At 39.2% G+C, this 121,896-nt stretch overlaps 2 protein-coding genes and 1 long non-coding RNA gene across 3 annotated transcripts; all 3 read left to right on the forward strand.

Moving 5' to 3' along the window:
* Positions 1-40,902: 40,902 nt before the first annotated feature.
* On the forward strand, positions 40,903-44,631 carry LOC116411782. Its single transcript, XR_004223348.1, has 2 exons — positions 40,903-40,960; positions 44,179-44,631. It is a non-coding gene; the product is annotated as an uncharacterized LOC116411782 (long non-coding RNA).
* Positions 44,632-69,714: 25,083 nt separating this feature from the next.
* Positions 69,715-74,269, forward strand: LOC116411735. Its single transcript, XM_031904568.1, has 7 exons — positions 69,715-70,054; positions 70,264-70,638; positions 70,807-71,026; positions 71,310-71,390; positions 71,842-71,952; positions 72,605-72,715; positions 72,969-74,269. The coding sequence occupies exons 1-7, from the start codon at positions 69,979-69,981 to the stop codon at positions 73,021-73,023; spliced, it is 1,029 nt and encodes a 342-aa protein (XP_031760428.1). The 5' UTR covers positions 69,715-69,978; the 3' UTR covers positions 73,024-74,269.
* Positions 74,270-95,074: 20,805 nt separating this feature from the next.
* Positions 95,075-121,618, forward strand: acss2.2 (acyl-CoA synthetase short-chain family member 2, gene 2). Its single transcript, XM_002937472.5, has 18 exons — positions 95,075-95,471; positions 96,238-96,433; positions 100,710-100,801; positions 103,961-104,064; positions 104,831-104,903; positions 105,003-105,078; positions 105,782-105,860; positions 106,199-106,336; positions 109,598-109,768; positions 110,053-110,186; positions 110,548-110,680; positions 111,100-111,156; positions 112,308-112,388; positions 113,122-113,230; positions 113,713-113,781; positions 115,745-115,921; positions 117,278-117,352; positions 119,037-121,618. Exons 1-18 carry the CDS (start codon positions 95,324-95,326, stop codon positions 119,162-119,164), a joined length of 2,040 nt encoding a protein of 679 aa, XP_002937518.2. The 5' UTR covers positions 95,075-95,323; the 3' UTR covers positions 119,165-121,618.
* Positions 121,619-121,896: the final 278 nt, after the last annotated feature.

Below are 121,896 nucleotides of genomic sequence, written 5' to 3' on the forward strand. Positions count from 1 at the left end.
ATAATCCCATATAGAAAGTGCTGTGCCACAGATCATATCCCACCTCTGACTGCAATAAAGGTCAACCATTATTTTGGAAATCAAGTCACAATAACCAGATATAAATACTGAATGAGCAACTAGAATAGTTGTTTCATTCTTTTGGCAAAGGGTGAGAAAGGCAAAGGTTAATAAGTATTGTGTGCCCAAAAAGAGAAAAATTAATCTGCATGGGGAGTTTGCATTTCATTTGTTGAAATAAGGTCACAATTCCCCTCAATGTATATTTCACTGGATCTTTCTCTCTTCCCCTATAATCATGGTACAGTGCTCATATAAATGATTTTAGGATAATTCCGGAATAAGATTGAAGAAGACACCAAAAACCTTACTTTGATGTAGAAGCTATTAAGGAAGAACCATAGAGCCTGTCACTGTTTGAGAGACAAACACAAATAGTTTCAAAATGGAAGCAGCAAGTGAGTGGAAGTGGTGAATTATCTAGTGGAGATAAACCTGGGGTTAGGATTTAATGCAGGAGGCTCCAGATATTCATAAAAGATGCAATGATCAGAAAAGAAGAAGAAGGAACTAAGAAGAGCATTTGCTGAGACATTCATGTCATAGAGCAGTGTGCAAATACATTTATGTTCTGTTCATTTGTAGTTAATACTGTTTCCATTCTAAACTTGCACTGCAGAAGCCCATGCCTGACAGTAATAGACTATACATGGTTCTGACTTATTGCTATGTTTCTCCTATATCAAATAACGTCTTTCACTAAATGCAGCAGCAACATGCTGATAATTATGACCATCTTAAAATGTGCAGTAGCAAATGATCTATTGCCATATTGCCATATACTAAAATGGGGTCTCCGGGGGAAGAAACCCTGAAGGGAAAAAGTATCCCAAGTGCTAGGCTGACTGCATTCATGTTCTTACAAAAGACATATGCGCCAGTCATACATTCCATTATTGTAGACTTCCCTTCTGTGTACTGCTGTACTCTTAACATATAATCCTTGATCATGCAAGAAGAATGTTCTTCATAGATGACCCAGTTTATGGCTATAGTTTTGGTTTAAATTATTAATGACTTTTGATCAGGAGACATATATTACAATCCCTGTACCTCAATGGGCCATGAGTTCAGAAATGAAGAATCTCTGTAACACACAAAAAACTGCAATTGGCTGCATGCTGTGCACCATATTTTACTATTGAAAGAAATGCTTCTGCGCTGAAAGCTATTTTGGTTTGGAATAACTGGCCTGTGTATAATGACATCAAGGACTAATGTCCTTTTCCCGTAATCATGCCACTGGAATATTCACAGGAATCCAGGGAACTGACTTTATGTTGTACTAAAGATTTCACCTTGTAAATAAGCAGCACACTTGCCAACTCCAGCAGCATAATGAAAACCCAGGGCTTCGGAGTTAAAAGAATCCTTTTTTCATGATTTGGTTGAGCTAGCATCATGCAAAATAATGTCTGTTGTAAACAGTCTGTAAAAAAAATATAAAGCAACAAAGAATGCATTTAAACCACACTGAATATGATTTTATTTGTGAGTTTTGGAATATTAAAGGAAATCTCAAGACGACTGACAGTTCGTAAAAAAGAGAGAAATGATATATACTTAATAAATAAATAAACAGAAGAATTTTTTTTAAACAGTAACTCAATCTGGGATGGAACAAACAAATTATGGATCAACATTGCTTAAACAAGTAAAATGTATTTAGTAATAAAAGTTATGTCTGGGGAGGGGATAGATTATAGTATAACGCACAGACATGGTTCCCAGTTTATTCATATGGGAGCATTAATTCCAGGCAAATATATAATATTACTTACTGGGAAGTTCTGATGTGTTCTTCAAATGTTTAATGCTTTGTGTTGTGTTACTGATGTGTTATTCATATATGTCTCCCTGTTGTGTATTATCTTTCAGCTCCAGTCTTCTTTTCTATATATTAGAATAGCTACTGCATCTGTATGCCAAGGAATTATTGGCATACACAAATACACAGAACATGAGGGAAATTAATGTGATTAAATTAGGGCACTTTTGTACAATTCAGCAATTATACATTATTATTATTATTATTATTATTATGTCGGCAAGTTTTAGCCTCAAATTGTCTGGTTCTGATATTTAGCTGTTTGGATGTATAGTAAATATCAAAAAGTTGCAACTTTTAGTGCTAAAAATCTGATTTGAAAAAAAAATCTGAAGGTTAATAAATGGTCTTTTAAGTATGATGTAGATATTGATATTCTGAGACAATTGCAACTGGTCTACATTTTTTTATGGTTTCTCGATTATTATTGCAATTTTTGTTCAGTAGCTCTCTAGCTGATATATCACAGCTATCCGGTTGCTAGGGTCTTACCTACCAAGCAGTGGATAGAACGAGAGACAGAAATATAAATAGGAGAGGGACTGCATATAAAGAAAATAAAATTAAAACTGTAGCCTCACAGAACAATAGTTTTTAACTGCCAGGGTCAGTGACCCCAATTTGAAAGCTGGAAAGAGGCAGAAGAGGAAAAAAATAATGTTAAACCAGTTGCAAAGTTGCTAGAATTAGGGCATTCTATAACAGTCTAAAACATACCGTAACTTATAGGTGAACCACCCCTTTAAGCCCTTTACTAAAAACTTTAAACCACTTCTAATACTGGTGCTCATTGGTAGTTATTTTGTTATTGAAATATTGAAAAATCCTCTTTTTAGGACATGTGTCTTACTGTTTGCATTTGCACCATCTCTCTCTTTGTGAGACTGTATAGGTTCCCTTGTGCATTTGCAGAGACCAGCAGCAGAGCATAATATGAAGGTGTTGTAGACTTTAGGTAAGATAAGCCCAGAGTATAAGAAGATAAAGTATATAATGAATTAGCCTTCGTCTCTTTTTATTAAATATCGGAAGAGATAAATAACGATGTTTATATCACTAACTGTGTGGCCCAGCTCTAATTACACTTTCTGTTTGCAACATTCGCTTGTGCAACTCACCGCAGATCTAAAAGGAAAATTCAACCAGCATTTCCTAATAAAATAATGAACTGCTATGAACATAACTATTTGACCCCATACCGTCAAATATGTTATTTAAACCCTGCGAGTGTGGACGGTAACACAGATAATCTTGATATCACATCTGGAATGTTTCAGAGCATTTCATTTGCTTTTTAACTTTTTAGGTTTTTGGCAATATTTACTGGGGATATCCAAATGTTGGCTGTAATTGTAAGTAGATAAAAAGAGAAAGTTAAACTGTATTTTTTACAGGCACCCATAATGGATGCATTACAATTTATTTGCCAAGAGATTATGAATTTAAAATGCATAACACATTTTATACAACAAGATATAGAAATCTCTATTTGGCTTGCATTTCAAAGAAACGCTTTGGTGCAATAAGCCTTTACAACAAAAAAATAAAAATCAAGTACAATCAGCCTATGGAAGGTATATCATTTTATGGTCTCTTAGATAGCTGCTTGAAGACCACCTACAAGGAAGCACTATGGTTCATAATGCTAGAAATGAATGACGACCATTACTGCTTATTTACACTTCCTTGTTAGCTTTAGCCATTGGTGCATCCCTGGGCTGGCAATAAGTCCCATGTGATATAACATGAATATCCCACTTGCCCTCAGCCTTTTTGGCCAGGTATCAGTAACAATTCAAAGAGCAAATGTCGCAAACATCAGAAATTGTTTGTGACCTTAGTTGCAGCTTTTGGGGTGCAAGTTCAGTCTCGTGATTATTGTTTTTATATCTGATCATGCTGAAGGAGACAAGATACCAACTTTTTGCCACCACTCATGGCAGGATCTGCCCTGCATGTGGGGTCTGTGCAAATAAAACTGCCTAGTTTAAAAGTGTATTTGCTAAAATATTAGGAAAAAATTGTGGTAAACCTCTGAATGAAGCATATCTCGGACAACTGTTAACCCAGGGCCTTTGTTTAACTGTGGAAAAAACGCATACACACCTGTACTTTTTGACATGTCAATATAGCATCCCTTTTAAGGGGCCCTAGCTTTATATCACAGTATTACTGTGGAGCCAGAAATACTTCATTATCAGACTTATATCAGACTCATAAATTAAGGGGCACATTTATCAAAGTCCGAATTTCGGATGTCTAAAAGTACGATTGGCACAAATTCGGAGTAAATACAATAATTTCTGATGTGCATTAATTGCATCGTTGTCGTACGAAATTTGTGAATCGGAGCAATTGTAAACGGCGCAAAACCTTTCTGACTCTGCAACTTCAATGCATGATTTTGAAAGCCTTCCATAGGACTCAATATCACTCTGCAGCTCCAACCTGGCCAAAATAAAGTCACGATACCGAAGCTTGAATGAATTCCGAAACTTGCGACATATACGATTTTGTTGCACAAATTGACGCAAAGCACAAAAAAGTTGCGTAATTTAATGAAAATATCATAGAATTAACGCAAGGTTCTATAAATTAGAAAAAAATACAAAATTATCTCATTTGTACTCATTGGGACTTTGATAAATCTGCCCATATGTGTTATGTTTCCTTTCCAGTGTGTTACATGAACACCAGAGCATTAGACCTTATATGAAGAACAGGGCTTTTATTATCAAAACAATGAATCAAAAGAAAACACAGCAATATAGTGATTATCCATGCAGAAATTATGATGTTAGCAGTTCAAGAAAAATACCCCACAAAGAACTGCAGCATCAGCACCATCAGGGGTGGCTTCTTTAAGTACCGCATGGAATAACTTTACACCGTATGTGTGGTTAGAGAAAGACTGCAGATGTTCACAAGAATTTACAGTTAGATTTATATTAAAATACATCCTGCCAAGGAAATAGTTCAGCTCCATATTCATATGTCTGCATGAACCATATCTGTTCAAAGACAATGGCAAACATAACCATGACCCTCATTTTAACAAATGATATTGCAAATAATGCTACTTGCAAGGGATTGTTTGGGGACTGCCTAGCTGTGATCAAAACAACAAGATTTAGCGGCCCATTTACTAACGGTTGGATTTTTTTTCCGAATTCAGAGTTTTAGTGCTAAAATCATGGAAAAAAGTTGCCAAACAGCTAAAAATCCAAATCCAACAATTCAGCTAAAAGTTGCCGAGATCATGTAGAAGTCAAGGACAGATATCCCTGTCCTTTCCCTAAAAGGATCCTTTTTTTTAGAAAAAGTGGTTTTCATGCAACAAACTTTTACGGATTCATTGGATTTTCATGACTTTTCTGCAGCTTTTCCCATGCTGGCTTTTTTTTGTTCAGTGTTTTTTTGTTTAGTAAATGTAAGACGTTTGTGAAAATGAGTTTATTTGAATTGTAAAAGTTTTACAAAATTAGAAATGTTAGAGTTTTAGTAAATCTGCTCCTTACAGTTCGAAGATGTTTTTTAGTAGATGGTTATGGGCCGGTGATCACATGTTCAATGTAGTTGCTCAACTCCACCTTTTATCCCCTTATTCCTAAACAAAAAAATAGCATGTGTGCACACACATAGCTCCCAGGTCCTCTTGGATTGTCTGGTCATCTCTCAAATATATCAGAATATTTATTTGCGGAGATGAATGTCCCATTTTGAAAGATGCCTACCAGAAACAGACTTAATGCTTCATGCACACTATTGCATAATTTCCTAGTAGGATTTGTTGGACTTTCATGCAGCTCTACAGCCAATGAATTGAGACTTGCTACTGACTGTGTCTTTAAGCTACTTCTGTTCGCTGTCTATGCCCCTCACTTCATCTGATCGTATATAGACTTATACAGGTGGGATTAAAGTGCCTGTCTATGATTCGAGGTCACAGGGCAAAGCACATTGTAAGTGAAATAATTAAAGAGAGCTATGAGGTAACATTAGCAGTTAATTTAAGGGGAACACCACAAAAACAAAACCTAAGCTTTTTGTAAAGTGAACCTTATTTCAAATTAACAAATATGCAGGCTTTCCATGATTTATAATGTTATAATATGGTTTGGAAGAGTTACCTAAGCCTGGCCCCACTGTTCTCCTGCTGATCTAGCCGACTGCTTTGAGACTCAAATAAACAGTAGCCGACTGTCCTCAGCCTGTATCCTCCAAATCCCCCAATTCCCTGTATATGTGATATCACCAAGGACAGGAACATCACAGTGCTATGCATTGTGGGTTATGTAGTTTCTGCATGCTGTCTGTTAACTGGATAAATTGTGAGAATTTGTAACATTAATGTTTTAGTCCCTCCTCCCCTGCCAGGATTTCAAATGATGCAGAAAGAAAAGAACGATTTTGCAGCTGACTTTCTGCATATAGAAATGGTATTTATTAATACCTTTGAAGGAACAGATTACAGTGATGGGTATATTAGGGGTTTCTCTGTTGTGTAGGACTCTTAAACAAATATATTGCTGTATGTCAAATATATAACACAAAATTTAGGCCCAAAGCAATATTAACTAACCCATTCTAATTTATCAGGGATTGAGCTGAATCAAAGCAATTTGTGTGACAATACATTTTTGCCACATTTGTTCTGTAGTAACCAGAGAAGCTAGCATATTGATGATGCCATTGGCATGACTGACATGCACTGCGCATCATTGGGACTTGCTCCACCTCTTGGCAACCTACCACACCACCCCTCCTATCCCTCCTATTCCAGAAGAATTACACAGACACCAGATTTGGATGAAAAGGGGCCGCAGAACATTTATTAACAACTGAAGTTTAATTTAACACATACCATAAGCAAACAGCATATCACGAACATATGATAAACATATCAAACATAACATGAAAATAAGATAACATATCATGAACATATGATAACTTGAACGTTTGTATAACAAACAACCATAACAATCTAATAACTGCGCAACGCCACTAGTGCTGCCAGCTGCCATCCTAGCCCGGAACCACCTACTCCTCAACAAACTCACTTCCTGATACACCTCCTTACCCCTGAGGTGCCAGGCGTGCCAACCACCAATAACCATGCAACCATTTGTTCCCGGACTCAACCACTCCGCCAGCCAAACTATAATACCAACTCACCTGTTTGGGGAGTGAGGGTGGGCGTTTTCCTGTACTGTCTAAAATGGACTGGAAGTGGGAAAGCACTGAGCTACCTATTTATACCCCTGACTTGCAGCCATTTGAACCCACCAATCCCAAACTAGCTGGGAGTGGCTTACAACCCCTACGACGCTGTCATGCCCCTGCCTCCCTACGCCCTGCTACGGGTCACCGGTCACTGAAAACACAATACATGTATTGTGACAATATGTTACATTGCAAGTCAGAGATTAGGGGTATTTGTAAAGAATAATGAGCAAGGATAGATTTGTTATTAATACATTATTGTAAGTGCTATGTAGAACACAAATTCTGTTCTCTAAACAGCAGGCTTCGGAAAGATGCCGGCTGTGCAGCTTCATCGCTCATTTTAACATTATTTGTGCCATTTCACATCCTAGTATGCAAACGCAGTCCGCTAATCAGGCCTATTTGTTGTGATTCACAGCAGTTTATGGCAAAAAAAGTCCTTGGTTTTTCTGTAAATGAACCCCAAGATCTCCTACAGACCCATGTGCATTGCATTGCTCAGATCAGATGGGCACATTAAAAAATAGTGTTTTTTACACTACTTGAATGCCGGGAACAGTCTGATCCACTTACAAATAGGATTGTTTCCAGTAAAGCATTTCCCAGGACAATGTGAAGAGCTCCAGCATTACAAATTAGCCAAGCTAAATACTTCAAACAAAATCTTTAATGAGAGTTTTCCTGACATGCTAATTCTTCAATGCAAAACAGAATATTATAGTGCCAAGTTTGAAGCACTGTAGCCAGATTTCATCTTCTGTTCAGTCGAGGAGTGGCTAATATATGCAGACTCAATAATCAAGTGCTTGGCTTTGGTTTTATTTTTGCTGGTTGCATCAGATCACAAGTCAGATATGTCTTTTAGAGATAAAGGTAACCTCGATTGTTTAAAAGTAAAAAAACAAGACCATCATACTTTCTTCCTTTAATATGATTTAAGCAGAAACCATGTGTGTACCCAACAAAGAAAACAAAAATCCCAGCAAAAATAGTTTCATTGTTGCATGTTGTACTGTCTTGGAAGCAGAGTAGGTCATGGATACTTGCTCAAACAGAAATCCATTCACAGTGGAATAATTGAGAAAATATGTATGTTTAAACTTATTAGTTACTTCATATTTTCACATTGTTCCTTTCTGAATAAGCCCTTGTTTGTTGGTAATCAGGGCAAAAAAAGACTATTTAGCTTTTCAACCAGGTTTTGAATTGTAGTTCTGAACATAACACTTTGCAAATGTATATTTTTGGCCATGTCACCATAGATAACTGCTCTGCTGAAATGATCTCCAGGAAGTAAATGAGAGTGTTTTGTGTCCAAATTTGAGAAAAAAAATATGTCAAGCAAAATAGAGAAAAAAAGCAGACAAGAGTAAATATGGTGATGCTAAAATGAGCATAAATGTTTGCATATTGAAGCTATTTATAAAGGGGATTACACCCAAGCATGTTCCTTATACTTCCCCATTGTGGAAGAATGGTGTCTGCTGACACAAGGGAACCTTGAACCAACTGCCATTTAATGGGCAAATGGAGATGTTGACTATTTTAATGTAACTTGTAATAAAGATTGTTTTTATTCTTAACTTTCGTGGCCCTTTTTGAAATCCTTGATGTGCATATGCCCATTCTGTTGTTTCTTGTGATTTGATGCTCCCTATGATGTGGGTCTGGGGCTGGTGCACCCGGACCACTTGTCTACTTGGTGAGTAAGGGGCGTATTTATTATGCTGTGTAAAACGAATTCGCCAAAAAAACGGAGTAAAACGCTGTGGAAAATAAGTGGAAAAGATCGCCATCTGAACGCCGGATATTACGCAGTTATTTTCCATAAGTTCCGGTGGAAGAAAAAATGCGTAAAACAATTACGCCGTTTTTACGCCATTTTTACACGGCGAAGCCTGGCGATGTGTGGCGAATTTTCTCGCCGTTTTTTACACAGTATAATAAATATGCCCCTTAATGTACAAATTGGTTCCTACATGCTGCTGTTGGTAATTACAGGGTTCCCACAATGGGTTTTATCAATAGAAGTGACACAGATGTGACACAGGGTGCAGCTGCAATCATACAAAAAAATTTGGGGACAAATATGCATTGTGGGTAAAAAATATACTATCCAAAGTTGCACTTTTCACACTTGCAGTTGGAAACAGTCACCTTGGATTTCCATGGTTCATGTACAAGGGCTGGTTTGAATTAAAATGATGATGTCATACAATGAAGCCTTTAAGCGGCCTGGGGGCCACAGTCAGCCTGTGGGACATTCGGACAGCCCTGTAATCTGGAGAATGCTGTTATAAATAGTAATCAGCATGACTTTATAAAGGATAAATTATGTCAGACAAACTGAATAGCTTTTTTTAAAGAGGTAACTTACTGTAGCTGTAAAACAATTTTCAGTCGCTAGGGGTGACCACACTAAGGCCAAGTAAAGAGTTATTTAACTAATCTTTCCCTGAGATGATCGCTGAACATAAGTTGGCAATGAGCAGATAAGCAGCTTGTACTAATGTAAGTAATCTATGGACAGTACCACTGAACAAAGGAAAGGCCTGTAGGGCACATTTATGAACACCATTTATGAAAGCATAAAATGAACTAGCAATGCTGTCTAGCACTTATTGCTGCCTCTACACTTGCTATCTACTCTTACTCTAAATAATTTCCAGTCATTAATTTATTACTTTGAACTTATTGTTTTTTTTTAACTAATTTTTTTTAGATTTACTGTGCGTAAAAAAGCCAAAAATCTGAATCTGACAATTCGCCTAAAACATGCCGAGATCATATAGAAGTCAATGGCAGATGTCCCTTCCCTGGAGGATCCTCCTTTCGCTTTAGAGGTTTCGGATTTTTGCCTCTGGTTTTTCGTACAATTCAAAAAAGTTGTAGTTTTCACGTGACAAGTTGAAAAATTCAGAATTGTCTCCACTTTTCTGCAACCTTTCCTTCATGTGCTGTTTCATTTCAGATTTTTTTGTAAATGCCAGACATTTGTAGAAATGAGTTTTAGAATTTTAAAATAAAAAAAGAGAAATGTTTTAGTAAATCTGCGCCTAGGTAGTAAAGTAACAGCAAATGTGATCGTTATTGGCTCAACAGTATTTCATTTAATGCTTCACAGAGTGCTACTTTCCTAATTTTCTGTTTCTTTGAGTGGTTTCTTATTTCTCCAGTATCTTATTAATATAGATTGCCTGCCTCTTTATTCTATCTGTGCCAAATCAGCCATGCCTTTGCTGAGGGCTTGGATTGCCTTATTGCATGACATGCCAGTGTTTATTATTGCATGCAGACTTAAGAAAGAAAGATTCCTATAGGAGCTATGTAAGGCGGTAACGGCCCCTGTTTGGACAGGTGGATCAGAGGGTTCAGTAAGGTGTCCAATACAGTTAGATTTTAGTTAACTCCTTCATTTATTCATAGAACTTGTGAGGTCAGTTTTTACATTTTTCATCAGAACTCCACATAACAATACCTATAGTCCTTTTCCTTAAAAAAAGCACTAACGAGATTAGGGTGTTTGGAAATAATGAGTTCACTTGGTATCCAGAAAGTTAAGAATTACGGAAAGGCCATCTCCCATACACTCCTTTATAAGCAAATAGAATGATTTCCTTTTTCTCTGTAATAATAAAACAGTACCTTATACTTGATCCCAACTAAGATATAATTATTCCTTATTGGATGCAAAACATCCTATTGGGTTTATTCAATATTTAAATTATTTTTTAGCAGACTTAAGGTATGGAGATCCAAATTACAGAAAGATCCCTTATCCAGAAAACCCCAGGTCCCGAGCATTCTGGATAACAGGTCCCATACCTGTACAAAATTTTCATTACAATGTCATTTTAAGGGAAAAAAAAGAGGCAATTCAGCCCTAACATTGATCTGCTAAGATTAAAGCTAAAAGGTAAATTTATAAGAAAAAACTGTCATTATATAAATAGAAAAGGATGTATGGATTAGGGGTTTTCCATAAAATAATTTTTAAAAAATGGTTTACATTTGGTGAGTCTCCTTCAGAACAAAATGTGCTATCTTTCAACAGTACAAAAATAAAATGAAAAGACCACAATGGACGGCTGGACTGTTTCCATCACATCTCATGAAGTTTATAGAAAATGTCATGCACTGAGCAAACCTTTAAAATAAATATACAAAATAAACCTCAGGATTCCATGGATATGGAAATCTCTTTAACAGAACTACAATCTGCCTACAAATTCTCCAAATTAGGCTGAAAGCACAGTCAACACCATTGTAATCAGTGCATTCACTGGAAATACTATACATTAAATTGATAAATGTCCAAATATCATATCTAATTGGATCTTTAAACAAACTGCAGAATGATCAATTCAGTAAATAGATTTTTTTAGCAGCAGTCCTTTAGAGCATCTCTGCAATAACATATCTGGTAAGACAATAGGGGTTATTTACTAATGCCCCATATGCAAGTGCACTAAGGAATGTGAGATTGTGTCCTTTAGGGGTCATTTATCCAGCATTTATATCTGAAGCATTGCTGTGCTTTGCGCCTTGCTCTGGATGTAACATGTGCCCAGTGGCACTCCCTATATAAGCAAATTAGGGGGTTGGTAGAAAAATTAGTGGGTAGGTAGTTGTCTAGATTGGGGTAAACTTACATGGCTCCCACAGCACTCTTTTCATGAATAAAGCAATGCCAAACACAGGAAGCACTGTATTCATCTGAAAAGCACAGGTTGGAACATAAGGATCTGCGCTACAGGTTCTCACAGAAAGTGAGTTAGTATTTACGAGTATTTAATCTTAAATACATAAAAAAGGACAGTCTCTGTTTGGTCTTTACCAGGCTACTGTACACTAACATACATTTGTATGAGCAGTGCACTTGTTTATGGAGACTTTTTCATATTACAGGTATGGGATCCCTTATCCGGAAACCCATTATCCAGAAAGCTCCGAATTACGGATGCCCGTCTCCCATAGACTCCATTTTAATCAAATAATATAGAATTTTAAAACTGATTTACTTTTTCTCTGTAGAAATAAAACAGTACCTTGTAATTGATCCCAACTAAGAAATAAATAATCATTATTGGTGGCAAAACAATCCTATTGGGTTTAACCCTTTAAGTGCCATGGGACGTAGATTCTACGTCCAAGGCACTAAAGGACCAAAGTGCCATGGGACGTAGAATCTACGTCCAATGGCACTGTCGGGTTTACAAGCGCTGCGCTCGCTTTTAAAGCAGCGCAGCGCTTGTAAACCCCTCAGATCCCCCTAGGCAACGAGCAAACATAGACATACTCACCGATCCGGGTCCCCGAGCCGCACCGATCGCGTCGCCAGCCAATGACAGCAGTGGACACGCGTTGATGACGTGTCCACTGCTGTCCCTTTAAATAGCGCCGCCTACTGTCGGCTCCCTCACTCCTGCTGCGCACGTTGGACAAGATGGAGCTCCCCTGCTGCCTTCCTGCTGGATTGATCGCCCCTGATCGCCCCTGATCGTCTGCCTGCCTTGGGTAAGCTGAACTACAACTCTCTACCACTGTGTATTTTGCTTATTTCTATCTCAACTGTCTAAAAAAAATTTTTTTTTTTTTTTTTTGCATTTTTTCTTCTATCTTTGTCATTATTACACTTTTGTACACATACACACTTATTTACAACTTTCCCAAGCACACACAGACACTTACACACACACTTACACTTACACTTTTTTTTTTTTTTTTCTTTCTTTCTTTCCTTTTCTTTCTTTCTTTGCTTTCTTTGGCAGTCTTTTTTTTTTACTAAAACTTTATTTCTGATCTTGCTCTATAATTATCTGATTTATTTGGTTGCATTTTAGTGTTTTTTTTGGCATTTTCATAATTGATTTCTGTTTTTGAATTATTCTATTGCACTGTAACTTTTTTTATTGCTATTGGGTGCTGAATTTGCAGTGACGTTGGTGGATCCAGGGCTCTGACCACCGATTTCATTGCAATTATTGTTCTTCTGTTGGTTTAGGTGGTTTTATTGGATTTTACAGATTTTATGGTGTTTTATCTTTGCATTGTTCTTTATTGTGTGTTTAGTGCCCCCAAAAAGGTTGCTTTTGCAGTGACATTGGTGGATCCAGGGCTCTTACCGATTTCATTGCAACTATTGTTCTTTGATTGCTTTTAGTGGTTTTATTCCATTTGATTTCAGTTGTTCTAGAAAGGTCCAGAGGTGCTAAGATTGTTCTGGTAGTTTCTATTGCCAAGGGTTAGGCTGATGCCACACGAGGCGTAGGGCTGATTTTTTCAGCAAGTGGAAAAACGCTTGCCGAAAATTCAGCCCTACGCCTGCTACTTGTTCCTGCACCCGAATGAATGGGATACGCTCGGGTGCAGGCACGTGTAGCCGATATACACATGAAAACGCGAGACTTTGCATTCTCACGCGTTTTCATGCGTATATCGGCTACATGTGCCTGCACCCGAGCGTATCCCATTCATTCGGGTGCAGGCAAAAAAAAAGGGGTGCATAGAGTGCAGCCCCAATATTATGCATTTTCAGGTTTGGCGGCCATGTACTTATGTGCAACCAGACATAGGTATCGTTTTATTCAGGGGAACTTGCAGATTGATGGTTAGTAAGTTTTTGGTAGTTGCCATGGAGATTTTGGGGAGAAATCTAGGTTTTTTTATCTGGTTTTTTCCTTGATTTCTGACCAAAATCTAGGTTTGTATCTGGTTTTTCCTTGATTTCTGACCAAAGCGCTGACTTCTGCAAGGGACTACAGCCGCAATTTTCCATGTAGAAAGAGAAGAGTGGCGTCTCTGAATAGCTGAAGGTGTGCACTTTTCGTAAATATATAGATTGTGGGGGTTATCTCACAGGTAGGGGGGGTTAACACTGAAAAACTGCAGGTAGTGCACATAGAGCGCAGCCCCCAAAATTTCAACTGAAATTGCCCTTATGCATTGCCCCTGTTTTGGGGCATTTGGTGGCCACGTCTTTATGTGCACCCATACATATGGGGTATCGTTTTATTCAGGGGAACTTGCAAATTGAGGTTTAGTAAGCTTTTGGTAGTTGCCATGGAGATTTTGGGGAGAAATCTAGGTTTTATCTGGTTTTTCCTTGATTTCTGACCAAAGCGCTAACTTCTGCAAGGGACTGGGGCCACAATTTTTCATGTAGAAAGAGAAGAGTGGTGTCTCTGAATAGCTGAAGGTGTGCACTTTTTGGAAATATATAGTTTGCGGGGTTATTTCACAGGTATGGGGGTGTTTAGACTAAATAACTGCAGGTAGAGCACATAGAGCACAGCCCCCCCTTATGCATTGCCCCTGTTTGGGGCATTTGGTGGCCACGTCTTTATGTGCACCCATACATATGGGGTATCGTTTTATTCAGGGGAACTTGCAAATTGAGGTTTAGTAAGTTTTTGGTAGTTGCCATGGAGATTTTGGGGGAGAAATCTAGGTTTTTTATCTGGTTTTTCCTTGATTTCTGACCAAAATCTAGGGTTGTATCTGGTTTTTCCTTGATTTCTGACCAAAGCGCTGACTTCTGCAAGGGACTGCAGCCACAATTTCCATGTAGAAAGAGAAGAGTGGTGTCTCTGAATAGCTGAAGGTGTGCACTTTTCGTAAATATATAGATTGTGGGGGTTATTCCACAGGTAGGGGGGGTTAACACTGAAAAACTGCAGGTAGTGCACAAAATTTCAACTGAAATTGCCCTTATGCATTGCCCCTGTTTTGGGGCATTTGGTGGCCACGTCTTTATGTGCACCCATACATATGGGGTATCGTTTTATTCAGGGGAACTTGCAGATTGATGGTTAGTAAGTTTTTGGTAGTTGCCATGGAGATTTTGGGGAGAAATCTAGGTTTGTATCTGGTTTTTCCTTGATTTCTCACCAAAGCGCTAACTTCTGCAAGGGACTGCGGCCACAATTTTCCATGTAGAAAGAGGAGAGTGGCGTCTCTGAATAGCTGAAGGTGTGCACTTTTCAGAAATATATAGTTTGCGGGGGTTATTTCACAGGTTATGGGTGTGTTTAGACTAAATAACTGCAGATAGAGCACAGCCCCCCCTTATGCATTGCCCCTGTTTGGGGGCATTTGGTGGCCACGTCTTTATGTGCACCCATACTTATGGGGTATCGTTTTATTCAGGGGAACTTGCAAATTGAGGTTTAGTAAGTTTTTGGTAGTTGCCATGGAGATTTTGGGGAGAAATCTAGGTTTTTATCTGGTCTTTCCTTGATTTCTGACCAAAATCTAGGGTTGTATCTGGTTTTTCCTTGATTTCTGACCAAAGCGCTGACTTCTGCAAGGGACTGCGGCCACAATTTTCCATGTAGAAAGAGAAGAGTGGTGTCTCTGAATAGCTGAAGGTGTGCACTTTTCGTAAATATATAGATTGTGGGGGTATCTCACAGGTAGGGGGGTTATCACTGAACAACTGCAGGTAGTGCACATAGAGCGCAGCCCCCAAAATTTCAACTGAAATTCCCCTTATGCATTGCCCCTGTTTTGGGGCATTTGGTGGCCACGTCTTTATGTGCACCCATACATATGGGGTATCATTTTATTCAGGGGAACTTGCAGATTGATGGTTAGTAAGTTTTTGGTAGTTGCCATGGAGATTTTGGGGAGAAATCTAGGTTTGTATCTAGTTTTTCCTTGATTTCTGACCAAAGCGCTAACTTCTGCAAGGGACTGCGGCCACAATTTTCCATGTAGAAAGAGAAGAGTGGTGTCTCTGAATAGCTGAAGGTGTGCACTTTTCGTAAATATATAGATTGTGGGGGTTATCTCACAGGTAGGGGGGGTTAACACTGAAAAACTGCAGGTAGTGCACATAGAGCGCAGCCCCCAAAATTTCAACTGAAATTGCCCTTATGCATTGCCCCTGTTTTGGGGCATTTGGTGGCCACGTCTTTATGTGCACCCATACATATGGGGTATCGTTTTATTCAGGGGAACTTGCAGATTGATGGTTAGTAAGTTTTTGGTAGTTGCCATGGAGATTTTGGGGAGAAATCTAGGTTTGTATCTAGTTTTTCCTTGATTTCTGACCAAAGCGCTAACTTCTGCAAGGGACTGCGGCCACAATTTTCCATGTAGAAAGAGAAGAGTGGTGTCTCTGAATAGCTGAAGGTGTGCACTTTTCGTAAATATATAGATTGTGGGGGTTATCTCACAGGTAGGGGGGGTTAACACTGAAAAACTGCAGGTAGTGCACATAGAGCGCAGCCCCCAAAATTTCAACTGAAATTGCCCTTATGCATTGCCCCTGTTTTGGGGCATTTGGTGGCCACGTCTTTATGTGCACCCATACATATGGGGTATCGTTTTATTCAGGGGAACTTGCAGATTGATGGTTAGTAAGTTTTTGGTAGTTGCCATGGAGATTTTGGGGAGAAATCTAGGTTTTTTATCTGGTTTTTCCTTGATTTCTGACCAAAGCGCTTACTTCTGCAAGGCACTGCGGCCACAATTTTCCATGTAGAAAGAGAAGAGTGGTGTCTCTGAATAGCTGAAGGTGTGCACTTTTCAGAAATATATAGTTTGTGGGGGTTATTTCACAGGTAGGGGGGGTTAACACTGAAAAACTGCAGGAAGTGCACATAGAGCGCAGCCCCCACATTTTTAGCTGTAATTGCCCTTGTGCATTGCCCCTGCTTTGGAGTGTTTGGTGCCCATGTCTTTATGTGCACCCATACATATGGGGCATCATTTTATTCAGGAGAAGTTTGTCTTTCAAATATGCCTTTGTTAGAAAATTTTTATGAGATTTTTTTTTGTCAAATCCACATTTGATCATGCGTCCAAGTTTACGTTTTAGAAAAAAAAAAAAAATGTCATAAAAAGTTCCAAATTTCACAATGCACTGACAAAAGGTATTTGGCTTTTGAGTGAAAACTACATTGCACCTAGAAACCTGAAGGTCTGTAGTTTCTAAAGATACCAAACATGAGGGGATATTTTAGATTTACATATAAGTTATGCTGCATTAACTGTTACAAGCGCTTTTCTGCTTTGTTCTGGTGTGATATTGTACTAAGTATTGCCTTAGTTTGGGGGTTACTTCTGGACAGGAACTGTGGGGTACCACCACATATTTGGTATCGTTGGAATTGGGAGTATCAGGGCTTTTACAAACAATAAAAAAAAGTGAGTAAAATTAACTTTTCTATGGAAAAAAACCTCAAAATATACAGAAATTTTTCATAATTTTATTTTTTTTTTACATATTTCACCCAAAATACACATCATATCTCCAGAAAAGTTATAAAATTTGGTATGTATGTCGAAGCCCAATTAGTGACGAAAAAAACGATATATAATTTCCCTAGTTTCGTGGAGGTTTTCCTACCAAAAAACATTGTTAAAGTGAATGAGTACAAAATGCTTAAAAAACGTCTGGCACTGGGGGGAACCGAAATGACGAATTCGGCTGGCACTTAAAGGGTTAATTAATGTTTTATTGATTTTTTTAGTAGATTTATGGTATGGGGATCCAAATTACGGAAAGAACCCTTATCCGGGATACCCTTGGTCCCAAGCATTCTGGATAACGGGTCCTATACCTGTACTACTTTTGGGATTTTAAGGGTACAACATAGCCTCAATATTGAAATTGTACCTGGGCACAGACCAATATACTATTTAAATGTGTTTATTATCATTGTATGTTAGAGCATCTAATTTTTCCTCTGCATATAGGTAAGAGCTGTTTTATTTTTGTAGTAGCGGTGCATGTTATCAGTGTTTTGTGTAAGCATTTAGCATTAGTTTCTTTTTTGAATATACTATGGTATAGTGCAGTCCCTCAGTTTGGGGTTACCATTACTTCCCTTTGTTTGATGGTGTCTTCTTTGTGCCCTGAAGGTTCTTGAAACCACGTTAAAATACTTTTAAATGACAATACAACTTACAAGCGCAACAGCAAATGCATTGTTGCCATTCATAAAAGGTACTTGTGCTCATACATACTGCTTTCACTCACTCAGCCTGCTCTGATAAATGGTGTATAAGTGTGCACATTAATGCTAGGGAACCCTGGAATTACCACTGGCCAGAAAGTTCTGATAAGTCCAGGGTCCAACAAGTGTGTTACATCAATAGCCATTACTGACTTGTGCCAAGTGAATCAAATGCCAGTGCCATTATAAAAGCCTTGTGTATTAGCATGCTGTAAGTGATGCCAACCCTACTATGAAAATGTTAGCCACAACTTGAACTAGCTTTGCAAAAACAACAAATTAGTGCATGGCCATTTTCATGCTGGAATTCTGTGAAAAAAAGGGGATGATTTACTATGTGTAAAAATGGCTAAAAATCTGAATCTGACAATTCACCAGCTAAAACTTGCTGAGATCATGTAGAAGTCAATGGCAGATGTCCCTTCTCTGGAGAATCCTTCTTTTGCTTTAAAACTTTAGAGGTTTCGGATTTTTTTATGCCGATTTTTTTTTGGTGTGAAACTTTTTCCCACACTGACTTTTTTAATTCTATTTAGTAAATGTAAGACATTCATAGAAACGAGTTTATTTAAATTTTAAAATAAAAATGCTTGAGTTTTGCACTATAGGCTGCTTTGGTAAATGTTGTGAATCCCCATAACATTGTGGTTTGATAGTAGAGCAATAATTAAATGTCAGTTAAATGATCCAAAAAATCACTTTAAAGGAAAACTATAGGTCAGAAGGAATACTTACTCAACAGATATATAACATGTATATATATATAACATGACCTATTAAAGAATCTTACCAACCTGTAATATATATATATATATATATATCAGTAAATATTGTCCTTTTACATCCTTTCCCTTTAGGCACCATTTTGTGATGGTCTGTGTGCTCCCTCAGAAATCAACTGACAGGAAAAAATGCAGAGCTGTAACAGGAAGAAGTGTGGGAGCAAAAGACAGAACTTTGTCCAGTAATTGGCTTGTGTAACCTAACTTGTATGTGTGCCTATGGTTTGTTTGTTTGTACTGTGAATCGTACAGAAAATATATAAGATATAAATAATAATGTTTTAATGTTAAGAAACCTCAGCCATAGAGAGTAATTTAACAAAAGTTTAATTTTGATATAACTATGACATTTATTACCTGTAACATTCATATTAGTTGTCTGCAATTAGAAATTAGGGTAAATTGAAATACCCTTAAACGGATATATAAAACGGATAGATGAACTGAGATAATATTCTTTGTGAGTCAAATGAAAAATGTACATTGTTTGAAGAGAAAAAACCTATCTCTTTAATATAATGCGGCATAGCAGGTGAGTTAAAGGTTTGTTGCAGTCGGATATCAGCTGCAAATCATTTTCACAAAGCAGCAGACAGGACTCCAGACCTTTATAAATGAAGTACACATGCAGCCTTGTCAGAAAGGCTATTCCTAAAACTAAATCCAAAATAAGTGACTCTGTGTCAATTTTGCTGGCTTAACGGGAACCAACTGAGCTTTTATGAATACTGGAATAAAGTTTAAACAATTCCAGACTCCGGATAGGTTGCAGAAAGGGTCTCATATAATTTTATATCGATACACACATACGTGGCTATAAACTGGGACTGAGCATGATCCTGCACTGTTTCTATAGTTCATTTATCAAGCTATTTGAAAATGACCAAGAAAAGGTGACTCAGTTTATGTAAAACGATTTAACAGCCACAGCAATTTACAAATTACCCAGGGTTTGTTTTGAGTTAACTTCGGCATGTAAAAAGAAGTCATGGAGACTCGTTTTGCTTGTGAGCAAAGTACATGAAACAATTCATTCTTATTAATAAAAATCCCTTGCTGGTGACTACACAGGTTAACATAACAAGAGTGTAGCCAGGGGTCATGGATAATTCTTAGAAACCAGCAAAAATGGTAAAGGATTAGCTGCCCTCCAGAAATACTGGCTAATCAGATGACGCCATTTCTGCTGGTGATGAGTTTAAATAGCAATGAGCACATGATAGGTTACACATGGGGCCATTTTTGTTTGTGGCTTTCTAGAAAAGAAAGACTGTAACCTCAGGGGAGCACCAGGAAGGGAAGCTATCCACGGAGACTGAGTAGCAGACTGGGGGAAAGAACTTTTGTTTCCAGAGAAGAAAAACGTTCCGAAGATCTGGAAAGAATTGAATTTCAAAGCTCATCAGCAGAAGTATAGCATTTGTTTCCAATTGCACTGGAATGGCTTGAAAAATCTATCTGAGGTTCCTGGCAAGAGGGAACATAACTCATTTCATATGCTCGCTTTGCAACCATGTGATAGGGAATCTTTTGGTGACCAGAACCTATGTCCATTTTAGTCACTCTCCTTTACACTGGGGGGAGGGGGGGCAGGGGATATTGAAATATAAAGCTTATACATTTGTTTTACTATTTCCAGATGACATCTTTATAAAAAAAAAAATTAAGCTTTTTTCTTTTAAGTGGTTTTCCAATATCATAATGGAGCCGTCTTCCAACACCCACATAGAACTGAGAAGAGTCTGGATAAACACATGCTGTCCTCTGCAGTATCTCACAAAATGTACATTTCTTTTAGAAAAGAACCTCACATTTGGTGAGCTTTTGTTTGTATAGTCATTATCTGTCTTTGGAACAGAAAGACAGGCTATCTGGCTGAAAAAAGAAACCTCTTCTGACACCTCTTAGGGGCCCATTTGTTGAAATTCAAAATTAGGTTTTGCCATAATTTGAAAAAATGATAGCAAAAAATCAATTGTATTCATGATTAAAAATGCAAATATTTTAAATGTATCAGTTATAACAGGGGCCTAAAGAGGTCAATCTTTAACATTTAAGCATGCTGATAAAGCTCTTAAGAAACTAGTGGCCACCCCCAAATACACCTGCCTTATCTATCTTAGGGCTTGTACTCAAGAGCATATGGTTCTGCAGGAAGAAATTAATTCCATTCTTCTTAATGGGGCTGTACAGGGTTGGCAACTACAGGTACCTAATACATAAGGTGGATACAGGAGTAGCATTGCTGATATATCTGCCTATTCACTGGGAAGACCACCCAACATGCCAAGTAAATTACTGTGCATACTAGTAACTAAAATGGTTATAGCTATACGAATATGAATGACCACAAAGCACTTGATTATTAGATAGGGGCCAGTAGGCTTCACATGATCGGCTTTTTTATCCTGAGACAATCTTTTTTTACAGTTTGTGAAATCAGAGTTGAGTTGAGCTTCGTCATACATTTTGTTTCACCAGAAAAAAATGGGAAAAAGATGCAAGCAAAAGTCACCAACGTATGTAATAAAATTCGACCAAAGAAAAAACACTTACTGACTCCAGTTTGCCAATATGATGCAAGACAAAATTAAAAAGCAGCCATTGACTCTAATGCATTTGGGGAAATATCGTAACATTTCTTAAATGTTTCTGTGTTTCCAATAATTTTCTGTGGAAACAAAATGACGCTGTTTTGCACATCACTATTTCTAGCACATAACTAAGTAGAGTTTCTGCATCCTAGAGGAGCGGTTCCAAAACTGTGGGGCTGCTAGAACAGTGGCATAGGGAGTCATCAAGAATGCCAATTAGAAGGAGATATAAAAGCAATGTCGCCTAGATAAAACTGAAAGCCCAGCTTGAAGGTCAGTTAGGGTGAGATTTGGGATGAAAACATATTTGCTGTCCTAGATATTCTTAGAATTATGGATTCCCACTGCTGCCACCAATTGTCACTAAACGCCACCCCAGACGTACGTGACCAGGCGGGCGGCTGTATGGGTTAACACATCAACTTCACAGTTTCTCTTTAACTCATGCAATCAACCCCAACCAGCCCTAAACTTACAACTGCCACCACCGCAAGCACCCAAATCTAGATGTTCTATTGTACACTGATGCTTCGCAAAGGCAAATCGCCCTAGACTTTCTAGCTAAGCACTCTAGCAGACACTCCAACAGACAATGCAAGTTAGTCTAAAGACAATACACAACTTTGCCGCAAGCAAACAAAGGGTTAAGCAGACACACTTCCCTTATAACTAGCAAGGGGTTAAAACACATTTAACATACACACTCCACTTAAGGCATAAAGGTTCATTTAGCACCAAGAAAAACTTATTCAAATTTAATATTTAATAATCCAAAGTGGACAGTGCATATATTATATAAAAACAGTGAATGTTACAAAATGACATACAAGTTACAAAACAGTTATAAAACAAAAAGGGATAAAAAATGCAGAAACCTACATACATCAGCAATAGAATGGTCCTATGTATTTCCTGTTTCCGGGGGGACGGAGAAATAGCGACATATACCTCCCGAGCACCTTGGTCCCCAAAAGCATATATCTTCCCAGTTGTCTGGGCCATTGATATACAGGCTACAAGGTAGGTCACGCCCCCATCCAATGAGAAAGGTGAGGGCGAGTCACCATTTGGAAACTGGCTGTTCTGGTGACATTTTATTTTCCAGCTAGCCTCAAATACTTATGGGTATTCAACAAAATTATGGAACCATGAGCATTATGTGGGAAATGGAATTCTCTTTTCACAGACACCAAACACACCAGGCCTAACACATATAATTCTGGTTTTATCAGAATATTGGATAATCCCGAGATGGATCATCATAACATGGGAGTGTTTGGAGTCTGTGGCTCTAGCTACAAGCTAATGACGGGGCGCCATGATTTTTATCTTTAGTAAAAGATATTTATTTTATGGGCCTAAAGAAATATTAGCTAAGAATCTTCCCTGAGATAGACCACTCCACTGTAGCTCAGGTATGAGAATTTAGTTACCTTGTTGATTCATTTGGCCCTGTCTGGCTCTTCACACCTCACAGTCCCCTAGCTAGACAGTCTGTCTTCACCGTCTTTTAGGGGGTATTTGTGAATTACCTCCTACTGCGAAGGGTTTCCCTCAAATGTAGATTCCAAACAGACTTTCTAAATTGAAAACTTAACCCTTTACTGCTCCAACATGACAATGGAAGATACACAAATGTGTATATATATCTGTATGTGTTTTCAGAGGGGGGCCTCCCGAAAGGTCAGAACACCAATGTGGGCTTGAATTAAAAAAAACAACTTTTTTTTAGAATTTAAGATTTCATTAAAATAAAAATAGCCATATAGCACATTGCCACCTAAAAGTGTGTTACTAGTTTAGCATTTTTACTTTAGATGAGAAAGCACAGATTTTTAATTCCATAGCTGTTTAATGTGACAAAGATAAACACAGAGGTTGTACTAACACATTCTGAGTTGTCAAAGCAAACTCTCCAAAGTCTCTTAATTCCTGCCAGACCAGAACTATGAGCCCCTTGATAAATATCACTAGAAATGCAATACCTTTTGGTTATATTAAATGTGATGACAGTTGGCATTAGTTTCAGTAAATCACCTACATAGACCCTAATTGCTTTAGCAGTCTTTGGACTAGGAAAAATACTGAAGAGCAACACAGGGGGCAAGCCCTACAGCAGAGTAATGTATTTAGCTGCAAACAGGGACAAATTTATGGCAGAAAAAGGATCTCCAAGCCTTAAAGGGAATAGAGATTGTGCGGAACATACCTTTTGCCCATTGTTTGAATCCCAAAAATTGGCTCATTAATGCAGCCCTGAGTCCGATGGCTCCTATGCCCATCGTATTTCAATAGTTAGGCCCTAGGGCCAAACGATCGAATTGGCCCAATATCACCCACCTAAGATGGGCATATGGGGAGAAGATCCACCTGTTTGCTGACATTGCAAAAACACATTTACTCCTAGAAGGAGCATAAGAGTGCATAAGGATAAAGCATATTTATACTAGGCAGTTGGAGAGGGCCTATTCATGGGCAGATAATTTGCCAACTCGGCCTGAAAGAGGCGAATCAGCAGCTTAAATCTGTCTGTATATGGGCCTTCCACAACAGATATCTAGCAGAAAATCGGACCTATATTTATTGGGTAAGTTTGAAAGTCCTGTTGGATGAAAACTGCATAGGGCCCTATTATGATTCGATTCTTGGCCTGGAGGGCAAAAGTTTGGATCGACCTGATTTGGCCAGCATGACCAGTTTGGGTAAAGATGTGTTCATTCAAGAGTGGATCTTAACGGGTGCTACTTCTGCTTACTCCTCTATCTGCACTGACAAAGCTGATTTAGGAAAGAAAATGCACTCACATGGCTTCACTTATCTAAACCCATGATTAATATTGCATATGTCACTTCTTTTGTGGGCTGGGAAAAAAGATACAAAAGTAAAACAGATATGTCCAAAAACAAATTAATTTCTTCTTCCCAGCATTTGTGTGAAAATAACAATATCCCATTTTTGACTATTTATCCCACATCTTAATTTGTGGGTAAAATGTTGCAGATGAAAGATGAAAGAGGAAAACTGCCCTTTAAGTCTGGACTACAATGCCTTAAAGGAAAAAAAAAACCTTTCAGAAAAACAGTACTGTTTTATTATTACAGAGGAAAAGAAAATCAGTTTTAAAATTCTGAATTATTTGATTAAAAATTAATGTATTAATAAAACCTCAGGCTCCCACTAATTTCTCCTCCAGTCTGTTAGGGAAACTACTGCTGGGTGGAGGATGTGAACCTGGGCCTCCATTCTGGGGCTCCTCCCCTCCAGAAGAGCACCCAATCTTATTTTGACGGGAGTGTGCGCAAACTTATAATCGATTTGCCCCAATCACGTCTCCTGCGGGCCCTGGTGCAATCATATTGACTGTACCCCCAGTAGTTATGCCACTGGGTTAATATATACACAAGCACAAATAGTCGTTTGTCTACACTAAGGCCGAGCCATATTGTACAACACAATTCTCTCACACACAGCATCATGTGACCAGGCTGTGAGTCAGCCCAGGTAAAAGAAACAAGTATGGGGGCTGCAGCAGCTGTAAGTTATAGCTGCAATGTTATGAGGAGAGAGAGGCAGAGAATCACTGCTCTATTATAGAGACTGGGGCACTTGTTCATACTCTTCTTGTGGGGAGAACTCAGGGGCAAGGCAACTGACCCCTTACCTCTCCCATGTGGATCACAAGAAAAGTTAAAGCCATGATTTAAGGGGGTTCCTGTAATATGTACGGCATATTGCGTGACATGGATGCAGCATCACTTCCTGTTTCCCAAGATGCAACAGCTTCTACTTAGAGAATAGTATAAGGCCCAACAGCCAAGCAGCCTGGTCACTGCCAGAGTAATGAATGATTTGTGCTGCTGCCCCGCTCATCTGCTTCCTTACTAGAAGGAACCTGCCCCCCATGCATACCTTGTATAAACCATCTCTCCATTTAAGGAAAAAAGTCTTCCTTTTGTCGGGGCTGAGGGTAACCCCCATCTCTACCCACTATTCAGGCTAAGGGACACCCTACCAACTAAGGACCCTCTTGTTTTCTCCAGACTTAGCAGCAGCACTGACTGAAACCATGGCTGATGAATGAGCAGATCTTGGCAAGAGATATGGCAGCACAGTAACTGCACTTACTCAATAGGCCACACATACAAAGCAATGCTCTGTGTGCAGATTTAGCTACTGTATGTATGTACTGCAAGTCTAAGGCCAAATAAATGCACTCATCAGGACTCATCAGGGTACACTTCCATTTTCTAAGCAACACCTGTCATATGAGGAGAGGTGAGTTGGTTCAGTCCGTTGCTTGGCACTGTTGGGAGAGGTAAGAGCACAGCCCTTCTGATAGATTATTTGCCAAATAACCCTCATTTTAGCTAAAAAAAGGGGGGTATATAGATGGATGCTGCCCCCAGACTAGCGGATGTTGTTCCTTTTACTGATTTTAGTGAATTTGGAAAATTGCGCTTTGGAGATGCCTATAATCTTAGTGCTGGTTTTCACCAGACTTAGCAGCAGCACTGACTGAAACCATGGCTGATGAATGAACAGATCTTCCCAAGAGATATGGCAGCACAGTAACTGCACTTAAAAAGCAATGCTCTGTGTGCAGATTTAGCTATGTATGTACAGCACATCTAAGGCCAAATAAATGCCATATACACCTGACTCATCAGGGTACACTTCCCCTTTATAAGCAACACCTGTCATGTGATAAGAGGTGACTTCACACCGTTGCTTGGCACTGTTGGGAATGGTAAGAGCACAGCCCTTCTGAAAGATTCTTTTGCCAAATAACCCTCATTTTAGCTAAAAAAGGGGGGGTATATAGATGGCTGCTGCCCCCAGACTAGCAAATGACTGCATCCATCTGCTTATATTGCCCACTATCAAGATTGCAGCACTGGATCCACTACTGGTCAGAAATGCTCACATCGTTACCAATTAGGCCATGCATGTGGCTCGCCAAATTGTACTGATATGATTATTCAGCATGTTGGTCAGTCCTTAGGGCTCTGGCACACGGGGAGATTAGTCGCCCGCGACAAATCTCCCTTGTTGAGGGCGACTAATCTCACTGAAATGGCATCCCACCGGTGATTTCCCCGAAATCGCCGGTGGGATGCCATTTTGGGGAGATTAGTCGCCAAGGGTCGGGCGACTAATCTCCCTGTGTGCCAGAGCCCTTATGCAGTGGTAGCTGGTGTGATGGAGTTTGATCTACCAAATTGCTCAATAAGGAATCAGCACAACGGCTCATGATTGTACAGCCTGGATACAAACCAATCTGTATAAATAAGTAGTTAATGGGGTCCTTTAATTGCAATCTAATTGCCCCATCTGCACAAACATGGAACTTCCCATTGTAGGTAACAGGCAGCATGTTTCCCATTTACTGGAATGTAACATTTGCCAAAGGCAGCGGTGTCTGCGGCCCCCCTCTGTGTGGCCCCGCCACCTGTCTGGCTGCTTACCTTTGTGTAAGCTTTAAATGGTATCAGTACTGAGATTACCTAGCTCCCTGCATTGTTCACACCTCAGATTCAGGCTGTAATCCCCCTGTATTGTTTAAACATGTAATTCCCCATACTGTTCACACCTTTTGGTCCCTCTTTGTTCACCTTGTTCATTGTTCATAGCTCACGCTAAACTCCCACATTGTTCACCTGTTTATACTGTACCTCAGACAAACTGTAGGAGCAGTGCCAGCATTGTGTCACTGTATGTACTCCCTGTCCTATGAAGCTGGTGTGTATGGAACACACAGGCAGCATAGGATAGGCAAAGTATGGCACATACAGGCAGCATAGGTAATGCAGAGTATGGCAAACACACACAGACAGCATAGGGCAGAGCATGACACACATAGGCAGCATAGGGCAGGCAGAGTATGTCACATACAGGCAACATAGGACAGGCAGAGTATGGCACACACAGGCAGCATAGCTCATGCTGTGTATGGCCCACACAGGCAGTACTCACCTCCATGCCCCCAAGCAAGGTAATATCCTAGTAGTTATATTGTGATGCATGTTCCACTATACAAAACAGATGTGTAATAAATCCAATTGTTTTCCTGCAGATTGTAAAGCCCCCTGCACAAATGAAATCTTTTTTTGCACACTGTACAAAAGAACCAGTTGCTCATGATGACACCAGGAAAAAACATAATGGTGAAACACAATACACCCCTCAAAATAGACCCCAAGGTAAGAGAATAAAGCCCCCTTGTGTGCCATGAATGAGCAATATGGTGCTACTTTGAGAACTGAAGTGCTAAACTCAAGCTACAGGCACTTTAGGGTCTATATATGCAAGGTAGTAGTTTTGAAATAGATGGTATAGCCCCCATGCAAGTGCAGGTTTGGAGCGGTGGCAGTCAGGTCTTTGAATGCCAGTTAAGGTGAGATTTGGGCTATTTGCTCAAATAGTACAAATAGCTGGAAGTACAGCTTGATTGCCATTAAGGCTGAGATCTCGGGTGAAAACTTTGCTTTTCTAAAGATTCTTGGAACTGTGAACGGAGGACACGTCTGTCCTGTTATTAGCTAAGGGTGGCTTACTGCTGGATGGTGGCAGATGGAAAAAAAAATATATATTTTTGTATACTATATTTAAGCATATTTGTTAGATATGGTACAGAACCCTTATTTAGGATATACTTTGAAGGTTTTTCCTTTTAAGCATTGTAGTGCAGACTTAAAGGGCAGTTATTTCTCTTTCAAAGATCTAATAGACTAAGGTAAAAGACCCCAAGCCAGGTCTGGACCGGGATTTAAAAATAGGCCCTGGCATTTTAAGTAAACAGAGACCCAAACAGTAGCCTACCAGTCCCACTAAATAGTGGCTGTCAATGGCATCTTACAGCAGCCCCTCTTACATAGTTACATAGTTACATAGTTACATAGGGTTGAAAAAAGACCATTGTCCATCAAGTTCAACCCATCCGAGTAAACCCAGCACACAACCTATACTAACCAATCTATACACTCACATACATAAACTATATATATATACAACCAGTAATACTAACTGTAGATATTAGTATCACAATAGCCTTGGATATTCTGCTTGTTCAAAAACTCATCCAGGCCCCTCTTAAAGGCATTAACTGAATCTGCCATTACCACATCACTAGGAAGGGCATTCCCCAGCCTCACTGCCCTCACCGTGAAAAACCACCTACGCTGCTTCAAATGGAAGCTCTGTTCCTCTAATCTAAAGGGGTGACCTCTGGTGCGTTGATTGTTTTTATGGGAAAAAAGAACATCCCCCAACTGCCTATAATCCCCTCTAATGTACTTGTACAGAGTAATCATGTCCCCTCGCAAGCGCCTCTTTTCCAGAGAGAACAACCCCAACCTCGACAGTCTCACCTCATAGCTTAAATCTTCCATCCCCTTAACCAGTTTAGTTGCAGTCTCTGCACTCTCTCCAGCTCATTAATATCCTTCTTAAGGACTGGAGCCCAAAACTGCACTGCATACTCAAGGTGAGGCCTCACCAGGGACCTATAAAGAGGCAAAAATATGTTCTCATCCCTTGAGTCAATGCCCTTTTTTATACAAGACAGCACTTTATTTGCTTTAGTAGCCACAGAATGACACTGCCTGGAATTGGACAACTTGTGATCTACAAAAACCCCTAGATCCTTCTCCATTAAGGATACCCCCAACACACTACCATTCAGTAGATAGTTTGCGTTTATATTATTTCTACCAAAGTGCATAACTTTGCACTTGTCAACATTGAACCTCATTTTCCAGTTTGCTGCCCAGTTATCTAATTTTGTCAAATCGCTCTGCAAAGCGGCAGCATCCTGCATGGAAATGATAGTTTTGCACAATTTAGTGTCATCAGCAAAAATAGAAACAGTACTCTCTATGCCCACCTCCAGGTCATTAATAAACAAGTTAAAAAGCAAAGGACCAAGGACTGACCCCTGCGGTACTCCACTAACCACACTGGCCCAATTAGAAAATGTTCCATTTACCACCACTCTTTGTACTCTATCCTTCAGCCAGTTCTCTATCCAATTACAAATATTATGTTCTAGGCCAATATTCCTCAATTTGATCATTAACCTTCTGTGAGGTACTGTATCAAACGCTTTAGCAAAATCTAAGTAGATGACATCAACTGCCATTCCAGCATCAAGGTTCCTGCTCACCTCCTCATAAAAGGCAACTAAATTAGTCTGGCAAGATCTGTTACGCATAAAACCATGCTGGCACAAACTAATAGTATTGTGAACTGCAATGTATTCAACTATCCTATCCCTTATTACCCCTTCCAGAAGCTTTCCTACTACTGATGTCAGACTAACAGGCCTATAGTTTTCAGGCTGAGAACGAGATCCCTTTTTAAATAATGGCACCACATTAGCAATCCGCCAGTCTCTCGGTACCATGCCAAACCTCATATTTGCCACAGATTTCCAGTCCAGGCCTGCCCTAAGACCCCCAGCTGACTGTACCTCTCCAGTAGAGAAATGGTGAATGCAGCATTACTAGGGTATTGAGTACAGTTGTGCTCTGCTACAATACATTTCCCACTAAATAAACAGAAATATAGCTCTTAATGTTATCAGGGTCCTGTTTTTGTTGTCCATGTTACAGTATAGTGCCCCATGACTTTGCTTCTTAGCAAAAGTGCTCATGCTTACTAACATTATCGAACAAAACCGGAGTCGGGTTTTTCACCAACAAACAGAGCTCTGAATGTGCAGAACAATGCCAAAGGACACTCTTATGCCATCAGCGTACATCAGCACTTTGGTTAGTTTCAAAGTTGCCTTTATTTTTCTGTTAACACTATCATTCCAAAACAGGCACGTCAAACTCTTTTTTTTGTTTTTCTTATTTTGTGGCCCTTGGCCCTGCTAAGAGCATGTTTGGCAAAAAAATTATGCAGCTCTCAGGAGATAAGTCCTTCCTACTTCTCTGTGTCATTTGACTTTCTCATGAAGGTATAAAAAACATTATTTCAGTGTGGCTATTCTACAAGATTCCCTATAGACCCAAGAGACTTAGGAGTTAACGTTTAGTCATTTAACAGATGGAATAGCATGGATTTAAACACAGACGCAGAGAAAAAATATCCTGCGTACATCAACAACATTATGGCAGACACATGAACAGTTTTAAATTAATAAATGCTGATCATTTTAATCCAAACCATAGTCTTTAATCTGAAGACGAATGTCAGCCAAGTAGCAACTACATCTGGCACGTCTACCTTGTTTTTGAGTTTATTTGTAAGGTCTGACACTACTTTAGGGAATTGGCCCAACACCAGCAGCTACTGCTTTTAGGTATGTAAGAAGCTACATGTATATACAGGTTGTATGTGTTTCGGCTGTTAACTGGCACACAAGTGGCAGAGTGAACGTAGAGATGAGAGATTTGGCAATGATTTAGCATACTAAATACAGACAATATTTAATATAGATTGTTGAGACTGCCGTAACTAAGTGTAAATGTGCATAACAGAAATATATGAGGGACAAGTTTATTTTAATTCCAGAAAAAAATATATATTGAGTAACATCCCCAGGTTTCCAAAACGTATTACTCAATTATTTACATAATGGGCAGAAAAACAATAACTTATCTAATTTAAATGGATTCTGTCAATTTTTTTTCAATGTGTATCAGTTAATAAAGCTTCTTCAGCAGAATCCTGCATTGCAATCTGTTTTTCAAAAGAGCAAACGATTTTTTTTATATTTTAATTTTGAAATTTAACATGGGGCTAGCCATGTTTTGCATTTCCCAGGTGCCCTTAGCCATGTAACTTGGAGTAATATCACCCCCTCACTTCCTTCCCCCCCAGCAGCCAATCAGCAGAACAATGGGAAGCGAGATAGCAGCTCCCAGACACCTGTATTGCTAAAAATGTTCCTATGCCCCCCCTAATGCTAGATATGATAAAAGCACTCAATTATAAAAAAAAGTCCGGCTCATAACTCCTCCAGTTACACTGAGTAGGAGAAACAATAGCTTACCTAAAATCAGTTCTAATGTGCAGCGCTGACCTCTTGTCGAAAGCTCAGAATCAGGCACAATGCACTGAGATGGTGCCTACACACCAATATTACAACTAAAAAAATACTTTTATTGGTTTAAAAATAAAAATTTAAATGGTACAAAGCCATGAATCAACTTTTGAATTGTAGCAAGATCTCAAAATTGGTGCAAGGTGAACCAGTCCATACAATTTGCATAGTGGTATTTAAGTATATCACAGGCCAAATTAAGTATTAAGGATTGAGCTGAGCAATTTCTCTTGTGGAATATAAGAGTCAAGTTGTGAGCTTACCTGGGATCTAGAGGCCTATGAGCCCCAGTGCAAAATATGGTGGAGGGCCCCTCCATACAACTGCCAGACAGCTCAATGACAGGCCCTGCATGCATCTATAAAGAGAATTGGAAAAATGCTAAAGTGTAATAAACAACACACAAGGCAGCAATAATGTTCCCAGTTACTGTACAATCACGGGTAGCAGAGCAACAAAATACATTAAAGCTGGTATTGAGAAACAAGAGCCATGTTACTGCCCCTATAATTGGTGTTCCTCCCAAACTTCATAAGATTGTGGTATAAAATGAGCCTCAGTTCTATTGGTTTGCAGTCTTTACTTGGTCCAGTAAAAGAAGAAGCTGCTTTTGAACTGCAGTTGTTGCTAAATGATTTCTGCTGGGTAAAACAACACCATTTTTTTAATTTTTTTTTAAATCTTAGAATTAAACTATTGTCTTTTATTCTTGTTTTATTGACTGCTGGTTCTTGTTATCAGAGTAACTTAATAACTATGCACTATAACTAACAAAAAGCTGGAAAGTATTTCTCTGCACATGTTAAATCTCTAATAAACCGATATGAAAATAAATTAAAATAGTGAAGCATTCTCATTCCATTTTGGATGTTTACCAAAAGTTACAAAAAAGGCCCCCAGAACGCTTGTTAGGTTTATAGGAATATGACCAGGGAGGACAATGGCCTTGAAGGACCCTCATAAAGGATAAAAGTTTGGTTCCCCTTTTCCTCTTAGTCGTTTAGACAACTGATTAATTGGCATAACTTCAGGCACAGCCCTAGTGCTACTCACTATGGGTAACTCCACCTCTTGACTGTGATGAATTGGTTGCAGATGGATTTAATACTAATCAACTGAAATGGATGGTGTATATGGACTTCATACATCCTTTGTATATGCTACCCAGCTCTATCCATTGGTCCATTTGTTTTTAAAGGTGAAGTATTAAAACAGATATTTTGTAGAGCTGCTGTGTCTCAAGCCTCAAAGAAAGCCTATAATCACTAGCAAGCGAGCTTCTGCCAGATGGGAGACATTCATTTTACTCAGCTGGATGAGTTGCACATCACATGTGAAACTTACCCTTTACTTTTAAAAGCTTTATTCAATTCAAAGATTTAGATTTTTTTGTATTTAAAAATTCTGTAAAATCACATGGGTTGTTATGGGGTGGGCCAAAAGGGTAGGACAAAAATGATAATATTATTCCTAGTCTTATGGCACATGGTGACAGGTGGTTTCCATTAAAACTAATGACAGACTCCCTGGCAGGATTTGGGAGCTTGTCTGCTGGCTAAAAAAAAAAATTAAGAAGCTGATTTGTCAAATAATAAAACTGGAAAGTTCTGAAAGATTCCCAGCATTTCAATAAATTTTCCCCATTTATCAAATATTTGCCCTCGTTTATGAGATTAAAAGACTGTACAATGATGTTTTAATTTTTAATGTTCTCTTTGAAATGTTAGCATTCATACTGCTGCTGTTATACGGCCTTGCCTGTTCCTGTACTTAAAATGTACAGCACCCTGCCATCAGTGAAAGTGTATTCACTATAGATTTGTTGTATCTTTCATTGCAGGTCAGGATCAAACCTAGTGATTTGTTTTAGCTATGGACCCCATTCCATTGGCCACATCCCTAGAGATCTCATGCCATACCCAGTGGACCGCTAGGCTGAGCCCCCTGTTGTGTTGGAATGGGTTTATAAACACAATAGCAGCCCAGCGGGAGCGCATGAAAAGCTTGTGGCAAGCCTCCCAGTTGCTGCTTAGGCAAGGATAGACCTGCAAGTTGAGCCAATAATACTCTTTCAAAACTTAGAGAAATAAAGCAAGTGGAAAATAAATATTCTTTTATGTCTTCATATTTCCATTAGGCAAATCCATATGGAAAGTTTAAAATGAACATAAAGTGACCCTTTAACATCTTTGTGCAGATCATTCACACCAGAGCTTACACCAGTTCACTCTGTTATATTACTTTTTACTGAGACATTCATTCTTGTACTTCTATGTTCTCTATGCCAGAATCACTGTAGCTTTCCCTCCCTTGGATAACGCATGTCTCATCTTGAAACTCTTCCAAAGTTCAGATATCTGATTTTGCAGAACACATGGGTTTATTTACATCACCTTCTTGAGTGCTCTCTAGTTTCTTGATCATTTTTTCTCACTTAATTGTTTTCATCCAATGGGAATAGTGGAGCTGTGTGCATAGATAAGAAATACAGTTATTCATCAATAATGGTTACAGTGCACAAAAGAATGATCTCTCAAGTTAAACATGGGGTAAGGTTTCATCCCCAGGCGCTTACATCCTAGGAAACAACTGGCAGACTCTCTAAATCTAATCCATTGCCTGGTAGAGTTTCTGTGTATGTATGTGCATTTATGTATATACGTGTGTGTTAAATTTTACTTGTCTAGGCTGTAAGAAATATTGCAGCCTTTTGATGTTTAGTATATTTTTTTATGCTGATGCCACAGTGTCACACGAAGAGCCTCCGGGTATAGAAGAAATTATGAATGAAATGATGAGCAGCTACTTAAGCCACAAAGGGACTTCGGTGACTCCTACCTACACATGCCAAACATTTTACACATAGCAGATGGCACCAGTTCACCTCAATGAGTTATGATAAAGAATAAAGATAGAATAACATGTATTTTCCTAGCTACAGCTTATGACATGGAAGGAATTTTAAGCAACAGCTAATTGCAGCAGGACTGTTTCTGGTATAATATTTACTCATAATAATTTGTAGTAATATTTGACATTAATGTTTCTTAGGAAGAAAGGGATTTTACAGCATATTTCTGAATGTTTTATTTAACAAAAGTATTTATTTATAAAAAAAATTGGATTGATATAATGGTTTATATCAGTGATCCCCAACCAGTGGCTCGTGAGCAACATGTTGCTCACCAGTCCCTTGGATGTTGCTCCCAGTGGCCTCAAAGAAGGTGCTTATTTTTGAATTCCTGGCTTTTGGGAAAGTTTTGGTTGCATAAAAACCAGGTGTACTGCCAAACATAGCCTCATGTAGGCTGCCAGCCCATATACAGTAGGTGCTACCAAATAGCCAATCAGAGCCCCTATTTGTAACCCCAGGAACAGTTTTCATGCTTGTGTTGCTCCCTAATTCTTTTTACAGTTGAATGTTGCTCACAAGTAAAAAAAGGTTGGGGATCCCTGGTTTATATCCTTGTTCAAATAGGTTTATATTACAGGTTTTTATTGTTGTCCAACTTAACACTTTTGCCAGTTGGGGTGACAAGTGAAGGTTGTCATACATGGTTAATCTGGCATCTATCCAACCATTTTGCTCCAAGGGGCTAAAACAGCTGGATATTGTGAAGTTTGGCCATTCATATAGACAGGCAAATAGCACTGTTCAATTGGCCTGAATGACCAGATGAAGTGAGGTGGAGCCAAATGTCTGCCAGGTGCCAGTGCCTCATCCACACACTTAGCAGCCCAATAGGTAGGTTAGGGTGGAAGCCCAATTAGACCTGGTAGGATCACAGGATGGTCTTTTGAAACATCCCCCCTGAAGCAATGCATTATCAGACATTTGGATGTATGACTGAAAATGGCCACCCAGATGAGAGTGTGTAAAAATTATAAAGTAATACTAATAGTACTTTGAATTCCGACCCCTTTACTATAGTAGGCGGCTAGATACTAACTGTTCTTAAGAGCACTCACTGCTATTGTGAATGGAAGGAAAAGAAACCTTCTTGCAAAGTTCTTGCTACAGTAAAGCAAAAAACTGTGGTAGTACATTGTATATTAATTATTAGCATCTTCACAGAATGTGTCCTTGTAAGTGAATCAGGACTGCTTTCAAAACATTGAAATGAGCAAAGGCAATAAGTGTTTCTAAGCTTTGCAAAGCACAAGTAATAATCTACATATAAAATATTAGTAATGTAACTATAGTACATTGCATAGCTTATTTTAATAGTTGGGCCACCTTCTTCATTCTCTTCATTAATTTGAGTAAATCTCTTTTGACCTTCATTTCTTTTTTTCTCTAGTCCACGTTCATTGTGACTTTAACAATTACATGACTTTTGAAGGCTTTGTTGTTGAAAGCATGTTATAATACTGCAGGTGGGTTAGAAGGAAGATTGTGACTATCCAGGAAAAATGGCAGCTCGGTCACTTCACACATTAGTTTTATATGTTGTACCTATCAAACGTAAATATAGGGAAAGTAAAGAAGTATAAGAAAGTCTATAGGTAAATGTAACTCTTATTCATTAGGCAGATACGGAGGTATAATATATCAACAGTACAGCTGCCCTGAAATGGTATAGGCAGTTATTCCCCATTCCTTTAAATTTTACAGATTTTTGAGCAGGGCCCCTTATAGAGCTGTTATATTTTGTAACCCTTGTTTGTTCTTTTAATGTAATATCAGATTATTGCTCCCACAGAAGTTGTCTGGAGATAACCAGTGAAGCCTAAAAAAGCCTAAGTAATACTTAAAAGGGACATTCTTTATACAGGAGGTGTAAACGGAAGCACAGAATTATAATATCACATCACTTTGATACCCAAGGAAGGGAAAGACCCTAGTATATGCTCCTCCTATAGACCCATCGCATTATTAAACTCGGATCTTAAACTGTTTTCTAAGGTTCTAGCAAATAGACTCGCACCCATACTCCCAAAATTGATCAATGAAGATCAAGTAGGATTCATTCAGGGATGACAAGCGGGGGACAACACTAGGCGAACCATTAACTTGATAGAAATACTACACGAAAAACAAACTCCAGCGGTCCTCCTGAGCTTAGATGCAGAAAAAGCATTTGATCGCCTTAGCTGGCCTTACTTATTCTCACTAATGTCCCACCTCCGATTCTCAGGTCCCTTTCTAGACGCCCTGAAGGCATTGTATAAAAATCCAACCACTCAGTTGAAACTACCTGGTCAAGCCCACAGATACATCACCATAACTAACGGTACCAGACAAGGTTGCCCTCTGTCCCCCCTCCTATATGCATTAAGCATAGAACCTCTCGCAGCTGTAATTAGAAACTCCCCAGATGTCTCTGGAGTCAACCTTCAGGGATCAAACTACAAAATTTCTCTCTTTGCAGATGACGTCCTGCTGACATTGACAAACCCACTGATATCCATCCCGAATTTGCATAGAATTTTAGATACATACAGCAAACTATCCAACTATAAAGTAAATGTCAGCAAGACACAAGCACTACCAATAAACACCTCGCAATACCAACTACAACACCTACAGAGTTCCTATCACTACAATTGGCAGCCAACCTCGATAAGTTATTTAGGGACACACATTACGCCAACCTACACAGATTTATTTAGACATAATTTCACCCCACTGCTACAACACATTAAATCATTACTACAAAAATGATCCAAGTATTCACTGTCCTGGTTTGGTAGAATCTCAGCTATAAAAATGACCATCTTACCAAAATTTTTATACCTCTTTGAGACCCTCCCAATACCAATCCCCTCTAAAACTCTCAAACACTTACAAACCCTATGCCATGATTTCATCTGGGGCCATCGCAGACATAGAATCTCAAAAAACATTATGACAGTACCCTGTAAGCTGGGAGGACTAGGGGTCCCATCATTTAGCAGATATTACGAAGCAGCCCATCTTAGACAACTACTGGCATGGACCGATAGAGTACCCAACTCAGTATGGGGCCATATTGAGAACACCCAACTGGGAACAGGCCACCTAAACCACCTTATCTGGGCTGTTCCGCACAGTGCAGTAGATAAAGCTACCCTTCTATCCTCTACTAAGCACACATTGTCAATCTGGTACAGACTCAGACAAAAGCATAACCTCATTTCGACTAAATCACTTCTGACACTATTCCTAAGTAACCCTGACTTTCAGCCTGGAATGCATCCCCATTTTATTAATAAATGGTCCGATTCAGAACTCCAAACTGTAGCTGACTTATTGAATCCTCTTACTAAAGAGGTCAAAACATACGAAGAACTCAAGCAAAAAACCAATCGAAACGCTTTAAAACTTTATGAATATTTCCAACTGAGATATTTTGCTAAACCTTACAGTGAAACAGCTAAATTGAATACTATTAGCCTATTTGAATCAATTGCTAGGAAAGGCCTCCCACAGAAGGGACTGATTACCAAAATCTATCAGATTCTCTCTGAACCCAAAGCTGGCGTACCTATGAGACACCCATACATGAGTAAATGGGACTCCTATCTCCCCCAAACTCTGCCGGAGGAGGATTGGCCCCTCATTTGGGAAAATGCAAAAAAAATGACAACCTGCTCAAGGCAGAAATAACATATTTATAAGATTTTGATGTTTTGGTACCACACCCCAGCCAAACTACACACTCTGTTCCCTGACCATCCCCTAACATGCTGGAGGAACTGTGGAGACATAGGTACCCTACCACACATTTTTTGGTCCTGCCCCTCGATAACCCCACTATGGTCAGAAATCTCAGACCTATTAAGCAAACTATCACGAAACCCAGTACCATTAGACATAAAGACCTTTTTGCTGGGCAAACCACTCCCAAAAACCAATAAAGCTTATCAAGCTTTGATTAACCAGGTCCTAACAGCGACTCGTATCTCAATAGCCGCACACTGGAAAACCCCAACCCCCCCAACTTTGGCTGAGGTCATACGAAGAGTGGAATCCAATAAGGTGTTTGAAGCGGGTATAGCTAGACTAAACAACAGAACCCCCCATTTAACAAAGATTGAAAGCCTATTGTACCATCAATATACTTCTGCTTAACAAGTGTTGTACTAACTACTTCTTCTTTATCTCCCTCTGAATTAAGACAATATGGAAAACCATCGTGGAAACTCACACATATTTCTAAGAATTCCATCACCAAGCATTGTTATTACATATATGTTTATCATTTACCACTATCATTGTATAATCATCATTGTTGAAACTTAATAAAAATATAAGTTACAAAAAAAGAATTATAATATCACATTTCCATTAACAGGATAAAACAAAGTTATTATGATTTGTGGCACTGGCATAGCTGCATAGAAACTTGAAAAGGTTAAGGGCTCTGGCACACGGGGAGATTAGTCACCCGCGGCAAATCTCCCTTGTCGCGGGCGATTAATCTTCCCGAAATGCCATCCTACCGGGATGGCATATGCAGCGCCGCGATTTCCCTGAAATCGTGGAAATTGCCTTGAGAGGAAACCGTTGGGATGGCAATCTCCCCATTGCCATCTGGCTGGTATTTCTCTGGCCTAGCCAGTGAGAAGCAGAACTAAATGGAACCTTTAGGGCTCTGGCACATGGGGAGATTAGTACAATCTCTGCAATTTTTTATTTAGCTCCTCTGTATTTATTTACTAAGTGCCCAAGAGATTAGAGACACAAAGATTACATTAGGCTGTGTAAATGGCAGGGGGCCACGGGCTACCATATACTTAGAAGCATCAGTGTCTCACTGCATATGTTATCAACTAGCAGAGAAAAAGGAATTAAGTGGAGCACTGGGTCCTCTCTCATTAAAAGTACTTTTTTATTGTTTCCATTATTAAAAACATAACAGAGAGCCTAGCTTAACGCGTTAATTAAGAATTAACCCCTCAAGTGTATCCCACTGTTAAAAACATACTTGTAGGCATATAATATGGAATCCTACTGGTTTAACCCCTTTAGACAAGGTTGTTCCATAAGCCCACATTAACTATTATAGCCATGACAGTATTTAAGCAAATGAAAAGAAAAAGTTATCAACTAGACTGGACACCAAAATGTCTTTCTTTTTTTGCTCATTAGTATATTGGAGCACATTGAAGGACAGAAGATGAATTCTTTGCTATGAAATCCTAGTAAGCGCCTCAGTACAAGCGTCAAAAAATAATCAGTTTTTTTATGCTGTACAGAGAAGTTCTTGTGTGACTGGAATATTCCCTGCTTTGATCTCCCCTGCTATTGATCATCAGCCATGTTTTACTGGACATACAACTGCTAGCAAGAAATAGCACCAGATGAAAAAACAAAATCAGAGTATAGCCTTTGGGTCAGCCTTGTCACTCAAACCACTCGCTAAATGCTAGGGGTATTAGGATACCAGGTATTCACAATTAAAAGATTTAGATTTTCTCTGCCTACATTATACCATACAATTAAAATATTGTAAAATTGTAAGTTTAAAGAGATTCTGCCATGATAGCACACATTTTTTTTTCAAAACACATCAGTTAATAGTGCTCCTCCAACAGAATGCTGCATTGAAAATGCATTATTCAAAAAGCAAACAGATTTTTTAATATTTAATTTTGAAATTACACATGGGGCTAGTCATATTCTTCACTTTTCAGGGTGCCACAGCCATGTGACCTGTGCTCTGATAAACTTCAGTCGCACTTTACTGCTGTGCTGCAAGTTAGAGTGATATTACCTCCCTCCCTTTCTATTCCAAAAGCCAATCAGCAGAATTTCTAAAAATGCTCCCATGTAGTGATGAGCAAATCTGTCCCATTTTGCGTCGCCGAAATTTTCACACATTTTTTTTGATGCGTGCCGCGAATCCATGTCTGGTGAAATATCTTGCTCATCACTACTTCCATGCCCTACCTAGTGGTTGATATCAGGATAGCACTCACTAGTAAAATTCCATGTCCGGCTTATGACACCTTCAGTTACACTGAGCAGGAGAAACAATAGCTTATCTGAAAGCAGTTCTATTGTATAGTGTTGGCTCCTTCTGAAAGCTTAGACTCAAATTGCACTGAGACTGATGCCTACATATCAATATTACTAACTAAAAAAAAATACATTTATCGGTTCAGAAATAAAAATTTAAATGGTAGACTGAATTAAAACAGTGTAATATAGTAATAAAAACTATACCATAAAAAATTCCACTAAGGGAAGCAGCACAAGGAGTACAAGAAACCTACAGAGCTAGGGAATCTATCTAACTATGAAATTAGGGTTGATTTATGAATGCAGCGGCATGCATGTAGTTGAGCTAAAATGGATACAACTATTGCATAAGTTGATGCTATTCATTAACTATCGTTAAACATGCTCTGTGCACTTCTGTATAGTTATGCCAAGGGTCATTGTACTCATCCTGCCTCTTTTGCTGAATTGCAAACAATTGTGCCTACCGAAGCAAGGGAAACCTGGAGCTCCCACAACCCTGTATGTGGTGGTAAGTTCAGGTTAGCAGCGCTAACCCCAGGCCTGAAAATGTTAACCACAACTTGCAGCTGATTTGCTACCAAATGTCATTGAAATTGCATTCACTTTGACACACTAGGTGCAATTGCGGCCAACCCAGTTCCCCGTGCGCCCATGATTACGCTGGAATTATGGGAAAAACACTGCATTTACCTAATGTGTCCAATATTGCACACTGCACTGGTGGTCATCAGTTTCAGGCAAATCAGGCACTAATGGCTTGGGTAAGTAAAGAAATAAACAGTGGTGTAACTATAGAAGAAGACCGTGTGGGTGGGGGAAGAAATGAGGGCCCAGACAGCAGAGTCTGCTTCCTCTACAGCTTCTCTACAGTTGTACAGAAATTCCCCCTCCCCTGCTCTCTGGCCATGAGAGAGAAGCAGGGGATCTAGAGTGGCAGTGAGGAGCTAAGGGTGGCAGGTAGGGGTTGCAATATGTTTTGGGCCCCTCAGAAGACTGCGCCACTGGAAATAAGGAAAGGCAGCCAATTTCAATTAAGCATCTCTATAGTAGTAGTGTAGTGCACACAGAACTGCAGCTACAAGTGTCGATAGGGTGATGATAAACTGCATTTTTAAGTAATGATATAGAACAGCAAAATTACATATCATTTAAATGTATTGATGATGAATTTAAGTTTAAAGCATTGTTTTTTATTTGTTTTTATGGCAAGAAAGCATAGATGTGCTTTTTCAAACATCAGACTTTCCTCATTATATATATTTACTAAAAAGTCCTGGGGCAGCAAATTACTAACAAACATTGAAAGCATTTAAAATAATTAATATTAATACATTCAATGCTTCATCTATTCCTATTGTTCGGTGGCACAACTTCCAACAACTCTTGTAATGTGGGTTTTTTTTCTGGCAGCTTTCCATTTAGGAACAGCTGTTGGGAATGTAAATAGTGATGAGTGAATTTTTTCGGCAGGCATAGATTTGCTGCAAAATTTAGCATTTAGCCATTTTCTGCGGCAAGAAAATGAGTTCAGAAAAAAAACGCCCATTGACTTTACGGTATTTGGAGTGAGAAAAAAGTTGCGAAGATGTAAAAAAAATCGCGGTTGCATCAGAAACAGGGCAGATTAGCTCATCACTGAATGTAAAGCTTTGAACCAAGATCTATGGGCACTCCCCCCAACTAGGTGTGACAAGCCACTGCCATTGCTGTATAGACATGCTTTCCTATCAGCCTTAGGTTCACTAGTCAGTGAGGCCACTACAACAGATTGCAACTTGTTCCTACTATTGATAAATATAATATATTACAAAAAGCTTTCTTTCAAAGTAAAATGTCAAAAACAGCAATGTTTCTCTATATCTCCCCCTAAAATCAGAGTTCTCCAGTATATAATTTCCCTTATCTGGCTCAATGTCTTTTCTCTGAGTCAAATCCATCTAAAGTTAAACATCCATATTTATTAATAAGCAGAGTAACAATACTGCTCAGAGGTAAGGGTGAGTCCAGCCAACGATTTCTTTTCTCCTGAGGTCAGAATATTGAATGAACATTAATCTTTAATCCTTTAATCACATTCACCACAGTAAGCTTAGAATATTTACTCTCAGCTGTATTTAAAAAAAATATAAAACATAAAGAAAACAAAACAAAGAGCCATCAATTCCTGATACTAGACCTTACAATTAATAAACATTAACATGCCTAGTTCAGCTATAATATTCATCATAAGTACACATTAATGTATTAGAAGGTTCAATTCATTATTCTAAAATAATAGTAATACTGCTAATAAAATTTGCAAGGGCAGCCACTGGGTAGTACTGATATTTGAAAATATGTTTATTATTCATAATCATCCTTTTTGCTATAATATAGCCTAATAATAATAATAGTACTGTGAGTTTACATGAGAAAAGAGAAAATGTTGTTAGGACAAATTGTAATACCATGCATCTTTCCAAAGAAGGTTGGACAGTACCAAAATAGTTGGTTACAAATACAGTAGGTGGTATTACAAGCTATCATTATGTATTAGCTTCTGTTAGAGCAGTTAGAAGGGTATAGAAAAAGGAAGCAGGAGAGGGGTAATAGAGAGGGATGTGGGTGTGGAAAGAGGGCTAATGGACGTGAAGGGGAAAGTTTCTGACAGAATGATGCTTAATATCTGTTTGATTTTTTTAAGAGAATCCAGGAGGACCACGGAGTGGCGCATTTAGGATCCCATTTACTAAAGTTCCTAAAAATTGTCCGTAACTGATTTCGCTACATCTTTTTCATGATGTGTGTTAGGGACAGTAGAGTCTGGGATAGGTAACACCTACCTGCCTCACCCACCCTGCCCTTCATAAATACAGCACCAATGAACACTATAGCACTATATTTATCTGTACAGGTGCACACAGCAGGATATTATAATGGATATTATGGGCTTCTGTGCTAGTGCACTTGAACATTTATTTTAGTTTAGTAAGATACCTTAGTAGTAGATTTGTTTCCACATTCTGTTATACAGGAGAGGGTTCATCAAGGCTAGAATTGTTCTGCTTTGTGTAGGAGTCCCACAATTGAAATATATAACTGACCTTTTTGGTTTTATTCAGCAGGGGATCATTTACATCAGCTAATGCAGTGAGCAAAGTGCATCTGGTGTCATTTCCTTTAGTTCAGCTAGTAAATGCAATACTCTGTACTACATCTTTCACCTTGCCTAATTCTGATCTTGCCCATTCCCATACCTGTGTCTCAGCCCCTTGGCCTTATAGATTTGAAGCTCTTTTGGGCAGGGACCCCTTCATCTCTTGTATCTGGTATTGGTTGCTGTGTAGGTAATTATTTATGTCCAGTTTATAAACTCATTTATTGTGCAGCGCTATGGGATATACAAGTGATGCCAGCACCAGTTCTTTAGTGCACTGTGCCTATTGACGCAGGGCGGAATGGGAACCCTGGAGCTAGTGCCTGGTCGGAAGGTAGCAGTAGCTCCAGGGTTCACCTGTGTCAATAGGCACAGCAGTCAGGGCCTTTTTAGTAAATGGGCAAAGGGGCATTTTCCCAGGGCCCACCAGGATAGGGGGACCAATAGCACACTTTTCATTTGGGATAACTTTTGGCAGAAGCATCTTGCAGAAATGGCAAACCCCCTGGAACAGCTCTACAGTATGGTTATTTTTATTTCTCTGCCTTTTTTCTTGTAGCATCATCATTTAGTTATTTTTCTGCTTTCAGGGCTGTTGGTCCAGGGCAACACACCTGGGGATTATGTCCTCTTCAGTAAGCGACCAGACTATTTCTTCACAGCCTGCCTTACTATATTGAATTTCACATGCTTGAGGGTTATGGTATCATAAATTTCTTGGGCCAGTGTGGGCCCACCAATGAAATTTTGGCCAAAGCCTGCTGGAACCTTAAAGCAGCGCTGACAGCAGTGCTTAATTCGAAACGGAAGGCAGGAACGACTGAGTGGTGCCAAGTGTAACTATATGGAAGTGGAAGGAGCATATTTTGATGCAAGTAACATTTAATGAAAGTGGTGTTTTTGCAGGGAAAAGAGCAAGTTGCCCACTGGGTCTGCAGACATAAATGATCCCATATATGTCCTTCCTTTGTAGCAAAATCACAGTTCCTTTGTAGATGGAAAGAAAAATTATTTCACTTCATCAATAAATCTGCAATTTAAAAGATGAGTATTTTTCACCTCTTTACGCATTGTACTTTGCTTTACACTTCAAAAGAGACTGTTATACTTAAGTGCTTTGCTTCCAGCCATAATCATAATTATACCCATAAAGTTTTGCAGTTTTACTAGCAGAGAGATATAAGTGGGTAGATTAGGGATACATATAAACACGCTCAAAGGCAATCTTTAATTATATACTGTAAGTCTGAAATTCCAGTTTGAACTAGGTTTCAAGATGAATATTAGTCTCCTCCTGCTCTGTTTGGAACTCTGCTTGGAATTCCTACTATTTTGCTTTTTGTAGTTCTTATATGATAGTTTATTAAAGGTATTATAGACAATAAAAAGAAAGTTTGCATACCCTGTGCTTGCAGAGGGGCCCAGGAGTGTAGGGGGGGCCAGTAGGGCCCTAATTATAGAGCAATTTCAAGATATCTTGGTAGAATAGGTCAACCTTGGGGGCCCCAAACTAAATTTGCTGTAGGGCCCAGTAACATCTAGTTACGCCACTGGGCATTGATATATTTTCAAAAACATTTCAAGCCACTGCTGTGCAGATTATTGTGATGCAAGTGCAAGAACATTAACAAGGTCAGCGACTCCCTCCTCCCGGGGCCCCTAAGGTTGACCTATTCTACCAAGATATCTTGAAACTGTATAATTAGGGCCCTACTGGACCCCCTACACTCCTGGGCCCCTCTGCAACCCCAGAGTCTGCCACCTTTCTTTTTACTGTCTGAAATACTGCTTCTAGAAATGAGTGTCCAAAAAGGCAGAAATGCTAACTTCTTTTAACTTATAAAACAGTTTCTGGTGCAGTAATAGTCATTTTTGTAAAACTATTATAGTAAACAGCTCCAAGAATCCCATTGCCTTAGAGAATAGTGTGTAGAGATGGTTATGGTTAGTGCCCATTTCCATGCAGACAAATAATATCCCCCATGACCATGCTCACCTCCTTTGCAATTGGGTTTGCCTCTATCTTTTCATGTGTCCTCAGGGGCTGAAAATTTCAAATATGAAATTCAGTAAATTTGTTAAAATTAGATATCCCCAATTCTTATTAAATAAGCTATGATGCACGTGATAAGTGGGCATATTCACAGAATGTAAGGCCTACATAGGTTTAACTAAGTGTTCATAATGTTTTAGCAGAGCATAATGTTCCTTCACTGTACAAATATTTCAAATCTGGTGTATATCACAGAATTAAAATATAGTTTATAAGTAAAGTAACGGCTAAAAATGAAAAGAGGGACATTTTGTACATACAGTACTGTAGTTCAAAATGCATCCGAGAGCTAACTTTAGCTTGCCCAGCTGGGAAAAATAAATACAGGGCTAGCAAAGCAAATGTTCGTTTTACCATATTTGCTATGTGTCCTACGTTTGATCTTAGAAATGTCAATATATACCTTTTTTCAAAGCATTGGGCATTATTCTATCTGCATTTTTTCTTACCTTATGCAGTTACCATACAAAGATTGGTTAATGATTATACAGTTCTTTACAGGTTATGTTTAAAGGTTCACATTAATGGCAGGGTGAATGCACAAAGCAGTGACACAGTTTTATGACTTAGAAAAGACTCATAATGAGCTGAGGTGATGACATACAGAATTTTAGCAGGTTTTATGCATAAACATGGAATCTTGGAGTGTGCTTAGAACAAAAAGTACAAAATAGCAACATATTTAAGTACACTGCTGATGGGATCCTATACTAATCCCCAGCAAGGCATTTTATATCTGGCAGTTAGTAACCTTATCCTGCCTAGCAACTGGCTTGGATTTGTCAAGACTGGCAGCCCATAGTAGCTGAAAAAGAACCATGAAGGTTGTTGGAATCCCCAAGAATATGAAGAATAAGCATACAACCAGAAAAGAAGTATGTAAGAAGACCTGATACAGTAAATGTAGCATATTTATATTGCTATATTTATATCCAAATAGCCCACACAAAATCACATATCCAGGACAATATTGGGTTAAAGTCAATGCAAAGCATCACATGAAAACACAAAGACAGTAAGTTAGTGCTCCACTATTATCTGATATAACCCATTAATGAAGAAATAACATATCATATAATATATATATAATGTGCTCAGCAGATTGTTATTATAAGTAATTGGTCAGTAATATACGTGTACATGTGTAGCCTAATATGATGATATAATGAACTATTTTGGGACTTCCCAAAATAGTTGTGTGACTAACCAAGCATCTGTTGGGTCACCATTAATGCAATTTAATGATGATGACAATTACAGGTTAAGGTAACAATGAGACAAATCCAGGGATACTAATCCCAGGTCTAGTAAGCCATAGCAACCAATTGGCTGTGTGTTCCAACAGCTTACCAGCAAATTCCATTGGTTACTAGATCAATAGAAAACTTTGCACCTTTTATTATATCGCCTCACTGAAGTTTAAAGTGAATGACAATGTTACATCTATTTGCTCCCATACAGCTTTAACATCCATAGGGTTCATTGAACAACATGGACCCAAACTCAGTTGTAATGATCAGATATGGCTATGGTCAGTGTCGGACTGAGATGGCAGGGACCCACCAGAAAACCCTGGACAATGGGCCCACTCTCAAAACTGTGATTCCTCCTCTCCTCCTTCAAACTCTTTATTATCCTAACCTCTTATCTCTAATTACTATACTCTATTCTTCCATCATTCAAGCTTTCATGTTCCTGTACCAAAATAGGGAATGACCATGAAATAGGCTAAATAGATAGAAGTAAGAGGGCCCACAGACACCTGGGCCCACCGGGAGTTTTCCTGGTATCCTGGTAGGCCAGTCCGACACTGGCTATGGTGGAATTTATTTGTATGTAAAGCAATCAACTTCTGGGCACAAAGAACAACATGTATATTTGGTCACTGTAAATCATTTGATCTACAATACGTTTGGATGAACATTTTTTTCTGATTGTGGTGTTGTGGAGAGATTATCCTATATTTTGGTCTGGAGCTGCTAAGTGTTGGTTAACCTGGTAGTGTAGGCAGCAGCACCCAGTTTTGGTATGGGTAAGCAGAGTTCTCTACTTATGAGTGATCTTCAGAAGCTATTGAATTGACACTAGTGTGAGACCACACTGCTTTAGCAGCCTGAAGAGTGAGATGTAACTTTTCCTTTAGCAAGCAGGATCTGTTCTTTCAAGAAAGTGTTGTTTCATGTAACAGTAAGCTAGCCGTGCACGTAAAGAGCTGCTTGTGAGGCAAGATCTTTGCCTGATTTGCCCATCCAAATTGAATGGATTCAGTCATTATTGAAGTATACTTATTTAAGTTATAAGCTGTAAATCCATTTCTAGATGCACTTTTAGGGGCAGGGACATATTTATCAAAAGGGTGAATTCATTAGAGTTAATTGTAACAGCTCTCTCTTCACTTGCATAAGATTTTGTTGGAGCGAAGGTGAAAACGAGAGTTCACTCTTTGATAAATATGCCCTACAAATCTTACACAAGTAAACAGAGCTGCAAAATGTCCCTGTAATGTGGTGAGCTTTGCTGTCCCTACTTAATATATATACATGTCCCTTAGCCTATCATTTTATTGTTTCTAACAATCGCTATGCTGCACTGTATGGAACTTTACTCCTGACAAAGCCAAAATATTGGCAAGTGTGGTCTCACACTAGTATCAGACAGTTCAAAGCCAAATATTGAACACAATAAATCTTTACATGCTGTTATATCTGACCTGTTTTGTTGTGTATATATATATATATATATATATATAATAAAAGCATAAAACAAAAAAGAAAACTCTATGCCTATCTGCTTTCGAAATAAAGACGTGAGAAGAGAAAGCAATGAATATGTTTTGAAGTGCCAAGATCCACGAGCCTTTAATCCACAGTACAGAATTAACAGAGAGCTCTTAAAACAAACAAGCTTTTGTACCGCTGGTTTCCAATACATGCACTTAAATGCTGTTGTTTGAGCACTATCTCTTTCAGATCACAAGCTTGTCCCTGCATCACTGCCTTTTGTTCAGATAAGAGGGTAATCACGAGTGCTGCCCTAAATTAAAAAAAAATGTGCTTTGATGTGATGTTTTTTTGCTGCTACTTTTTTCCCCTTACATTTTATGAGTAATTTCAATCAAAGAGATGTCATTTTCACTCACACACACACACACGTTACTAAATGTGACCCAATTTCTTCAAAGGGGACCTGTAACCCTAAGAAATAATTCCCAAATATTTTATATTATGCTTTACTTACATTATATAAATTATTTAAATCTTGTTCCCTTCAGTCTTGGAATACACAATCACAGCAAACAGGCAGGCACCATTGTTGACTGGATACTGTTAATAAGGCAGGTATTGTATGACCCCAAAATTTTGTTTATGTGCCAAAATAGGGCACCTGATGCCCTTGCACAGGATACACAAGTATAGACCATGGAGGGAGAGTGAATGAGAGGAGTGCAGAGACATCTAGTGCGGAATGGAAAGTGAAAGAAATTGACTCTTCTGACTCTAGGCTGGACAGGCAATATATGGTTGACAGCTGAGATTTTTAAATACTTTTATAACATGTATGGATGTTTAAATAAAAAAATAAGTTGGGTTTCATGTTTTATTTGCAAAGGACTTTTATTATACAGATTTTTGTGTGGGGGTGAAAGGACACCACTGCCACTAAGGGTTTTAAAGGGTTAATAGTAAAGCTGCAGCATCCCCTTAATCAAGAGATTCCTTCACCTCCTCTAATCCACTCTGCCCCCTCCCTTAGAAATTTACTTTAGCTACTAGGCATGCTCAGTTCTTCTCAACGCAGGTTACTAAACACGCCCTCCAGTCTAGCAGCCAATGGAGAGGTGGCATTGCTGGTTTACATAGAAGCTCTGCTCTAGCTGTGCACTTTGCTGGAGAAACATGTTTATGTGTCAGGGGGAAAATGGCTGCCAGGTGCAAACTGCTATTTGCTTTAGGAAAATGTGATGGTGCTGGCGGATGGGAGGGGCACACTGAATGATTTTTTGGGCAGGAGATAAAATGTTTAGATGTGGATACTCTGCATTCACTTGAACAGCAATTGCCTGATACTTAGAAACTGTCACTGCTCTCTGAGTGATAATCACCATGACAAGTGAGTGTACGTGTTAAAGTTAAAAGAGAAGGGGACAATTTTAAGCAGCTTGTCCCCCATCCATTACGATACTAGTCCCCAAGCAACAAAATTCTGAATCATTCCATGGACCAGGCTAATAGTACATAGGGTACTTTAATCACCTTAAATGTTAAAAAGATGCACAGCAGCGATCAAAAACCCTTATGGCATCTTCTTCCTATTCTGTGGCTTAGTATTCATTCTAGTGTAAACACCTCAAGGCAGGCAACCCTCGGGTTGATCCAAATGTTCTGTGAGCTAGGGGCATTATATGCGTCATGGAATCCTGAGATGAGTCACTTATTTTTTCTATGGAATTTTATTATGGGAAATGCAAACTGCCTGTGACTATTTCACACATGTGATTATAAGCTTCTAGCCGTATTCTTAAACAATAATCATATCTTGGGGCCATACTTACAGGTTACCATTACTGGCTATAATAAGTAGGGATTTGTGAATATGTTCTGCTTTTTTGTAACCATAACATTTCACAAGACAAGTAGACAAATTTTTACCCGTAACATCACACATAATCCAAATGTAACAAATTAAGCTGAATAATTGTTGCTCATTAGTAGTTATCTACAGTGTCACTGTGTCAGCAATCACTGTAAGGCTCTCGGTGGGCATAGCATGTTGTGATGCCATAACACATCAGAAGATGCTGCACGGCACAGCTGGAGCAGTCTAAGTGGCAAACATGTGGCTTATATATTCTTATTGATTTTACTTGGGGGCACATAATTCCTTATGAATGATATCACAACTGTTTTAAATTTCTCTCACACTGATGTCAGAAAAAAGATTACAACAAAAGTACTGTAAAGATGATTTATGGAAACAATATGAATTATGGCAATATTAACAGTAATATAAGATAATGCTTTGAACAGTTTCTCTTTAAATAACAGCTAAAGAAAAATGCAAGTAAAATAAACTTAAGGTACAGTAGATCCTGCTTTCTTGAGATGAGTTATGTGATTCAGATAGCCTCATTTATTCATGGGATAGACACAAGTGCTTGAGTGGTAAAGGACATGGCTCACAGGGAGATTAGTCGGCCATGGTTAAATCCTGGCTACCGCAGACAACTAGTTTCCCTAAAATGCCTTTCCACCTGCAAAAAAAGGAATTGCCAGTGGGAAGGCATATACATTGGGCTGTTTTCCAAAGTCGGGCAAAGTTTCCTCCTAAAAACAAAGCAACAATTTACTTTATTGCCAGTGGGAAGGCATGTCGAGCAGATTAGTCGCCAGTGGTAGTGGAGATTAACTGCGGGCTATGGCCCTGAGGACAAGGGTACACATAGCAGATTGTCTGCATTCCTCCTCCTTGAAAAACTGTGCTGTCCAGGTCAAACCCAAAAAGGAGCCTAAATGTACCTTTTTGTACCATTACTGCTACGTGTATGGTGACTCATTGATCCTGACTGATCTGTGTACTGTTTTATAACCCACTGACTGTGAATAAGGTCCTGTGGTCTATTTATTTGACCAGCAGGTTAAAATGTCTCCTAAATCATTGGCCTAAGAAGGGTGTTATTTCATGTGGTGTGGGTGTAGATGAGTAGGGGTTTTATTTATCAAGGTGTGTACAATATTGTAAAATGATTTAAGATGGAGAAACAGTGTAAATGTAAAAAGAAATTGCAAATTTATAAAGGTGTGTATTTTCTTTTCCTGAATGGTCAACCATTCAGGTCCATGGGAAAAATATGGGTGACAAGTAAATTCTGCTAGTTGAAAATGTTTTCGGCACAGTGACTTCAAAGCTCCTAAAATTTACAAAAGAGCCTCTTCTCTCTTATTTTGGCAAGGAATGTAGATGTGAATATATAGCAGATATCATTTGCTGCATAATGGGGCAGGTTTAGATTGTTAGACAGCATTTCTTGTGGTTTAGCACAGTTATACTCACTTGAAGTCTATGGGACAATCTGAACCAGGATTACAGTTTTGCCAGTTGAATTGAATCTGTGCAATACTAAATGTAAAGAAGGAACAGTAGGGTCCCTGTCAAGTGGCAAGGTGTTAGAGACCCCTAGGTCTAGTCTCTTACTTCCTACACCAGGCAGGAGCTCTTCTTCTTCTCAAATAGCACTGGCCCAGGGTACTTTTCCTGTGAGCATTATACCATAGTTTGTGCAACAGCCATTTGAGAGGCCCCACCATAGCCGAGCACATGTGTATTACAGAACTTCTTCACTAATTTCTGTACTGCAAATATACAAAAGAGGAGATTGATGGATTGATCAATGCACATTTCCTGGACCCCTGTTTTATTTATATTTAGTATCAAATGCACACATTTTTAAGGTAAAGCCCATATGGTGGTCCTAACTATTAACTTCAAACTATATTTTTCACAGACTGTCACCTTCCTGCATGGTTGCAGGGGCACAAGGCTTCTCTATATTTCATATCACACTACACCTTCACTGGGTGGTATTAGGGAATGGATACACATCAGTCAGTTTTGGGCACCAGCATTTATTTAAAAAGCCTGTACATCACAGCACATAGCACTTCTATGGCAATACTTTTTCAGCTAGGACCTTTACCCTATTATTGAATAACCTCATGTAGACCAGGTAATTACAATCATGTCAAAAGCTGCGGGAAATCCTATGTTACCTATTCTCACTGCAGAAAAAAGATACTCGACAACCTTACTGTGCTTTCTGAGTGCATGTTCACAAATTCTAAAACCACTAAAGGAAATAGTTCAGGCTTTTTAGAGGAGGGGCACCATGTTCTGTATAGTTTCGTGATAGCACTAAAAGAATCTTGTTTTTGTAATAGGAAGCTGTCTCCCAGGCAAACTAAAGATGGCCATACACAGACCAATAAAAGCTGCTGACTCAGTCGGGCTTCTTATGGGGCCCTTCGAAACGGCCTGCCAGACTGATATCTGGCTGTAAATTGGCCACCAGTGATGAGCAAATTTTTTCATCAAGCATGGATTTTCAGTGAAATTCCAAATTTCGCCATTGTCAATCTTTTTCTCAAAAATTTGCTGCAATAAAAATTCTCAGAGTGGGAGAAAAGTCTTGGTCACGTAAAAAAACCATTTAATTTGTTTGGTATTCTTGTCAAACTACCATAACAAAGAAGACAACAGTTCAGATAAACATTGGGACTAATATGGAGTTAAACACTACAAAAATGGGGGTTAAAAAAGGCTTCCATTAAATATAGACTTCCTATAAATAAGGGTCTAGAAGGTTCCTAAAAGCTTTCATTCTTTCTACAGAGAATGCTGCTAACTGAATCAAGACTTTGATTTTAAGTGGAATGGTTCATAAGATAGATGCCTTTGTTGTGGGAAAGAATTCTTCTATACAGATTAGTGGGTAGCTAAGATCAAAGAAACAACAATATGTTGGACTTGTAGGGCATATTTGGAAACTAGTTACAGTCTCAGGTAGAGCTGGCTAAAATTTCTCCTCATTTTTGCACAGTTGTGAACATTTTTGTGCCTAAGAGCAAGCACTGTAAATGGAGCACATACTATATGGGCAGGGGCTTTTTGGCTCCTGAGCCGCCCAAGTTGGCTCCTCTGAAGCCATTCCCCCTCGGCTTACCGTTACAGCGCCGGAGGGGGGTCTGGGGGGGTCGCATCGCTAGTGTAGAGACAGGCCCGGATTTGTGGAGAGGCCACAAAGGCCCGGGCCTAGGGCGGCAGAAGTTTAGGGGCGGCATGCCGCCCCGCCGCAAGAACATTTTTTAATTTTGCTCCCATACGGAGCAGTCGGGACCTCTCCCCACTGCTCCGTATGGGAGTTAAAAAGAGCGTTCGTGCATGCGCAATGGGGAGCTGGCGCTTCGCGCATGCGCAGTGGGGGCGCGTTCGCGCATGCGCATGGGGGACTCCCAAAGGGGGGGCCTCGGGGCGCACCGGAGAGAAATCCGGCCCTGTGTAGAGAATGCAATTGTGCTCTCTGCATTAGCAGATATGAATTTCCATTTTAAAAAACTGAAATTTGGCTCTTAAAGTTACCAGAAGCAGCTTTTTTTTTTTCTAAACAATTTTACATTTACATTCAGCCTATCGTAGCCAGTTGACTGAAATGAACAGCAGGTGGTGCTGCTGTTTTAAATTAGTAGTTTATAAACGCCTAATATTTTGAAAACTAGAAAAAATGCAATTACTGTTAATTTCTCTGCAAGCAGTTTATATGTTCTCTCCATTTCTGTTTGGTTTCCTCTGGGTACTCCCAGTTTTCTCCCACACTTCAAAACCACAGACAGGAATTAGCTCCTGTGAAACTGACCATACTTTGTATAAATGTAATGGGGACCTTACACTGTAAACACCACTGGGGCAGGGACTAATGTGAATGATACTGGATTAGTTAAAGGAAATGTAATGTATTGATACAAAGAAATCCCTGCACTGCCCTCCTTCCAGGTTTGTACTTACTAAATATTTTCTTTTGTCTGTACAACTCTAATACGTAATGGAGGCAAGCATTAGCGCCCTCTATTTGAAAGTCTCAGATAGACTCTTTCTACTTATTGGAATCTCAGTGATGGTGTGCAGGCTTCTCATCTAACCTATGCATTGTCACTGATCTTAGTAAAGTAGAAAACTTTGTTTTATATTACTAATTAAAATCTCCCATTAAAAATAGGGCACATTTGTTTCACAGTGGGTAGGTTAGCACAAAGTAGCAATCTTTAATTTCTAAGCACATGTATTTGGTAACTTGCAACATGATCAGGACCTTGATTATCTCCCTATTCCTAGATCGCAATCAGTTATGGAATTTTCAGTAGTTCTGACACAGGAGTTCTAACACCCATCCCCATCCATAACTATATATACAGCAGACCCACAGGGGGTGGGGGTCCGGGCAGCAGGGGGGTCTGCTGTACCTTAGTCTCCCCTTCTCACCCATTAGGAGCTGCTGGTGGAAAGCCCTTTGCATTGGTTCGGTAATCCAAAGTTGTGCAAAGTTTCCTCCTGCAGGCAACTTTGCATGAATTCTGAAAACAAAGCAATGCATAGGGTTTTCCACCGGTGACTCCTATAGTTGCCGGTGAAAAGCCATTTCTGAGTGGTTAGTTGCTCACGATAGTAGAGATTAGTGATGTGTGGGTCAAGAAAATCTCGACCCGCACCCTACCCTAACCCGCCCTATCCCAACCCGAACCCCACCCAACATGGCTCCCTCCCTCCATTTATAGACCCGCGCCCACCATGATGGCACAAAAGGGGCAGGGCTTTCTGGGCGCGCACGGTGAGCGGAAGAATGGAAGAGCTCAGCCCAAATCCACCTGCAACCCGCATGTGATATGCTGAGGTCGGCCCAAATCCACCAACCCACGGTTATCGGGCCTGCCCACACATCATTGCAGGTGAGTGAACTGCTTTGTGGGTCCTTACCGGAAGAACTAAACAGTAAAATGAAATAAGAAGGAAATATCTCTCCACATAGGCTGAGAGATTTCTAACTGAACTGAACGATTTTCTATAGATCAGTTGGGTTAACATAATATATACAGAGAGATATCTATGGAAATTTAGGTTTCCATAATACATAGAAATACAAAATGGTAATTTTACAATGGTGACTTTGTGCTAAAACCACTGGCAGTAAGAACTGTAAATCTTTCATTTATTAGTGATAATTTTTGCAATGAATTTCTCTCAACTGATATAACTATGAAATCTATCTGACACATTGAAATCCATCTTGCCTAGTGGGAAGGAGCCATAAGGACATACCATGCTTCAAGAGTCTATTCGGCAGCCAAACAAAATATTGTTTTATTTACACAGAGGAAACTGAAGGCCATAATGTCTGACTTAGAGAAGCAGACTATCCAAATGCTCTGAAATCCATAGTTTAGAATGAAAGAGAAACTTAATCTTGTGGTATTTTTCATATCCAGTGAACAAGAAGAACATGCAAAATGATGAATCTATTGTAGCGGCTATTCCCTGAGGGATTGCAGCAGCACAGGAAACAGAAAAAATGCTAGCTATTTCTTCATAATAAATACATAAATACAATAAAGCAGTCCAACAAAAAAAATGTAGTTATATAAAAGCCAATAAATGAAATACCTTAAATGTACAGTTTTGTATTTTATATACTGTTTTATAAAAAGATAAATGTGTATTTTGAAGAGACATTATATTGTCTTTTGGAGGATTTGGTATAACTTTTCTTGATAGATTAAACTATGGAAGTTAAAGGAGATATATAGGATAAACAAAAAAACTTTTATCTTGTAGGAAATTATGAATAATATATGGCCCTGGTTTCACTTTGGGCTGAAAATGAATGCTATCTGTAAAAATGGCCCCTTTATAGGCACTCCCTATAGATCCTCTGTGTCCCAACAGTCCCTGCTGAAAGCACAGTAGAAGGAGGATAGCCAATCACAGCCCTGCAGTCACACAAGCATGACGTCCTAGTAGCCAGCTGTCAAAAGATTATAGACATCATTAGCTGTTTGGTTGTTATTTAAGTTATTTAAGTAGGAATCAATATCCTATCTCTGCAATACTGAAAAGATCATGCAGAAGAGCTTTACCTCTGGCTGGCGGGGATACACATTTGGGGAGTCTGTTATAAGTTGAATCCCAGGGAACAGGATACAACAGACTTACCAAATGCCCATTCCAATAAATAAGTCTTGTATTAAAACTTTTTCCTGTTATTTGAAAAAAAACAACATTTTTCTGGTAAAGCACCAATGTTCATAGATTTATTTTTTCACTGTACCTACTTTTCCTGGATTCTCTCTGGATATCTAAGGATTCAGGACAGTTACTTTATATCACAATAATGAGCCCTGTATTCATGAGCCTAGACCCAGCTGTGGGGGTCTTGCCCAGTCCCCTTTAAATGGCTCATGTGCCTCAATCCTTGGACCCACATCCACCCCTTCAACAAAAGCAAGGTCTGAGAGACAGAATATGACTTTCCCCTGTTTTCTTACACTACACATTACCCCTGTCTTTTATACTCTCTAGGCAATCCCTTTACATGGACATCTTTGGTGCCAGTATCCCAGCTCTCTCGTGCACTAAACCCCTGGAAGTTAGTTTCTTTCTCCCACACTTCTTTCTATGAACAATAGGGACAGATATTTTGCTGAATTTTTACACTGATAAACCCCAAACAAATCTAGTAAGTAAATGTGCTGCTTCTGATTTGTGACCACCCAAATTTAGTAAAAATAGGGTTCCTTTGGACTAATTTTGCACAGCGGTGCTTTTTGGCCTCATGTATTTTACCCAGCTGATAAGGGACCCCTGCAGCAAAAAATTTCCTGTGATTCTGATCTTGGTAGTTACAATCTCCCCTATCTCTGGCTTACATGCTAACAAATAATTATATTATCATTTTAAAAAAATCAAAATACCCCTACATCAAAGATAGAGCACCACTAACTAACTGGTGAAATTCATAAAACTGCGGCTCCTCTGAAGATGAAACACAATAATTGCAGTTTAAACAACAAAGGCAGTGCTTTGTTCACAAATGTACACCATCAAGCTTAACAGTGTTTGACTTTCTGCCAATTGTTTCAAATTATCTCTAGTGGTGCTGGCATTTTTTTTCTGGTCATATGTCATGGTGCTTCAAAGCCATGTTTTTGCATTTTACTTATCTGAAAATTTATTTATTTGCTTTCTCAATGAAATCTTTCTGATCTTTATAAGAATGCATTCTAAGAAAGAATGCTCATAAAAACGAAGCACCCTAACCACACACTCACTTCTTATGCTAAATGAAATGTAGGTTATTATTTAGTATCACACTTTTTGAACATTGTTTTATTTTTTTTTTTCAGATGGGTCACCAATACTTTACTTTGCAAAAACAAAACATTACAAGCAGGGTGAGCACAGAACTACAAGCTATAACAGGCGTCCCCAACATTGGCTATCTGGTAGCCTATATGCAGACTATCAGCCTACAGGAGGCTTTGTTTAAACGTACATATTGTTTTTATTCAACCAAAACTTGCCATCAAGCCAGAAATTCAAAAATAACCACTTGTTTTGGGGGCACTGAGAGCAACATCCAAGGGGTTGGTGATCACTGGGCTATAATGATATCTTGGAAGGTATAGAGTGAAAGTAAATATTAATAAATTTGTGGAGATAGGGGGTAAGATTGAGTGAGGGTATAGGATAAAGAACAGGATGGGAAATGAGAGAAAGCAAAGAAATAAGGGCTCATTTATCAAAGCACACACACTTAGGGGAAGTTTTACTTTTTTAAAATTCAAATAAACTCATTTACACAAATGTGTGACATTTACTAAAAAGTCTGAACTGAGAAAGTAAATGCAGGAAAAGGTTGCAGGAAAAGGTTGCAGAAAAGTTGCGAAATTGCAACTTTTTAAAATTGTTTAGCTGAAACCTCTACTTTTTTGAATTGGTGTGCAAAAAAAGCGTAAAAAATCCGAAAACCTCTATAGTTTCTAAAGAAGGACCCTCCAGGGAAGGGAAGATACATCTGCCATTGACCAAATTGCTTAGAATTGTTTTATAAGGCAAAAAAAATGTTTTGGGGTGACATGTCCTTTAAAGTTATTACAATGTAATGTACTGTTGCCCTTCACTGTTAAGCTGGTGTGTTTGCTTCAGATATGCTTCTATAGTTTATATAAATAAGCTGCTGTGTAGCTATAGGCTCAGCCATCCAAAGGATAAAAGGCACAAATTACACAGCACATAGCAGACAGACTATATAAAATATAATGGTATTCTACAGAGCTAGTCTGCTATTTAACCTGTGCCATTTAGCCCTATTTAAACTGCCCCCATAGCTATGCAGCAGTTTGTACATACACAATAGTAGTTTTTGAAGCAAACAGATTACTTTACCAGTGCAGGGCAACAGCACATTATATTGTAATTACTTTTATACACTTACATTTTTTGGTGTTATTCCATTTAGATACTTGCCTCCAAACAAGCTCCTGCACTTCCACATACCAATGCATCCATGCAGCCTCATTTTATAAGTGGTAGTTGTTACATGAATCAACATTATTTATAAAGGGATTCGGCCATGATTTTTATAATATAGTGTTTATTACTAAATTACACTGTTTACATAGAAAATAATTCATTCTATTTTAAATTTTATTCTTGAACCAATAAATGTATTGTTTTAGTTGTAATATTGGTTTGTAGGCGCCATCTCAGTGCATTGTGCCCGAGTCTGAGCTTTCAGAAAGAGCCAGCACTACACATTAGAACTGCTTTCAGATAACCTATTGTTTCTCCTACTCAGTGTAACTGGAGGAGTCATGACTTAAGTAAGCCAGACTTGGATTTTTATTGTTGAGTGCTTTTCTCATATCTACCTTCCCATTGTTCTGCTGGGGGTAGGGGGAAAGAAAGTGGCTGGAATCACTTGAAGTTTATCAGAGCACAGGTCACATGGTTGTCGCACCCTGGGATATGAATAATATGGCTAGCCCCATGCAACATTTCAAAATTAAATTATTGAGTGCTATTAACTGATGCATTTTGTAAAAAACATGTTTTCCCATGACAGTATTCCTTTAGTTACTTTGATATTTTCTCCAAAACGTCTCCCTGCACTTCAACATGATTGCACTTGCTCCCCTAGTGTGTCTCTCCGCCTCTCCTTGTGAACCATGTGCAAATGCAACTATTGATACTGAAGAAACCTCAAAGCTGGTGGCTGTGACAATAGGCACATCATACTTATGTCTTAAGGGTCATGCACAGTCTCCATTTTTGAGCACCAGAAATAATGCAATCCTGACTCACAAAAATGTCAGCTCAACATGCTGCCATGTACATAAGCATTTTGATGAATCAGACACAATTTCCTCTCCTCCTTACACCCACCATTACACTGGAAAAAGGCTGCATTGTGGGTATTTAACAGTGACTTGTGTCCAAAATTGCACTCTGAACTCATTGAACTTGCAAATGATCCCTTATATCTATTGATGCTGGGGAACACTGGAGCCAAATTGGTGGTCACAGCAGGCCGCGGCAGTCGGTGCACCCGGCTTATGCCCAGTGTATATGGTGGAAACACTGTTTTGAACATGCACTCTGGAAATGACGCAGCCCTCACTCTGAAAATGCTTGCCATAACTTGAAAATGATTTGCTTCAAAATGCAAGTGGATTTGTGTTCATATTGACATAATGGGGCCGATTCACTAAAGGTCAATAATGCTTATCGTGTTAAAAAGCATGCGATAAATAAGTACCGATTCATCAATGTAATTTTGCATGCGTTATCACTCATATCGCATGCGTTAAAAAGCGCATTATCGCAATGTGTTATTTTTTTTTTCGCATTGCGGTAATTATCGCATAGACATAATACTAACCCATGATTCACAAACACCTATGAAGTGTTAAACGCGTAAAATGTGGCGATAATTACGGTGAAACTTAACCCCTCCCAGGAGTAGGCGTTACTGAACAAAATTGCAGCTGGTGATTGTCTGTGGTGACAAGATGGTGTTTGCAGTCGGATTTTTTCAAGTATGTGATCTTCTTACCGTGATGCATGGTTGTGTTTTCAGGGAAAAGGTAATTTTCAGAAAAGTAGTTTTCAGAAAGTAACTGCTACGTGTGTAATAGCGTGCACTAATATCACCTACGATGAAAAGTATCGAACGCGGCAGAAATGATTGCGCATGCATTAAAATATCGCTTAAAATCGCTATACGATTAATTAAGAAGTTGGAAATTACAAGCTCTGCCCATTCATGTATGAAGCCAAAACACACTTATACATTAATACTGTCAATGGACCAAATAAATGATATCAAGAAAACACTGCCATGTCCCCACTGAAGTCACCAGCAAACTTAATTCTCTGTTCAGGAAAGCGCAAAAAAAACTCATCCTATTATTCCTAAAGTGCTTGTCCATGTTGCGCTCCACCTGTGTTTGGTGCTTATATGCACCTGTGTAAGGACGAGCACATTAGGAAAAATGCACTTGTTTCTATGCACCGTAGGGAAACACAGAAGCAAACGCTCCTATGAGCCCTTGCTCGGCATTCACGACCAGTAACTCATGCCAATAATTAGCCAACAGCACCACCTACTGGTTAATTTGGAGGAAGATTTTCAGTGCAATCTTAGCAGCAAAAGCTTTTTAATGAGGATTCCTTAAAGTGATACTGACACGAAAAAACAACTTTTTAAAATATGAATCTACATAAAAAAAAAGATTATTTTTTTGCTGATAGGTTTGCTTTTGTAAGTAATTGTTACTTGAAATCCCAAAACCTGACTGTTTTGCCAGCCTGTCCCTTCTCAGCCTGTCAGTTACAGCTTCTAATGCTAACGACCCCCTGCTGGACAAATATGGCAGCCCCCTCATAGAGGAACATGGGGGATCAGATAGGGAATGTAAAAGCTTGGACAAATACTTTTATGGCAAAATTATAAATAGCATGCAAAGACAATGTTATGACAATGTTATAAAAAAAGGTTTAATTTCTGGTGTCAGTATCACTTTAAAGGCCCACTGTACGTAATAAGAATGGCCTTTCTCCAGAGAATTTCCTACAATCTTTTTTTAAAATTGATTTCACAATTGTGCGCTGGTAAGGCCCCATCTAGAATATGCTGTTCAGTTTTGGTCTCCAGTGCTCAAACGGGACATTATTTAATTAGAGAGGGTCCAGAGAAGGGCAACTAAGTTGGTAAAGGGTATGGAAAGTCTCAGTTATGAAGAAAGACTGGCCAAGTTGGGTCTGTTTACACTGGAGAAGAGGCGCTTAAGAGGTGACATGATAACTATGTATAAATATATAAGGGGATCATATAATAACCTTTCTAGTGCTTTATTTACCAGTAGGTCCTTCCAACGGACACGAGGGCACCCACTCCATTTAGAAGAAGGGAGGTTCTGTTTAAATATTCGGAAAGTATTTTTTACAGTGAGAGCTGTGAAGTTGTGGAATTCTCTCCCTGAATCAGTCGTGCTGGCTGATACATTATATAACTTTAAGAAGGGGTTGGATGGCTTTTTAGCAAGAGAGGGAATACAGGGTTATGGGAGATAGCTCTTAGTACAAGTTGATCCAGGGACTGGTCCGATTGCCATCTTAGTTACATAGTCCATCAAGTTCAACCCTTCCAAGTAAACCCATCTTGGAGTCAGGAAGGAATTTCTCCCCCCTCTGCGGCAAATTAGAGAGGCTTCAGATGGGGTTTTTTGCCTTCCTTTTGGATCAACTAACAGTTAGGCAGGTTATATATAGGCATTACGGTTGAACTTGATGGACGTGTGTTCTTTTTTAAACCTATCTTACTATGTTACTATGTAATTGTTAAAGCTCAGGGTATCAGGAATTAGCAATCAAGAATGATAGATTCCTTGTTATCATGTGTGATTATTTTATGAGTATGCTTTGTATAGCACCAACAGTTTCTGCAGTGCTTTACAGAGATAAATGATTCACACCAGTGGAGCTTAGAATCTAAGCTCCCTTCACATTTTTACACACTATGCTCAGTTTATCAGGAGTCTATATGTGGTATGCCTGTATATTTTTTTGTGTTGGAGGAAACCAGAGTACTCAGTGGAAACCTACAAAAACATGGGCAGAACTTACAAACAGCTTGCAGATAGTTCACTGTCTGAAATGCAAACCTAGGACTGCAAGGCAAAGCAGCAGCGCTAACCATTGCCCCATTGTGCTATTCACATGCCCTTGGACACAAATACAAAATTACATAATATAAAAGCAAGGAAATTTCTTCTGGCTTCTTAAGACCCCAAAATGTAATTAGTGTAATTCTAATTTTCAGTCCCTGCAAAGAAAATGCACTGTGTGCTGTGTATGATGTTACCCAAGATTACCTCACGATACCATATTATCACCTAGTTCACAGCATTATCTAGCAAAAGGAGGGACAAGCAAAATATCATAAATATGTTGGCTATGGGTGTTCTTAATATTACTATAGCAATAGTAATAATAATGGATGATAAACTTTTGCTGTTGCAAGCAATCCCTTTAAAAATGTTCACTGTTGCACCCCCTTTATTTTATCACACACAACTATTTTTTTAAAGGTAAAGATTTTTAACAATGTAGCATACCTTCCAACACAAAGAGGGACAAAAAGATCTGCCACGCACATCACATCTAAAAGGGTTTGACCAAGCCAACTTTGTGGCCACACCCCTACATAACACACCCATTTTACACCCCCAGACGTGCCAGTATAATAACTAAATACCATGGATAGATAATAAGTATATTAACCCAAGACATTCCAGTATAATTACTAAATAAAATGGATAAAGGGCATATTAATCCCTAGACGTTCCAATATAAAATGGATTTTAACCTCAGACATGCCAGTATTATTAGTACAGAAAATGGATAATCAGCATATTATCCCCAGACGTGCCAGTAAAATCACTGAAAAATGGGAATAAATAAGCACAAATGGGTAGATTGAAAGCATTAACCGGTACAATAGTAGAAATTTCTTCATATGCACACCCAGACTTCTCATTCTCTTTTCGCCCCGGTACTTTGTACTCATATAGATCAGATGTCTGACGAAGTGAGCAACCTGTGAAATATTACATCTTTTCTGCAATAAACATGCATTGGTGTATGCTCTGCATATAACCACCACGTTGGTGAGGGTGCCGTCTCCCATAATTACTGAGCCCTGCATATAAACCGCCATGTTGTGCTGGTAATTTCTTTGAGCAGATTGAAAGTCCCATGCTACTTGGCGATTTTTCTGCCTCTCTCTCTAGGGTTGGCACCCAGCTGTTATTTGACCAGCCCAAGTGGTAAATCACCAGCTAGGGCCAGGGCAAAATTTACAATCTATTACAAATAGTTCTGCCAATGCCCCGCCCATTTCCCTGCCCAGTCTACCCATTTTCTAAAAATGTTTGCACTTAAATGGGATAAACAGTGGCATTCTCGCCTATGTGTTTTTGCAGTTTTTCATCTGCACACTTTAGGATACATGTACAGTTGCACCGGAATGAGGGGTTTTTTGCACAGTGAATTTTCTGCAGGAGGATACAACTGCACTTTTTTCTTGCAATGTATATAATATAAATTAGCACCAAATCCTACATGTAAAGAGATGGGATTTGTATCAGAGATGGTTATTTTGAAAAAGTGAGCTCTTTTGTATCTTCTATATCTGCTCAACAAAACATGTTTTTAATGTTTGCTACAGAAAAAATCTAAATATATTTTGATTAGTTTTGTGATTTTTTATTAACATTTTAAACAGAGACTAGACACATAGCAGGAATTCCTAATACATTTGCTACAGGACAGTAAGAATATTTCCTAAAAACACATAAAAAGTTAGAAAGGGAAGTTTGAGAACAAACTTCATGTTGGGTTGAAAAACGTGAAGTCACTGAATGAAATCAGATCTGTTGTTGGCTCCATCCATTTTTTCTAACCTTGGACCTCACTTATATAGTAAAAACCACTGTGCAAAGTTTGGGGACCCTGGTTTTAATAGTGTCTGAATGGCAGCAATTTAAATTTTCCAACTAAAAGTCAACGAGTGACATCTGACTGGCGGTTGGTGGCTCCACCCCCTTTTTCTAACCTGGAACTGCAGTTACCCAGTGACTAACTCTGCAAAGTTTAGTAGTTAAAGAATGGCAGCAGTTTAAATTTAAACCAATAAAAGTCAGTAGGTAAATTGTGATTGGTGGTTGGTGGCTTTTTCTAACCTTGCGTTGAAGTCACCCAGTAACAAACAGTGGGCACCCTGGCATAAATAGCGCGAGAATGGCAGCATTTTAAATTTAAACCAATAAAATTCAATGGATGAAATTTGATTGGCTGTTAGTGGCTCCACCCACTTTTGCTATTTTTGAACTGCAGCCCCCCAGTGACCAACTCAGCTACAAAGTTTGAGGACTCAGGCATAAAAATTGTGAGACTGACAGCATTTTACACTTCACCATTGAAAATAAATAATTGAAATGTGATTGGCTGTTGGCGACTCCGCCCATTTTTTTTCTAACTTTGAATGGCAAATACCCAGTGACTAACTCTGGAAAGTTTAACAACCCTGGAATTAATACTTAAATAATGGCATCAGTTCAAATATAAATCAATGAAATTTAATGGGTGGAAATGGATTGACTGTTGGTGGCTCCGCCCACTTGTTCTAACCCTGAATATGTAGTCAGCCAGTGACTGACTGTGCAAAGTTTGGGAACCCTGACATAAATAGTGTGAGAAAGGCAGCATTTTAAATTTAAACAAAAAAAATCAATAGGTGAAGTGTGATTGGCTGTTGGTGGCTCCACCCACTTTTAAAACCTAAAAATGCAGCCCCCTATTGGCCCTGGGGTTAATACTGTGAGAATGGCAGCAGGTTGAATTTCCCCATTGAAAATCAATAGTTAAAATCTGATTGGCTGTTGGTGACACCACCCACTTTTTCTAACTCTGAACCACAGTTACCAGGTGACTAGCTCTGCAAAGTTTGGGGACCTTAGTGTTAATATTTAAAGAATGGCAGCATTTTAAATGTAAAGATATGAAGTCTATAGGCGAAATCTGATTGGCTGTTGTTGGCCCCGCCCACTTTTCTAAACTTAGAACATAGTCACCCAGTGACAAACTGTGCAAAGTTTGGGGACCCTGACATTAAACTTGTGAGAATGGTAGCAGTTAAAATTTCCCCACTGAAATCAATGAAAGAAATGTGATTGGCTTTTGGTGGCCCCCTCCCACTTTTTCTAAACTTGAGTTTGAAGTCACCCAGTGACTGACTGTGCAAAGTTTGGGAACCCTGGCATCAAACCAATAAAATTCAATAGGTGAAATGTGATTGGCTGTTGGTGGCTCCACCCACTTTTTCAAAACTAGAACTGCAATGCCCTAGTGACCAACTGTGTAAAGTTTGGGGACCCTGGTGTTAATTCTGTGAGTAGGTTGAATTTCCACCTTGTCAATAGGTAAAATCTGATTGGCTGTTCACAACTCCGCCCAATTTGGGGCATCCAACAATCCTCATATTTACATTCAGGCTGACCCCATGATGGTGTGATTCAAGTTTGGGGAGTGTAGCCTCAAAGATGTAAGATTGGCAGCAGTTTCAATTTCTCCATAAAAATCAATGGGTGAAATTTGATTGGCTGTTGTTGCCCCCTCCCACTTTGCTTTTTTTTTTTTTAAAGAAACTTAAATGCGTTGTCACCCAGTGACTGACTGACTGCCATCAAACCAATAAAAATCAATAGGTAAAATTTGACTGGCTGTTGGTGGCTCCACCCACTTTTGAAACCTAAAACTGCAGTCCCCTAGTGACCAACTGTGAAAAGTTTGGGGACCCTGGTGTTAATACTGTGAGAATGGCAGCAGGTTGGATTTCTGCCAAGTCAATAGGTAAAATCTGATTGGCTGTTCACAGCTCCGCCCAATTTGGGGCATCCAACAATCCTCATATTTACATTCAGGCTGAGCCCATGACTGTGTGATTCAAGTGTGGGGAGTGTAGCCTCAAATCTGTAAGATTGGCAGCAGTTTCAATTTCTCCATAAAAATCAATGGGTGAAATTTGATTGGCTGTTGTTGCCCCCTCCCACTTTGTTTTTTTTTTAAAAGAAACTTGAATACGTTGTCACCCAGTGACTGACTGTGCAAAGTTTGGGAACTCTGCCATCAAACCAATAAAAATCAGTAGGTAAAATTTGATTGGCTGTTGGTGGCTCCGCCCACTTTTGAAAACTAAAACTGCAGTCCCCTAGTGACCAACTGTGAAAAGTTTGGGGGCCCTGGTGTTAATACTGTGAGAATGGCAGCAGGTTGGATTTCTGCCAAGTCAATAGGTAAAATCTGATTGGCTGTTCATAGCTCCGCCCACCTTTGGGCATCCACCAATCATCATAGTTTCATTCAGGCTGACCCCATGACTGTGTGATTCAAGTTTGGGGAGCGTAGCCTCAAAGCTGTAAGATTGGCCGCATTTTCAATTTCCCCATAAAAGTCAATGGGTGAAATTTATTGGCTGTTGTTGGCCCCTCCCACTTTGGGGTCATCCAACAAATGTCGCTGTTTCATTCGGGGTGGCCCCATTATGTTATTTAAGTTTGGGGGTGTAGCTTCAAAGCTGTAAGTGAGGCAGCAGTTTTTTAGTTATTTTTAGACTTAAGCAACTTAAATCTAAACTTAATCTAAAATGTAAGTGAAAAGGGTTGATGTTAATATTATTATCAGCATTAGACCAGAAGATGCAGTCATTGTGAAGTCAGGTGACAGATCCCGTTTAATAGCAACCAATTGCAGTTAGGTATAGTTCATTTTTTTCTGTATAGCTCTGCTTAGAGGCCCATTTATCAACATTCCCATTTTCATGGTTTTAGAGTTTTTTGAAACCACAAAAAAATTATTTTCTCTAAAACACAAATGCAAGTCATTTAAATAACACGCTAAAAAAACATGGCAAAAAAGCGACAAAAACGCACATTTTTTGTTTTGGCACACAAATGAAAGCTGAAAATCTCTAAAAGCACAAAGCAAAGGAAGATTAGTCAAATGAACAAGGACAGCTGCAACTGACTTCTATATGATCTGACAGCTTTTACATGGTGTATGTTTATTCTCTTTTTTGTTTTGACGCATAATTGGCAAAAAAACCCCACTTTTTGATATGAAAAAAAATCAGGTTATAGCGCAAAAAAACACCAAGAAAAACTTCATAAGGAAGTTGAAAAGTATTATCAAACAGACATTGGATTGCACAGTTTAACCTTATTAATGATTTAATCTGTAACAGCAATCACAGATGTGTTACATTCAACAATACACTATATATTATAATAGTATAGGTAAAATGTCCCTGATGGGCACTATTCTGCATGTACAAAAGGTCAACTGCCATTATGACATCACTGATCCTGCACGAGTTTATATTCAGGGGTTAGCTTGTAACTAAGGGCAACCAGCATTATGACATCACAGGCATGAAAAGTAGTTGAGTGTTAGACTCACGCTGCCTACAGTTATTGTTCATGCAGATGTCAGGCATACACCAGTGCTTTACCTTTGCTGAACAAAACATGTTTTTAACAATTTTTAATATCCTACAATTTCTAGGTAAGTATTATTTGTTTATGCTTTAAAGAAAAGTTAGACAAGAACAAATACAGGACAGTGAGCATATTTTCAAAAAAGCCATAAACACTAAAAACCTTATTCTAAATGATCTAAACCATAATTTACTTACACTGAGGATATTTAACAAAAATATAAATGCACATCACAGATGTGTTACATTCAACAATACACTATGAAGTATATTTATCATGCTGTGTAAAAAGTGGAGTAAAACATCACCGGTGATATTGCTCATAGCAGCCAATCAGATGCTTTGCTTTGGTTTTCTAACTGTTGAAATCTAATTGCTGATTGGTTGCACTGGGCAACATCACCGGTAATGCTTCACTCCACTTTTTACACAGCATGATAAATATACCCCTAACTATTATAATATTATAGGTAAAATGTCCCTGATGGGGCACTATTCTGCATGTACAAAAGGTCAACTGCCATTATGACATCACTGATCCTGCACTAGTTTATATTCAGGGTTAGCTTGTAACTAAGGGCAACCATCATTATGACATCACAGGCATGAAAAGTAGTTGAGTGTTAGACTCACGCTGCCTACAGTTATTGTTCATGCAGATGTCAGGCATACACCAGTGCTTTACCTTTGCTGAACAAAACATGTTTTTAACAATTTTTAATATCTTACAATTTCTAGGTAAGTATTATTTGTTTATGCTTTAAAGAAAGTTTAGACAAGAACAAATACAGGACAGTGAGCATATTTTCAAAAAAAGCCATAAACACTAAAAACCTTATTCTAAATGATCTAAACCAGTGCTGTCCAACTGGCGGCCCGCGGGCCCGCGACCCCCCTCTGTGTGGCCCCCCACCTGTCTGGCTGCTTTGATGGCTTACTCTTCTGTAAGCTCTAAGTGGTATCAGTACTGAGATTAACTGCCCCCCTGCATGGTTCTCACCTCAGATTCAGGCTGTAATCAGGCTGTATTGTTTAAATATGTAATCCCCTGTGTTGTTCACACCTTTTAATCTCTGCATTGTTCACCCCCTGCAGTGTTCACACCTCAGGCTCAGGCTGTAATCACCCCCATTGTTCCCCTGTTCACACCTCAGGAGCAGTAGAAACCCACAAATTATCCCTGCACACTACAAAAAGAACATATACTGAGGTGGTACTTCAATTAAAAAGTTTTTTTAATATATAGTTATTGTGCAGACTGTAGGAGCAGTGCCAGCATTGTGTCACTGTAGGCTGCCTGTGTGTGCCATACACACAGGCATCATAGGGCAAGCAGAGTATGGCACACACAGGCAGGGTAGGGAAGGCAGAGTATGTCACACACAGGCCAAGTATGGCACAAACCAGCCAAAAATGGCAAACACAGTGAAAGTATGGCACACGCAGGCAGGGTAGGGAAGGCAGAGTATGGCACACACAGGCAGGGTAGGGCAGGCAGAGTATGGCACACACAGGCCAAGTATGGCACAAACCAGCCAAGAATGGCACACACAGTGAAAGTATGGCACACAGGCAGGGTAGGGAAGGCAGAGTATGGCACACACAAGCAGGGTAGGGAAGGCAGAGTATGGCACACACAGACAGGGTAGGGCAGGCAGAGTATGGCACACACAGGCAAGGTAGTGAAGGCAGAGTATGGCACACACAGGCAGGGTAGGGAAGGCAGAGTATGGCAGGTTTTTGCTGTACTACAACCATTAATATGGGTATGGTCATGTGATAACATGGGTGTGGTTTCAAGTGGGTGCAGTTTCAAAAAGGGGAGTGGTCAAAACTGGCTTCCATTATCGGCCCTCCACCATGTACGTCGGAAAAATTCCGGCCCTCGGTACAACAGAAGTTGGACAGCACTGATCTAAACCATAAATTTACTTACACTGAGGATAATTAACAAAAATATAAATGCACACACCTCTAGTAAAAAGTGCAATCTGATATCAGTAATGCAATCATAATGTACAAACAAATAATAGGCATATGTCATAGGAATTTGGAAATGATATTAGACAGAAAGCTTGCTATCAACATGATATATTAATAACCATTATTTTTACTTTCATTCTTTCTCCTGCTGCTATAGTCATATTCAATCTTTTATGGAGAAGCTACTATAGAACAGTGATGTATTTCATCCATCTTCCTTTTTGGATGCTTATCTTTGGACTAGCCACACTTATTGGCTTCCATCCCGCATCAGGTAAGTAGAAAAATGTGGGCACAAAGGACAACAGCACTAAATCTGTAAATCAGTCAACTTATGTCCAACCTGACACAGGATTTTTCCCTATATATGTCATAGTAAAAATAGCCATTTTAAAAGTAAATAACCTCTTAATCATAAAACAGGAAAATGGTTGGAAGGGACTGTTGCTTTTAAGATATTAAACTTTTTCTTCTGTTCTTCAGCTGCGGGAATCACAGGTCTTACGCTCTTCACCGATAAACTTCAATTGAACTTGCATTCCTGGAACCTTGTTCCTTGCCGCTTCTATTCAGACAAACCAATCCTACCTAACCAGCTGCATTTGGAATGGGGTAAAACCACAGATGAAGGCGGAACATACATCCCTCTGATTCAACTCTTTGGAGAAAACATAAAAAGGTCAAGAAGGAGGCATCAGGTTTATATAAACCTTGTTTCCCATGGTAACTGCTCTTTGGTCATCAATCCGACCAAGAGCATGGACAGTGGCATTTATGAAGTTCGTCTGGCTCTTAATGGGGTGCTGTATGAGCCCGTCCCAAAAATTAGAGTTCAGACCATAAGTTCAGAAAAAACAGGTAAGCTTTGCCCAACACATTAGAACACATTGAAATCAAGTACTGATAATAAGTTGTGTATCATTATCTTCTAAGGAGTAGATTACATATTGTGCATGTAGCAATCTGAAAATGTTGCTTGTTTGTCAATTTTATTATTATTATTAATTATCCATATCTGTTTGGCAGTGAGGTTGCAGAAACGAGATGAAACAGGTGAAACTGAAGAAAAAACAGATGAAAATGAATCAGATGAGTCGGAGGAACAAAGAGTAGAGGATGAACGATTCTCTGAAGAAATCGAAAAAAATAAAGGCCATGCTGCTTATGTGTTTCTCAAATATGAGAAATATTATATTATTTCAATAGTTATAATGTCACTCATTACATTATTAGGACCCGTTGGATGGTAAGTCACATAATCTTACTAGCTCTTTCTCACACAGAAACATATTCAGCCAGCTTAATGCTAGTCAAATTATTATTTTCTCTGGTGACATATTAGCTAGAAAAAAAGACATTTCTCTCTGTGATCCCATAGAATAATGGTTGCTGTGTGATTTGTTTCACCTTTTAAAGTTTGGGGGACAGGGATTCCTTTGATTTACAGTTGTAGTCACCAGTGGCAAAAACATTATAATGAAAGAGCAGCACATTAGCTTGTATGGAAACTTCTTTTGTTTTTTTTTCAGGTACCTGTATTACATGGAGTTAAAGTGGATTCGAAATCGTGAACTAATGAAGGAATCTAGAAAATTACCTGATGAAGAAAGGTTAGGAAATTTCTTTTAATGCTTGCAACAATACGGGCAACAGTACAGCACAATCCAGTAGTAATAAATGGTAGTGTTCTAGACATGTTTACAGTGTTTTCAGCAGAGAGAAAGGATGGCATCTCCTGTAGGGAGTGTGTGCGGCAAAATCTGTATTTTCTTTTATTAGCAATCTAAGATGCATGCAATATAGTACGTGTTGTTGGTTAAATTATTAGAAACTCATGTGTAAATTGCATTGTAAATAGCTGACTTTTTCAGGGGGTTGCATACTAATTGTTTATTGTTCTTAAAACATACCTATATACTTAGATATTGCAATTAAATATCTACACTCTACAGAAGAGGGGCTAAGGTTGCTTTAGGTGTGTTGGTACAGTTTGCAGCACATTATAATGAATTTTAAATAATATCAGAAAAGCAATTCAGTATTCTTAACTTTTATGTGCAGAGGCCAAGTAGAGAATATCCAGAAAGACACAGAAAATGAACCAAAGAAACAGTTGGACCAGAATACAGTAACACCTAGCAAAAAGCCTCATGCGATTACAAAACCTAAACAGTGAGTGTTACTTAAGTTTATTACGGTACTTTCAGTCTAAACTTTGCTAACCCTTATGTATAAACACTTTGTCAGAATAATGGCTCATAGCAAACAGATAACCGTTTAAATTCCAAGCAAAAAGCTGGAGAACAAAAAAATCCAAAACATTCAAAATGAATACTACATGCAATGTTTTTGAGAATATTACATCAAATGCAGAATATTATAAGTTCCTATATGCAACACACACATATATATCACACAGCCCCACAGTCAGTCTATATGGAATGTAGAGCCCAATACTCAGTTACTCATGTTACTCAGATAACACTGTTATAGTATTATAGTATCAGATGTTACTCAGATACTCATACCATACATACTATTTGTATCACACACCTACTTACTTACAGTGCCCAGATAATGTGACAATGTAGTATCCCATGGTATCAGTTTGCATCACAGATTCACCACATAGCCCTTATATGTAATAAAATGTCCAAAGAGACTCCACGTTAGGTACTAACATACATACTATAATAAAATATCTACACTCTGCAGAAGAGGTGGTTAAGATTTTTGAGGTGTGTAGGTACAGTTTGCAGTACATTATAATGAATTTTAAATAGCATCAGAAAAGCACTTCAGTATCCTTACCTTTTATGTGCAGAGGCCAGGTACAGAAGATCCAGAAAGACACAGAAAATGTAGCAAAGAAACACTTGGACCAGAATTTGGTGCCACCTGCCAAAGAGTCTTCAGCAATTACAAAACCTAAGAAGTGAGTGTTACTAAAGTTTGTTACTGTACCACCATTATAAGCTTTGCTAACCCTTATGTATAAAGACTTATTCTGTATACTGCCTCATAGCAAATAGATATTCCAAGCCAAGAGCTGAAGAACAAAACTAAATAAAATTTTTAACTGTTACATTTTTTTAATTAGTTAATTTGAAAGTGATCTACCACTTAATTTAGTTGCATATAAAAATGCATTTTGAACAATACCTGAATGCTTTCTTATGTTTTTGCAGGCCAAAGAAGAAGCAAAAATCTAAAAAAAAGGAATTAATGGCAGGAAAAACCTAAGTAAATTCTACTAGGAAAAACAATATCAGATGTTAATTTAAAGTCATCCTGCAAGTAGACAACATAAGATAATAATATAAATACAAAGTAAGTTTTACACCTAATCTTGTTGTCCTTTAGCATTTGCATTTCAGAACACTGGCTAAGATTAAAACCAGGGAAGCTAAAATGCTCTTTTGACCAAAACTACCCTCAAATGAGTTAAAAGAATACATATACACAGAAAAGTTTTTTCCCTGATTAGCTTGACTCCAAGTTATGTCCAAGTCAAATGCCTATTATAGTTAATTGATATTATGAAGTAGCTCTGGACTTTATGTTTTACAGATGTACCACCCCCTTGCTTTGACACCAGTAGCCCCCATACATAGGTCTACCTCAGCCAACCACATCAATCCAAGTCACAAAATTCAGAGCTATGCAGGAGGGTTTGGTTCCTACCAACATCCACTCCCAGGCTTCCCCTCCATTAAACACAATTTGTGGGTTCTGGCAAATGCCAGTAGGGCTGCTGTAAAATGCCATAGACCATCGCTGTCCAACTAGTGGCCTGCGGAACCATGTCTTGTGGCCTGCAAAGCTCCAGGGGAACAAATTTGCCAAACATCTGACTTATTATTCACATTATGCACTTCTCTAACGAAAGTATTGAGCAGAGCGAGTGAGATAAGACTGGAATGTAGGCGATTTAAAATGGTCCCGTCTCACAGCACTGCTTAGTAAAGATGTTCAGATAAAACAATCAGCATGTTTTCTTCTCTTGTCAGGACAGTGCTTGATTGATTCAAGGAAGCTTGCTATGGTTATCTTAGTTAGCCAATAAAGGTATCACCTTTATACAACTTTTATTTTTTATTTCAAAAGGGTTAGCCTGTGTCATTCCTCAGCCGACTTGCTGTTGCACCCTTTGACCCTCCTCTTCCCTGTTACCCTGTAACATTTTGACTGGCTAGCACAGTACATCACCTTTTCCTGAGGAATGACTAAATGGGTGAGAGACTGCAGTCACAAAAAAGGTGAAAGGATAATAAAGAAAAATGAAGATTAAAAAGAAGAGTAGAATGAAGAAGAAAAGATATGAATTAGGGAGAGAAGGATTGGGTTGAAGAAAGCACAGAAGAGGAAAGTAGGGAGATAAAAGGGACTCTGGCTTCCGAACCAAACAGAAACCCCTACTATACGTATTACTGTAACCTGTTCCTTCAAAAAATATGAATAAATACTGTGCTGAAATCCAGCTGCAAAACAATTCTTTTCTTTCTGCATCATTTGAAATCCTATTATTATTATTATTATTAACATGTATTTATAAAACATATTCTGCAGCGCTGTACTATAAGGGGGTTTGATACATTGGACATACAGAGTTACATACAAACCAATCACTAAATGATACAAGAGGTGCTCCTCAGCACAGACAGCATGCAGGAACTACAAAACCCACAATCCATTCCTTTGAGACATCACATGTGCAGGGAATTGTGGGATTTGGAGGATGCAGGCTGAGAACAGTTGACTACTGTACATTTTTCTGAATCTTAAAGTAGTCAGCTAGATCAGCAGAACAACGGGCTAGCCGTAGGTAGCTGTTCTAAATCATATTATTACATTAAAGGAGATCTACACCCCCCAGGTACAAAAGCCCCTTTAACTGGCCTGCATTGATTCCCCCCCCCACCTCCCCCTTCTCACATAGCCTATAACTTTTAAAAAAGGTCCTATAGAACAGGGGTCCCCAACCGCCGGTCTGCGGGCCAGTGCCTGGCCGCGGGCTGCTTGGCACTGGGCAACGCAGCTCCCGTGTTGCGCAAAACGCGTGCACATAAAGGCACAAATTAACGAGCCGCACACATAAAGGCGCAAATGAACGCGCGCATAAAGGTGCGAACTAACGAGGCGCGTGCATAAAAGGCACAAATAAACGCATTGCGTGCAAGACCACGCCTGAAATTCGTGCCGCCTGCACCCCCCATCCCCCGGTCAGTGGAAAAATGTTCCTGCTTGATACCGGTCCTTGGTGCTAAAAAGGTTGGGGACCCCTGCTATAGAAAAACCCAACCTAAAAAAGCAGCACAGCAGCGTACCTGGGTGCCATTTTCCATTCAATAGAAAATGCTTCAGGCATCATAAGTGCCCCTCCAGCTATAAGGCCCAGTAGAATTCAAATTACTGCCACCTCTTTCCCTATTAGGCCAGTGGCAGATGGGGAGATTAGTCACCCCGCGGCAAACCTTTGTTGCTGTGGGCGATGCCATCCCATTGGCAAGAATGTAAATCGCCGGTGGGATGGCATAGGCATCACTACAATTTCTAAATTTGCATATGAATAGTTATATAGTAAATAGATTGAGAGAGATAAATAAAAAACTCACACAATGTCCACAAGGAAGTAATACCTCACATGAAATAGAGGAAAGGAGCTGGAGATTTCAACGCCTAAATCAGAAACCAGATCAGACTAAATGTAGGGACTAAGGTATGCTATTATGAGGGCTGTATAGAGTAATTTTAAAGATAGAAAAAAAAGGTTTACTTCTTCTTTAAGGTGATTATTTGAGGGGGATATTGTATATGATCGTAAAATGGCATTTAATTTTCTCTCTAAAGGGAGATATAGACAAAATTTGGAAAATCTTTGGAAGCAAAGTTGAATAAAGCTGAGACAGAATCTATGGAAATAAAACGAAAACATTTTTTGAGTGATAAAACGGATTATGAAAACAAGCAAGTGTTCAATTGGCAGTATAAAGGTTATGGGAAATAGAGAAAATAGGAAGGATATGGGTAGGTTAGGGGGACTAGATAAGAGAAATTGTTTCCACAATAAACTTGGAGCAGTTCATAGTATGGTAAAAGAGAAGGTCTCTGGTAAGGCCTCACCTTGAGTATGCAGTGCAGTTTTGGGCTCCAGTCCTTAAGAAGGATATTAATGAGCTGGAGAGAGTGCAGAGACGTGCAACTAAACTGGTAAAGGGGATGGAAGATTTAAATAATGAGGTTAGACTGTCGAGGTTGGGGTTGTTTTCTCTTGAAAAAAAAAGGCGCTGGGGACATGATTGTTCTGTAATAGTACATTAGAGGGGATTATAGGCAGATAGGGGGTGTTCTTTTTTTCCCATAAAAACGATCAACGCACCAGAGGCCACCCCTTTAGATTAGAGGATGGGGAATGCCCTTCCTAGTGATTTGGTAATGGCAGATTCTGTTAATGCCTGTAAAAGGGGCCTGGATGAGTTCTTGAACAAGCATAGTATCCAAGGCATTTGTGATACTAATATATACAGTTAGTATTAATGTTTGTATATATAGTTTGTGAATGTGAGTGTATAGATAGGTCAGTATAGGTTTGTGTGTGCTGGGTTTACTTGGAAGGGTTGAACTTGATGGACTCTTTTTCAACCCTATGTAACTATGTGTTCTAATATGGATAGAAAGAATGTTAGTTTTTAAGAAAAAAAAGAAAAGAGAGAATAAAAATGTAGGTCCCTATATAGTAACCAGCTACATTGGTATATTTTGCTAGAAGATAAAGTATTTTGTAAAGTATTGGATCCAAAGCACCTATGGTTAAGAATTGTTTAGCTTTCCCTTTAAAGCACCTACGGTTAAGAATTTTTTAGACTTTCCCTATAAAGATAAATGGAATTTTATTGATAGTTCAAAGAGTTCCATGTGATACAGTTTACGTGTAATTTACAATATATAGGTAAGACTTTTCGCCCATTGAGGATAAGGATAGGAGAATATCTCAGAAATATTAGGAGAGGTATAGTAGAGGGTAAATGAGACTCAGTATATATTATGAACATTTTGTCCATAATAAAAATGTAAAGTTTATGGCTATTGATTGGACACCAAAACAAGAAAGAGGTGGAGACAGAGATCGATTATTACGTTGTAAGGAGCAAGAATAGATTTTTAATCTACATACATTAAACCCTAATGGTTTAAATAATAGATCTGAATTAGCCCCATTTTTATAAAATGAGAACTAGGAAAAAATGTTATAATGGTTTTTTTTGCCCTTTATAAATAATATTGTATAGGATTGTGTGGAGATTGAATTAAGTGTTTATGAGGTTTGGTCCCTTTAAGTGCGAGGGTACTTAAGGAGGGAGTGGGAGCTATGAGCCATGACTCTTCTTTGGCAATACTGCTAAAAAAAGTCCTTAAGGATAAAACACGTTGCAGAGGTTATCAATTATTTGGTAGTGGGGCGCATAAGTGAGGAGAGACAAGAAATTGCCAACCCTTTTGTCCCCTGGGAATGGAGATAGTGGCATTTGGGAGTGTGGTGCATTCCGCTGTGGAGCACGTGTGGACCTCAGGAATAACGCCATACAGTATTTGTATGCAGTCCGGAATCAGCACGGAGAGCATTGGGAAAGCATGCAGTAAACGATCTGTGACTTTATAAGTGGTTTCTGTGACACGACAGAGGAGAAACAACAGAACCGGTTGCGGTGAGACTGTTCTACCTGTGTGGGGATTATAGCGTTATACAGGAAGGTATAGGGGGTTGCACCTATTGTTACCCAAAATAGTGTCCAGAACCAAAGCTGACTGTAATAAACTCATTGATCACATCTTGTTCTTGAGGGGGATAATCCTATGAATATATACCCTCTGAAATGTTTATAGGAATACTGACAATGGAAAACATGTTTTTTTCAAAACGCATCGGTTAATAGAGCTTCTCCAGCAGAATCCCGCAATGAAATCCATTTTTTAAAAGTGCAAACAGATTTTTTTATATTTAATTCTGAAATTTCACATGGGGCTTGCCATATTTTTCATTTCCCAAGGTGCCACAGCAATGTTACTTGTTCTGTGATAAACTTTAGCCACACTTTACTGCTGTGCTGCAAGTTGGAGTGATATCACCCCCCTCCCTTTCTCCTCCAGCAGCCAATCAGCAGAACAATGGGAAGGTAGCAAGATAGCAGCTCCCAGAGTAGGATAAAAAATAAGTTATAGGAAAGCAGTTCTAATGTGTAGCGCTGGCTCCTTCTGAAAGCTCAGACTCAGGCACAATGCACTGAGATGGCTGCCTACACACAAAAAGTTCTATCTTTATTAATATCTATTCATATTTTCTATTTGTGTTTTTTTCCAAATAGTGTTACAGTATATTATAACACTAATAACACTGCCACTATCATTGGTAAAAACTTTTCAATCAAACTTGACTTTAATTCTACAAACAAAACCTCAGATAAGGATAATGGACCCTATTACATTCATTGCAATGAACTGTCCAATTTGTACCTATTTCTATATTACATCTGCTTTAAAAAAACCACCACAACAACATAAACCCCTATATAAATCTTAGTAAGACACCCAATTTGTCCTGTTCCCATCACTGTGAGAAGTGAATCAACAGGCAGTTTACTCGCCCTTCAATCACCACACTCAATCACCATTAATCAAGTTTTGAACTTGTTTAATGATGATGATCAAAAGAAGGTAGAACTGTAGGTACAAACAGTACAATGGTATCAGAATATATTCTGGGAATGCAAAATACAGATGAAATACAATAGAAGCATATATAAACATCTTATTTGCATTATACAGTCCTAGAGGGGCCTAACAGTTGGCTGCTAAGGGCTCTGGCACACAGCGAGATTAGTCGCCCGCAACAAATCTCCTGTGTCTCGGGCGACTAATCTCCCGGAAATGCCATCCCACCGGCGAAAATGTAAATCGCCAGTGGGATGGCATACGTGGCGGCGCGATTTCGCCGGTGGGATGGCAATCCTGGGAGATTAGCCCCCCGCGAACAGGGAGTTTTGTCGCGGGCGACTAATCTCCCCGTGTGCCAGAGCCCTAAGGGAGAAATAGTGAATCACAACTACAACCAGAATGCACATAACAGCAAAATACACAGCTTATAATAAGCAGGCATTAAACAAAATGCAAACATACCAACGATGCTTGGATAGGCATGCTTAGAGATGAGTGTGGGTGCTGATTTCACCAGCCCTAGCAAAGTGACTGTTACAACAGAAATGGTTGCTTCCTCCCAGCACCAGGAAGTGATGTAATCAGAGGTGGCAGAGTGAATATCAAATAAATAACAGGTGCAAGGACACAGTACTAGAAGTGGCCAGAGGACAGGGGGAGGGGGAAGTGCAAGGATACATAAAGCCCAATACATATAAGAAATTGTTTCATATGAAGAGATTTGCAACACTTAAGAATTGCTGTATCTAAAATGTGAACAGAACTCCTGCTGTGGCAGCACACTCCCCATCTGGTATCTTTAGGAGATACCACAATTTAACCTAAACCTTGAAGGTCAAAGCAAGATGAGTTCTGTAACTGGTCTTACAAACAAACAAACCTGAACTTCCTTTTTTTTGTGAGTTTTACCTCTACCTTAAGGACCCTACCGTCCTCGTCAGGGAAAGTATTAGTCACTCGACCCATGGACCATTCAATCTGCCTGGATTGGTGATTTTTCAGAAGTACAATGGTACTTGGCTGGATATTAGGCCTATCTGACTGCCACTTCTTTCGTACCTGCAGAGTAGACAGATATTGTTTACACCATCTGTCCCAAAAAACCTTGGCCAGACTCTAAACTTGCCTCCATTGGCATTTGTAGAGGTCTTTGCTGTTGAACTCTTCAGAAGGGAAGGCCATCATGATTTCACTACTGTTAGATGCTATCTTATGTAGATGAAGGTTGGAGCATGCAAGCATCTCTCTTGTCCTTTTTAGGAGGTCAATGGCCTGTGTTGTAGTGGGTATGGACTTTAGTCCGTCGTCAACGTAAAAGTCTTTTTCAACAAATCCTCTAGTGTCTGCATCAGACTCTTTTTCTTTACATGCAGCGCATTGGAGGCCAAATATAGCTATTGCTGGTGAAGGGCTCTTGCCAAAAATATGAACTTTCAACCACCAAAGATATCCTGTGCCTGGTATTGTACCAGAAGAATCTTAAAAAGTTTCTGTCTTCATATCTGACTATGAAACAATGAAACATTTGAGCAACGTCGGCCACAAAAGCAATATCGTCTTTCCAAAAGCGGAGCAGCACTCCAAGGAGATTGTTGTTGAGGTCTGGGCCCTTTAGGAAGACATCGTTAAGAGATGTCCCGCAGCACTGAGTGCTTGAATCGAAGACCACCCTAATCTGCAAAGGTTTTTTTGGGTAATATACTCCGAAGCGGGGCAGATACCAGCCCTCTTCCTCTGTACTCAGGGGTGGCGTTACTTCTGCATGACCATTCTGGATCACTTTCTCCATGAATGCAAAGAAATGTTCTTTCATATCAGGCTTCAGCCTAAAGGACCTTTGTAAAGACCTAAAACGATGTAAAACCTGGGTCATGTTATTTGGCAGGTGCTCTCTTTGTGGTTTAAAAGGCAGTGGGGCAACCCAGCTGTTGTCATTGTCCCTGTAGAAGCCTCCCCTCATTATTTCCATGAAGGTGAGCTCGCTGAAGGACGGCGCCATCTTGTCATCCTCTTTAGTTCTTTCAAAGGTACTGTTCCATGCAAGAGGAGTTCCTGACAGATGAGGCCTGTAGGGTCGAGGGTGTATTCACATTAAAGCTTTCCTTCACAGTAAAGTAGTTTGGGCATGGTGCAAAAAGGGATTTCCGGCCATCATCTAAAGTGTTGGTGCAGTGGTTACGCACCAGGTCTGGCTTGTGGACACCACCTAGACATACATTGCCTACTATTACCCATCCCAAGTCTAGTCTTTGGGCGTAAGGAGAGTCATGCGGCCCATTGATCTGGTCTCTTACTTTGTGAATCCTAATGATGTCCCTGCCTAGCAATATGAGGATAGGAGCATTAGGATCAAGCTTGGGTATCTGATTTGCTAATGGTCTCAGATGCTTATGGTGTAGTGCAACCTCAGGTGTTGGGATCTCTGTCCGGTCATCTGGGATTTCGTTACACTCTATGAGTGTGCGTAGTGGGACAGTCACTTGTCCGTCTAGGGATTCGAAGTGAAAGCCATGCGCCCTCCTCCCAGTTGTGTTAATCACCCCTGCACAGGTTCTGAGAGAATAAGGAAATTGATGGCCCTCTGACCCAAAAAGCTCAAAAAACTCTGATCTGGCTAACGATCTGTTACTTAGATTGTCTAAGATTGTGTACAGTTTGATCGCTCTTTCCCTATGCCTGTAGGAAAGACATTGACTAAGCAGATTTTTGAGCATGACTGACCCTTATGGTTTCCTCCACAAACCTCAGTACACATAGCCGTTACTGTTGCTGCTGTACTACTTTACTGTCCCTCCCGGCCATGCTCTACCTCAGCTGGAGCTTTCACAGACCATGGGGCAGGACCAGGATGCAGGGCAGATACATGTCTATCACTATTGCATTCTGCACAGCTAATAATCTTACCACAGTCCTTTGCCACATGTGAAGTAGATGCACAACAACGAAAACAAATGTTATTTTGCCTTAGGAAAGTCTTTCTTTCCTCCAAGGGTTTTGTCCTTTATAATTAGAACCCTGAGTCATCCACCTCTCTTGCAGGAAAAATGGTAGCTTTTGCACAATGCTGTTTATACCTCCACAGTGACTCTAATATGATCTCAGGAGCCTCGTAGCACTCATCAAGTCTCTGCCACGCCATCTGCAGACCCTTCCTAGAGTCATTCACGTACACAGCATGTATGCATTTTACTTGTTTACCCGAATTGGAGCCTAGCCATCTAACCAGAAGATCTATTTCTTCTTTATATGAAAGATTTAGATCTGTTACAGCGTTTCTGAATGAAGCTCGCCAGGCCCTATAGTCCTTTAGTGATGATGTCTCGCCTAGCCATGAATCTTACCAGATCTGACATATCTTGGTTGTGAGCAGGTAAATCTGAGTAGCGGCTAGTTGGTGGTATCATTCTGGTGTCTGGTGGGCGGGTCCATTCCATTCTTTTTGTGGAAACAGGGGATAACTGTGGTAGTCTGTAGAATCTACTTGGTAGTATGGAGTGTCATGTTGCATGTTGCTAGTCACAGGATTTCCCATACTGGCAGGCAACTGTGACAGTTTATAGTATCAGGGGTTGTATCTGCAGTAAAAGGAGAGTGTTGGTAAGCAGTGTTCTGCTGCTGGGGACTTCTCTGAAGTGGCAGGCCTGCAAAACTGTGTGGATGCATGTCTCTTGCCTCTGGGACTGGATCAGGTCGGCTGAGCGTCTTGGAATATTCATGTACATAGTCTTGAGTTTGCTGTATAACTGTTTCAGGCTTTACGTCAAACTGGATGTCAGGTTCATCACTGATGTCATAGTCAGTGATGAACCTGACATCCAGTTAGTCAACACTTTTGCTTTTGAAGCTGCTGCTGCTACTGATTTTTTCAAACTCAGCACTTCTAGTAAAGCTTCTAGACATGCCTTTTCTTTCTTTATCTCTGCTTCTTGTTTAGCAAAGGCTATTTGTGCTCTAATGGCCTCTGCTTCAGCTCTAACCAGTGCTGCTGTCTCTAAAGCATGCGATTGATAGGAGTGTCTGGATGAGCATGACACCCTAGATCTGGTCTTGAATGAACCTTCAGACATCTTTGTGTTGCTAGATGAGTAACTAAGTGTGTTAGTACCTTCTGTCACGCTGTGGTGAATGCTGTGGCTGCACCGCGTTGCTCAATGGTGGTGTGGTGCCCAGACCAAGCACAGCCTGTGTCCAGCATTGTTCTACTATCCAGACCAAACACAGCCTATGTCCAGCGTTGTTCTACTGTCCTGTTCCCATCACTGTGAGAAGTGAATCAACAGGCAGTTTACTCGCCCTTCAATCACCACACTGTATAAGTTTTGAACTTGTTTAATGATGATGATCAAAAGAAGGTAGATCTGTAGGTACAAACAGTACAATGGTATCAGAATACATTCTGGGTATGTAAAATACAGATGAAATACAATAGAAGCATATATCAACATCTTATATGCATTATACAGTCCTAGAGGGGCCTAACAGTTGGCTGCTAAGGGAGAAATAGTGAATCACAACTACAACCAGAATGCACATAACAGCAAAATACACAGCTTATAATGAGCAGGCATTAAACAAAATGCAAACATACCAACGATGCTTGGATAGGCCTGCTTATAGATGAGTGTGGGTGCTGATTTCACCAGCCCTAGCAAAGTGACTGTTACAACAGAAATGGCTGCTTCCTCCCAGCACCAGGAAGTGATGTAATCAGAGGTGGCAGAGTGAATACCAAATAAATAACAGCTGCAAGGACACAGTACTAGAAGTGGCCAGAGGAGAGGGGGAGGGGGAAATGCAAGGATACATAAAGCCCAATACATATAAGAAATTGTTACATATGAAGAGATTTGCAACACTTAAGAATTGCTGTATCTAAAATGTGGACAGAACTCCTGCTGTGGCAGCAAACAATTCCTTTTCATGCACTCTTAAAGGATATAACTATATTTATTGACTATAGTAAAACTACATAATAAAGATGAGATAGAAATCCATATAAAAATAAACATTTATATGCCATAAAACATATCCCAAACACAAACATCCATAAACATAAAAAATACAATAGCAATTGTTGACCTTCTCTTAAAAAGATGCAGATACAGGCACAACAGTGTTTCTATAGTCACAAGTAAAGAAATGTCAAGGGGGGGCCTTAACTTTGCTCCAGGATGATCCTTGAGTAAAGGATAGGGCCTTGTGCAAAGCAAAGGCCCAATGCACACATGTCGCCCCCCTGACACCAAAATATGAATGGAAGGGGTCTACTGAACAGTTTGATGCCCAATATACATATATTTTCCAAACTATGTGGTCTGCTCTGATTCTGTACTGTGTATACCATTATTTAAACTTTTTAAGATCCCTGTTTGTTTAAATTTATTGTGAAGCGCTGCGTAATTTGCTGGCGCTATGTAAATAAATGATGATGATACAGAGGCACCCAAATGAAAATAGTGCATATGAATTTTCATGTTGGACCCTCTGGCTGCTGCAATATAAGTACCCAGTATGTGTATTATGTGCTATAAGACCCCCTAACAGTACGGAGATCCTAGAAAACAATTCATTTTTCAAAAGTACACACTCTGATGAAATAGTTAAATATATCTTTCTACTGCAAACTACAAAGCTATGCTAAATGTGATGGGTTTTATGAAATTTCTGAAAATCTACACAAAGCTTGCATTTTATCCCATTATATTTTTGTAACATCAACATAAAACATTCTAAATATAAACTATGTGGCATGCAGACACACCCAAATCGATATACAGTATAGACACAAATTCTATGTGCCAAAACAAGCAACAAAGATTAATGTAGAAGGCAATAAAAGCATTAAATTCCAAAAAAAACACTCAAATCACTGCTTTTTTTTTCCGTCTAGTGTAATCGGCAGTCAGAAACACAGTTTGCATATTTTGGTTTGGCCAAATTAGTTTTATGGAGAAAATCAATGCAGAACTAACAATGCAATAAAATGGCTAAAAATGCAATACAATTAGTAAAAATACACCAAAATTATAATATAAGCACCAAAATAACATACAAAAGGTATTGCCAGGAGTAAAGCAGATTGTACATGGTCAGATTTAAGTAGCCATTTCAGCCTCTTCAGAGAGACTCAGCAGTTTATCTGTGTATGGGCCCTCCCTGACAGATTACTTGCCAAAAATGCACCAGATGTCAGGCATGTTTAAAAATCCTGTTGGGATGAGGACCAAAGTGGTTAACGTTGTACGTGATGTCACTTTCGCTACGTTGGTGCTTGTGACGCCACATGCACGCCGCAGGGGCGTATTTAGGTCTGGTGCCTAGGGCGGCACCGGACCTACACACACCCCTGCATTTATATTCATGAGAAACTATTCAGGCAGTTAAAATGCTCCCTTCATTAATTTGCCGACATGTCAGATCTTTCATTTATATTAAAAGGAATAAGTGTGAAACTAGGAAAATAGAAGAGTAACACTATTTTCTAATACTTACTAATTATTATTAATTGCCTTCTAGCAATTCCCACCTGGATAAATCAACACCATCTCAAACTGAACCTAACAAAAACTAAACTAATCACTTTTCCATCAGCATCATGTCTTTCCCTCCTTCTTCTCTAATAACACCATTGTCAATATATGTCCCTTTTCCAACTCAGTATTGCTAAAATCCATCCCTTTCTTTCACAAGCAACAGCTAAGATGCTTATATATGCCCTCATCCCACCAAGAATACTGCAACTTGCTCCTAAGTGGCCTCCCTAAAGGTGGCGGATCGACGAGACGACCAATATCACAGGAGCGTTGGACATTAGTCGCTTTGTCTATTGGCGGGACAAAAGATTTTGTGACTAATGGTCGAAGGAAAGATCCTTAACTCACACCCCTCCCCACTACAATTTGTCTTAAATTCTGCTGCTCCTCCTTGCAACTTAAAAAAAAATAAACATTTTTTCTGAAATCCTTATCAATGCTATCTGATAAGCAAGAAATAACTGATAAACTCCTTCTAATGAATCTCAAAGGCTCTGCTACATTTCTTCTCTTGTGCCTCTCTTTTGTTCCTCTTCTGTTTCTTTAAATACCACCACCTGGGTGCACCACCCACTTACACTGCTATTTCCTTCCTTAATTTTCTCACTGTTGCGACTACTTACATTTGAAATGCCATTCCTGAATTTTTCTGGAGATAATCTTCCCTTGGTTTATTTTAAACTATTTCTAAACTTAAAGGCTCCCTTGAAGCACTCGCATATAATCTGACTCGGGCAGTTTTGATGCAGTGACAATGACTGTAAACTGAAGCAGTTATTATCCTTCTATTTTTGTCTGTAAGTTACCCACCCACTTAAACTGTGAGCTCTAAAGGGTAGGGATCTCTTTCTTTTTGGCTCTTTAAAACTTAGCACTAATGGTATTTTGGATTTATTTACTTTATTTTATTACTGTATCAGTGCCTGCATGTTCTATTAATGTATTGGTTTGATGTATAGTACTGCATGCAAGTAGGGCTATATAAATACAAATATACATATGTAATACTATGCAGCATAACAAAGCACAATACTGAAAAGTACATTGTAATACTGTGTACAATACATGAAAACAACAGCATGTACAAGTATATTTAGGGGATTTAAAATGAATTGCTAGAAACATAGTCAGAGTGGACCTCTGGGTACTTTTGTAATTTACATTTTCTGTTTTTGTGGCTTCTGAGATATTTTTGGAGACCCAGAGGTATGAGTCTATGTATATGCATTTTCTTTGCACTTTCTATATTCAACAAAAAGCCAGCCAAAAGCTTAAAAATGTATGTAAATTGTAAGTGCTTTAGAAAAGCATATCCTAGCTAGGATATATCATAATAAATTATGCTCTCTCTCTCAAAAAAAAAGACATCTAATACAATAGTGCCAACAGATGTGTTGGTCATCTCCTGGGCATCTTGCAATTTGGCTGGCAGTGAATTCCGTGTAGTGTTGGAGGTCCTGTCTTCCTTTGGGGCCTAGGGTGCCAGTCCTACTGGTTCAGCACTTGTGACCTAGACATATACACACAAGTTCATACATGTGAGTACAAATTATTCCCAGTATACCTGTAAATGCTAATTTGAAGAAAAGACATTTTGGGCCTGATTCACTAAAGGGCGATAAAACGTGCGCTATTTTTATTGTGCGCTAAAATTTTTACCGCGGCTTAATTTTGGCGATTTTTCGCACGATTCACTATAAGCATACTTGCGCTTTTTTACGCGCGATATTGCATGCGTTATTTAACTCGCGAAAGACTATTTCAATGCGGTATTTGCCGGTACATGCGCTAAATTACGCGAATAATTGCCGCATATGAATGGTAGCATAGAAATAGTGTATAAAAATTGTCGCCGCATATAAATGGTGTATATAAATATTAGCCACATATAAATGGTATCATATAAATGGTATCATATAAATAGTAGATGCTTATAAATAGTAGCCACTAGTGATGAGCGAATGTGTTCTGGTTTCTTTAGTGAAAAATTAGCAAATCTTTCGAAAGATCCACGAAACGGCAAAAATGTTGTGCGGGCAAAAAAATTGTTTTTTGCCCGTGACTATTATTTTTTGACACTTGTATCAATTTTTGGATGTGCGGTGAATTTTTGCGTGGCAAAATTTTTCATGCGTTTTGCCATTGGCAGATTGTTTTGAGAAACGCATGAAAAAATCCGCCGCGAAAAAAATTCAACGCACGTCCAAAAATTTGCTGCGAATCCATGCCTGGCGAAACATTTCATCACTTGTAGCCAAATAGAAATAGTCGCGCAAATGAACGCACGCCATGTTAGCCATACACGCCAATACTTGCAGAAAATTACTGTATTAAAAATGAACATTTCGCTGCAAACTGGCGGCTGCGTCACTCTAGGGGAAACACAGACTTGAATAAATAACATTGTAAGTCCATATTTAATTGCAAAAAATCATTTACTGTACTTTTGTATAATTTTTCGCCTGCCTGTAGTAGGTGTTTGTCTATGGGTTTCAAATGTAAACAACAGTCAGCCTGCCTTCCTCCCAAGTTGATAGACCCCTCCCTTGAAAGAGACCTTTTCTGTCTCGGTCATGCTGTAGACTAAACTGGGCATGCTCACTAGGTGGCTTCGCATAGGCCCAGCAATACCAGCTATGATTGGCCCTAATGTAGGAAAAAAAAATTTTTTTTATTGGATAAAGTAGAAGTTTAATTGGGAAAAAATTATTACTTTATCCCTAAGGCTTACAGTACCAGCCATAAGATATAGCAACACTATGGCACTGAAGATCCATGTCTTCCACAGTACCTTGTAGTTTTCCATCTTTCTAATACTAGTGACCTGCACTTATTTAGTGCCCCTCTGTTGATATATGTGGTTACTGGTTTTAGAACTGAAAGAATATAATTTATCTGAAAAAGAGGATATGCTTGCCAGATTCAGGACCACAATCACCGACCCCTGGATGGTGGTCCCTTCGATTAAGTGTAATGGGGACCCAATAGAAAAAAAATGCACCTTGCCCTAATAATCATGCCCCTGATCACCCTGGCCACTCCACAAATATAATCATAAGCCCACTCCTGTTGTGGCTGGCATATCGTTCTTTTCAATTTTGCCCCCCCCCCTTAGCCACAAGGCCCCTGACTGCAATACTACCCAAATGGTCTGATTCATCTAATTTCTCATCCATAAACATTAAATATATTGGCAGCTACTGAGGTTCATTGTTGTAACCTTTAGGGCGAAGACACACAGAGCTACTTAGTAGCACCTACTTGTCACAACTACCCCCTAAATCTTGACAGGCATAGCATAATACTATGTAAAATGTCTGACTACAAAACAGAAAGTTATATTGTAGTGCACCGATTGCATAGGATTTGGCTCAATACCATATCTTCCACAAAAGATTTGGCCCAGTCCTGAACCATATTTATTCCTAATTTGTGCAATTAAAGTTAGTAAAATCCATTAAAAATCATATTTAAAAAGTTTCACTTTAAATAATTGAAAAAAATTGTTATTATTGTTGGTACTTAAGTCACATGGATTTTGATTTGGCTTGGCCAGGCACTCAGCCCTGTCGAGTATCCCACCCCCAAACACTGCATGATGTCCTGTGCTAGTCTATAACCCTCAAACAGACCATTTGACTTCAGAAATCATATTTGTCATAGTTGTCAGTAAGCCAGCATATGCCATCAGCAATGTGGCACTTGTTTTTGTCACCCCCAGCACGTATACCAACTAAGCACTATATATACCTAGCTCATTACCAGCTCCCAACTGTCCCGATTTTTGTGGGACAGTCCCTCTTTCAACAGCTCAACCTGCAGTCCCAGATTCTTACTGAAAAGTCCCTCATTTTCTTTAATCTCCTGCAATGAACCCTAAAAAAAGATACAAATTTAATTAAAAAGTAGCTTTTGGCAGAAAGCCCAGAAAGTTAAACAAGCTTCACCTGCATTTAGATACAAAAGTTTCTAAAACTTAATTAAAAATAAGGTTTTGGCAGAGAGCCCAGAAATGTTAACGAACTTCACCTGCACTTAGAAACATTGTTTCTCACATTTAATTAAATAAGTGGGCTTTTGGAAGTGAGCCCAAAAAGTTAACAAGCTACACCTGCACATAGATACAATTGTAACTAATAAGCTTAACAGGTCTTTTGGGGGAACTGAGACTTGCAGATTAAAAGACAATTTCAGCTTTTTTAACAAAACTGTAATAACACATAATATAAGACCCCAAACCCCCAGAAATGTATTCAAACTTTAAATAACCTACCAAATTTAGTAAAATGGGAGTGGTATTTAGTGGGTGTGGTCGCATAAATGGGCATGGTCAAAAAATTTGCCGCCAAAATACACATTTTTGTCTCCATTTTTAAAATGTTGGGAGGTATGTACCAGTGTCAGCTTCATCATTTATTTGTGGAAAGGCCTAGAGCAGCAGCTACCCACTGGCCCGGCCCTAGACTGGCAATCGTGGGGCTGCTGTAAGATTCCATAGACAATCACTATTTAGTGGGGTGATGGAGGGCTGTTTGGGACTCTGTATACTTAAAATGCCAGGGCCTATTTTGAATCTCAGTCTGGGCCTACACTGGCCACATCTGATTTAAGGACTATGGTTGCCACTTGTCTGGTATTATACCAGCCTCCCCGGTAAAAATTATGCTTGATTCCAATGTTATTGATAGGGAAAAAAAATGAACATATAGGAAGACTATTTTTTCTACTAGTGACTGCCCATTCAGTCCCCAGTTCAGCAGTTTTCAAAACAATCGGATCTGATGGAAGTGTGTGGGGTGGTGGGGGCGAGATTTGGCAATATAAGTGGAAGGGTAGGTGCTATACTAAGAATCTTTGAAACATACATTAATTTTTACATTAGCTTTATCAGGTTATTTGTAAATATAATTGCTATTGAAAGCAGTATCTATTTGGAAATTTATATTCTCTGCACTCTGACTCTTAAAGCAATATAAACAAAGCCAGCTAATTACCAGACCAAGAAAAACTACTTCTGCTATATTATTATTAACATTTATTTATAAAGTGCCAACATATTCCGCAGCGCTGTACAATAAGTGGGTTTCATACATTGGACATACAGAGTAACATATAAAGCAATCAATAACCGATACAAGCGGTGAAGAGGGCCCTGCCCAAAAGAGCTTACAATCTACAAGGAGAAAGGGTTGAGACACAAGGTGTGGGAATGGGCATGACCAGAGTTGTGAGAGGTGTGGCACAGGGTATTGCTAAACTAGAATAGGGTAAGCTTCTCTAAATAAATGCATTTTTAGAGATCTCTTGAAGGCAGAGAGATTGGGAGAAAGTCTGATATTGTGGGAGCGAATTCCAGAGAAGGGGGGCAGCCCTTGCAAAGTCTTGAATGCGAGCGTGTGAGGAGGGAATGAGAGAGGAGTTGAGGAGCAGGTCAGTAGAGGAGCGCAACAAGCGGGTTGGATGGTACCTAGAGATGAGTTCAGAGATGTAGGGTGGGGCAGAGTTATGAACTGCTTTAAATGTGAGAGTCATTAGTTTGAATTTTATCCTGAATGGTAGGGGAAGCAAGTGCAGAGATTGGCAGAGCGGCATGGCAGAGGAGGAGCGGTTGGAGAGGTGTATGAGCCTGGCAGCAGTATTCATTATGGACTGGAGTGGGGACAGTCTTTGGAGGGGAAGGCCAATTAACAGGGAGTTACAGTAGTCCAGGCGAGATATTATAAGAGAGTGAATAAGAATTTTGGCAGCATCTTGGGTGATAAATTATCGTATTTTAGAGATATTTCTTAGGTGACATGATTTGATAAGTGATTGGATATGAGGAGTGAAGGACAGGGCAGAATCAGGGATAACCCCAAGGCACCGGGCCTGGGAAGATGGGGTGATAGTAGATACCTCGGGAACAATGTGGGCGTTGGATGGGGGAAAGAGAACCAGTTCAGTCTTAGAGAGGTTTAATTTAAGGTAGTGTTGGGACATCCAAGTGGAGATAGCGGACATGCAGGAAGAAACGCGAGTTAGAAGTTCTGGGTTGAGATCAGGAGAGGAAAGATAGATCTGAGTATCGTCAGCATAGAGGTGGTACTGAAAGCCAAAAGAATTGATTAATTTGCCAAGTGAGGAGGTATAGAGAGAAAATAGTAAGGGGCCCAGCACAGAGCCTTGAGGAACTCCGACAGAAAGAGGCAAGGGAGAAGATGATTCACCATTGTAAGAGACACTGAAGGATCGATCTGAGAGATAAGATGAAAAGGCCAAGAGAGCGGAGAGTCTGGAGGAGAAGAGGGTGATCCACAGTGTCAAAAGCAGCAGAGAGATCTAGAAGTATTAGTAGGGAGTAGTGTTTTTTGGCTTTAGCCGAAAGGAGGTCATTTGTTAGTCGGGTTAGAGCAGTTTCGGTGGAGTGTTGTTGTCTAAAACCAGATTGTATGGGATCCAGGAGGTTATTGTCAAGGTTATTGTTTAAGAGTCAAACCCATAGAACACTGCTTTGAATTACATTTTCTTATATAAGGAAGCATACAAGTTCTGACATAAGGACCCCCTTTAAAGTTACTGAGAAGGTATATTTCATTGCGGAGGGGTAATATGCATAAGAAGCTGACTGTAAAGAAGCTTTACGGATTTGTAAACCTTGAACTTGTGATCTGTTTGGCCTGAACAAGGAATTAGAACTGCCTGCTTAAATGCGATTATTCTAAATCTCTTGTGTGTTTATGTATTTGATAAGTACTGTTATGTTACTACTGTTTTATTTTTGGAATTTTCCTATCTATTCCACAAACACCCCTGCACTGACAAATATCCCTGCTGTAAGTAATATGGTTGATATGCCTACATCACCTGTGCTTCATTGATTCTAAGCAGTGGGTGCCTGTCACCTTAGCTCTCCTGTAGATAGAGGGTTTCTCGTCTTTTCCTAACAAGCAATTACTAGAAATTTCAACAATGGTGTCTTATTCCCCGCCCACAATTAGAAATTACATTCAGTGCAATGGGGAAATAGCAGCGACTTCATCCTCAGTGGGTTTTACTTTTAGCGATTCCAATGGTTTTGAATGACAATGGTTTCTTTGTATAATTGCTTAAAAAAGTAGTAGTTGTAGTATCGTCCGTTTAGGTACTGGCGATTTATATTCTTCTCTATGTAGAGACAAAACATGCGACTTTTTCAAAATCGCAGCGACTAATCTCTCAATGGGACATTAGCCTAACAGTTTTACTGTCACTATTTTCTACTTGGGCACAGTGGTGAATAATGCTCAGTCAATAGCAGTCCTGGTGATGACAGACCACTGACCTGAAAAGCCTATTATTGTTATTAACATGTACAAACCGGATTCCTAAAAAGTTGGGACACTAAACAAATTGTGAATAAAAACTGAATGCAATGATGTGGAGGTGCCAACTTCTAATATTTTATTCATAATAGAACATAAATCACGGAACAAAAGTTTAAACTGAGAAAATGTACCATTTTAAGGGAAAAATATGTTGATTCAGAATTTCATGGTGTCAACAAATCCCAAAAAAGTTGGGACAAGTAGCAATAAGAGGCTGGAAAAAGTAAATTTGAGCATAACGAAGAGCTGGAAGACCAAATAACACTAATTAGGTCAATTGGCAACATGATTGGGTATAAAAAGAGCTTCTCAGAGTGGCAGTGTCTCTCAGAAGCCAAGATGGGTAGAGGATCACCAATTCCCACAATGTTGCGCAGAAAGATAGTGGAGCAATATCAGAAAGGTGTTACCCAGCGAAAAATTGCAAAGATTTTGCATCTATCATCATCAACTGTGCATAACATCATCCGAAGATTCAGAGAATCTGGAACAATCTCTGTGCGTAAGGGTCAAGGCCGTAAAACCATACTGGATGCCCGTGATCTCCGGGCCCTTAAACGACACTGCACCACAAACAGGAATGCTACTGTAAAGGAAATCACAAAATGGGCTCAGGAATACTTCCAGAAACCATTGTCAGTGAACACAATCCACCGTGCCGTCCGCCGTTGCCAGCTGAAACTCTACAGTGCAAAGAAGAAGCCATGTCTAAGCAAGATCCACAAGCTCAGGCGTTTTCACTGGGCCAGGGATCATTTAAAATGGAGTGTGGCAAAATGGAAGACTGTTCTGTGGTCAGACGAGTCACGATTCGAAGTTCTTTTTGGAAATCTGGGATGCCATGTCATCCGGACCAAAGAGGACAAGGACAACCCAAGTTGTTATCAACGCTCAGTTCAGAAGCCTGCATCTCTGATGGTATGGGGTTGCATGAGTGCGTGTGGCATGGGCAGCTTGTATGTCTGGAAAGGCAGCATCAATGCAGAAAAATATATTCCGGTTCTAGAACAACATATGCTCCCATCCAGACGTCATCTCTTTCAGGGAAGACCCTGCATTTTTCAACAAGATAATGCCAAACCACATTCTGCATCAATCACAACATCATGGCTGCGTAGGAGAAGGATCCGGGTACTGAAATGGCCAGTCTGCAGTCCAGATCTTTCACCTATAGAGAACATTTGGCGCATCATAAAGAGGAAGGTGCGACAAAGAAGGCCCAAGACGATTGAACAGTTAGAGGCCTGTATTAGACAAGAATGGGAGAGCATTCCTATTCCTAAACTTGAGAAACTGGTCTCCTCGGTCTCCAGACGTCTGTTGAGTGTTGTAAGAAGAAGGTGAGATGCCACACAGTGGTGAAAATGGCCTTGTCCCAACTTTTTTGGGATTTGTTGACACCATGAAATTCTGAATCAACATATTTTTCCCTTAAAATGGTACATTTTCTCATTTTCTTTTGTTCCGTGATTTATGTTCTATTCTGAATAAAATATTAGAAGTTGGCACCTCCACATCATTGCATTCAGTTTTTATTCACAATTTGTTTAGTGTCCCAACTTTTTTGGAATCCGGTTTGTATTTATAAAGCGCCAACATATTCCAGAGCGATGTACAATGTGTGTTCATACACTGGACATATATAATTTCATACAAAGCAACCATTACCAAAGGGGTAAGAGGGCCCTGCCCAAAACAACTTACAATCTATAAGCCTAAGTGAGTAATTAATAGAACCACTTAATTTATTTACCTTTACACCAAGATTTCATTGTCCCCAGCAGTCCAGTAAAAGTATAGCAAATATAGTTTTGTAAGTTGGGTCAATAGAATTTATACATCCATTAAATCCACCCTTTTCAAAGCACTCAACAAATCATGTGTCTAAAATAAAAATAGCCAGACCTGTGAAGAACCCTTGGGTTTCTGTTTTAAATTTGTAGGGATCAGTGTCCCAAGTCATTAAAGTAACCAGTAATGTCAAAATGTAAATATTTTTGGTAAGTTTATTGGCCTGTGTATTGGGCCATACAAGGGGACTTTCTAGCCAAAAGTGGGGCAGATTCTGATCAGGCAGATTTAAAAAAAAAAAAACAAAAAAGAAAAACCCCAAAATCCTATAGTGGTGGGCACCGCATCAGCTCGTTGCCTGAGGGCCAAAGGAAAGGCTTAGCTAAATATTGCCCATAAAACCCCACAAACCCCTAACTCTTGGTCCGAGCAGCAGCCCCGCTCCAGGGGTGACAACACAACCATTATCGGAATGAGTCAGTCAGCATCTACGTACATATAGTTATTGCACTTCTATAACATTTAATATTAATGCGCAGTATATTATTTGACGATTAGCTTTGTGGTTACGACATGACTGTGGCATTGCGTTATACACCCTGTGAAGTTATCGACTTGCTTTGCGACATATACCGCTGACCTGGCGGTGGATTACAGTGCAGTTTGTACATGTGTGAGAGGGTAAACGACTGAACAAATATAGTGTTGCTATGGGTGGTGTCACTGCCGCCCTCCACGCTCTGGTCTCCCGGTTCTCCTCCTTCCTATCACAAGCTCCATCCTCCGCTGGCTCCACACGGCCCTGCTCTCACAGACTCCTTCGAACCCAATGGCAAGAGATGAGACGAGCGCGCCTCAGCCAATCATAAAGCAGGAGTGAGCGCGGCCCGTCTCTCCCATTGGCTGTTGAGAGTTGGGAGTGAGTAGCGGGCTGACATTCGCTAATAGACTTTGCCAGGCCGAGATAGGAGAGAAGTGCTGGTAAGGAGGCGGCAGGGAGGAGATTAGTCAGTCAAAGCTGCTGTCATTTTTATATTTATCCGCACGCACTCAGGCAGCCCGCTTCCTTTCTTATTAACTTCCATTAACCTTATAGGTTAGTCCGTGTTCTTTCCTTCCGGTTAGAAGCTAAAGTTGATTTGCGGATCGGTGCTTAATGCCAGTATGCCAAGCCAGGTGAGAGGCAGAGAAGATGGGACCTGTGCAGAAGATGCCACCTACAATCCTCCAGCGCTTCTTCAGCGTCATGCCCATGTCCCAGACTTCAGCACATACACAGAGATGTACAAGCGGTCAGTGCACAACCCACAAGGTACAGATTTCTGCTCCATAAATGATATGGGTGTTTGTATCTGGCCCACACTCCAAGCTGGGTATTGTACTACCATGTGGTGGCAATGGGAATCAGGTACTACAAGGTTCCAACAGCAGTACAGCCATCCTAGTCTTCCCTCTGATCCATCAATTATAAGACAAACACACAAATAAGAAAAATGTCTGATTTGGCCCTTTTACATATTGATCAACTAAGTTATATGGAATTATTTACAAAGAGAGACATGGGAGCATTGAAACTGCTATTTAGCACTGTCCCAAAGTTATGAAGGTTGCCCTTTGGCTTCTCTGAAATGCCCCCACATTGTGAAATGCCCTTAAACTGGTACAATCATTGTGCAAGTGCGCAGGCCATAGGGGCGCTGAGGCAGGTGCCAAGCAAAGTTCTCGGTTGTGCCTTGGGAGTATGCCAAGTCCAGATGTCCAGAAACTAAATGACCCTACCCATGCCCTTCCTCTATGGCTGATCACAATTGCTCTAACACAGCTGTGACATGCATATAAATATATTGAATTGTCGGTAATAAAGGGGGGGAATAAACACAATTTTATTCATATTTAAGGGTTCTGGCATGGCTGGCATTTAAGGGGTGGCAAAACCCTCAGTCTCTGAGCCCTCCTGCTCTGGTTTAAGTGTAAAAGGGAATGCGGGCAATTGTAGCTGTTGAAATACATGGGTATTGGTGGTTTGAGTGTATTCTGTACTTTTATTATTACTCTGACTTCTTCTTCCTTTGCCTCAGAGTTTTGGTTGGAAGTTGCCTCTGAATTCTACTGGAAAAAAACTCCTTCTGGAAAAGTTCTGGATTATAATTTCGATATAAACAAAGGCAAGATTTTTGTGGAGTTTATGAAAGGGGCAAAAACCAATGTCTGTTACAATATCCTGGACAGGAATGTTATGGAGAAAAACCTGGGAGACAAGACAGCGTTTTTCTGGTAACGTAATGCATTCATTCCTTGTCAACCTGACACTCACTCTGACCTATATATTTACCTGCTGCACACGATGAACCAGCCTGGGCTGTCCTTAAACTAGTCTGTGAACCTATACCTCTGCTCTGTGGGGATTAATGTCTTAGATATTAGGATTTTAGCTTCCTTCCTCTGTGAGGTGTCAGTGTGTCAGACTACTGCTCAGTTGTGCTACATTAATAACCAACAGTAGACTAAGGCACAAATCCTGAGCCATGAATCTGACACCCATCTACTGCCCAGCCCTTAAAGACTGCAAATATACTTTTTCAGTAAGATTTTCTAGGAAAATACTCATTATTAATATACAGGCTTTAGCAACATAATCTTATAACCACTTTCCCTGGAGGACTGTTGGAGGAGAAGGTTCAGTAGGCTGGACCATACTTCCCTCACCTTTCCAAAAACTCAAGATCATCCTGTGCAATTACCTGGCATTCTTGGGCCATCAGGGTATATATTCTTCGCAGTGTAGTCTGGGTCTGCCCTGGGGTCTCCTTTAAGTAGTATATGCCTGAACCAACTCCAGTAGAAGTCGTTGAGGCATTCTCAAAATGTGCCCAAACCACCTCATTTGGCTTCTGTCAGTTTGAAGGAGATGCAGCACTACTCAGAGGAACTCTCTGTTAATATGTCAACCATTAATGTGTCTCAAATAATAGTACAGGTATGGGATCTACTACCCAGAAAACTTGGGACCTGAGGATTTCGATATAATTTTTTTTCCTTAGGGATCCCATACTGTACTGTATATATTGAGCCCTGTTTCAGTCTATTACACTATTACATGTAGCATTTTTCTAAACTCATGGACCAGAGTTCACAGAATTGATGTCTCTGGAACGCTTAGTCAATCCAGGGGTCATAAAAATCCGTTTGAGTGTGGCCCCTGCACCTTAGTCCCGTTGCCCTGTGTCTGGCACTCGCATGCTCATCTGTACAGCCATATTTTTTTTTATAATAGTCTTTCTTTCATATCTTAAAAATAAGGTAATAAAGTGCTTTAACAATAATTGCCCAATTAACTGTCACTTTTGGCCTTTTTTCTTTTACCGTTGTATGTTTTTATATACAGGTATAGGACCTGTTATCCAGAATGCTTGGGACCAAGGGTATTCCGGATAAGGGGTCTTTCTGTAATTCAATAAATCAATAAAACATTAATTAAACCCAATAGGATTAATTCTATCTTATTTGGGATCAATTACAAGGTACTGTCTATTACTACAAAGAAATCAGTTTTAAAATTCTGTATTATTTGATGAAAATGGAGTCTATGGGAGATGGGCTTTCCGTAATTCGGAGCTTTCTGGATAATGGGTTTCCGGATAAGGGATCCGATACCTGTTGATTGAATAACAGGAATATATTTCCTGCAATCAATGGGGGAAAGTGTCAGAACCAAAAAGACTGAGAAAAGAAACAATGGTGACAGCTGCTGTATTACTGAGTATGAAACCTGCATAAACAGAAGCAAGCAGTCTTGCAGTGTGACATTCTTTTTAGCCATCCATAAGATTGTAACAAGATCAACCTTCTTCCTACTAAACCCTTTAATCCAGGCATAGGCAACCTGTGATATACCAGCTGTTATATATACATGTACAACCTGCAGTATATGGGGCCTTCTGTCTTTGCTTTACACTTACCTGCATACTATCGCCTCTACACCTAAACTTTTACTGTAAAATAAATGTCACTAAAGACTTCTATATGCAATAACGCTTGCACCATCTGGTTAACAGAGTTAGAGGATATTTAAAGAGATATTGACACCAGAAATGAAACCTTTTTTATTTCTATTATAACATTTTTGTTCCATGATCTTTGTAATTTTTCCTGAAAAGTATTTGCCCCATGCTTATACATGACCAATCACATCCCCTAAGTTCCTCTGTGAGGGGGCTTCCATAGTAGTTCATTAGCATTAGACGCTATAACTGAGAGGTTGAGAAGGGACAAGGGAAGTTCAAGTAACAATTACTTACAAAAGCAGCCCTATCAGCGAAAAATCATCATGACCTATAGATAAGTTTGAATGTACATTTATAAGTTAAGGGTAGTTTTTTTGTGTCAGTATCACTCTAAATGTGTATGATCGATTTGTTTTTCAGATGATAGCATTTTTTTATAGTACCCTTATAATGCCCATAAATCATACTCTTGCATACACTTTTATTACTGTCTGTAGGTGTTCTTGTGTTGCATTATAAGGAGAGAACGAATTAAAAAGCAGAGACGTTAGGTAATGGGATGTAGTAAAATATAGGAAGGGTCTTATTAATAGGATTATAGATTATTATAGTGCAGTTGTTCAAGGCAAAAGGAAATGGCAACACTAGTTCCTTAAAGGAGAAGGAAAGGCAAAGTCACTTGGGGGTGCCAAAATGTTAGGCACCCCCAAGTGACTTTAATCGCCTACCTCGTACCCCGGGCTGGTGCCCCTGTTAGGAGAAAACAGCACCAGCCCGGGGTGGAGCGCAGCGCTTCCTCCTTCCTTTCTGAAAATGCCAGCGGTCGGCGTATGCGCAGTAGAGTTAAAAGCCGACTTTTCTGTTAAAAGTTCGGCTTTTCACTCTGCTGCGCATGCGCGCGCAGGTAACCCGGAAGGAGGAAGCGATCCCTGTTACCTTGGGCTGGTGCGGTTTTCTCCGTACAGGGGCATCAGCAGTACAAGGTAAGCGATTAAAATCACTTGGGGGTGCCTAATATTTTGGCACCCCCAAGTGACTTTACCTTTCTTTCTCCTTTAAAGATTAATTGATTAAAGGAAGTATGGGGGAGAGGTAGGTTTTGCATGGATTTAAAAAATAAATTGCTTATAATTCACTTTGCTATTATACATAATGATTGTTTGAGCATCAGTGACATATTCAGTGGTTATCTCAGAATTCCAGTCTATGGCTGCCCCCAGTCACTGGGAAGTGAACGGCTTATAGAGTTGCACAATGTCTGTGTCTTAGCATAAAGGAAAGCTATCTCACCTCTCTGTCAGTCCCCATTATTGACTGTAATGCTGGTTTTGAAAGACATTCAGTGACATCATTTCTTCCTTATTGCAGCTGCTCTCAGCATGATGATATAGTTTAAAGATCATGATTTATCATAAAGAGATATCCATTTGCACATGTGTAGTGTCATTAGCTCATCAATAACTGCATGGCCCACAGGTCTACATTCTGATGCAGGTCAACTCTCACTGACTAGTGCAGTCTGATTGGCCCTCGGCATGTGGTGGGGGACATATGACTGGTTGGTCAATTATACAAAAAAAAAGCAGTATACATATTGATTGATATAATTCCCTTTTGTAAAATATAAGGATATTATAAGTCACTAATTAATTCCATGACCCTATAAAGGCACGGGGCCACAGGCCGGGTGCTTTTATACAGGTAATGAAACTCTGAGTTGACTATTGAATATTCTCATAAACAGGGGTTGTATTATTAATCATACAAGTTGCAGTGGGCATTGTGCCAGAAATGACATCACTAAACACTGATTATAAGGGTATAATTTACAAGAAATCATGGGTCTATTTTTTATATATATATATATATATATTGTGTACTCATAGGCATATGTGATCAATGCCATTTCTAAGGCTTCCTTCCACTGGACTTATCTCTCATTATCCAAGTAGCAAAAAGGGAAGGGCTCATATCTAATGATTATAGAGCATTCTTTATTGCTCCACAAGGAAGATAAAGTCGGATGGTCTGGCTTATTTTAAAAATAGCTTCCTGTTACATGTCCTGTGTCTCACTAATGCCTTAACTGATTTTAGAATGTTTCTAACTGTGAAATCAAATATTTGTGTATGCTGAGACTCAAGCAGCCATGTTTATTAGCAACGTAATCTTCTGTTATTATGGACCTTAGCATGTTGTACACTTAAATGTTAGTCAAGTGCATCCTGGCCACGTCACAAAGGTGCAGCAAGCCCTGTTTACATTGTATTTCAGGGACCTGTACTTAATGCTTATAAAAGGAAAATTTCAATCATTGGTTATCTCCCCTAAGGTGTTTTTTAACAACTTCTCTAAGTAGAGATATTAAAGAATTCTGTTCCCAAACTGTCAGGTTCACTCCAAACTCCATCACACGTTTTCAGTGGTTTTCAATATTTGACAGCAGCATTTGCCTATCTTTGATTCTCTTCACTTCTTCGCTGGTTCTAACTCCATGTACCAACAATGTAGCCACTTAACATGAATTATTTGCTTTTTATTTGCAGGGAGGGCAATTCCCAAGCTAACTCTTCAGTCATCACATACTGGGAACTACTCAAGCATGTCTGCAAGTTTGCAAATGTTTTAATCAAATTAGGTATGTTCTATATTGTTATACCTTGTACTAAGTACCTGAGATGTGTACGTTTGCTACGGATATGCCCAGTGCGTTTAGTGCTGGGAACCACTAAAGTATATGAGTTCTGTTCAGCTGATGTATGCAAAGTTTTCTCAGTCTCTTTCCAAATATACTATTTATAATCAAACCTCAGGCCACACCCACTCAATTAGGTCATAGGTGTCTCTGTACATAATTGCTTACGTTGCCTGAATACAAAAAGCTCATAAGCAGAACAAATGGAATGCAGTGTTGTGACCTTTAGGTGTTATAGGCATTATATAAGGTGTACGGTATATAAAAGTAGCAGCAGTTAGTGCCACGTATAAGGTTGTAGTACTACAGCGAGCATCCCTGTAACACTTATGTTAATGTACCACATGCAACTTTAATATGTCTCCTTTAATTATTCTTAATTGGCTTCAGTCAGGAATAATAAGACTTTGGCATTCTAGTTGAGACTGATCTGAAACCTCCATTAACCACAGAACGAGGAACTTATGGCAATGCAGGAAAGCAGGCTTCACAATAGACATAGCTCAGGGATATCTGTAGGCTTTCAGCTGCTGTTGGACTGCAGCTCCTGGAACCAACTATCAACCAAGAACTGGGTGCTGTAATTTATTAATACCTGAAGGTCTTTAGTTTAGAGATGCTTACTACATGCTTGCCAACTGTCCCAAATTTGTTGAATAGTCCTGGGCAGTGGAGTACAAAAGAGCCTTTAATGGCTGGTGTTTTGGGTGGATGAAATGTTTTACTGGGTTTGGAAGGTGTTGAAAAGTCACTCATACAGCCAATTAGAGCTTTTCTTCCATTAGTCTTACTACCAGTGACTAATCAGAGGTCATTGCTAATTGGCTGCATGTTACAAATCCTGACAGCAATGCGGTTTTGTCAATTTTCTGTATAATGGTAGTTAAAAATTAACTATGGGTGTGGGAATTGCCTTTCATACACAGTGTTTGACCTAATTCTGCACTGAACTTACTGACAGGTCTGCTTGGGAAGTCTCTTCTAGATACATTTTATGATACCAGTTCCCTTTATTGCAGCACAACATCATTATCAATATATTATGCCCATTCACTCATCAGATATCATAAATATGATATATATATATATTGTGGTACATTCTAGGATCACCTGATGACATAAAAGCAATTGTTAAATAGTTGCTATAAAATCAGATGTTCATATTTAGGTTTTGAAACCTTCATAAATGATTTCTAATTATTATATTTTCTGTCAGTCATTTACTACACACGGGCCATATAGTCAGCCATTTTTACAAGCCAATCAACATTGTAATGTAGGGTCAGCAATTTCAGTGTTGTTCCAGCAGTAATAAAAATCTTCATTTAGAAAAGAAAAAATGTCTGTAATGTCTATTTTTAGATAAAATGACTGCATTTAGCAGAGTATTTACAAATACATGTGAATCAGGGCATGGCAAAGCATAGCTTGGCATAGCCTGTACAGGGACCTGCCCTTAAATGCCCTTTTCCCATTATCTGTGATTATTAGGATGCCATAGACAATACCAAAAGACCCCTATGAGTGGTGGTAATTGTAGGTTAGCATAAAGGCAGTTTCCACTGTTATGTGCAAATGCCAATATTCGGATAAGGAATGGTCTGTGAACACAATGACTGGTGAATGAATCAGAAAGGGTTTCTGCCATCAGAGAACATGATGGATACATTTAGCTGAAAACTATGAAATTGTGAGTAAAGTAGTATAGTTTTGGAAACAAATGCTGTTGGAGTCAGATCCCAGCTACAGACTTGTTTCACACTTACCAGCAGATATAGAGCCAGGCAAGAGGAAAAGCAATTCAAGTAAAGGCCCAGCTTGGCCTCAAAGGTCATGGGCAAAATCATACAGATTAATTTGTTAAGCCCCAGGACAAGTATTGGATTATAAGAAAATACTATGCAGACCCAAGAGGATCACATCAACAGCTCAGTGCTGTCCTAGCTCAACTGGAGTTTCAATCTTACTGATTGATATTGGGGTAGTCGCTGGCCAGATGTTGGTGGGGCAGGCTGTAGGATGTTCGTCCTCATATACAGGCAAATAACCTACTGATTTGTTCAGGAGTGTCCAGATTGGCAGTTACTATTGACCCATGTATTGCCGTCTTAAGTTACACCATTGTACTTGTGTGTCCCTTTGTGTCCCTAATGACAAATGGGCTGTGGGAAATGATCAAGAAGGCTGTGGCCAGACAACCTGAAGATATAATAAGCTTATGCAGCTCTGAAAGGCTTTGATATTTTGCAGCCTTGACAGATGCTAGAGACCATTATTAGCCATTCATCTTTAACTATTTCCATTATACAAATACAAAGACAAAAAATGGCTTGAAGTTAGTTTTCTCTTTCATTGAAACAAAATGCATGCATGCCTATGCAAAGGCGTAATAACAGGGGAATCCGGCCCTCCAACTGCTTGAGGCTGAGAAATTTAGATCTTCCTGGATCTTTTGGGGTTCAGTAATAATAATTACTTCAAGACCCCATTTACTGCACCTTGTCTGTGCATTAAGGCAAGTGCCCACACTTCTCTTTTATCTGGCAACACATGCCAAAAACATATGAGATTTTCAGTCTGTAGTCCTGTATAAAGCCATGAATGGCATCTGACCTGTTTATCTTCCTGTGTACGAAGTTAACACACTGTATTCTACAGAGCTTAGGAATAATTAACATTTCCATAGGGACACATCTAACAAGCAGTTGCGTGCCAGGGAAACTGCACCGGTGTAAAGAGCACAGTGCCAAGAGGTGCAAGTGAGCCATGTACTTACCACCTGCCATAGAGCAGGCAATAGGGACAGGGCCCCATTGTGGCCTGCACCTCCTGTTTCCCTCTGTTTGGTGCACCTAAACGTCACACAAGTTAAGGAATGGGGGAGGGGGTGCCTAGGCAGCATTCCATTCAAGGGGCTAGCCTTAGGTCTCTGCGCTCTGCTGTTTGTGACTTGCACCCTTTAGAAGACACACTGGAAATGGTTCCATCTATTTCCAGTTAACTAAGCCCTGCCTTAGCCGAGTATTAGCAGACAGTGTGCCCTGTTATTGCTCTGCATCATGTGTATTTAAATATTTGATGATTTTTTTTAAATTTTTATAGGGGTAAGGAAAGGGGACAGAGTGGCCATATACTTGCCAATGATTCCAGAGTTGGTATATGCCATGTTGGCATGTGCACGAATTGGAGCTGTTCATTCAATAGTAGTAAGTATATGTGATTCTAGGGCTCTTAACTAAAATGCAAACTGCAGATTTGAGAAGCAAATTGATCTATTTTTTTATCTGTTATGTAGCATTTTCCATTTTTTTGGAATTTGGTATTCCCAAAATAGCACGCGCTACTGCATACAAGATTTTCGCAATTCAGTATCTGTTGTAGTTATTTCTGTGTGTGAAACTCACAAGAAAACAAGAAATCAAATTTGACCAATAAACATTCTACAATATGTAGACATAAGGGTTCATTACCTGCCCTTGCCACAAGTCCAGAAACACTAAGGGGCACAAAAGTGTACTCCGTAGTGCTCATACACATTTGACTTGCAGCAGGGGCAGTGTTTTGCTGTGGATGTAGAGCAGTCATGGTTTTACTGCCTACCATAGGGCAGGTGGTAAGTACATGGCACCCATGAAAAACTGCCTCCACAGGAAGTCCCTAACTTCAAGATGGGGGTTGCCTTTGTGACTCTCCCACTTATCCTTCTCAAATACAGTGCTGACAAAGTGTTGGTCTCTTCACTTACTTTTGGAGAGCAGAGAACTGTGGCAATTCACTTACTTTGCCTTGCACATTGTAACTAAGCCCTATAGGATATTAGTGATGCTGTCTCCTATTATTAGTTGTGTTTTGTTTTTCACTTCAGAAGTCAGAACAGTGTCTGTAAATTCATGCACTTACCTGTGTATCGTAGTACATATCAGCACGTAGAAGTATGTATCATATGCGGAAGCTTAATAGTTTTTATTTAAGTTTGCAGGCTTTTCCTCGGAATCACTGTGCGAAAGGATATTGGACTCACAGTGTGTAGTCCTTGTTACTGCAGGTACCCTTTTCTTACACATTAATGACTGCTGCATGAATAGATGCCATTAGGGATCTACACCTATGTAACATACATTTTCCTTCATGCTATTTTTTGCAGATGGAGTCTTCCGAGGAGAAAAACCAATAAATTTGAAACAAATCGCAGATGAGGCGTTGCAAAAATGCAAAGAAAAGTATGTTTTTGATTTATTTGAAAATATCTGGGCTCCTATTTTTCTGGTACATAACAAGCAGAACTGAGCTCTAAGGCTAATGCCAGGCGAGGCGTAGGGTGGATATTCTCGGCAAGTGGAAAAACACTTGCTGAAAATTCCGCCCTACGCCTCCTACTTGTGCCTGCACCCAAATGAATAGAATATGCTCGGGTGCAGGCACATGTAGCAAAAATACACATAAAAATGCAAGAGCTTGAAAGTCTCGCGTTTTTATGCGTATTTTCGCTACATGTGCCTGCACTCGAGCGTATTCCATTCATTCGAGTGCAGGCATATGTAGGAGGCGTAGGGCGGAATTTTCGTTAAGCGTTTTTCCGCTTGCCAAAAATATCCGCCCTACGCCTCGTCTGGCATTAGCCTAACATCCAACCTAATCACTAAGCTGTGCAGCTGTGTTCAGTCCCTATATGCAAGCAAATTTGACTTGTTTGTTTAATGGTACTGTACCTTAAGTATTGGAGATACAGTAAGTTTAACTCCAGGTCATGTAAATGTTAGGTTGGTAGGAAGTTAGGTTTCCATTACAGTTATACTTTGCTGTATGTTGGTCTGCCTGTTTGTTGATTGGCAGGGAATGATGTAAAGAAGTCAAGGTTTCTGTTAGTGAAAGTCTGTGTAATTAATTGAATTCTAAATACCCTTTTTTATTTATTTTGTTTAGAATGCACCATGTGAAAAATTGTGTTGTGGTGAAGCACCTCAAGGGAAGGCTGAACAATCAAAATGAAGGAAAATTTCAGGTAATTTATTTATAGACTTCTGTTGTCATTTGCAGCACAGCAAATAAGTAGTTTTTGTCTCAGTTCTTCATTTATTCCTTGTGACAGATTTAACTGAGAAGGAAAAATGGAATCACTGTGGGGGGTGCTAAATTATTAGGCACACCCACTGATTCTAGTCGCTATCCTTCTACCCTAGGCTGGCACTGCTGCCTGAGGTACTTTACTTGGGAGTTTCTTCCATGGCACCTTCCAGTAATTTCCATCTACTATAGTCAAAACCTTATGTAATTGACTGGGGCTGCTAGGAACATAGTCCAATAATACTGTTGCATCTCTCATTGTATGTTGTTCTACAGACAGCCTGGAATTCAGATGTTGACAGATGGCTGGACGAGCTGGTGGAAGATGCCAGCGACGAGTGTGAGCCAGAATGGCTGGATGCTGAGGATCCTCTTTTTATCCTGTATACAAGTGGCTCTACTGGGAAGCCAAAGGTAGAAACACAGGGGTGGAATCAAGGAGAAACAGGAGCTAAATTGCACAAGTGTAGTTGCCAATAGCAACCAAGCAGCAATCAGTTTTGAACAGTCTACTAGAAGTAAGAAAATTAAAGAAATACCTGACTATCGGCAACTGCACTTGTTCAGTTTTGCATTAGTTTAGTAAAATGTATGTTTGTAAATGATCCCTACAACCTTTACAGTCAACAGTTTTACTTTATAGGCGTTTGTGCCTAGCTGTGAGCCTGAGTGCTATGGATGGAGCACCTTGTTGCCACACCCTTTTATATAATAATATGATTGGTGCACAATGTGAGCCAGAATAATTCCAACAAGCAAATTCTTTTTTCATCTGTTTTTAGTTTCAAGGTATTAAGAGAAAGCAATGAATATCCTTCTCTTACTGGTAAACAATGTGCTTGTCAGTGTAACCAATGTGGAAAAAGAATGTGGAAAAACATTTATATTTTAGCATGAAGCATGTGAGTTATACAGCTAAATAGTACCACAGTTGCATTTTCTGAACACTGGGCCATCTTAATGGCCCACTGACTATCTCTAAATCTTCTTCGCAACTGCATATGAGTTACATTTAGCTTTTTAGTTTTTCTACAGATGCATTAGTGACAGGAAGCTGATTGGTCAGGGATCTATAAAGTGGGTTAAAGGATCATGGATGTGGGAGGTGGAGCTTAAGTCTGAAAGTATAAAGAAACTGAACTATGTGTAAAAAAAGGTGATGCTTTCAGCCTTGTGGAAATGGCAGGTAATTGTCTAAACGGCATGCAGTTAGGGGTCCTCCAAACAAAATCATAATAAATGGAAATGTAGTTTTAAGCAACTTCTATGTAAATATAAGTCCAAGCTCCAATATATATATGAATTAAACATTTCCGTGGTTTTGAAGTTATGGTCAAAATTATTATCAGTAGGTTTATATTAAAAGTCAGAGCCAGAAAACAGAAAGGCATGAATACTGCTTTCCATTCAAATACACACATATAGTGTGGAAACAACTTTAAAACCATTTTCAATAAATGCAAATTGGAAAGTTGCTTAGAAATACATTTTCTTTCATTATGCAAAATCTGTTTTTGGGAAGAGATCCCCATTAAAAATAGTCTGTAATTATTTTGGGGCAGATTTATCAAAATGTGAGATAAGAGTTTAAGACATAAAAACTAATTTTATGTTTATTCCTATGGGATTTATAGCAGTGTTTTTATCATATGGTGAATTCCATAGGAATGAATAGAAAGTGAGTTTTTAGGTCTTAAATTTCATTTTAATACATCTGCCCCATAGTGCATTAAGCAACAATATATATTGGTGTAGTGCAACATAGTGGATTCAATGTATGCTGCTTTTAACACGTGGCAGCATTTCCAAGAAGCAGTTCACAAACACAGCTGTAAAAGCCATGCAGGAAGTCAAGCAAAAAAATTCTGCCACCTCGATTCTCTCCACGTAGCATGTGGGAATGTTGTTAAACATGTCCCTGAATATTTGTTTTGTCATATACATTGTTGTCGGCGCTCCCTGCTCAATGATTCAGCAAACAGCGACACAGAAATACTTCCAGCATGGCTTTAAAGGGACAGAAATACCAGAAACTGAAGATATTTTATTAACATTTAAAGGTCATATCTGTTTGTTCAGCACTTGCAAATAAAATGTTGCTTAGCAGCCACAGACTTGCTTTATATGAGAAAGGCTTTCATTTGTTAAGTCTTTAGAGACTTGGGCTTCTTTTAATCTCCACTTATATACAGCAGGTTGCACTGAAACAACATCTTACTTAGGATGGAGCCTTTAATTATTTGTAATTCAGAAAAGATAGAGTGGGAATTGCTGAAACACTAACCTGTATCAAATATAAAAGTATAATTTTTGGCCAGTGCCACGCGAGGCATGAAAATGCTCGTTGCGTGGTGTGTGCCAGCACTTGGGCTGACCCAATGGCTTCAGGTGCAGGCACAACCAATTCATTTTTTGACCACAGGGGTGGATTCTTGGCCCCCATCTATCCGCAGGCCCCGTGTGGCATCAGCCCAAAAGTTACCTGATACAGCCACTCATATTACAGATTTCTATTTTATCTTATTTCTATTACTGATGTAGGATTACAGCACTGGCCAGAGAGCCAACATAAGGTGGCCATACACGGGCAGATTTAAGCTGCGGATTCCAGTCCTTTAGACTGATTTGGGTGCTTATCTGTCCCTGTAGGGGGACCCCCCGACGACTCGGGCAGGGTTGACTTTTTATTTGGAACAGGGTCTCATTGATGCAGTCCTCGCTGTGACCGCTCCATCATTGTAATTCAATCGTTTGGCCCTAGGGCCTAGATTGAATAATCCTGATATCGCTCACCTTATTGGCGAAAGATCCACTTGTTTGGCGATCTTGTCAAGCGAAGTTATAATGTATGACCAACCTTTATATGGCAGTATGCCTGAGGGGGAAGTTATTGGGGAACTTGATTACAAATAACTCTATTTTCTATTGTATGTGAATGGGATAATACATATGGAGCAATTGACCATTGCTCTTAATGACACATGGAGCAGCCTTTGTTTGGATATCACACATTAAAGCATTCATTTTCATGGAGAAATGTGTACTTACAATCTATTTAAATGGAGTTACATAGTGTCAAGCCAAGTGTCTAGATAACATTTGCTCCATTAAAACTTGAGAAAGGTGGCAAAATAAAGGGCTACAACATGTGAATATATGGACAAGATTAGGATTATGGGATTTATAATACATTTTTAAATTGTTTTATTTTTGGCTATACACTGTCCTTCGGACATGATCAGGGTCACAGGACTGACAAGTTATCTTAGCATCGTAATAGAGTTTGACTTGATTATTCTTTCTCTCTCTGTAGTTCTTGGCAATGAAGCATGGCCTGCTTACATCCTAAACTGACATTTATTGTAACTTGCACTTAGCTTTGCCTTTCGTGGAAACTAAGAGAAATAGGCACTTTCATCTACAGTTATTAGTGACCAATGATGTCTTCCCATGTCATTGTACTGTTGTATAATTGTTTGTTGGGAACATTTAGCTAGCAAAACAGTATTCTTATTAGATACAGAAAATGCTATACTATGGGTATTCCTTCTCAGAGTCACTGAGTTCCCATAGTGGGCAGTGAGATTTACTAATACTTTTTGTGTCAGACTAAGTATAATGGAATATCCATTTTAAATAATTTGTTCTCACTCTCCTGCTCTCTTCTGCTTAAAGGGAGTGGTGCATACAGTTGCAGGCTACCTTCTGTACACGGCTTTAACATTCAAATATGTGTTTGACTACCATGAGGATGATGTGTACTGGAGCACAGCTGACATTGGATGGATTACAGGCCACTCATATATTGTATATGGACCTTTGGCCAATGGAGCTACAAGTGTGATGGTACGTTCCATTTCTTCATTATAATATGTGCATACATGAGATTTAAAATCAAATTGAAAGATGCAACTACTGCAGGCAACTACAGTAGTTGCATCTTTCAATTCGATTTTAAAACTAACTGCAATAGATTAGGTATATTACTCGTCCCATGAGAGAGAAAATGAGGGAAATTATTAATATGGGTGTATTGGAGGTGGGGAGAGCAGGGGACCACAGGGGCCTCTCTGTTTTTGTTAAATGATAAGGACGATGTTAGAAACTAATATATATTCTGAATGTTAAAGTTTGAAGGCATTCCTACCTATCCACATGTCGGGAGATTTTGGGAAATCGTTGAAAAGTACAAAGTTACCCAGTTTTACACAGCGCCGACTGCGATTCGATTGCTAATGAAATACGGAAATGAAGCTGTTCAAAAGTGAGTACTGCGAGAGCTGCCCATACATGTACTAGTAACATTGTATGGAACCAAATAGGCCCAGCAATTTGTAGGCTGGACAGGTTTGGAAATGAATCTGCATATGCACCATGTCAGTCTGTACTTGGTGCCACAGCCGATGAGAAAGTGAATTCCTTCCTACTGAACTGATTGTTGGCCCAAACAAATAGAACAATGAAAAGGCAGTCATGACCCTTTTGTAATTTCTGTAGTGTTATTAGTCTACCTTCCTGTTTCATGTAATGTGTTATTGCTGTTATAGGATACCTGCTGTATTTAGCTCTTTAGTGTATTACAGTGCAGCACATACATTTATATATTTATGTTTTATGTTTTCCAGGTTTGACCTAAATTCTTTGAAAATTCTGGGTACTGTAGGAGAACCCATAAATTCTGAAGCTTGGCTGTGGTTTTACAATGTTATTGGCAATCAGCGATGTCCGATTGTTGACACTTTTTGGCAAACTGAGACAGTAAGTATCTCTTAGACCACTCCAATAAAAATTGTGCAAAGTTATGTGTCTTATTGTCTAGTTTACATAGTAAGTATCCCTATCAACTTTTGGGCACAACTCAAGTGTATAGAGCTATAAAAGAGAGTTTTTTGTTTGCTTTTTCATTATTGTGTAAAGAAGCATTCAGAAACCCATACTCCATATCAATATTCCCCTCTACAATCATTCCCTTTATTTCTGATCCTCTCTTTAGGCGATCATATTAACAGCCAATCATATAATCCCAACACTGTTGGCAACAATTTCAGTATTTCCTGCCCATAAATTCTCAGAAACATACTGTTTACTTCTTTGCATGGGTCATTTTGGGGATTTTACATCTGGATATGATTTAGATTTATTAAAGTTAAACATGCCTCTTTGTTTTCTTTCTTAAGGGTGGCCATGTGGTAACCCCCTTGCCTGCCGCTACGCCTCTGAAACCTGGATCAGCTGTAAGTGTTGCTGCTGGTTGTAGAATAAAGCAAAAAACATGTTTATTCAGTACCTTTTCTCTGAGGCCTGATAAGGATATCAGCTACGCATTTGTGCTGTGGGTAGTTTAAAGGGCAAGTAACAACAAACTGAAAATTTTTAATTTATCTATATATATAAAAGTTATTGCTATCCTGTACATATGAAAGTTATTTTTTGATGCAGAAGGCATGTATATGTTTTACTGTTGTCTGATCAAATCCTCAACCTCTCTATTGTAGTCTCTGTAAGCAATACCACTTTTTAAAGTAAATATTAGCTATAATTGCATTTATTTTATTTTCATTTCTTGTTGTTACTGGTGCTTTAAAAAGGATGTTTAGCACATATGCAGGTATATAAATATAGCTGTAAGTCATGACCAGGGTCCACTGATGACCCTGTAAAATGCTTGCTATATCTCTATGGCAAACCTGCAGTATTGGGGGTGTTCTTTGCAGAATACCATTGTACTTATTCCAGTAAAAAATATACTTTAGGACTTATTATAACAAATAGGTAACCCCTTTTTGTGTTCACTCTATTTGTTATAAAGTGGGGAAATGCAACTCACTGCCCCTTTAATTGCTGATCATATACAACAGTTTGTACTAACAGACAAACTTCAGCTATTGGCAGGTTTCTAAGAGTTGCAGTTGTGCAGTGTCATTACACAGCAATTTACACTGTTAGAACCAATATATATATATAAATATGTATATATATAGACAGCAACACATAATTTAAATAAATAAATAAATAAATATAACAGTTCTTGCAGTGTCTGCACTCTAATGCAAAAATGTTTTTTATCTTGTGGGGTGCACAGCCAAATTTGATTATTTAACAGTAAATATTTCATGACCGGCACACCCTGTAAAATTACCAGGAGCTTGTGGCCGGCCCGCAGTCAGGATAAGAACTAAAGGCTAAGCCAGTAATACCTTCACAGAAGGTCCTTAATATTTAATTAGTCAATGTGAATAACAAATTAATATCAGTGTTTAGTGGCCTGTTAACATTATTTGAAAACCAAATCCCTGATCATGATACACTGTGCGTTATGTTGTTTATTTGTTGCTTTCCAGTGCCCTCACTTTTCTGACCATGGGTTCCATTTCTGCTTTTACAGACCTTTCCATTTTTTGGAGTTGTCCCTGCTGTTCTGAATGAACATGGAAAGGAGTTAGAAGGTGAAGCTGAGGGCTACTTGGTAAGCAGACAGCAACAAACGATCTATGGTAGCACACAGGCAAATGCCACACCATGCTGTTTTTTCCTCTGCACAAAAATGCAGGCATATAAACAGCCTAGTATGGCACTAGCCTTAGACTAAACTCTTTTGTAAATTCTTACACAATAAGGCTACTGCCAGAAGGGGCTGAATTTTAGCCTGTGTATTTAGCTTGTATATCAGCCAATCTGCTGGTGTCTGCTCCCTCCTCTGTCTGCACTCACAGGAACTGCGTCAGTTTGGGTGCAGAAACACAGAGTGGATTTTGGTGAAGTATGCATTCTGAAATCCACTCTGTGTTTGCACCCAGGGCAATACCCAGGGAGCTGAGGCCAGCAGACCTGATGATTCTGAGAATTGGCCCCATACTGAAGTGCCATTCAGGCATGAAACGTGCAAGGCAATATACTGTATAATTGTATGAAATTGTATGTAGGAAGTTGATATATTCTACCAATATATAGTAAATACCTTACCCTATGGAAACATAGCTAAAGTCCAGATAAAAATACATATAGTAAATAACCTTATAGTAATTCTTAACAAGACTTGACAACTAATGGATTGATGCAGTGGCTCATTGTGAATCTAGTTTTATGATGAGGTTATGTATGATTAAACCTTTAAATACACAGACTTAACGAGAACTAGGATTTGCATTTTGAGTGTTTCGCATATTAATCTGGGAAAAAAATTGCAATTTGTGATGCAGGTATTCAAGCAGCCATGGCCATCAATAATGAGAACTCTGTATGGAAACCATGAACGCTATGAAAATACCTACTTTAAAAAATTCCCCGGGTATTATGTCGCAGGCGATGGTAAGGAGAACTTTCCCACATAAATGCACTTATGGGTTTGCTTGGTTCTCAAATAATGATGGAAAGGGTTAGGGAATTCAAGCTGGTGAATGAGGAACACATTCCTGTGTTACAGTGTATTATTTGGGCATCTGTATTATAACTTTTTCCATATCAGTGGTTTCTGCTTCCATATAGGCATGGGATCTTTTCTCCAAGTTTTTTAGCACAAAAATACCATGCAGCGATTCCATTGCATGTGGAGGGCAGGTATTTTCAGGTGTTTTGTTGCTGACGCAGGAGAGGAGATTTCCAGTGTTCAGCAAAGCTCCTCTGTCTGTCATTGCCCCTTGGCAACTAAAAGTATGTAAAGGAATTTAAATGCATTTAAAAAAAAAAAAAGCCACAAGGAATAATGATAATACATGCATGCAGTGGCTATGGTTTTTGTGCAATCACATACATGTGCCATTGTACTTCATGCTGGATCCTTTATTTATCAGGTTGCAGAAGGGATAAAGATGGCTACATCTGGATTACAGGAAGGATTGATGACATGCTTAATGTTTCAGGTACAGTAAAATAAACACAGTCTGCTTTATAAACTAAATGGTAACTGGAAAATGCCCACTGTAGGTTCTACTGCTCAGAACTGATCCTCTCGCAGCCTTCCGCAGGTGCCAGTAAATCTACTGCAAACAGAGTTTGTGGGGGTGCGACTCACTCGCTAATGAAGAACACTCATCATCCTCTCTTAAAGGGGTGGTTCACCTTTTCATTGACTTTTAGTATGTAATAGAATGTCGTATATTGGTCTTTATTTTTTTATCTTTTAAAGTTTTTTAATTATTTGCCTTCTTTTTCTGATACTTTCCATTGTTCAAATGGGGCTCACTGACCCCGGCATTGAAATCAGTTACCATTACTTTTTATTACATCTTTCTATTCAGGCCCTCTCCTGATTAAATTCCAGCCTCTCATTCATACTACTGCCTGGTTGCCAGATTAATTTGGACCCTGGCAACCAAAAAGCTGCAGAAATTCCAAACCGAGCTGCTGAACAAAAAGCTAAATAATTCAAAAACCACAAATAAAAACTGAAGATCAGTTGCAAATTGGCTCAGGATATCAGTGGCTACATAATACTAAGAGATAATTTAAAGGTGATCTACCTCTTTAAATAATGTAACGCTTTTATGGCCATAAAATATTGGCTTTTAAATATGTATATGTAAAAAGTATGTTGCTCTATTTGAAGAATTTTCCACTCATCTCTCAACAAAGTTATATGGTACAATGCTACATTTAAGCTTTTCCTTGCCAAAGATGTTGATTCTAGGCTGCAAGCAAGGAAACTGACAGACGGTCTACACCAGGGATTCCCAGCCTTTTTAACCTGTGAGCCACATTCAAATTTAAGAGGTTGGAAAACAATACAACCAATTAAAAAATTCCTGGTGGGTGTCAAATAAGGGCTGTGATTGGCTATTTGGAAGCCCTGTTGTGAACTGGCAGCCTACAGAGGGTTCTGTTTGTCAGTACACCTGACTTTTATGCAACCACAACCTCCAAGCCAGGAATTAAAAAATAAGCACCTCTTGTAAGGCCACTGGGAATAACATTCAAGGGGTTGGAGAGCAACATGTTGCTACTGAGCCACTGGTTAGGGATCACTGTTCTAGAATATACAATTCCAGCTTTAAGACTATGTTATGAGAAAAAGGTGTTTCCTAGCAATGTGCTATACTTCTAGCAGTCGTAAAACTCAAAGCACTGGCAGAGAAAGGGTTAAACAGATCACAATGAATGCGGTCACAGGAGTCCAGGAGAACTTATCTGTTCCCCACATATATTGTTGTTTGTGCTTTTCTCTTACTTTTTCCATATTTCTGATGTTCTACACAACTGCAGAGGAGCATACGAATGAGATATTACTTCACTTCCGCTCTCTTGTTATAGTTAGAGTCCTGTTATGTAATATCTGTCTTTATTATTGCTTCCCTTTTCTTCTCACTTGTTATTCCTTCTTCATTCTGCTACTGTATGTTTTATTTTAATCCAATAAAAGGACTGGGGTTACATGCTACACATTAAAAAGTGGTTTTGCTGTGTTCGGGGAAGATCCCTTTTGTTTCCCACAATGTTATCAATGGGGTGCTTGTAGCTACTGGAATATCCTTAGTCCCTTCAACCCAGGTTAAAAGAATTAAAAGCTCTTACATCATATATTACCCAGTCAAATCAAACACAGTAAATCTTGAATTTGGAGCGCCTCCTGCTGATAACACTCAGAATAGATTTCAACAAGGAAGAGAAAGAAAAAAAAGGATAAATAGGGGAAAAAGTAAAATTAAAAACAAAAGATTAGCATAAAATGGGGATTATACTGTGTATAGTTTTGTGACTAGCCTTGGATTCTGAGTTTAAGATGCTGCACAGAATATTTGAGTGTCTAAATGTATATGAATTTGCATTTTTGCCCCATTATTATTATTAGGGGATAAATATTGAGTTGTACTTGCACTTACCTTGCAGGACACCTGCTAAGTACAGCGGAGGTTGAGGCAGCCTTGACAGAGCACCCAGCAGTGGCAGAGGCTGCTGTTGTGAGCCGCCCACACCAGGTAAAGGGAGAATGCCTCTACTGCTTCATCATTCTAAAAGACGGCATGAAATATACAGAACGGATTGCAGAGGAGGTGAAGAAGCAAGGTAGGCATGAAGGGTAATAGGGTTATTTTTGTGCCATTTTTCTATTTCAGTTGTACATGTATGATTTAGATTGTAAGCGCTACAATTAGGGACCTTCTTCATTCCCTTCTCTCTACAATTATGTGTCATAAAAATATCTTGTATGTTTGTGAGTGATATAAAGTGGATATTGCATATGTTACAAGCTCCTTTTATTTAACCCTGGTTTTAGGGTACACATTTAAAATTCAGAATTACTTTGTAATATATCAAATCTTAACACACACTAAATAATCATCAGGATATTACTCAGTTCTTAGCATTTCCAAGGAGGGGCAGTGAATTAAGGGTACTAATGGCAGCCTTAAATACACCCCAAAATAAAGTATTTGAGAAAAAAATACGTGCATAAAAATAAGGTTTTAGTCACGTATTATATGAAAACCTGAATAGAAAATTATTATTTATTATATTCTTTGTTTAATATTCCCATTAATAACTCTCTTTGTTCTCCTTAACTTCTATAAGGGTGCTGCTTCTGGCCCTGCCTGCAGCTTCACACTTGCAAGCCACATCCTCTTGTATCACCTAGCATTGTCATCCTGTAGGGGCCATGGCCATCTTAAAATTAAATTATACTCACACAGCTACAGCAGCAAGATCACCCTGTGTCTTCTCATACCTATGCTTATAGATACCACTATATTTATTCCCCTACACTAAGCACAGTTTAGCTGGAACACAGTGTAGCTATTCAATAACAGATAACGACTCAAAACTTATTATGGAGTTGTTAAACATGGGATATTATGGGGCAGATAACAGCAATACTAAGGAGCTCACCTTCTGCAGTTAAGGGATCAAAAGCTTACTTGAATTTTGGTGATAAGGGGGTGGATACTTGTATTTCATGACATTGGAAGTGCCATTTACATATGTAGAGCAGTGTTACAATGTGCAATATCCAGACACAAATTTTTATGTTTTTCCCCACAATGCAACTTTTGTCCCAATATACAAACATAATCTGGTCCAATTATGGTGAAATAATGCATTAAAAGAAATGCAATCCTTTGTGCAGTTTGTAAATCAGGTGCAGGTTGCAGCTTAGGTAAGTGCCACACTGGGCTGTTTCTAGGCCTGCATATAAGCACAGACTGACAAACAGTCCATCTGCCCACATCCAGTCTCCTGTGTCTGCTCCCAGAGGCCCTGCTTTGCCTTGATGCAGATATACGGAGCAAATTTTGGCGCAAAAATGCATGCTCATGTGTTTTTGAGTATTTATTTGGAATGCACTTGTATCCAAATAATATCTTCATAGTCAGAAACAAGCTCACAGTAATATGATCTCATTTTCATATTATTTATTTGTAGTACGTGAAAAGATTGGACCTATTGCAACTCCAGATTTCATCCAGAATGCTCCCGGATTGCCTAAAACCCGATCAGGTATATATCATAGAATGAGCTTGTGTATATGTATAGCTTTGTGGGCTTAGTAATCAGTAATGCAGTATTGGCCCATTTGGCCCTTTTTTGAAAAAACAACATATGGCGGATTGCAAAGTTTGGAACAACATCTTTTCAACAAGTTCCCTAAGCATTGGAAGCATCACACTTGTTTGCGTACATATTCATAGCTAAAAGTCAGCTGGGATTATTTATTAAATGGACTTGCAGCAGGCAAATTGTGAGCTCCATGGTATTTTTTTTATTTTAGTGCAGCATCTTGTCCACCAGGCTGAGTGCCAGCAGGGCATCTCTTACATGCCATCAATTTAGGTTCTATATCATTAGTCTTAAAACTAACGTGTGGGTTGTGAGAGAAAAGGGAACCCTGGGCTCAACTGGTGATCAAAGACAGATGTGCCCAGTACTTCACCTGCTGTTAGAAAGCCCACATTTAAATCATCTATAGCTGGGAATTCTTTATGGGCTTTCTTTGTCAGTATACTTTTTCCTCAATAATGTTTTAAACTTAAACCTGCCCTTCATCTGATACACTACAGTAAGGGGCAGATTTGTCAAAATGTGCGATAAGAGCTCACCACAAAAAACTTTGCCCACTTTCTATTCATTCCTATGGGATATTTTGGAAATTATTTATCAGAGGGTGAAAGTTAGGGATTGAGTTCACCATTTTGATGTGTATAGCAGATTTATTAAAATGTGAGATTAGAGCTCACCACAGAAAAACTCCCCCTAAGTGTGTAATAATATAGTCTACTGCATACATAGAACACAGGGGCCGATCCACTAAAGTCCGAAAAAACGAGTCATATTCATAGAATGCGTTATTATCACTTCTTATATTTTGAGAATTAACGATCGATTCACTAAAAGGACACTTGTCAGAATTAAGAAGCGATGCTATTGTTGTTATTTATCTGGCGATGACAAATTTTTAAGCGTTATTTTAAAATCATGCGATATATTTATACTTTATTTCACCGCACTTGATATTAGTGCACGCTATTACCGTTATTAACCGTTACTTTCTGAAAACTACTGTTCTGAAAATTACCATTTCCCTGAAAACTGGAGGAATCATCACTCTAGGAAGATCACATACTTGAAAAAATCCAACTGCAAACTCCATGTTGTCACCACAGACAATCACCAGCTGCAATTTTGTTCAGTAACGCCTACTGCTGGGAGGGGTTAAGTTTCACAGTAATTATCGCCACATTTTATGCTTTTAACGCTTCATATGTGTTTGTGAATTATGTGTTAGTATTATTTCTATTCAATAATTACCTCAATGCGATGGAAATAATGCTTTGCGATAATCAGGATTTTTGCGCATTGCGTATGAGTAATAACGTATCGGTACTTAATTATCAAACACTTTTTAATGCATAAAACTAGGCGTCTTCACAGTGTCTGAAACTGGGCCCCAGTACATAGAAAGCAGTGAGGGAAATAATTAGATTTTATTTTAGTTTATTCCATCTCAGTTGTGCATATTTGCATTTTTGGAAAAACAAATTTGTCAGAGTAAAACCATTTGTCAGAGTGGAAAGCACATAGACACCCAGGCCAGCAGCCCCCTTTCCTTCTCCAGCTTAGTCCACAGCAATTTGCCTGTACACTGCCAGTTACCATAAGAATCTCCTGCTTTCTGTTTTCCCAGGAAAAATCATGAGACGAGTTCTCAGGCAAATTGCTCGAAATGAGAAGGATTTGGGAGACATATCGACTCTCGCAGATCCAAGTATTGTTGAAGTCTTATTCAGTCAAAGATGTGAGGCAGCAGCATGAAGGCCTATTGCAGAACATGGTAGCCTGGACTGGACAACATCATGTACTTCAGGAGCATTTTCCAGATACCTCATATTTAGAACTATTACTTACATAGATCTTCAGACCTCGGTTCAGTGCAGCCAAACTGGGATGCCATTGCTATAACTAGACACGTCACAATGATTGCCCATCTTTTGGCAACCTGAGGATTCTCGGTGCTGATGGGAAGAGAGAGTCTTGAAAGGAAACTTTCCTGCCAATGATTGTCCTGCTATGTTTGTTTCTAAATACGTGACCTTATTGTGACTATACCGCTCATATTGGCTGCTTCTTCTCTTCTCTGCTTTTCATTCATTCTGTCTCTCTTATGGTCTGCAAAGCTTGATTTATTTTCCCAAAATAAGGTTAATGCCACACTGAGATGTCAAGTTGTGGCAACAAAATTCCTGGAGTTGCCCCAGCAATGATCACGTGTGAAGATGGTGGCTTATTACTGCTCATATATCCTGAGCTTGATATACTAACACAGGGTCAAAATTGTATAAGGGCTGTAACTCATAGCAACTAGACATATTCTTTTTATCCTAGCACTTACTGGTTGCTCTGTGTTACTGCACTAGTATAGTTTCACACCTATGGGTGTTATTTATTCCTATATTGTCAGTAAACTAAGCCACACAAGCAGGAAATCCCATGAATGTTGATGTCACTTCCCTAAATTTAATGAAGTGAAATTTGTAAGACAGATATAAAATGACAGAAATGTATGTAAATTACATAGATTAATTTCTGTTTTGTTGCCACAACTTACATATAAAAACTGTTATATCTTCTTGATTATTGCCTTGTTGATTTTTAAAGGTAAGTTGGGAGATGCAGGTTGTATGTACTTTGCTACAGGTTTCTTTCAAAGTGCAATATTATAGTGAGAAGTAACTGCAGCTGCTTTGTAGGAATGGATTAGTGCGGCTGCTGATGGTGAGGGGCAGCGTTGATGCCATCTGAGAAGAGCATTCAGCCCAAGTGTGCATGAAGTCCAATAGCAGCAACCAGTGAGACAATAATGTTACTGAAACCAATGAATTGTGTTAATGTGGGTTTGTTAATTTTTATTAATGTCATTGTAAAAATCAAATACCTCTTGCATAAAATACCACATTGCCCTTTCAGAATAAGCAGAAAAAACGTCCTACAAAAAGTACATATTTTCTTCTGTTGCCTTTGGGGGACTATGAGTGTAGCTTCCATTGCTAGGAAGCAGGACACTAGAAACAAGACTCCTCCAACTGCAACTGTACCTGAGCACAGCCATGACTTGTTTTCTGTTTATTCTGGTGTCCTCAGGGGGCATGAGTTGGGTCTGTAACACGATGAGTGCCGTAGTGCAGGATTAGCCTGGGCACCAGGGGATTGTTGAAAACACTTTTGATACATATTTTGCTTGCTGCCCTTTGTGTGTCCTTATACTGTAAAGACATCAGAAATCCCTTTGCTGTAGGACAAGAATAACAGAATGGCCCTTTGGGGATGATGGGATTTGTAGATCAGCAACTAGATATAAGAAAACTTAAAAAAATACATTTTCTCTTCAGTTTGCGATGAATGGGACAAAATGGCAGAGTGTGTTTGCTGTTCTCAGAGACTGTAGCCTGTGGCCAGATCATTCAGGACATAGACACATCAGGCAGTAGTGCAGATTCAATGCACACATTTTGGCATTTATTCCTTTTTTTTTATTTCTAAAAGGAGGATCTACTCAGGATACGGAGGGTGGAGCTTGCCTTTATGTGTGTGAATGCAAAGCTTTATCTGCTCTCTAACAGCCTCCTGCTGCGCAATATCTTATAGGAATATGCACTGAGCATCACAAATTTCGCACACACTCGCGCCAGATAATGACTCTACAACTGAATGAGATATCTATACAACTATGAGAACAATGCAACGGTGAAAAAATATGCATGTTTACATACTGTTCATATACTTGAGATTGGGACAAATAAGAAAAAGAGTTGGAGAATTAACAGTCAGGCCTATACAGAGATGTCCCTAAATGAGACGCTGATGTTGATTCTCTCTTCTCTTTTGAGTCACTTTGTGGGTAGGCAGTGGGCAGCCATTATGGAGCCATTATCAGAGGCTGTTTGGGATCCCTAGGCCCCCAATTGGCAGCCCAGTAGTAAGACTTTGAGTCAGAAGTGTCCATGTCCATATCCCCTGGCAACCATGGCGGCTTAAGCCATTTCCAAGCCACTGATCCTGCAGGGGCAAACTGTCTGTAACGCACAAGCAGAATAGTGTAAATAATGGAGTAATCAAACCTTTTTATTAATTGTCTTGGTATTTTCTGTAATTGGGAACTACATTTTTATATCATATATGTCCTACTGGAGATTTTTAAGGAACTGAATAATTTGGTTTGTGTAAAAATGTTTCAAATTCTGTTTATTGTTAATAAATTTAATGTAAGCAGCCCTGTGTCTTAAGTGGTTGAACCTCTCTTTGTATCACAGATGTATCAGTATCATAATAATACTGTGGCTTTTCAAGTTTGTTATTAGACTGACCACAGCAACCAAAAAACGTTTTCTCTTTGAGGTTACAATTTTATTGTCAACATTACCCTTTATTACTTAATGTTCTATTTAGCCCCCCTCCTATTCATATTTCAGTCTCTTTTTCAAACCAATGCCTGGTTGCTAGGTTAAATTGGATCCTAGCAACCAGATCGCTGCTAATATTCCAAACTG

The sequence above is a fragment of the Xenopus tropicalis genome, chromosome 6, assembly GCF_000004195.4.
Source record: "Xenopus tropicalis strain Nigerian chromosome 6, UCB_Xtro_10.0, whole genome shotgun sequence".
NCBI classification, from domain to species: Eukaryota; Metazoa; Chordata; class Amphibia; order Anura; family Pipidae; genus Xenopus; species Xenopus tropicalis.

What these genes read in the sequence shown, in the direction of transcription:
- LOC116411735 (XM_031904568.1), top strand. Translation starts at nt 69,979, where the DNA reads ATGTATTTCATCCATCTTCCTTTTTGGATGCTTATCTTTGGACTAGCC. An exon ending in TGGCTTCCATCCCGCATCAG is followed by an intron (nt 70,055 to 70,263) that starts GTAAGTAGAAAA and finishes TCTGTTCTTCAG; the next exon opens with CTGCGGGAATCACAGGTCTT. An exon ending in GCGATTACAAAACCTAAACA is followed by an intron (nt 71,953 to 72,604) that starts GTGAGTGTTACT and finishes TTTTATGTGCAG; the next exon opens with AGGCCAGGTACAGAAGATCC.
- acss2.2 (XM_002937472.5), top strand. Translation starts at nt 95,324, where the DNA reads ATGCCAAGCCAGGTGAGAGGCAGAGAAGATGGGACCTGTGCAGAAGAT. An exon ending in GACAAGACAGCGTTTTTCTG is followed by an intron (nt 96,434 to 100,709) that starts GTAACGTAATGC and finishes TTTTATTTGCAG; the next exon opens with GGAGGGCAATTCCCAAGCTA. An exon ending in ATGGAGCTACAAGTGTGATG is followed by an intron (nt 109,769 to 110,052) that starts GTACGTTCCATT and finishes TGAATGTTAAAG; the next exon opens with TTTGAAGGCATTCCTACCTA.